Source organism: Diachasmimorpha longicaudata, chromosome 20 (genome assembly GCF_034640455.1).
Source record: "Diachasmimorpha longicaudata isolate KC_UGA_2023 chromosome 20, iyDiaLong2, whole genome shotgun sequence".
Lineage (NCBI taxonomy): Eukaryota > Metazoa > Arthropoda > Insecta > Hymenoptera > Braconidae > Diachasmimorpha > Diachasmimorpha longicaudata.
Genome location: NC_087244.1, coordinates 1,314,290 through 1,431,250, shown reverse-complemented (window position 1 = coordinate 1,431,250; position 116,961 = coordinate 1,314,290). Strand labels below are relative to the sequence as shown.

The following is a 116,961-nucleotide window of genomic DNA, read 5'->3' as shown; positions in this document are numbered from 1 at the left end:
ATGGCCTCCCTAACAGATCACTCGATAGTGACTCGATAGCAAGGGGATTAATTAAAGTGTTAATTCCGTCGATGTCTAGCCGAATGTGTCTAGATCCCTTTCGTTGATTCAAAGTTAATCATTGAGTTTGATTCTGTTGAGCGTTCACATTGTATATCGATGGTATTGTTATTGATGCCTATCGAGTTATATCTCACGACTAATTCTCTTGATACTCGGAGAAGTTGGTGGTTCTATTTTAATCCCACCTTCTCGATTATTTTTATTTTAACACTGTGAATGGCATGTCCAGGAAATTTGACAATTCACCATTGTATACCGATGGTAACCGGCCGACCGGATCAATCCACCATCGCCATCTACTGGTTTAATTTGACAAGTACTCTCCGATGAAACCCATGAAAACAAAGTAGTAAAAGGCTTATGGAAATAGGTCATCTAAGTCTAAGATCATCTAGGGCTAATGTCATCTAGGTAATCTAAGTCTAAGATCATCAAGGTCTGAGGTCATCTAGGGCTAAGATCATCTAGGTCTGAGATCATCTAGGTCATCTACGGCTAAGATAATCTAGATCTAAGGTGATCTAGGTCATCTCAGTCTAAGATCATCTAGAGCTGAGGTCATCTACGTCATCTAAGTCCAAGATCATCTAGGTCTGGGGTCATCTAGGTCTCAGATCATCTAGATCTAAGGCCCTTCTACGTCATCTAGGTCTAAGGTTTTTTTTCCTCTTTATAGAGGTTTTCGGGAAATCTTCAAAAGATTCTGGCCAAATTGTTCGACTCCACATCTGACATTTTTACTCAGTAAAAGGCTTATGGAAATAGCCACCAGGTAAAACCCTCTACACATGACACATATTTTTTTTCATCATTTACTGCACCCGTCTCCTTCGTCTCGTCTATAGAACACGTCAGGGGTGAGAATAATAACAAATATACGACGAATATTTTTTCAATTGTTTTTTTTTATGTAAATTTTTTCTTCAACACATTTTGACAATTTTTTTCATTCAACTAAAAAATACATAAATAGTCACTTAAATTTAAACATTCTGTTAATAAAATCTTAATTGTAAACATGTTCATGTTGTTTATCTTAAGTTTATTTTCAGTACATTATACAATAAATAAACATTGTGAACATGCAACAGAAATAGATATACATTTGGCACTATAATGAATAGATAAACATCTGTTTACCACCTCCATTATTCTTAAATTGTTTTTTTCCCCGAGAAATATTTCACAAACAATAGAATGTGGAGTTGATAAATAATCGAACTTATCGATAAACATTAAAAAAATACTAGACAATAATGTAACTTACACGTTAATGTTTCTTGTGGTATTTGTTGATTTTGTTTTGTACAAAAAAAAAAATAATAATTGTTATGTGCAATATTTATATTATTGTACAGTTTTAACGATTTTTTTGTCAGACAGACGCATATCAACTTTTCCATATTTTCGGTGATTTTTGAGTCTTTATACGTTTGACTAGACTTTCTAGGCACTTAAATTTATAATCTCTGAGCATTTGCTAGGTTCGTTGAAGGAGAATTGTACGGACTGATGGTGGCATTGGCCAGGCGTGCAATTGTCGATCCTTACTCCCAGCGATTATCTGTAATTTATGATATTGAATGTGATTATTGTCGTCGGTTAGAAAGTTATCGTCTTGTTTCGCTGTTGGTAAAACAGAATTTTTTTTTTTATCGACTGCCTGTTGGGTGCGGGGTAGGCTTGTCGAAAAAATATCGATATATTGATATAATTTCAACGTATCGATATTTTTGAGCGATATTTATTGTTTCGATATATCGAGGTATCGATATAATATTACAAGTATTGAAAAGGTATAAAAATCGATATTTTTATGATGAAAAAATTCTAAATCCTTTTTTATACTAACATTTTTAAACTTTTTTTTTTGTTAATGGTCGACTCGATTTCCTGCTTTTTAATTTAGTACTAAAGTTGGCTTTTAAGTTGGCAACTTTGTCTGTCAAGTGTAAATGTCAATTCAACTGTCGTCTGTCAATGTCAGTCTGTTATCCGTCCCGCGTATTATAACCTCAACGCGAGCGCGAGGGTATTTCTGGTTTTTCTGATTGTAGTTCTCAACCAATGTAACTAAGTAATTCAATCAATAATCAATTGACGTATGTAAACAAAATAATTCGAGCACTCCAGTCATGTCTAGTGTTGTATGGAAGTTTTTCAAAAAAATAGACAGACAAAACGTATCACGTAATGGGTGTGGAAAAACATATAAAACCAGTGGCAATACGACGAATTAATCTACACATCTAAAAAATAACCATCACCCTGCGTTTTTACAACTTAAAAATAAAAACCCCGATACATCGATACATCAATATCTCTAAATAAAAATATCAATATCGATATCGATATATTCAAAAACTACCTCTACAATATATATCTCTACTTTATTCCACTTCCAACATCACTAGTGCGGGCGAGGGGGGGGGGGGGTAGAAAAGAGGATTGACTGAAGTGGAGGGACTTTAGATACTCACAGTCTCATCGATGATTTCCATACTGAGCAGCATATTTCCAGGGCCTGGAATGCTGCAAATCAACTTTGGTTCCTGAAATAAAAAAGAAAGAGATATTAATTACTAATTATGTTGGGGCCTTGTACATGTTGGAGTTAACCTTTCAAATGTTCGACAAAAATTAATTTTCGAATGGAATGAATGGACCTTTGTATGACTCGTATTTCCTCTATTCTAGTGATTCCCCTCGAGAATGGAAAACATTTTTATGAGAAATAATTCTAGGAAGTTCAGGGGCGACGTGTGTGCTCCGTTTTTCTGAATGTCTACAGAGCTGCCTGAGTGGTCCCATTGTTGATGAGAGAGTCATCAGGTCCATGGTGTTGTATCCCTTTATTCTATTAGTTAATAAAAAACACACAATTTCCCAAATACGATTCATAAAATTTTTTAAACTGAGTTTTAAGAGAACATAAACAAATTACAGATTTTTGGAAATTAAAAATTTTTAGGTGTTATAAACAAAAAGGGACTGAATAGAACTCACTTTAAAAAAAGGGAATAAATGATTTTTGGAAAGTGGTGCGTTGTTGAGAATCTGAATGACAATCAGACCAGATTTTTAGGGATCTCCCCCCCCCCCCTCCTTATTTTAGAACAAATCACGATGAACATTGAAAAGATAGTGGGTCTGTTGGATTTTGGGGATTTCCCCATATACAAAATTCACTCTTCTCCAATTTGATTATTTTAAGTAATGATGGTTTATGGCCATACTATTTGGGATTTCCTTTGGTTGTAAAATCAAGGGAAATGCCCACAGTTTTCTTTATTAGTTTTTATTTTCCTCTGGATATTTCTAAGTGTATCTGTTGGGCAGAGGATATAGTAAATAGTAAGAGGAAATATTCCGAGGAGGGGGTGAAAATTATATTACCCTCTTTAGGGCAAGTGGGTCTACCTTGTCTTGCCTAAGTTAGTCTCTCGTAGATTTTTGTACAGTGAAGTACCTTCTGACTGTCTAGAATTCTTTCAATTAAAGTTTTTATAAATAAAAAGGTGTTATTTAATTTAGTTTTAAAACCCATAATCCAATAGGGTCGATTGTTAATTTATTTGTTGTAAACGATTTTATACAGTTTTTTGCTGTAGAAAAATAGCCAACTGACAGCTTTTTCCTGCAACAAAATCGTCAACTGACAGCTGTTTTCTGCAAAAAATTGCCAATTGACAGCTGTTTCCTACAGCAAAATTGCCAATTGACAGCTATTTCTGCAGAGAAATATCCAACTGACGTTTTCCTGCCGAAAAATTGTCAATTGACAGCTTTTTCCTGCAGAAAAATTGTCAATTGACAGCGGTTTTTGCAGCAAAATTGCCGACTGACCTTTTCCTGCAGAAAAATTGTCAATTGACAGCTTTTTCCTGCAGAAAAATTGTCAATTGACAGCGGTTTTTGCAGCAAAATTGCCGACTGACCTTTTCCTGCAGAAAAATTGTCAATTGACAGCTTTTTCCAGCAGCAAAATTGCCAATTGACAACTTTTTCCTGCAGAAAAATAGCCAATTGACAGCTTTTTTCTGCAGCAAAATTGCCAATTGACAGCTTTTTTCTGCAGCAAAATTGCCAATTGACAGCTATTTCTGCAGAGAAATATCCAACTGACGTTTTCCTGCCGAAAAATTGTTAATTGACAGCTTTTTCCTGCAGAAAAATTGTCAATTGACAGCTGTTTCTGCAGCAAAATAGCCAACTGACGTTTGCCTGCCGATAAACTGTCAATTGACAGCTTTTCCGTCCAGCAAAATTACCAGTTGACAACTTTTTCCTGCAGCAAAATAGTCAACTGACTTTTTCCTGCAGAAAAATTGTCAATTGACAACTTTTTCCTGCAGAAAAATTACCAATTGACGTTTTCCTGCCGAAAAATTGCCAATTGACAACTTTTCCCTGCAGCAAAATCGCCAACTGACAGGAAAAAAACTTTTTTCAATTACATATTTCACACAAAATTCCTTCTTATCGAACCTGCGATTAAAAAAATGTATATAATATAACATTATAAATTCATACCTTGGTATCAAAGACATAAATATTTCCGTCGTAGCATCCAGCAAACAGTAATTGTTGATGAAGCCTCATGCACACAATACCAACACCAGCTGTGTACTGCGTCACTTGCTCTCCACTCTGAAATAATAAAAATCATATGCTCACTGATTCTGTTCTAGAGTTCGTGAATTTCGAAAAAAATATCCCGAAGATAAATCTCAATTTTTAATTTCTTAATTAATGATTTGAAAAATTAAAATTTTCAATTTTTTAATCAAAATATGTGTGACATTTCAGACATATTTAATTTTAATTTTTTTAATTAAAAAATTTTTTTAAATTAAAAAAAATAAAATTAATTAATGAATTAATTAATTAATGATTTGAAAAAATACAATTTTTAATTTTTAAATCAAAATATGTCTGACATGTCAGACATTCTTAATTATTATTTTTTAAATTAACGAATTAAACAATTAAAATATAATTAATTAATTAATTAATTTAAAAAATCAAATTTTCTATTTTTAATTTTTTAATCAAAATATGTCTGACATTTCAGACATTTTGAATTTTCTAATTAACGAATTGAAACATTAAAAATTAATTAATTCATTCATTTAAAAATTAAAAATGTTTGAAATGTCAGACATATATTCATTTCAACTAAAAATTTCCAAAAAAACAAATTTACTTTCATCAAATTATTCACCATATTCACAATTTTCAAAACAATAAATTAATAATTTTTATTTTATATTGGGAAATATTTTTTTCGATAGTCAGATGTCTTAAGTGACAACAAATCGGTCCGAGAAATTATATCTTCACTTTCGTACTCACTATGAAATCGAATACCGGAATGGAAGTGCTGCTGGTGCCACAATAAACGAGATTTCTGTCCCTCATGAGGCTGTAGACAGTGTGGGTTCGCTGTCCAGCGATAGTCCTGAGGAAAAGGCCACTCTGGGCGTCTCGAATGGTGATTGGCTGGTTGCGAGACGCAACGATCAGAATTTTTCGTGGTCCCTCGGTGGACGCACGTAAAGCGAGCACAGGTTTGTCCGAAAAATCTAATTTATCTTCTCTCAAGCTGCCGGTCTACACATAAACACAGGCCTGTTATGCCCCAAAATTCCATAACATAACCCTTCGTCATCTCGAGACGAGGATACGAAAGTGGCACGTATTATTCGGAAATAAAAATATGTTGAAACAAAAGTTGAAACGCACGACGAATATATGAAATGATTTTCGTATTATATTCGTGCGACCAAAATGCCTCGATTTGCCAACATCGGACATCGGCCTCATCCACGGAAATCGACGATCAAAATCCGAATAATGTGTCGTCAACATCGTACCACCTGCACACGTTCATTGACCGCGATGGCACTTCCGACATTCGTCAACCAGACAAATCAGTCTTGTCCTAGCCTCGAAAACGATCACCCCAAGGGGGCCAACTCCTCGCGAACCTCAGATACCCGATTCCGTAATCAGTCAGTAGCTCTGCCCGGGGGTTTTATCTTTTGTTTCGAGTATCGGGAAACTCAATCGCAAAATACGCACACCTTCACAGTGACTATTCCCTCGGTTAATTTCTTCAAAAGAATAACCTCACACGGTACCCTCCGACGAGTTGCAAAATTACACGTTACGGTAACAGTGTAAGAACGATATTGAGGACTCAATTTAAACCAAATGAATTTAATAAGAAGGACACAGACCAGTGGAAGAATCGGTAACGAGTGGTCAGAACGGAGTGTGTCAACAACTACTAAAGTGACTAACCTAAATCACGATTATTGGTACCTTCGGGCTGTCACATTTTGTCTCACTCCTGTATCGCAAAGATTTTGGTTAAACGTCAAAGGTACCTTGATACGTTGTGCTTCGGAATTACATATACAATCAATATTGCAGAACTTGTAATTATATTGTCAAAAATACAATCAACATTACTCTGTTGTGTGAGAGTTTGTTTCAATATTAATCCTCAACCCCTTCAATGAAACGAATGTCCCTAGCACTTTAAAGGTTAGGATTCACGCTAAACAAAAATAATTATTTTATTCCGAGGCTTTGAAAATTGAAACAAATATTTAAAGAACGAAATACCATTTCATTTTTTTATATCCAACATATTTGTTATTAAAAATATCTATTTTCAATGAGTCACTGCCCTCAAGGTCTAGATCATAACTATTGTTGGTGACAAATTCACGTCAAAATTTTCATTAAAAATTTAATTGACTCATTAAATCATGCGATAATTACCTTGATATCATATCGTGAAATGTGTCCAGACTTCGTCCCAATGAAAATACTCCCCCAGGCCTCGTCCATACATTGAATGGGACTGCCAACAGTGACCTTCGGACGATTCAGCACTCCCCCCTGAAGAGGATGACCACACAAATTAATATTAAATATAATGACCTGAAGATACGAAAAAATTGACATTTACCATGACATCGTAACATCGTAAACTGGCATCGAGTGATCCAGAAAAAAGGAACCATTTTTTGCTCTCGGTAATTCCTGGAATTTCATGAACGTAGAGACATGTGACAGCAGCTTCGTGACCCTTGTAGATGTTCAATATTCCATTTGACTTCTGACTGTACCTGTAGATCGCACCGTCTTCACTAGCTGCAAGGAAAGAGTCACCAAAGACCTGAAAATATAAAATGAAAATAATTAATTAGAAAATTATGATGTTTAGGATTTGATGGATTGAAAAAATGTTTCGTTAGTTCGGGTGATTTTGATTATTTATTGAGATTATCAACAGTAGCTTATATTATTTTATTATTTATTTATTGTTTATATTAAATGTTCTGACGACTCGACTCGACTCGTGTTCCTAACCACAAAATTAATCATCGAAACTGTCAAGTAGTGATGTTGGAAGTGGAATAAAGTAGAGATATATATTGTAGAGGTGGTTTTTGAATATATCGATATCGATATTGATATTTTTATTTAGAGATATTGATGTATCGATGTATCGGGGTTTTTATTTTTAAGTTGTAAAAACGCAGGGTGATGGTTATTTTTTAGATGTGTAGATTAATTCGTCGTATTGCCACTGGTTTTATATGTTTTTCCACACCCATTACGTGATACCTTTTGTCTGTCTATTTTTTTGAAAAACTTCCATACAACACTAGACATGACTGGAGTGCTCGAATTATTTTGTTTACATACGTCAATTGATTATTGATTGAATTACTTAGTTACATTGGTTGAGAACTACAATCAGAAAAAACAGAAATACCCTCGCGCTCGCGTTGAGGTTATAATACGCGGGACGGATAACAGACTGACATTGACAGACGACAGTTGAATTGACATTTACACTTGACAGACAAAGTTGCCAACTTAAAAGCCAACTTTAGTACTAAATTAAAAAGCAGGAAATCGAGTCGACCATTAACAAAAAAAAAGTTTAAAAATGTTAGTATAAAAAAGGATTTAGAATTTTTTCATCATAAAAATATCGATTTTTATATCTTTTCAATACTTGTAATATTATATCGATACCTCGATATATCGAAACAATAAATATCGCTCAAAAATATCGATACGTTGAAATTATATCAATATATCGATATTTTTTCGACAAGCCTACTATCAAATGCCATTTCCCATCACATATTTAAGGTTCGTTCAATCCTCTACGTCTCCATAATCACAATAATTCCATCATTAACAAGTTAATAAACGCCCACTAGATGTTATTAAACAATCTTTAACCTCTTCCCAAGACTTTCATCCAAAAAAAGTGGAAAAAAACGATCGATTTCGTCAAATTGACGACGAAATCGATGAAATATCATGACATGTCCACCAGAAATCATCAAAACTCCAACGAAAATTCACTTTCACGTACCTTAATATCCAGGATCGGCCCTTTGTGTGCACTATATCGCATTCGATCCTTCTCATCATCACCACCACCACCACCATCACCTTCATCCAGCCCCTGGTCAGGCTCTTCATCATCTTGATGCAACCTAACCTCACTCTTAGCATTCAGCTCGTCTCCACGAGCTTCAGCATCAGTGACACTATCCACCATCAGGATGGGCTCCTCCTTGATGTCAATCCCCTCAACATCCCCCTCACTCCCCCCCTCCACTGTCCTGAACACTCTCTCTTTGTTTTCAGCCAAATCCACCTGATCCTCCATTTTACTGTCGACCAATTCATGTCTTGGAGACACTGGAAACCCCAGACAGACCGACTTCTCCGACATTTTATCCTCCTCAGGGTCACCTCCATCTTCGATCAGCTCTAGAGCTGGTGAACTGACGATGGTATCGTCAACCTCGACGACAATCATGGCCTGACAGTCCTCTTCACTCCTGTTGATCTCCTGATTAAAAATCGTGGGTTTTGATGGTGTCCTGAGGTTTATCCTGGAGATCCCCAGCTTCTTGAACACCTGGGGATGATCTTCAGGGTCCAAAGACAATAAATACTTGCAATCTACCACCTCAACTCGACAATTCATCACTTCATCTCGACTTCTTTCCACCATTTTCTTTTTAATCCTGTGATTAGGCAGGTGATGCTCTCTTTTGGACCCAGAAGACCTTTTGTGACTGTGTGTGGAGCTTGGAGAGCTCCCAGAGCGAGGTCTCTTCACCACTTTGTCATCTCCTGGTGATGATTCACGTGAACTTGATCGCAAAACTCTTTTTGATCTTGACCCACTTCGAGAGGAGGATTTGTTGGTCCTCTTGCTGCTGATTTTTTTACTTTTTCTTGATGTGCTCCTTCGTTTTATGGACATCTCCTCATCCTCGTCATCACCTTCAATGGGAGACTCATCTCCAACGTGAGGATCAACCTGAATTTTTTCTTTCTCATCTTTCTTTGGTTCTGTTGAGGTTATTCTGTCACGTTCTTTGGAACTCGCTTTGTCTGAATGTCGAGGATTTAATTTAGATTTTATTCCTTTGTCTGGATGTCTCGAGTGTTTTAAACGATTTTCCTTTGTCTTATCATTTTTCTCCGGGTCCAGAAGCCTTTTGTGTCTGTCTTCAGGTGCTTCGATGATGTGTTTGGGAGTTTGGGAATTTTTTGGAGCCTCCTGAAGACATTTTGATGATGAAGAACTGGAAGAATCAGATAATTCATCCAATATGGCGGCCTTCAAGACTGGCATCTTCAACTCTGATGGTATTTCAGATTTTTTAGACTCTCTAGTCTCTTTATCTCGTTCCACTTCATCGTTAACAACCCCCAGACGTTTGGGGAGTGTCCTCATGGTGGTGGTGACATCTGTGGAGGCAGTGGAGTCTGGATAAGTTGGAGATCTGCTCCCAGACGAGTCAGAATCAATGAGATTGAATTTCGTGTCAGTTTTTTTTGGAGGTTTCGTCTCAGTTTTGATATCCAGCGACTTCCTGACGTCATCCTTGACCTTTTTCTTGGATTCTTCAACCTTATCAAGGACTTTCTCCCCCTTCTCCAGCTTTTTGCTGCCTCCAGGCCTTTGAAAATTGACAATTCGACCTTTGGTGACACCATCAGGACCCTGTGAGGTATGTTTCTGACTTCTGGCATCTCCTGGAGGTCTTGAAGTCACCAATTTATCCCCTGAAATGCTCGAGGTCTTCTGAATGTGCCTCTTCTTGGAGACAATCGACTTGGAGATGTCGATGACGCCATTTTCGTGACTCATTTCTTTCCATTTTTTGGTGTCCTGTGTCTTCCTGACTCCACTCTCTCGCTTCATGCTCTCCTCCAGCAACACCAGACCCGTCGCCCTCTTCTGATCACTCGTACCTCGATCAGTAGAGTCCAACGTGCTGTCGTCAGAGTACAGAAGACTCTCTGGAGGTCTCTTCAACCTCCTGCTGTCCTTCTTCCTCTTGTCAACTCTTGAAACTTCTGAACTTTCCTGACTCTCCGGCGTCTCCAGGTGCCCTGAACCACTTTTATGTCGTGTCGAGGACTTGTCGAAGCCCTTCAACGAACCCTCGGTGAATTTTTCCTCGCAAATGGTGGACATCTTGGTCTTTTGATTCGATAATTTCAACCTAACCTCACTATCTGTCAATTGCGACACCTTCAGACCTCGTTTTCCTGCCTCTTCTGGACCTTTCGAGCTGGACTTCTTATCCCTCTTGTGCCCCTGATCCTCCAGGACCTTCAGAAGGGCAGAATCACCTGGTGACTCCCTCCTCAGCTCCTTTGTCTTGATGATAACATCATCATCTTTACCCCGCCCTCGTTTTTTGGATTTGTGAGAGACTTTGTCGTCGTTTCTGGAGTTTTTTGGCACTTTGACGATATTGGGGAGGGGTAAAGACCCTGAGGACTTGGATTTAGTCGATGGTGGATCAGACCCAGTGGACTGATGACCTTCTGACGTGTCCAGAAGGCAAAACCCAGGAGTTTTCGTCCCTTTTGGTGACTTTTCTCCTGGAATTTCCATCATTCCAATCGATTTTTCATCGATTCCTGGTCCTTCAGGGACGTCAACCTGGACCAAAGGCCACTCGTCGTTCTGCAACATCTGGTAGAGTGTCATCTTCTCGTTCATCAGGGTCTGAATGGCGATGTCAATCTCCCTCATCCTCTCCATGACTCCAATCTTCGTTGTCGGCTGGGAAATTACGACGACATTCGATTTTATGGCGTCCTCCAGCTGCCTCCTGGTGATCCTCGACCTCTTCCTGTCATCACTCTTGTGCTTCTTGTGGTGATGAACTGGTGATGACAATTTGTGGATCTTCTTCAGGGAATTCACATCCTTTTTCCTCTTTTCATGACGATCTCTCGATTTTTCGCTGATTCCACCTCTTGAATCGTCTTTTTTCTGATGTTTTGAAGCTTCTGGAGGTGGTGAGGGTGCGGGTGGACTTCTGGGGGGATCCAGGGGCTTCGGTGAAGGTCCTGGAGGACTCGGTGAAGGTCCTGAAGGACTCGGTGAAGGCCCTGAAGGACTCGACGAATTAATTTCCATCAGATTTTGATGATTTTTCGACGAATACGAGATCTCCACTTCGTCATTCGGTTTATCAAACGTCTTCTGGGGTTTTTCTGCTTCAGAAGGTACCTCCCCCAGGTCTTGAGGTCCTAGTGATGCCCCCGGTGGAGGTCCTGGTGGGGAAGGGCTGACAGTTGATGATTTAGACAACAGAACTTGACTGGATTCACCTGATGGAGATTCTCCTGTCATCAACGAGTTCAGCGGATGTTCCGGGGGTTCGGGGGGTGGAACCTCCACCTGGGGGTCAACATCTTCATCAGGAACACGAGGTAAGTCATCACTTGATGATATATTCTGCTGTTCGTTAATTATTTTCTGATTGTCATCAGATGTTTCAACGATTTTTCGTTCGATTTCGTCCAACGATTTGATGTCCTCCACTTCCTGGTGGGATAAATCGTTATCTTCTGCTGTTGGGGCTGTCTGTGGAGCCTCTTCAACACCCTGAACATTCCCCCCATCATCTAGACCCTTCTGAATCCTGGAAACTGGTGCTGGACCTCTTGGAGATGCGTCAGTCAATTTTCTGCTTAAATTCTCGTTTTCATCGGCTGTAGCTTCGGATCTGGAGATTTTCCCAACGTCTTCATCATCTTCTTCCCCCTCCGGATGATTGACAACCCCCTTGGGGTCGTTGGACACCCCCTGAAGGACCAGACAACCCAAAATCTGCGGGGATGTCGTCCCCTTCACGTCAATCAGCTCCTTCTTCACCTGATTCACGTCATTAAAATCGTTTCTCTCCCTCGATCCATCAACACCATCATCTTCTGGACTGAATGACGTCCCCAGACGTGGGGAGGAGCCGTTCATGATGGCCATGGGGGAGTTCTCCACCAGCTGATGATCGTAGATCGACTCCTGAATGTCATTTTCACAGAGAATTCCAAATTCATCAGAAGCATCTCCCTCAGGAACTGGAGAATTATTCCTCGTGGCAAATGGTACTGGATCATCCAGGAGAGTATTCCTCGGGATGTCCACCACCAGAGCACGATCATGAAGGACAACATTCCCTCTTTCTGGTGATGTCTCTGGATCCAACTGCCAATTTTCCTGTGATTCAGTGAAGATTTCCTTGGAATCAGGAATTTCCTGGAGGATTTCTGGGTCCAGATGATCTGGATCCAGTTGGTGGGGGTCCAGGGGGTCAGGGTCCAGGTGGTGGGGGTCCAGGGGGTCAGGATCACCCCTCCAGGTGCCGTCATTCACCTCCAAAGAACCAAAATCTGTTTTTTCGTTGACATCTGGAGCTTTTGAATTTTCATTTTTCAATGTCTCCATTTCCTCAGGTACAGAACCCTCTTCTTGATGATGAGGAAGAGGGGGAGGGGTATCTCCAGGAGATGTTGATGGTCCTGATGTGTCAGGTGGGGGAGGGGGAACGTCAGATGGGGAAGACATCAGGACGTGCGATGAATTTTCTGGATTTTTCTGATGCTGATGGGCCTTATCACCTGGAGAAAGGTCTTCCTCAGGGTCCAATCGACCTGGAGGTGGGTCCAATCGACCTGGAGGTGGGTCCAACAGCTCCAGAACCTTGAAATCATCATTTCCCCCAGCGGGAAGTGCCGTTTCCTGATGAGAAATCACGTCTGAATGAGATTTTCCTGACGATATTCGATGTTCTTCGGGATTTTGTGGCTTCTTCAGGGGTTCCAACGGCTTTGGTGGACCTGGTGAGGTTCTTCCAGATGTCGACGTCGTCTCCAGGACTCCCAAAAGTCCCTCATCACCACCTGGACGTCCCCCAGATGTTGAATCGACGATTTGAAACGTTTTTTCAATCTCAAGGTCATCAATATTTCCAGAATTTTTGGAGATAAGTTCCTGAGGAATTTTCTGGTGTTGACACTTAACTTCAGGTACATATTCCCCTGGAACAACGTCAGGTAATCCATCGCTGGTGATGTCCTCCCCTGATTTAAAATAAAACCCGAATTTAGTAAATTTTTCTTTCATTTTTTTATCTCTTTTCTTACGATTTTTCTCCTGTCCAGGACTTCCAGACGTCCTCCCAGCAGCATCTGATTGTCCTGAGGTACCTCCCCCCCTAGATGACGAAGACGATCTCCATTTTCCTCCTGAAATGTCTCCAGATTTGTTTTTTCGATCTGAAGAACCGAATAATTCACCTGCGATCGATCGAGCTCCAACACCTCCAGCTCCAGACGACGAGGTAATTTGTCCTTGAAACACGTCAGATGTCTGAATGATGATGTCCTTGGAGGTGGACATGTCCTCCAGGTCCATCCGTTGGTCTTCTAACCTCATCCCTTCAGAATTATTTCTCACAATTTCCCTCCCCAAACTCGACGAACCAGCAACAACTGGAGACATCGAGCTGTCAATCGATCTTGACACATTCAGGTGATCAACCCCACCCCCCAGGACCTCCCCAGGACCCCCCAGGACCTGCCCACCACCCCCCAGGACCTGCCCCAACATGATTTTCCCTTCAGCCCTCAACTTCTTCACCAACGCCCTCTCCTGATACGCCTTAAAATCCAATTTCTTTGTTTTAGAAATTCCTTTTGCACCATAACCTCCACCAGATGTTGATCCACATTCCTGATGACATCTGGAGGCATCTGGAGGTACCCTCGGGGTGACCCGGGTCCCCTCCCCCAGGACAAAAGGATCCAGATCGATTCCCCTGGCGTCCATCAACTTATTTTTAGACAGAAACGTGAATCTCGCACTTTCTGTAGTCTCCATCATCCCCAACGATGATTTACCCTCCAGACCCTTCTTCAACCCCTCCCCCCGTCCCTCATACACCCCCATGAAGACCGAAGAACCCCCTGAAAGCAGGGGATGATGTCCAGGAGGTCGTTGTCCTCGTGAAATGTCATCACTTTCAGTCTTCACAACAACCGAATCCTCCGGATCATCATTTACCCCACGTGATGGAGTCATCCCCTGGTGTGGGGGTGTCGATGGTCCCTTTCGTTCACCCCTCACCCCCACACCTGAACAACCTGATGATCCAGACGTCGTCATCCCTTCCGGCATCAGCTTCAGTTGTGCTTTAGTTTTAAGAAAAAAATTCGAATTTTGTCCATTAGAACACGAACTTTCTGGTGATGATGGAGCTGGTGGGTTTCCAGGGGGTGTCACACCCCTTGGGGATGGATCATGATCACCCTGGGGTGCACTAGTGCCCCCAGACCTGGATTGACATGTCGGTTTAACCTCAAAAACTTTCGATCCACCAATTCCCATCTTCTCCCCAGCTCCAGATGATGAAATCAGTCTGTCAGGTGCCTTTCCAGGTCCTCTGGTCTCCTCCCCAGGTTCTTTCTTGATCTCATCCTCTCTCAGAAGTCCCTGAGGGGGTTGCAACCCCCCCATAACGTTCCTCCCCCCCCTCAGGCCCTTCCCCACTCCATCGAGGACATTACTCACCTCATCAGCCTGACAATTACGTTTTTTCTTCTTCTTCCGGGTCTTGTGATGTCTCTCCCTTCGATGCTTCACCCTCTTCTCCCTCTTTCTCACCCTCCAGCCCTTCAGCGCCCTCTTTTCCTTTCTCTTTCGCTCGATCTCCGCCGTAACCTCATCCCTGATCTCCTCATTAATGCTCTTCTTCTTCGCCATTTTCTCCCTCTCCTTAATGAACCTCAACATCCTGGAGACGTCGATGCTGGGCTCGTTGGAGCTGTCAGACACATCTGAAGACGACACCCCATCATCACTGGTCCCATCATCATGAGAATTATCACCTGGAGAGTGATGATGACACTTCACGAACGTATCATCACCTGGACCAGGTGAATCCATCGATTTTCTCGTCATCTGGGGTGTCATTATCCTGTTGGAATTATCCTGAAGTGAATGGGAGGACTCACCATACCTCGCGTCATACTCCTCCCTCGTTAAGTTTCTGAAGAAGTCAAGATCACTCGAGTTTTTACGCGATCTCATTCGATCGTCAGTTTTTGGCGCAGCTTTAGCTGCTGCTATTCCACTGTTGAATATTCGATCGACTCTGTCGACGATTGGGGTGTCAACCCTCGGGGCTTTGGAGATCCTCGACCTGGTGATTCCCTCCTTGAAGATGTCATCCACCTCCTCCATTATCAGTGCACCAGCCTCTGGATGTCCTAATTCACTTGTACATAACCTCAAATCACGTAAGTTATTATTTTTATGATTTTGTTGTGAGTCAGTTGATGACGAGTGATTATCGTGGGGTAGTTTACCCCCCCGATAACTGACTGTAGACCTCCTACAAGATGTTGTAGCTTTAGTCACGAGTTTATCGATCCCCAGATGAGGTATGTCCCTAGACATTAGGGAAACATTGATCCCTGACGTTGGCTGGAGCTGCGGTAAATCATCGATTTGACGTTTGTTTGGTGTCTGGGGATTGGACATCATAATTTCAAGGTTAGGATCCTCACGAGGGACAACATCCAGCTGAAGAACTTCATTCAGCTGGTGGATGAAGTTCGTGGGAAGATCAGAAACATCGACAGTCGCTGCTGGATCCAGAATCTGTTTCAATTGATGAATGAAGTCCTCTTTATCGTACGCTAATTCCTTACTTTTTATCCTCTCGTCCTCGGTGTTCCTCATCTCCAGTGACAACGAGGACTTCTTCTCCTTCACCAGGTGCTTCATCGCAATATCGAACTTACGGAGGTTGGAGTTGTTGATCATGTTCTTGATGTCGTTCTTCGACATCTTGAGAAAACGACCGATAACTCGGTCCTTCCAGGTGGACTCGTGTCTCCTGGAGGTGGTGGAGGTGTCCTGGGGTGAATCAGAGGGTTGGGGGGGTTGGGGGGTGCTTGAGGGGGGGCTGGAGAGGAGGTTTTGGGGGGAGTTCTTGAGGAAATCCATCAGATCGAGCGTTGGAAGTTGTTTTTTCGAGTTTTGGAATCCAAAATTTTCAGGTTTTTCTGTCACGATTTCCTGGTTTTTTCGGATTTTCTCGGATTTCCTGGGGAAATCGGTGGGTTCAGGTGGGGGTGGGGGTCTTGGTGGGGGCTTTGGGGTTGTCCTGATGTCTCGAACTGGTGATATCGCCATTTTTCTCCAGTCGTTTGACTGAATTAATTTCTTTGATTGGAGGCTAAACGTCATTCGAGGTCGATCTTCTCGTGTTGGAGGTACAATTTCATCGTTTGTCGTAGCACCTGGAGATGCTGAGGACACAGTTTCAGGTACAGAAGTGGTACATACTGATGGTGTTGATGATTGTCCACCTCCAGAAGTCAAAATCCCGTTAATTTCGTTGAAATTTGATGCTCCTGAGGTGGATTTTGACGTCTCCAACTCCTGATTCTTCTTCTTCTTCTTCTTCTTCGTGGTCTTCGACTTCTTCAACGTGTCATCATCATCTGGAGGCACTGGTAGAGGTGGAAGTGGTGGTGGTAGGTCTGGAAGTGTCGGAAAATTATCAAAACCATTTTCACATTCCTTTTGGAAGGTTATGTCCTCGTCATTTCCCATTCCCATGATCTTCTGGGCAAATTCCATCGCTTTCTTCAACTCCCCGAGGGCCTCGTCCTCATGGGCACCTGACGATCCACTCGATGGCATTGGAATCTGATTCAAATCATCATTTAAGTCATTTGAATTCACCTGGGGTGGAGCTGGGGCCATTGGAGTGGGGTAATCCATCGAATGTACAGCTGGTGGATACGTCATCTCCACGTAGTTCGTCATGGTACCGTAACATCTGGACATTTCGTACTCCATCGATGTCCCCCTCATCATCGATGACGTTGAATACTCACCAGAGGTTATGACGTTGTAATCAGGAATTAAATTCCCCAGTTTAACGACATTTTCGTTCATCCTGGGGGTGAAAACTGTCGGCGGAGGTTGAAGAACTTCATATCCAGGCACCTGATGTGTCCTATTTGATCCTGATGGCGACGTAAATGGGGTGTAAATGGGACAGCTGATGTTGCTAGTGATTTTCTGGGGATAATTGATGTTGTGAGACGACCTGTGAAGGCTCAGAAAGTCCCTAGACTCGATTTCAGTCGACCTGTTGAAGGATTTCGTGAATTCTCCGCCATTAAACCGTAATTTATTGGTGTTGGGATCGTCGCTGGAGGTCCTGGAGGTCCTCCGGTCCTGAAAGTCCTCGGGTGACGTCCCCCCACGCTCGGTGGGGTCAAATTGGGCCTTACGGTGAGGGGGAAAGCCTGAGGGGGAATTAGAATTGACGAAATTATTATGTTTTGCTGGATCTGCTGGGATTTTATCACTCCTCGACGTCTGGCAGGTGATTATCCTTGGTGATGTCCTTGGAGATGTCCTCGAGGGCTTTGCATTCACCTCAGACACATTTCCAGTGACTCCAGGGACGTCATCCTCAAGAGAATTGACGTTCGTTGATTTTAAAAAGCCCTCGGGGTGCGGAAAAATCGTCGAAACATCCTGGAGATGATCCTGAGGTGTCCTCTGGGGATTAATTGATGTCATCCCGGGTGAGTCCATGAGATTATCCTCCAGATCGTGTATAACAATTTCCCTGAAGCTCCTGGTGCTCCTGTCCACGTCAATAATCTCGCAATCGAGGTCATTAGAACTGACATTCGAGTCCTTCTGAAGGTCCAGGTCGACCCTTCCGATGTCCTTGAGGTCATTTGTGGTTAGGGCTATCTCAGGGGGTCCATGAAGTAATCCAGGAACCCCCTGGATCCTTCCCTCACCCCCTGAATCCCTCCCAGGAACCATAACCTCCTGATCCCAGATGATGTCATCACTGGACATTCCATCATTCGACAGGAGCTTTCGCTTCAGCTCGTCCACAGCGTTTGTTATCTTCTGTTTACGTTCAGCTTCTGAACCTAGTGGTGGTGGTCCTGGATCCTGAACCTTGTCACTAGGAATTGGCACCTCACGAGATGAAAATCTCCACCTGAAATCCTGATTGTGATACTGATGATGTCCTCTGCCATTCGAAAATCTCACGTTTCCACCATTTCCTCGGGGAAATCCCCCCCTAATTACCTGAGGGGGGTAATTACCACCCCCCCTGAATGATTGTCTGATGTTTCCTTGGAGACGTGGACGATTCTGCCAGGATTGGGGTGAATTGTGGAGGTTATGTTGGTAAAATGAGTGAGGACCTGTCCAGATGTCCAGATGTTGTCGATTAATTCGACGTGGGGTGTTGAAGGCACCCTGGGGGTGTCCTCGGTGATGTTGACGTGGTCCATTTGTCTGATTGTTGACGTGGGGTTCGTCGAAACGTCCCTGTAGTCCAAAGCCTCGTTCCCGAAAGCCAGAACTACTCATCGCAGCTTCATCAGGGACGAGGACAGCTGATTGAATGGAATTGATGGGTTCATTACCTGTGGGGGAAGGAGTGGATGATCAGTGATGAGTTCGCAGCATTTTCGGGGTCGTTGAGGGGTGTCAGACGTCCAGGTTAGGGTTGAGAAGAGGAAAATGGCGGCTGGTGATGTTTGTCGGTGGGTCTGAAAGAGAAAACGTTGATTATTGGGTTCTGGGGGATTTTCAGGGTGAGATTTGGGGTTTTTGGGGTGCGAGGGATGGGGTGGGAGTGTGGATGGGGGTTGGAGAGGGTCCAGAAGGGGGTGGAGAGGGCTGATTGAGGTGATATCGTGGGAAACAAAGGGAATATGGGGTATTTTGAGGCGATTTTTGAGCTGTTCGTGGTGAAGTTGCTCGTGGATGTGATGAAAATCACTAGATTATGAAGGTCTAGGGATTTAGGGACATGTGCCCTTATTTATGTGATGATTTGATGTGGAATAATGAGGTCTAAGGGAGCCTGGGCTGCTTTAGAAGCTCCAAAAAATCGATTTTTTTTATTTGCGTAAATCACTTCCTAAAGTATCGAAGAATATGTCTCCAAAATTTCAGAACAAAATTAGAATTATTTCTGGAGATCCTTTTGTAAAAAGGACATACACCTCAAATCTCGAATCGAATCGAACATATCGAAATTCCGTAACACTTATTCGTGATTGGTAGATACATTCACAGCAGCAAAATATGAATTTCACAAGTACACAAGTATCAAGTAAATCAAGTCAATGGATGAGTTAATTAGTAGAAAATAAAAACTTGGTTAGAAAATGGAAATGAAACAAGTTACTCATCAAATGTAAATATCTATATCTTATCGAAACTCCTGTATTTTCCAAGTCGTCTTACAGCTTCAAGACATTTAAAATTTTGCATGTTGCCTACAAGTGGGAAATAGATCAGCTGTGAATATATCAGCAATTTTTAAAAATCCATGTTTACGAAATGATGACGTGTTCAACGTCATACGCGATTACTTCAGGATCATTTTGGTATAATTATTTTGAATTTAAATATTCCATTGACTTTTTATATCCATATAATTCAACTGCTCTACTCATACAGTAGTTAAAATAACGTGCACTCACCGCAAATGTGACTTAAATAAAAAATATCCCAACAATTAAGATTAACCAAATCGCGCGGTGGCGCGCGACTATGTCTCGTACAGACGAAATAGTGAGCAAGCGTCGAGCAGGTATGCGAGCATCACGAAAACATTGACACGCCATTTCTCGGATTTCCATTTTTATGATTTTTTCAAATTAAGGGGCAAGATGGGAAAAAAGTAAACGTCCTATCGAAACGAATCAAAATGCGTTGAATTTGGAATTAAATTCTCTTCAAGATGAACCTAACATATCTTAAGAAAGTTATCATTAATCCGTTTTTAAAACGATTTAAAGTAAATTTTTTTTTAAATGCATTTGTTTTCAATCTGCGAAAAATTGTTGAATTTTTCACTTTTTGTTGAATTTTCGTGGTTCACCTGGGAATTACACTATTGAAAATTAAAAATTGTTGGAAAATTAGAACACAGCTCTTCTGTTCTGCTTCAAAAATCACTCGACAAGGTTTATCATATGTTTAAAATAGTTTCCAGAAAAGGGACTGATTTATGATCTGCTGTGCTCTGGACTTGAGAGCATTGTGATCCTAACCACAAGTGGTATTCAATGGAGACTCTGTCCTCTGGAAACATAAAGGTTCTATTGTTTTTCTCCTAGTAAAGATTTTTCATATTATAAGAAGTAAGTTAGTCTCTGGACACCAGTCCTCTAGATAAGTCGTGCCTTCCTCGTGCAAGTTAAATAAAGAGTTCATGATTATAAAATTAATTAAATCACTACATTTATTTATACCCTTTTATCCATATCACAATAAAAATTGCTTTTGTTTTGTTGAAATTGCACACTAGAGGCGCCTCCGTAAATTTCTTCAAACATGAAGAATATCTAATGTATAATAATAAAAAAAATTTGAAAAGACTCTTCAAATATATAAGAATAAATCCTAAAAGTTTCATTTCAATCAGACATTTCTTTCCTTTTCAAATAAATTTTTGAAAATATAGTTTTTTTGAAGCCTCTAAAGCAGGATCCCCCCCTTAACGGACATGTGCCCTCATTTATATGATAATGTGATGTGGAATAATGAGTTTTAAGGGGTTAATTGAGGAATTAATGAGGTGATTTGATGGTTATGACACCAGTTTTACAGCTCAAGTCATTATTTTCAATGAAGACATCATGATGTCTTCATAGAAATTAATTTTTCAATTGTTTACGACACCAAAAAATCATTTCTTTGAGGTTAGGAACTACTGAAGGTGTTGGAACCACCTGCTGCACCGTTTTCAGGTTGAAGATGTCATGTGGAGACCTTCAGACATCTCATTCGTCCTGAATATCAGATGTCTGATGTCCACATGAACATCTTGATCTTTTAGGGTTCCTCAAGGGCTCTTGGGGATGGAGAATTCATGAGGGAACGTCAGGAGGTGATTTCAGCACCTCTTGGGGTTGTGGTACAGACATTTGGGGGAAAAACCCTGTGAAATGTCTGATTTTAAGACGCAATAGAATTTATTTGTGATTCACTTCACTTTTTTCTGATTCACGAAGTGAAGAGCTGGTGAACAATGAAATATTCAGTCTTATTACCTTTCAGGAGAAATGAAGAGCTCGAGTCAGGGTGTCCAGCAGGAATAAGGGCTGATCATCCCCCCTTTCATCACAGGATTCGATCATTCAATTCACTGGTTCAGTGATGAACGCAAATCACTTGTTCTTGTCGTTCCTGAGGTGATTCTCATCACCGAACACCAAAAGAATTTTTCAAAAACTTCATAAACACAACAACAAAACAATTGTTCGAGGAGATGATGTCTGGGAGACTCTTTACCGTATGCTAATAGTCGCAAATGAAATTGAAAACGTCACTCTAACCTACAAACTTCACCAAAATTTCATAATCCACTCGAGTTCTCGGTTTTCCAACCGATTAATTCACTGATCAACATTCACACGAATGTTTTACTGACCCTAAAGGTCTTCGTCGTGATGACTTGCTTAACATTCATTATGTTTATCCTCATTAATCAGCACAACCAAATGTCTATGAATTAATCCAAATGCTGATTACGATCGAGACTGGTCTGAGCTTTTGCGTCGATTGAATTATGTCGTTGAGGGCACTCTCTGGAGATTATTTATTATTATTATTTATTATTTCACCGACTTTTCTGGGTACAACAATTGTGAATACGAGGGATATGTTTATCACGATTCTGAAGCGAAAAGGTTGGGTTTATTTAATCCTATGATGGTGGACAAACGCCTGATCTGGGTATTTCACTTTCGGTTGTAACCAGAGAGGATGGGGTGTAAAGTAGAGGGTCAGATGTCGGGGGTCAGGTGACCTCAGGTTGAGGTTAGTAATGGCCCCAGTGGTGGGAGGCGCCACCGAGTGGGGTCCCTATGGCGGCCGTATTAATAGAGTAGAGTCCCTATGGCGGCCATATTAAGCGAGTGGGGTCCCTATGACGGCCATATTAACCGAGTGGGGTCCCTATGGCGGCCATTTTAACTGAGTAGAGTCCCTATGGCGGCCATATTTATCACTATCTAGATTAATTAGATATTAAATTAGATATTATTGACTATCTAGATTAATTAGATTAGACTAACTAGAGTCACTATGGCGGCCATAGTTATCACTATCTAGATTAATTAGACATTTAATTAGATATGATTGATTATCTAGATTAATTAGATATTAATTAATCTAGATCGTGATAAATATGGCCGCCATAGGGACTCTACTCGGTTAATGAGATATTAATTAATCTAGATAGATTATACAATCTAGATTAATTAATCTAGTTAGATTATATCATCTAGATTAATTACGTTATCTATAGTTCCTTTCAATATATTTATCACTAGAAAGACGGGTGCGATGTCCTGATGGTGACTAATACAGATGGCGCTATTAATCAGCCATTTTAATCCGCGAGTTTTTGAATTATTATTTCAAGATGAAATTTCAATGCCGTTGGAAAATTTTGGGAAAAATCCAAAAGAACAACCGTAATGACAAACAATGAACGAGGGATGAATAAATTGACTGTCGTGAGAAAAACCGTTGCACGAAAACATAAATGTCAAGTTGTTGAGGTCTAATCAAATTTATTACCCTCAAAAAGTCAGCGTAAAGGCTGTTCTTTGAAAAACCAAAGCTCGGAGACAAAAGTCAATTAAACGGTGACGGTACCAAGTCATGAAATTTGAGGACTGCTTATTTTAAAGGTTTTCTGGTTTACATCTTCAACACATGTGGGATCCATTGTTCACTGTCTTGTTGGACAGGGAGAAATCTAAAACTCTCCAAGAGGTTAATTTTCGTGCGCGACTTTTGGGGACTGGTGGGGGTTACTGGACCCAACCCTTAGGAGTTCAAGTTGAGATAAGTCAGTTCTAATACAAACTTTCAGCTGGCAGCTTCTCTCCGTCAGTCTCTTCCATTAGTTTTCAAGAGCTTGATAAGGATCAGTCATAAGAATAACTTTAATATAACGATCCAATTTACATTTAGTTTTTACCAAATAAAAGTGTTAGTGTGCTCTCCTAATCAGTTGTCTTATTAATTTATTATTGAATCACCCAATAATTCGATTGACCTCAACCTGGAGAAATCGACTTCGATGGAGTCCTCATTAGAGGTTAATAGGCTGACAGATCCACCTTCAACGTTTCGCGCTAAATACTTTCAATGGCGGCACTGTCCTACTGGTGATATTGATAGGACATAACATCCGTGTTTCTAGGGTCAAATACACTGAAAGGAACAAAAGATAACGTAATTTAATCTAGATAGTATAATCTAGTGACAAATATGGCCGTCATAGGGACCCCACGTAGTTACTAGCGATCGAGAACGACAACTACTACTTTACCGAATCAGCTAGTGAGAGAAAAGAGTCAATAGTGATGAATTGTTGGTTATGGCGACAAGTAGTTCGGACGGTTCTTGCACAGCACCAGCTGATTTTCAATTATCCGCAGATCTCGAAGACGTGTCCAATCGTTTAAGTATTAATTTCTTAAAGTGTCCTGTGTGCCATAATAACAGAAGAGTTTTCTACTGCAAACAGTGCGTTCAGAATGGAAATTTCGTGCATTCAACGTCTGTTTACTCTGAACGGTATGTTAAAATGTTGGCAGTAGGGGGTGTTCAGGGGTTTGTGATTGTTTAATGTTTATTTGTTTATTTGTTATTTTTGTTATTTCGAGATTAACTCCAGACAAGCATGAGGGTGACACGAGGGTGAGGGCGATATTGCTTTGGAGAAAAGAATTAAATATTTTTGTTGTGACATTTTATCCCGTATTTTTTTTTCATTTTGTGGTGGTCTGAAAATTAATAAAATTTTTGGTTTGCAATCGAGATCAAGTGGACGTCGCGACAAACATTTTCAATTAATAATAATAATTATTTAACAATTTTTAAAATTAATTCTTGACATTTTTATACGTTTTGTGTATTTTTTGTTTAATGAATCCAATATTTTTATGTCGTTTTTACTATTGTTATTAACAATACCACTGGTGCTGCTAAATTAAGGGACATTTTTTGATGGTTTCGTTTTTTAAAAATAATTGCGTCGAATTTCTAACCTGAAAATGAAAATTTTGTTATGAATAAAATATGAAGTGGAAACTGTCATGGTGGAGGGCATGTGAATTCATGAGTCTGATTGGCCGGTGAAAGGTGTCATGGCGTCATTTGGTGATATTGTTGTATGTCGTTTTCTCTAACTAGTGATTTAATGAAGAGGGCGGGTAAGTTGTCCGTGGAGTGTGAGGTATGATTTAGGGAGGTTATGTCAAGCTTTGATGTCGCCGACACGAAAACAGGGGACAAGTATCTCCGGAAGCCGCACGCGGCGCTGTACACCGTCTTCCCCTCATGCGCATTTCGTCCCCACCACTCGGTAATTTCTGCGGTGGGGGGTTCAAATCTCGGCGAAGGGGCTCAATTTTTTTTGCAATTTCTCCCAAAAAATGTTGACATGCAAATCGGAAAATTATAAAGAAAAACGTGGATGGAGACAGGATAAATGATGATTTTTTAAAGAATCTATTCGTCACTTCATACATTCTCGCTCACGATTTTCCATTTTCGCACGAATAAAGTATTTACAGGGAGACTCGTTCCACGTCCCCAAGAGGTAGAGTCATCGACGCGTTTTATTTAAAGTGGCCGATCGCGAATCGTAAACGAATCTCCCCTCACTCCAACGCCCCTTCGTGAAAAAACATTTTGATTTGGAGGTGAATCAATGAATTTACTTACATTATTTTGGATACTACTAGTATCCCGTTATTCGTAATCAATAGAAAAAAAGATTATTCTATATTTCATTATCAAATAGTTCACTAATTCGCGGGAATGAGTGGGAAAATCATGTGGAAAGGGATAGTAAATTAACCAAAAATTACCAATGATTCTAATTATTTTTGTGTTTTTCCTTAATTTCCTTCTTTGTAAAAAAATTTTTTACGACGGCCTGCCCAGCTGTTTAATGTCCTCTCTTTACTTGTATTCCCCCATCCCCGACTATCAGCGTTACCGACTTTTCCCTCTGCTACGATTCTTCAGCCGTAACGTTCGATACCTTACCAACAAATCCGGCTGCAAAATTAGTTCCGGCGCTACCGCTAGGACATTTCGTGGGGGGGGGGGGCACCGTTTGTACTTTCTCAACTGTACAGAGAATTTTGAAACGGTGAGAGCACCACTGTGCAGAGATTCAACTGTCGAGACAAAAAGTTAGGCTGTACATGTGGCGCTGGGTCGGTTAAACAGCGTGGACAAGGTAGAGATTGATTTCGTGTTGACTGCAATCGGTATCAGCTACAGTTTACGGTTGGAACTAAGAGATCGCAGTATGTATCCACAATGAGAGAATTGGCTATCGAACAAGCATCAGCGGTTCTACCGGGTGTCCACTTATGTTATTTTTCTCATTTTTATTTCATAAATATAAATTTTATTTCATGCACATAAATGGGATATAAATGACGGCAAATAAGAGAATTGGAATAAATAATCTTCATTTTATTATTCTTTGCAATGATTAAAAATTAAATAATTGTACAAACCCAATTGCGAGACTGTAAAATTTGGAACTGGAATTTCGCAGTTGGGTGAGTCCCAAAATCCAACTGGTCATGATAACCCCCTTAAGTAGTTGTTGGAATATGGGGAACAAATAATGGAAGAACGCACAGTTAAATTTAATAATGAACTTTAATATAAATTGTTTGGACTCCAGTTGTCAAGAGGAGACTGTACACTGTATGAACTCTTAGAAGAGACTGAAAACTAAACTAAGCATCAGGCCCCGATTCACCTCTACTTGTAGAAGGCAATAAACTTTGCACCCCCTGAATCTCCATTAAGGGATTCCACTTTTACCAGGTCTGCTCACCACATGGTTTTTGGGAACATCCCATTTTGCAAAGTGCAGCAATAAAAATTCCAAACTAAAAGGCTCTGACGATAATTAACTAATAAATATAAAAACTCTGGGACGAGTGAATTTTGTATCTGGGAAAACCCCAAAATTCAACAGTAGCCTATGGGGACGGGCCTCCTGAAACTAAACAAATAATAATTCTCTACATTTGAAAGTATTTGATAGTGGGGGGAGTTTTGCAGTTGGGTGAGGCCCAAAATCCAACAGTTCATGATAATGCCTTTAAGTAGCCTATGGGGGAGGGCCTAATGAAACTTAACCAATAAATATTCTCTACATTTGAAATTATTTGATAGTGGGGGGAATTTTGTAGTTCGGTGAGTCCCAAAATCCAACAGCTCATTATGAGGTCATTATGTCTTGGAGATGTCGCCTGTGTGGTCTTACGACGAAGACTCTAACGAATGTCTATTCAACAATATAAACAAATCTTTGTTCATGGAAAGAAAGAAATCATATGCCGATGCTTTGGTTTATGAGACTTCGAGATCGTTTCTTACTTCAGCGACTGCTCTCAAAATGTGAACACATCTTACTAAAATGTAATTCAATCCCTCTGACTTAAACGTCTATTCATTTATTAACCTGACTTCCAATTAAAATCTACTACTGGTAATATTTGATTGAAATATTGTCAAATTAATGTTGATAGATTTGCGGACAAACAATTACGGTTGTTACGGCTGAAGGCAGCAAGGACCCAACTGGAGGACAATTGGGCGAAGGTATTCGAGAAACACAGGCAGAAGGATAAATTGGTGAGTAATAAATATTTTCATTGTGTTGAACTAATTTAATATTTTGTTGAATGGGGAACTTATATATCGATGTATCGATATTTCGATATAATTTTTCCAACGTATCGATATTTTTGAGCGATGTTTATTGTTTGGATATATCGAGGTCTCGATATAATATTACAAGTATTGAAAAGGTATAAAAATCGATATTTTTATGATCAAAACATTCTAAATCCTTTTTTATACTAACATTTTTTAACTTTTTTTTGTTAATGGTCGACTCGATTTCCTGCTTTTTAATTTAGTACTAAAGTTGGCTTTTAAGTTGGCAACTTTGTCTGTCAAGTGTAAATGTCAATTCAACTGTCGTCTGTCAATGTCAGTCTGTTATCCGTCCCGCGTATTATAACCTCAACGCGAGCACGAGGGTATTTCTGTTTTTTCTGATTGTAGTTCTCAACCAATGTAACTAAGTAATTCAATCAATAATCAATTGACGTATGTAAACGAAATAATTCGAGCACTCCAGTCATGTCTAGTGTTGTATGGAAGTTTTTCAAAAAAATAGACAGACAAAACGTATCACGTAATGGGTGTGGAAAAACATATAAAACCAGTGGCAATACGACGAATTAATCTACACATCTAAAAAATAACCATCACCCTGCGTTTTTACAACTTAAAAATAAAAACCCCGATACATCGATACATCAATATCTCTAAATAAAAATATCAATATCGATATCGATATATTCAAAAACTACCTCTACAATATATATCTCTACTTTATTCCATTTCCGACATCACTACCAACAAGTGTATTGTTGTATTTTTACAGATATGTGATATTAATATGTGCAAGGAGAGAGTTAAACTGGTGCACACTTTAGTCAATGAAACGAAGCAAAGTTTATTTAGAGGTAATTGTCAAATTAAATGTAATATTTCTGAGTTTCTACGAGTGGAACTGGTTCATTCATGATTAATATTGTTGTAGGCCACCAACGACTGAATATTCTGAAGGACGCAAATTTGCAATTGGTCCTTCGTCTCCCCCGGCATGAAGAGAGGGTAGAAAAACTTCAGAAATACGTAAATGGCCTGAAGATGAAACAGGAGAAGCAGAAGGAGGCGGTTGACAGGAAGAGACAGCAGTTGAAGAAGGTCATAAGGACCGCAGCAAAGCAGCTGATTCAATACATATTCCCTTTGAGTAAAGTTGAAGTTAATCGAAGGTAACAATGACTTTTCAACAGATTAATTCTATAATAAACTAGCTGACCCGACAAACGTTGTTTTGCCATATAAATAATTTCCTAGTAATTTCTAGTGTAGACAAAAAATAGCTTACTTATTCGTGCAATATACACTCAAAATTGATAATTTAATTATTCTTGATAAAATAGGAATGATTAAAAGTTAATATGAGAGTTACACTGAGATAGCAAAATAATAATCGTCAACGTTACTACTACACTTGATGCATAAACAATAATGATGGCCGACAACTGTGTAGGGACAGTTGCTGGGGGACAGACCCAAAAGGGGAATTCCCAAAGGCTGTAAGATTGGCCTATTTGCACCTTGCACACATTCCGCGTTGGAACAATTGAAGTATTTTTATTCTTCTGCGAAGTGCTTCTTCTTTTTTCTTGTGAAATTTGATTATTCTATCAGTGTCCTAATAACAAGAAATGAAAATTAGTTAACGTCTGCACGTAACAAGGAATGGAAAGAAGTTGTAGAAATATATATTTGTAGGATCGGTAAGGTGGGCAAGAAATAAATGAGAAAAAGTCTATTACAAAAAAGAACTATAATTATGATAAAACATTAACTTGGTATAAAGATGTTGATTGAAAGTAAAAATATGCCGCGATTAAAATACGTGTTCTCTCCGAAAACCCAAAACGAACTGAGTGTCCACTCTTACAAATTTTCACTCATTCTCATCCATAGTTCCCCCTCTTCACTGCACTAAAACAAATCATCCATTGTTTAGCGGTCCGCACACTGTCTCCACTGGACCTCACACAAAAGTCCCAAAAAAGGCCTGCAAGCCATAAATCCATCACTCAGTAATACTAAACATTCCACGCTAAATTATCATCGCTAGAAAAACCATAAAAGACACAAAATAAACATATAGGCTAAATTCTACAGTTAACAACGAACTTATTCATGTAACAGAAAATCTTTGTCTTAATTTCTAAGAGTCTTTTGTAATATTGAAAGTTATTGTTCCGTTTGTCAAAAAGTCTTAAAACCCACATATTTTACCCATGGTTTGTTGGTCATATGAATATTGGGGGTCGATTCTGAACAAGATTTTTTGACAGATGAATTATTCGTCATACTGGATGAATTTGGTAGTTTTGTAATGGACCCGAGCGGTTGGGTTCGGGTTTCGGGGTTCACACTCGCGGATAGAGGATAGGAGCAGATATCTTCAATTGATTAACTATCTTTATTGGTTATTTCCCAAATTTATTAACAATTAAAGACTCGCTCTGAGACACAGAGTATCAGGCGAGTATAAGTACAAAAGAAGTAACTCCTTATGAATGGTATTCGGATAACTGGCCCAGAGAATACGAGTCCCCGAGTATTTATTGTCTCGTGGATTCGTATTACATCGCACGGTGACGCGCTAGAGGCCAGTTCGAGGCGTAAAGCGCTGACGCTGCGCCCCAGTTATCTACATAAGTTGAATATACGTGGATTGATCCACATAGATTCATTACCTTTTATTTTCCTTTCTTCATATGTTTTGCATTCCGAATAATACGTGCCACTTTCGTGTCCTCGTATTCTCCGGATTACGAAACTGAAATGTTATGGCATTTTGGGGCATAATAGTTTTTTATTCCAATGTTATTTCACTATTACGAAAATATTATCAGGTTAGCACGTTCGAAATTTCCTCAATTTTCTTTTTTTTTTAAACTCTTTGTGGGCTTAACAATGTTCATAAACATAAACTTCTCAACGTGCACATTGTTTTCACTACATTTTCTTTATAATCCTCGCCATTAGTTTTCTTCATATTATAAGCCCAATCTTTTGAAATATCACATAGTTTTTCACTCGTAGTTGTGGCTTCCAGCGTATGGTGTTTCTTCTTTAAATATTCGTGTCGATTTTCAAAGCCATGGAATTAAATAATTATTTTTGTTTAGCGTGAATCCTTACCTTTAAAGTGCTAGGGACATTCGTTTCATTGAAGGGGTTGAGGATTAATATTGAAACAAACTCTCACCCAACAGAGTAATGTTGATTGTATTTTTGACAATATAATTACAAGTTCTGCAATATTGATTGTATATGTAATTCCGAAGCACAACGTATCAAGGTACCTTTGACGTTTAACCAAAATCTTTGCGATACAGGAGTGAGACAAAATGTGACAGCCCGAAGGTACCAATAATCGTGATTTAGGTTAGTCACTTTAGTAGTTGTTGATACACTCCGTTCTGACCACTCGTTACCGATTCTTCCACTGGTCTGTGTCCTTCTTATTAAATTCATTTGGTTTAAATTGAGTCCTCAATCTCGTTCTTACACTGTTACCGTAACGTGTAATTTTGCAACTCGTTGGAGGGTACCGTGTGAGGTTATTCTTTTGAAGAAATTAACCGAGGGAACAGTCACTGTGAAGGTGTGCGTATTTTGCGATTGAGTTTCCCGATACTCGAAACAAAAGATAAAACCCCCGGGCAGAGCTACTGACTGATTACGGAATCGGGTATCTGAGGTTCGCGAGGAGTTGGCCCCCTTGGGGTGATCGTTTTTGAGGCTAGGACAAGACTGATTTGTCTGGTTGACGAATGTCGGAAGTGCCATCGCGGTCAATGAACGTGTGCAGGTGGTACGATGTTGACGACGCATTATTCGGATTTTGATCGTCGATTTCCGTGGATGAGGCCGATGTACGATGTTGGTAAATCGAGGCATTTTGGTCGCGCTATTTCGGTGGACATTATTCAAACATTCAATTTAAGAAAATTAAATATTATCAAACATGACACGTGTTAGATGTGTTAAATATTAATAAATTAATTTTATTTCAGAGATATGTTAAATATCAATAAATTAATTTATTTCTATTGAATTTATTAGTTTATGTAGCAGTGAAGAAGAAGGCCGAAACACCGATGTTGTCACATGTGCATTGGCAGACGCCTCAGGAACTTCATACGTGCGAGGGCGATGGATCAATGATTCTGAAAATAGTTTAGAAGCTCAGCATCGAATTGTAGCTCCAACTTTACCAGGATCTGGTGATTACAGTGCATATTCAATTTGGGGTAATGTATCGAAAATCAACACATCCTCATCACAATCCAAATGACAAAAGAGTCAATGACGTGTCCTCAACTTTTTTGGAAATTGTTCCGTATTGGAATATGGCATTAAAATAAGTAACACTTTTAGTTTGCACACTTTATATTTTATTTCTATGTTTGGCTCAACTTATGCCAGGAGGTATCTTCCTCTAAAGATCCTAACGATAGACTGAACTCCGAAATAATATTTTGGGCCTCATGGACCGAAACATTTTCACCCCCGAAAAGGTTTTTAATTTTCGGCCCCATGGCCACTTCTGGTCGCCAAATGTTACTAAGTAAGGCGGGTAATAAAAACTTTTCCCTCTTTTTCTACATTTGAGGCCCACCATAAAGTTCTAGACAATATTTAGCAGAGGAGAAAGAGTGAATTTTGTATTTGGAGAAATCCCCAAAAATTCAACATTCCGAGTCACTTCTACAATGGGGAACTTGCATGATTTTTTTTTCACATTCAGGAGACAATGAGATTGATTTTTGCTTTCTATTTATTTATTTCATGAATAATCCAACAAACCTAAAAACAGCGAAAAGTAAAAAACTGTCTAAATGAGTTGTTGATACCGTTTTAGGAGATTGACATTGTTATACCCCAAAATTCCATAACATTTCTCTTTCGTGATCCGGAGACTGCGAGGATACGAAGGTGGCACGTATTATTCGGAATTGAAAATATGGTGAAACAAAAATTAAAACACACGACGAATATATGTGATTTTTTTTTCATCCCAATTTCAACCAATCAAATGGCGGCATTTCCCGTCACGTGGTACAAGTGAACGGTTTGACTTCGGATATTGTTCGGATATTTCCCTGTTTGTCGCTGACAATGAAAATATCCGATAAACAATTTCTACGCGTTTTAAACCCCAAAACTGTCATTAGAAAAAATCAAGTTCAAAGACTTTACCTCGACATGAGCAGATTTGGAGGAGAATCCTTTGATATTATTGATCAAAAAATTAAAAAACATGTTCTTAATATCATGGTGAAGACAAAAGCCACAATTTGGAAACAATGGGGCACTTGCATGCGGCCCAGATTTGAGAAATAAATGTATTAATAAATAGTTTAACGCCTATGGAATACTCCCCAATGAAAAATGCATTCTAACTCATTGAAGTTTTTTTTTAACAATCAATCGAAAATTGCATAATTGTGAACCATGTTTTAACGCTCGTGACGTCATCAGGCGGTGACTCCGGGTTCTTATTGCAGCCGCTAGATGACAGCACTGATATTTTTCTAAACGTCAGCCGGTGTCAACAAACGGTAGAGGTTATATTGTTAAATGTCACTTCTGCCCAGTAATGGGCGAGAATAACCTGCGGCTTCACACCACAATTTTCGAATATTTTTGCACGCAGGAACTGTTATAAACACTTTATTCGGTGTTGACACAGTTGAGTTCGCACACGATGGTACAAAACAATATTTGTATGGTTGTTTTTTAACTTTTTCCCTATCATTTGACATTTTGGAGTATTTGTGAGTGTTTTAATCAGTTAAGGTTAAATCAGTTTAAATAGGTTTAATCAGTTAAGGTGAGGTAAATTTGATATACCGACGGTAGGAATCTATGATCCGGTAGATGGCGCCACATGCGGAAGTATAGAACCCGCCTGATGACGTCATGACAACTTTTGGAGCATTTGAGAATTTCACTTTTTGAACAATCGATAATTAATTGTTAAACGATTTTTTAAATGTTTTTTCATGAAAAATCTATTATTAGGACCATTAACTATGTAAAAAAAAAATAAAAAAAAATCATGCAAGTTCCCCATTAATATCCGAATAAGGTTTACCACGGCGTTCGGAAGTATCTCTCAAACGATACAATTTGTTTCTACCCTTCGTCCGCGTGTGATAATCCCGAAACTCGAACCCAACCGCTCGGGTCCATTACAACATTTTATTTTAATTTACCTCACAGTCGTGTCGTTACCAAAATCGAGATCAATTTCGAAAAGGGTCGGGATGATCGTCTGCCTCATAAACATAATTAATAATAATTAAAGTGATTTACTTGTTTACAGTTACTGCCAATAAAGACGGAGTTCCAGGGTCTAATAAGGAAAATTTTATGCACAATCCAGCATATAATATGAGCGCTGCATTAACATACGCCGCACAACTTGTTAATGTCTTGGCGTATTACGTTAATGTCAGATTGCCCTACAAATTATCTTATGGGTAACTATTATTGTTTAAATACTGATGTTCCGTTTGATGGTTGGGCCGGATGGAATGGTGAGTGGGGAAGTTCGGGAGGGTAGATAATTTTCCACACGTGGTTTCGTTGAGATTCCTGTTTTATTTATAAATATATACACTGATGTGCACTCCGATGGTAAAACTCTTCGATATTTAATTGTTTAGTGGACTGTAGGTTGAATTGCCGGTTGATATTCCCGATTAAATTAGTGTTGAGTTCCGGATGGATTTCCAGTTGAGTTTCCCTTAGATTTGGATGACGCGTTCGAACCGGTTGATTTACGATGATTTACTGATCACCGTAGTGATACCGAAACCGATCGTGACCTCTCGTTACGGTGGTCAGGGGTGATTGGTTGTGGTCATTTACATTTTGACCGCGGGATTTTGAACAATTATTTTACATAAAAAATGAGGAAATTAATTCATCGTATGCTCGATGTTCTTTAAGTGATTCGATAAGGAAATTATTTTCGAAATGCGATATGGGCCGCATTTCATGTTAAATCAGTTTTGTTAGACGAGTTAAAGGTGCTGGGGTCACTCAAACGTCTGGAACTGAGCGTCTACTTCAGTAAATTCTCTTTGGAGAATAGTGTGGACGTCTGCCCGTGTTGACTCCTTTGGTAGGGAATCCTAAGGTATGATTTAGGGAGGTATTCTCAAGCTTTGATGTCGCCGACAAGACAACAGGGGACAAGTACCTCCGGAAGCCGTGCGCGGCGCTGTACACCGTCTTCCCCTCATGCGCGTTTCGTCCCCACCACTCGGCAATTTCTGCGGTGGAGCGTTCGAATCTTGGCGAAGGCACTCAATTTTTTTTTTTTACAATTTCTCCCAACAAAAGGTTGGCATGGAAATCAGAAAATGAGGATGAAAAACGGGGATAAAGAAAGGATAAATGGTGATTTTTTAAAGAATCTATTCATTCATTGGTACATTCTCGCTCACGATTTTCCGTTTTCGCACAAATAAAATATTTACAGGGAAACTCTTTCCACGTCGTTTTATTTAAAGTGGGCGATCGCGAATCGTAAAGAAATCTCCTCTCACTCCAACGCCCCTTCGCGAAAAACCATTTTTGTTTATAGGTGAATCAATGAATTTACGTACATTATTTTGAATATTACTAGTATCCCATTATTCGTAATCAATCAAAAAAATACCTTATTCTATATTTCGTTATGAAATAGTTCACTAATTCGCGGGAATGAGTGGGAAAATCATGGGGAAAGAGATAGTCAATTAAACAAAAAATAACAATGATTCTTATTATTTTTGTGTTTTCCCTTAATTTTCTTCTTTGTAAAAAATTTTTTTACATTTTTCCGTACTTTCTAAAATCATTTTGGATTTTAAGAAATAATCTCTGCGCCGAACAGCTTCGAAGAGTGGGGATGACCAGGGGCTGAGGGGAAGGTAAAAGTGACCGCCGCGCGCCCTCATAGCGCTTGCGGGACTTTGTCCCCTGTTTTTCACTTTAGAATACCTCCCTAAATCATACCTTAGGGAATCCCGTTTTCGGGAAAAATATTTGTGAGATCGGTTTTCTGTAATTTGCTGATTAATTAAATAATTGCAAGATGATGAGTATGTCTGGGGTTAGATTCACTGCAAATTACATTTTTTTCATTATTTAATTATGATTTTAATAAGTCGTCTCACGTGATAATATAGAAGAAACTGTTTATTGACGAACGTGGATTCCGGTGGGTGGGCGTCGGAAAATTGGGTGGGGGAGGGGTGATTAAATGATTGAGAAAAGTGAGATTGCAAACGGATCGGGTTTAATTATCACTTGTCAAATAAAAAATATATAAAATCCATAAAGTTGGTTGAGTGATCGTTGAATAAAGGTAAATGACGTTGTTGCGTTGCTAATTAATGCGATTGTTGTTTAATATCGAATCAATTCGATGTTAAACAACAATCGCATTAATTAACAACGCAGCGCAACATCGCCATTTACCGCATCGGATTAATCGCATTAATTAACCCGAAAAATGGTTAACTGTCGGTTGGACAACTTAGGGGTCTACGCGACACTTCAGGTTGACTCCGCTTCCTCGCCACTTTAGTAACTAGAATCCCTCTATATAATCCATACCTAGGGTTTTCTAGGGTGAAATGAAATGTCCCTAGGGTGAAGTTATGTCGACCATCTGGTAACACTGGATTAACGTTTTAAAAAAAACCGACTTTTGCATTCAGTATTATAAGAAGATATTTGTTAATACACATTTACCATGCGAATTTTTCAATATTTCCAGAGAATTCTGTGGCAATGAAATGTCAAGCCAGAAATTCGCGCGGAAGGTCGCCCGTCTCAACAGCAATGTTCTTCACCTGTGTTTCACCCAGAATACAGACATCAATGTCATACACCCAATGCACACACTCCAAAATCTAATGCACCTACTCAACACAGAGATAAGTGATCTCGGTCGAGTGGGTCCTATGGAGGCAGATTCGACGATTGCTGACCAGCTCCACAATCAATTAACGTCTGACCTTGAGAAGAGTGACGACTCGGCGTCGGATGAAGAGGAGGACGCATTCAATTGGGAGTGGGAAGCTGTAAGTATCACTTCATGTCACCCAGTTGGAGATCGAGACGAGGATGCGCTGGCGATTTGGAATCGGTGGGGAAAATAAAGTACACGAGACACGAGAAACTTACGGAGGATGCACTTCGTTTCTTATAAATAATGGGGAACTTGCATGATTTTAAAAAATTTTTTTTTACATAGTTGATGGTCCTAATAATATATTTTTCATGAAAAAACATTTAAAAAATCGTTTAACAATTAATTATCGATTGTTCAAAAAGTGAAATTTTCAAATGCTCCAAAAGTTGTCATGACGTCATCAGGCGGGTCCTATACTTCCGCATGTGGCACCATCTACCGGATCATAGATTCCTACCGTCGGTATATCAAATTTACCTCACCTTAACTGATTAAACCTATTTAAACTGATTTAACCTTAACTGATTAAAACACTCACAAATACTCCAAAATGTCAAATGATAGGGAAAAAGTTAAAAAACAACCATACAAATATTGTTTTGTACCATCGTGTGCGAACTCAACCGTGTCAACACCGAATAAAGTGTTTATAACAGTTCCTGCGTGCAAAAATATTCGAAAATTGTGGTGTGAAGCCGCAGGTTATTCTCACCCATTACTGGGCAGAAGTGACATTTAACAATATAACCTCTACTGTTTGTTGACACCGGCTGACGTTTAGAAAAATATCAGTGCTGTCATCTAGCGGCTGCAATAAAAACCCGGAGTCACCGCCTGATGACGTCACGAGCGTTAAAACATGGTTCACAATTATGCAATTTTCGATTGATTGTTAAAAAAAAACTGCAATGAGTTAGAATGCATTTTTCATTGGGGAGTATTCCATAGGCGTTAAACTATTTATTAATACATTTATTTCTCAAATCTGGGCCGCATGCAAGTTCCCCATTGCGTCTCGAAAAATATTACTGTTAAAAGGGGAATAGCCCAGATTAACATTCAACGCGCGAGGTACTCAACAGCATTCAACATTTTTATAATATTTTTATAATATTATCTCCTCCTGTCTCCCCCATCCCCAGACTTCCACTCCGTACAATGCCGCCACCTTCACTGTCGCTCCCATAAAATAGACCCTTCTCCTTAGGCTCTTCAGCCTGCTTCTTCTCATCTCGCCCCACATCTACAAAAGTAATTTTTTGGATGTCCCATTTTTCAGTTTTAAACTCGAGATTTCGTTTTTATGATCAATTTCAGGTTCCAAATGTGGCCTGTCCCGAGATGACAGTGCCAATACCTGGCGCAACACTCACTCAGCAGTCCTCGAGTATCCAGGTAAACCAGAGCGTCGCCGGAGGTCTCGTTACAAGTGCTGCTGCCAGCATTGCCTCCATTTGGCGCGGTTGGACGACTAATAAATAATTAATTAATTAATATTTTAATGGACATCATACGTAGAAGTTCATTCAAGTGACTGAAAGAATGAGAATAAGAGTGATGAATTAAATTGAATTATTTTTTTTTTCTCAACGACGAAATAAACGAGTTTACTTTAAATTGGCACATGGGGGTGTAGTTATTTGGTAGTTATGGTACTCATCCGATGAATAAAAATTCGACTGTGTGGAGGGTGGAGACCGAGTCTTTGTCGATTTTGGAGCAGCTAAAAATCTTTGATATAAAATGGTACGGCGTTAGGATCAGTGACGGATATAAATATCACTTACGCAGGGTTTTGAAAAAAATATAGAAAAAAAAAACTCGTTGCACTCCGGGAGTGCAGGCAGAAGTGAAAACTTGAACTTATGGCGCGTTGGGCACTTTTTTTGGGTGAGCATTTTTAGGTGCGCTCGCGACATGAGAAATTGTACATAAAAAATCAAGTTTATCAAAGCAATGTGGGCACTTTTTGAATGGACATGAAGTATAATAATATAGAATCTATATTCGAAGGAAGTGGTTTTATTTAAATGAGTAAATATTAGTAAATAGTAAATGCAAAATTTATCAATTCTCATCCATAATTTCAACAACTCTTACGTCATCATTATCAGCATTTTCATCAAATTCTAAAACTGAAACAATAGGTCTATGGCAACTAAAGTGTGAAATGAACAATTTTGATTTAAATCTATTTATATTTCTTGTGAATACTGCATCACTTGTAGTTTTGTATTTTTTTGTGCTAAGATTGCGATCATTGACATCGTTGAATCAAATTCTTCATATAAAACCGCATCCATTTTCAAGACAACTCTATAATCAAAATAAAAATGTAGATTTTTTTAAAGCTATAATCGTAGCATATATATTTTTTCCGACCATCCGAATTTCCGATCGTCGATTCACGTCCCTAGTGAAATTCTCTACTAAATTGAATATATTTTCGATTTTTCGGGTTTTCCTACTTTTCCGGCTTTTCCATAATTTTTAGCGATTTTCCGACCATCGAATCACGTCCCTAGTAAAATTCTCTAATAAAACGAGTATATTTTCGATTTTTCAGGTTTTCCTACTTTTCCGGTTTCAGTTAGAATTTTGGTTCGTTGTCGTGAGTTATCCGCTTCGATTACCTTTTTCGGTTTATTATTTCCGTCGAGATAAAGAACAACGGGCGCCCTTCAGAGCATTTGTTCCGTTTTCTGACTGTCAAGGGAAAAGGGCGGGTTAACTGGTCCATTTTTATGAGAGTAAAAATCTACCACGTTACAAAATATTCTCTACATTTGAAATTATTTGATAGTGGGGAGAATGTTGTAGTTGGGTGAGTCCCAAAATTCAACAGGTCATTGTAATCCCCTTGACTAGCCTATGGAGGAGCCTATGGATTGCATTTCCTCAATTGCCCGAAGATTTCGTCTAGAAATTCCCCAGAAAAATTGAAATTTTTATCGTGATCGATTCGATATTCGAGGGGAATCGAATATACGGCAAATCGAATAAGAATCGATTATTTAACGTCGAAGGTTCGGGGATTTAACGACAGATGGGGACACTCATGGTCGTTAATTGGAAATTTCGATTGTTCACTGATCGATTATCGATTGACGAATGATCGATTGTCGAATGATCGATTATCGATTGACAAATGATCGAGTATCGATTGTCAAATGATCGATTGTCGAATGATCGATTGTCGAATGATCGAGTATCGATTGTCAAATGATCGATTGTCGAATGATCGATTGACAAATGATCGATTATCGATTGTCAAATGATCGATAGTCGAATGATCGATTATCGATTGTCAAATGATCGATTATCGATTGTCAAATGATCGAGTATCGATTGTCAAATGATCGATTGTCGAATGATCGATTATCGATTGTCAAATGATCGATTATCGATTGTCAAATGATCGATAGTCGAATGATCGATTATCGATTGTCAAATGATCGATTATGTTACATAATGGTCGACAAGCGACTCCATCATGCGATCGATAGCATCAGCCATTCGGCGTCCATCTTATCGTCGATCGTGAGACGGCATTTTCACGCGGTCGATACAGAAATTTTGTTGGGGTATCGAACTGATATCGAATCGAATCACTTCGATATTTATCATAATTGATAATTTACCGACTGGTACAACAAAATCCAGAAGATTTCCGATCGGCGGCAGTCCCTCGGGCCCCGGTATTTTATCGACCCAGCGACCGATTCGACTCAAGTGCCGACATACATTCATCACCAGTAGAAGTCCCACTGGGGTAAGGCCCAATATCACAATACAAGAGAGTAAATCCATGTCCTGTTCGGTTAAACTATTGAACACTTGTGATTAACTTGAAAAAATATTACGGAAGGAAAGTAATAGCTCATTTGTAATTATCTTTATTCAAATGGACATCCCCTCCCCCGCCCCGCCCGATTTCACTGGTGAACGTCGATATCGTATGACATATGATAATGATAATTATTGCATGAGATTGGAATTGCATCAAGAAATTTAGCGAATTCACTAGAAATTTATTCCGAATTTTTTGCAAAATTTCAAGTCAACAATTTCGACTTTTGAAATTTTTTTTTTACATAAACAATCGAAAGTAGGGTTCCCCCCACATGAGGGGGTCGTCGACCAATCGTGGCCTTGAACTTGGTGATGGGGTGGGTTTACATCCCTGTGATAGCTCAAACTGACCCACCCCACCCCTCCATGCGACCTGACCCCAGCAAAGGGGCCTCACATGTGCTTTTTAGAAGGTGATAGGAAATACTTTAGCTTCTCTTGGAGAAAAGTCCCTCTGCAACACGTTCATGACATACCAACACCACCAGATCAACGCAGACCCTCGAGGTGACATCCACTTAATCGTAAAATTACTTTAAACACCAAATTATTTTCGTAAAAAATCATGAAATCAAACACAAAAAGACGTCAATTATTTTCAATAACTCCACGACACTCGATTGCAAATCGATCCACAACAATCATCGCACGTGACATTTTAAATAATTAACAAAACCGACTATCGTAAATGTAAAAAAAATTATTAAAACAATAAATTGTTGAAAGGTGACTTCATCTCGTGTTATTTGCGTCAATTCATTAGCGATAAAAATTCCCCCATCTTCACCAACATTTCACGCCAACATTTTAATGACCACTAATTTGTTCTTAATTGTTTTCCATTTGATAATATTTATTCCATCAGAAAATTCAGAGTTTCACTGATAACCTTCAATCGAACGAACATTTCATGTGCCAGATATGGTCATTATCGCTATGTTTGGACAATTAATGACATATTCGTTCGTTCGGTGATTAAAAAATAATTTAATGACACACACATCAACCCGCGGGGAGGGGAAGGGGGGGGGTGTTTCAGTCATATAAATATAGCTAAATTTCTTTGTTATAGTTATAACAGTGAAAGTCATTGCGAAGTAATAACGATAGTTCAAGATGAAGTCGTTGGAGTTGATCGTCACCTGTGTCGTGATACTTCACATCCTGAAGCCTTCTGATGGCATATTTCACCCTGGCAAACAGCGTAAGAATGACCTAATGTAGAAATTGTTAATGGCGTTGATGCCCTAATTTGTGTGGGGTGACTTTAAAAAAATGAGCCGTCATGGGACGCCTGGCAGATGTGAAACATCGTGTGTGTACAAGTAATATGCATAATAGATAATATTATTACAGGAATTAAAAGATACATATTTAATAAACATTTTGTGAAATTTTCAAAAAAAAATATCAAAATGGCGGCCATTACGACGCCATTTCCGGCAGTCCCTCGGAAAAAAGGTGCCTCCGCGTTGCCGGCAGAACTTCTTTCAGGATTATCTGAAATGAAAGGAAAAAATTCGTGTTTTAGTAAAGACAACAAACTAGGTATTGGACGAAGGAAAAAAAAAAATGAAAATTCGATTTTTGGCAGACATTTTTATAAAAAAATGCAAATTTTGATGAAAATTTCTCGAAATTTTTTTATTTTTAAATAGTTGTAATTAAAAAAAAAAAAAATCCTCCGTTCAAGACCTTGTAAATAATATCTCGAAGACTTGTGTAAAATTTCATTAAGATCGGTTCAGTAGTTCGCGAGAAATCTTGACAACCGACTTTGAAAATATAGTTTTGAGAAAAACGCGTTTAAAGTTTTGGAGACAATAAAAGTGGGAAAAAAAAATCTTTTTTTCAACTTACATTGAATCGTCGATTCCTGGGCCATAAAGTAGAGAACCTGCTGCAGCTGCAATGTCCAGGGCATCCTTCTGCTTCTGTCGATGACGAACCCTGGCTTATCTGGGCTCTAGACACTTTAAACGGCTCTAGACACTTTGAATTACCTGACCTCGAGCGTCCGTCTTTTCAGGGCTGTATCTCCGAAACTATTACTCGGATCAACTTGAAAATTTAGGACAATATTCTAGAGATGTTATAGAATTTAATAAGACTAAAAAAAAATCGATTTTTCGAAACCTTGAAACCCATGTAACCCCTTAATAAAATACGAAGAACATCTGCCTATAATATTTGACAGATTATCATTCTTAAACTGGGAATTTCCCCATAATTATTTCCGATACTACATTTGTCGCTTCCAAAATGATCGTCAATTATCTTTCAGTTTTGAACGTAATATCGAACCTTAAGTATCTCCAACGGAACGATCATCCTTGCGGCTCTCCGGAAGTCCTAATCCCCATGTTGAAAGGCAAAGACCCGGTGAAACCTTCTCAACTCGGAATGATGATGGTCTACATGAACAGGCTAAATATAACCGATCCCCCAGGCCTGGATTCGATCTTCGATTCCCTAAAAAATCTGATGGATCAGGGAATGACACCCTCCGACGTAGCTGCTTACAACGCGTGGAAGTCCCGACTAGAAGTCTACGTGTCAACCATCAACGCCCTCTACGACCGCTTCACGACCCTCCGGAAGGACGAGGCGCCCATTAATGTTGACGACTGGATGGCCCTGGCTACCGACATCGAGGAGACCATGCCCTCCAACCTGACCGCCTTCCGCGCAGAACTTCTGAACCGCCGAAATCAACCAGGGGACCCTCCCCTTCTGACGGACCTCGTCCACTCGAGCGCCGTAAGTACAAATACCCTGTCACCAATCGATGATCTCATGCGAGATATCGATACTATTCCTTTCTGTTGCTGTTTGCAGCGCGTGATGACCAGTCGCTGCACAGATGCCTTCGCCATGAATGGGTTTTTCAATCTGCTTTCGAACCTGGTGTTTATGACACAGTTGAAGGCTACGGTTCCCCAAATTTTTTCATCATTACTGCGAAATTGTAATGGCACTGGTGAGTAACTAATAAATCAGCGTATGGCGAGTTGAAGCGATGAATTATCAGGCCGAGATGAGATTGGCTGATGAGAAAAATCAGGTCATGGTCCGGTTAGTCAGGACGCTAAATGTCAGGTGCTTGTCTGGTGTATGACGTCACTGTTAAAATTGGGCCTTGGTAGGCCCCTTTGGGCCCCCGGCCCTGATGATGTTCATTTGGGCCCTCGGATCTGATCAGGTTCATTTGGTCGGGGGACTGATCAGGTTCATTGGGCCCAGACTTGAGCAGGTTAATTGGGTCGGGGACTTATCAGGTTCATAGGGCCTGGACCTGAGCAGGTCCATTTGGGCCCACCGGACCTGATCAGGTTCATTTGGGCCAGCTCCTGCCCAGGGTCATTGGGCATGGACCTGCTCAGGTGCATTTGAGCCCGGACCTGATCAGGTTCGTTACAAACGTATTTCGAAGGGAATGACTCTCATTTTTAGCTGATAATTCTTCTCCTCAATTTTGAAACACATTTTTTTTGGGCCCGTAGTCAGGAAAGATAACCTGAATAGGCTGGCCACCCAGCACAGAGACGGATACCTAGAAATTGTGAGAGGTCTGAAAGACGCCCTAATATTTCTCCCCGACAGTTTGGTCCCATGTTATTCATCCAATGAGGGCCCTATTCGAGGTAATATAGCTGTTTACAATTAATCAGATTAACGTCTGGTGATGAATTCCTCGACATTTTCATGATCAACGGGTTCACAGGTCAGGATTACTATGAGCTAGAGATCTCAGAGCAACTCACAGTTCAACAATTTCCGGATCCTGAGGGCCACAAGAGCTGTTCAGCAGCTCAGCAGGCCCAATCGCTGACGATTCAGTCCCCGCGTGACGTTTGTAACGGCACTTTATATGATTGCGAATATTCTGAGTGGCTAGAGGCGTGTCGACTGGTGAGTTAATTATGGAAAATTAATTAATTAATTGATGGGAGCAACAATTGGAAATGTCAATATGTCGGATTGCGATGGGGGTGATTAATTTGATGGGATTGACTGATCATTAGGAGAATAGTACGAAGCGGTATGAGTGGATTAAATCAGCACATGGAAATTATGGTGAAATTTTGGAGGAATGTCCTGGTGGGAGTATTTTTTACTATAGAAGGGAGAGGAATCCTCTCATTGGTCATTGTGTTTGCAAGTGTCAGGAAACTGTTAATCACATAAGTGTTACACCAGCTATGACGGATCAATCAGCTCATATGTAAGTGTATAATATAATAATTGTTGTAAAAATACGAAAATTATTTCTATTAAAAATAACCTCATCATCACTAATACATTCGTATAATGTTTTTCTTCTTTCCTAGGGTTTTAACTGGTTTTCGATTTGTTCTTGAAAACGGAGTTCTTTACCTACAAGTGAAACAAGGAAAGATGCTTCCGGGTGAGAAAATTGATGCTGCATCGGAAGAGTGGGTTCCCCTACCAAAGGATCCAAAGTTGGTACCATTAAATTCCCAAAACAGCAATTTCCATATCGGTGACGTAATGACCGACATGAGTGACGCGCCAGTTGGTGAGTATTTTGTATATTCGAGCCCATACGATCCCCCAAGTTCCTTGAATCACAAAACTTTGTCCAACACTTTCGCCGGTGATTATTGGGTACAGTAAATGATGAAAAAAAAAGTGTCATGAGTAGAGGGTTTTACCTGGTGGTTATTTCCATGAGCCTGTTACTGAGTAGAAATCTCACATCTGGCGTCGAACAACTTGACCAGAATCTTTTGAAGATTTCCCGAAAACGTCTATAAAGAGGAAAAAACCTTAGACCTAGATGACCTAGAAGGGCCTTAGACCTAGATGATCTGAGACCTAGATGAGCTCAGACCTAGATGATCTTGGACTTAGATGACGTAGATGACCTCAGCTCTAGATGATCTTAGACTTAGATGACCTAGATCACCTTAGATCTAGATGATCTTAGCCGTAGATGACCTAGATGATCTCAGACCTAGATGATCTTAGCCCTAGATGACCTCAGACCTAGATGATCTTAGACTTAGATGACCTAGATGACATTAGCCCTAGATGATCTTAGACTTAGATGACCTATTTCCATAAGCCTTTTACTACTTTGTTTTCATGGGTTTCATCGGAGAGTACTTGTCAAATTAAACCAGTAGATGGCGATGGTGGATTGATCCGGTCGGCCGGTTACCATCGGTATACAATGGTGAATTGTCAAATTTCCTGGACATGCCATTCACAGTGTTAAAATAAAAATAATCGAGAAGGTGGGATTAAAATAGAACCGCCAACTTCTCCGAGTATCAAGAGAATTGGTCGTGAGATATAACTCGATAGGCATCAATAACAATACCATCGATATACAATGTGAACGCTCAACAGAATCAAACTCAATGATTAACTTTGAATCAACGAAAGGGATCTAGACACATTCGGCTAGACATCGACGGAATTAACACTTTAATTAATCCCCTTGCTATTGAGTCACTATCGAGTGATCTGTTAGGGAGGCCATTGCCATCTACTGCTCTACCTCACCACCACCAAAACTCACCTCAGTGTCATCTATTATAAATTCCGAGGAACGAGCTCTACCGGCTGCCACAGCCCCTCCATTCAGCATTCAAATAGCTAATCACTGAACCCCCATAAACTTCCGTCCCATAAAAGTAATCCTATTACCACTGTCGGCGTACTGTCGGCCGTACCTACCATTACCGTCGGCAGTGACACGGCCGAGGGTCAGTCATCGCTATCGACATCCCTCTCAAACTGATTCTCTTCATTTTACGATTTTAGGAATTTCCTTCGTCAAAAACAACAATGGCTTCTACCTTCAGATGCATGCGGTTTCGTATGAGTACTATCACGGCGTCTTTCCGGCGTACCCTCGCGACGTTCGTCCTGCCCAGCGAAAGTAAGTTTATACGACACATTTAATGTCTTTTCATTTCTCTCTATTTGTCCTCTTTAACCATTTCATTCTCCGAATTTTAGTCAGCCCGAGACATATGTCAAATTTCAATTGTCTAATCGAGGGGATAAGACAGTAGGACAAGTGTTACCATTGCTGAATGCTAAAGCTGCTGAGGCTGACCCACCAGTGCTATTGGGAGGCCTTGGAATTGCATACGACAGCACATTAGGAGGGATGATTTCGCCGCGAATTAAGGGCTTTGATTTCAGTGATATATTTAAAAGAATTGAGGATGACAGATTATACAGATAAGATGTACCCAAATATTCTACAATTGCGATAGTGATTGATTAAATAAATAAATATTTTCTTCAAGCAAATGAATCGTCTTAAATTATTATTCGATGACTTTTCCTTGCCGGTGATACGAGGGGCTTACCATAGGCCTTATAGGCTACAATGGGCCTTATAAGCTGCAATGGGCCTTATATGTTGCAATGGGCCTTACAAGCTGGAATGGGCCTTATAGGATGCAATGGACATTATGGGCTGCAGTGGGCCTTATAAACTGATTTAATAACAAAAATCCTCATCTTTCGAATTTATAAATTACTTTATAATTCTGTTCTCCCCCATCTGTATCTTCACTTCCATTACAACCCCTCACTCCACAATTTTATTATTCCCACCCCTCCATCATCCCCCAAACCCGGAATCGCCCACCCCCGTCTTGACAACGATATTTCCCCTCGAAAAGACTTCAAATCCTCCCACGACAGCGAGAATAAAAAATAAAATGAAGAAAAATGGATAAATAATTATCTCGTTATCGATTTCGATTATTATCGGCCATAAAATCATCAGTCATTGGGCTACGTGAGAATCACCACACGAGTCGGCACATTCTCGGCAGGCCAACGGTTGAAATACAGACGTATCGTACATATCGAACCTCAAATCCGGAATTCTATTTGCGATTGACGATTCACGGAGAGTATTGGGTATTCCAATATCGTTCGATAGATACGTCACATTCCATTTTACGTAATGACGAAGGGACAAATGGCGGCCGAGAGATGATTTGGGTAACACTGGAGGGCGGGTCCTATTGATAAAGCGAATAACTGTTGACATGTCATAAGCGAAACATTAACAAATTATCATTAGCCTCTTCAAGGTCAGTGATAATCATCAAATCACAGGAGAAGATGAAGATTAATTAGTTCTCCATGCGACCTGATCCCACCAAAGGGGCCTCACATGTGCCTTTTAGAAGGTGATGGAAAATACTTGAGCTTCTCTTGGAGAAAAGTCCCTCTGCAACACGTTCATGACATACCAACACCACCAGATCAACGCAGACCCTCAAGGTGACATCCACTTAATCGTAAAATTACTTTAAACACCAAATTATTTTCGTAAAAAATCATGAAATCAAACACAAAAAGACGTCAATTATTTTCAATAACTCCACGACACTCGATTGCAAATCGATCCACAACAATCATCGCACGTGACATTTTAAATAATTAACAAAACCGACTATCGTAAATGTAAAAAAAATTATTAAAACAATAAATTGATGAAAGGTGACTTCATCTCGTGTTATTTCGGTCGATTCAATAGCGATAAAAAATCCCCCAACTTCACCGACACTCCACGCCAACATTTTAATGACCACTAATTTGTTCTTAATTGTTTTCCATTTGATAATATTTATTCCATCAGAAAATTCAGAGTTTCACTGATAACCTTCAATCGAACGAACATTTCATGTGCCAGATATGGTCATTATCGCTATGTTTGGACAATTAATGACATATTCGTTCGTTCGGTGATTAAAAAATAATTTAATGACACACACATCAACCCGCGGGGAGGGGAAGGGGGGGGGGTGTTTCAGTCATATAAATATAGCTAAATTTCTTTGTTATAGTTATAACAGTGAAAGTCATTGCGAAGTAATAACGATAGTTCAAGATGAAGTCGTTGGAGCTGGTGATCGTCACCTGCGTCCTGATACTCCACATCCTGAAGCCTTCTGATGGCCTGTACGAAACTGGAAAACAGCGTAAGAATGACCTAATGTACCAATTGTTAATGACGTTGATGCCCTAATTTGTGTAGGGTTACCTTAAAAAGATAAAAACAGTTCATTTCGATGAAAAATATAGCCTAATGAAAAAATGAAGTATTACGAGATTCTTACAGTAAATGGTAACTTTATTTAATAAACATTTATTTACATGATATAAAAATTCGATATTAGTATCAAGTTGCCACAATTTAAATATTTTCATCTGTGGCTTCAATAATAGTTATATTCGATTTTTCCTCTGCCGGTATTACTGTGACGATTGGTCGATGATAACTAAAGTACGTTACAAAAGTATTGGATGAAACACCATCAAGATATCTCACAAATACAGCATCTATTGTTGTTCCATATTTGGTAGTAGATTCTTTTGGATCGTTATTGATTTGCCATTGAAATTCTTTTTGAAGAAATGTCATTAATGGCATTGGTTCAGCTCTTGCAAAATTTACACTGAAATATGCAGCTAAAAATAATGGTAGTTTATGTTTATTCGTTTTAAGAATTATTGAACCTGTTTGACTATAAGGAAATAACCTTTCATGTAAAAATGAAATGATATGATCCATTTTGTTATTAGGTGAAATGTATATTACAATCATAATTAATTCACTTCCGTCTTGTAGTTTAACATGTGAAGAACACATATCTCCAATAGATGCAATAGTTTAAAATAGTCTGGTACTATTCGATTAATAAAGTCTTACACAACATTGATAGTATGCCTTGTGTTTAACTGATCAGGGTGGCGTCCAGTTTCAATAATAATATTTTCTGATCCCTGTGATGATTGTTGGGAACTGAAATATTTAAAACAATATGATATTAAAATACACAAAAAAAAAAATTTTAAGTGTGGCTTCAATATACTCATGAACTCAAATCTTAGTTAATTATTGCAATATATGACTAAAGATTTGCAAATATAAATTTTATTAATAAATTTTTCTATATTAATTCCTTCATGAATAATAAAAGAATAATTAATTGAAAATAATATTAATATAATTTATATGAATTATTAATATGATTAAGATGAATATAATTAATTAAATATAAAAATATAATAATTACATTTATGGAGACTTGAAAAATACGATCTACTTACTGATGACTTGGTAGTATACCATAGTGTAGTTTCACTTTCTTTGCACAAGGTTGATCACTTTGATCTTCTGAGTTATCACTGTCACACATATTTTATTGTCAAAAATTAAAATGAAAAATTAAATAAATCGCAGGTTATGTGTACCGTAGTAAACAATAACGTCGAACTGAATGAGAAGCCACACCGTACACTCTACTACACATAATATATATAGGCATACCTTAGTATAGCGTGGCGATTCATCGCCACGGCAAGTATCGCCACGCCAACGATTCGGTTTAGAAGTGAGCCTATAGATGTTTCACGTCAAAAAGATACAAATGACTTTAACACTAAATTCACTACTTAAGACACTCCATACAATTGACAATCTTCAAGCACTTAATCACACTCTTAAATGCACAACACACAAACGTCTGAGTATACGTCTATCGTCTAAAAGACGTCTAACGTCTAACGCTGCTCACTAACGACTCTGACCCTGTCCCTCTTCTCGAACCGGGACTGGGCCCTAATCACGTCACGTGGTCCTAGCATCCCTGGATCACGCTGGCTGTAGCGATCTCCGCATCCCACATCTGTGGGTCTCATAAACCAACAAAATATGACCCTCTAAGTGCTTCTCTAGTAGAGGCTTGCATTCATGTACCAATCCATGTCTATTTGCGGGGTTTCTTCACGCATAACACCTGCGCTAAAACTACTATATAAACTTGTAGTCCTAGACTCTCTTAATAAAATACGAACGACATCTGTCCATAATATTTTCCAGATTATCTCCCTTAAACTGGAAATTTCCCCATAATTATTTCCAATACAACATTTGTCGCTCTCAAAACGTTCGTCAATTATTTTTCAGTTTTGAACGTAGCATCGCACCTTGAGTCGCTCCAAAAGAGCGATCTCCCTTGCGGCCATCCGGAAGTCCTAATTCCCATATTGAAAGGCAATGATCCGGTAAAAGCTTCTCCACTCGAAATGATGATGGCCTCCATGGACAAGATAACCGACATTACCGATCTCCCAGATCTGAATTCGATCTTCATTCAACTAAAATATCTGAGGAATGAACTATTACCAAGCGACAAATCAGACGTTTACTATGGGTGGGAGGACAGACTCAAATTCTACCTGTCAAGCATCGACGCCCAGTACGAGCGCTTCAAGACCCTCCGGGAGGCCAAGGGGCCTATTAATGTTTCCGATTGGATGGCCCTGGCTACCGACATCGAGAATACCAAGCGCTTCAACCTGAGTACGGTCCGCAGGGAACTTCTGGACCGCCGATATCACTCTGGGTGCGGTTCCCTGCTGATGGACTTCATCGAATCGTCCACCGTAAGTACAAATACCCTGTGTAACAACACACGTTTGTTACACTCGAGCTAACAATTTAATATCACTCGAGATGTGTAAGGGCTTCTATTTTTATTTTGTCTTTGGAGGAATCACTTATGAGTAACACAGACACCTTTTTTAAATTGGTATTTATTTTTATAAATGATAAGGATACACGAGCAAGCGAGACGGACAGTGTAATTTTACTTTTGTAATTTAGGTTGCACTTTAGGTTGCTTTTTCTTTGAGATCACGCGGTTACAAAATTGAGGGTTTTAGGCTACCCTTTCGCACGATGTCCCTGATAGAACTAACGTTTTGTCTAAGAGGTTCGAGGGCTGGAGGAGGGAATTCTCTCTTCGTCACAACTCCCAAGGATTCTGATTGGTCAAAAGAAACATCAAACCCCACCCTTCGAGCTGGATATTGGAATTTGGAATGTAAGGGAAAATTCTTTTGCATGTGTTAGGAATTAGCCGTTGGGACAGAATGAACCCTTGGAAAGGAAGTAAGTACACGGCTGGCAAAGGATTATGTCATAAACTGGACTCTACGTATGGAAAGATTGACAAGCCTGTCTTCTAACATTTGAAGAAAAAATGAGAGAAAAGAAGAAGAAAAAGGAGGGGAACCAGAAACGCGTATAATTTATGGCGGACCCTTGAAAAGTGGAAAGTGAATGGGAAAGTTTGAGCCTCCAGCCCTCGACCTTTCGTTATCATATATTCCTAAATTATTATTACTGCTACTTAATCTTATTAAATTCCGACAAGAAATCATTTCGTTGTTGGTGACGAAACACCCTGACACCAATCGATGATCAAATGCGATATATCGATATCATCCCTTACCGTTTCTGTTTGCAGCGCAGGACCCTTGAACCCTGCATGGATGTCTTCGGCGTGAATGGGGTTGTCAATCAGTTGTTGAACCTGTTGTTTACGGCACACTTGAAGGCTACGGTTCCCCAGATTTTTGTGTCAATACTGCGAAACTGTAGTGGCACTGGTAGGTTCATTTCAAACGTATTTCGAAGGAAATGAGTCTCATTTTTAGTCGATAACTCTTCTCCTCAATTTTGAAATTTTTTTTTTTTCGGCCCGTAGTCAGGAGAGATAACCTGAATAGGCTGGCCATCCAGCACAAAGACGGATACCTAGAAATGGTGAGAGGTTTGAAAAACGCCATAGAATTTGTCGACGACGATATGGTCCCATGTCGGTCATACCGTGACCTCTTTCTTCGAGGTAACATATCTGTTTACAATTAATCAGATTAATGTCGGGTGATGAATTCTAGATATTTTCATGATCAACGGTTTCACAGGTAAGACTTACCATGACCTAGAGAACCCAGAGCACTCCTCACTTCTACAATTTCCGGATCCTCAAAGTCACGAGAGCTGTTTAGCCGCTCCGAAGGAGCAAACTTGGAGGTTTATGTCCGAGAGGGACGTTTGCAACGGAAGGTTATATGATTGCGATAATGCTACAGTGGAAGAGGGGTTACGACTGGTGAGTTAATTATGGAAAATTAAGTAATTAATTGATGGGAGCAACAATTGAAAGGGTCAATATTTCGGATTGCGATGGGGGTGATTGATTCGATGGGATTGACTGTTCATTAGGTGAATAATAGTCGGTGGGAGAACTGCATTCTAGCATCAAGTGAAAATTATGGAGAAACTTTTGACGACTGTCGTGATGGGAGACTTCGTGACTATGTGAGGGAGAAGAATTCTTCCGTAGGTTATTGTCTTTGCAAGTGTGAGGAGACGACTAATCACATAAGTGTTACACCAGTTATGACGAATCGATCAGCTGATATGTAAGTTTAAAATATTATAATTGGTATAAAAAATATAATAATTATTGTTAAAATATACAATAATGGGGAACTTGCATGATTTTTAAAAATTTTTTTTTACATAGTTGATGGTCCTAATAATAGATTTTTCATGGAAAAACATTTAAAAAATCGTTTAACAATTAATTATCGATTGTTCAAAAAGTGAAATTTTCAAATGCTCCAAAAGTTGTCATGACGTCATCAGGCGGGTCCTATACTTCCGCATGTGGCGCCATCTACCGGATCATAGATTCCTACCGTCGGTATATCAAATTTACCTCACCTTAACTGATTAAACCTATTTAAACTGATTTAACCTTAACTGATTAAAACACTCGCAAATACTCCAAAATGTCAAATGATAGGGAAAAAGTTAAAAAACAACCATACAAATATTGTTTTGTACCATCGTGTGCGAACTCAACTGTGTCAACACCGAATAAAGTGTTTATAGCAGTTCCTGCGTGCAAAAATATTCGAAAATTGTGGTGTGAAGCCGCAGGTTATTCTCGCCCATTACTGGGCAGAAGTGACATTTAACAATATAACCTCTACTCTTTGTTGACACCGGCTGACGTTTAGAAAAATATCAGTGCTGTCATCCAGCGGCTGCAATAAGAACCCGGAGTGACCGCCTGATGACGTTACGAGCGTTAAAACATGGTTCAAAATTATGCAATTTTCGATTGATTGTTAAAAAAAAACTGCAATGAGTTACAATGCATTTTTCATTGGAGAGTTTTCCATAGGCGTTAAACTATTTATTAATACATTTATTTCTCAAATCTGGGCCGCATGCAAGTTCCCCATTGTTATAAAAAAACAGATGATAATATGCTTGACTTTGGCTTTTGACTTTAATTGCCGCTAGACGGTCCTCATTAGTCCAGAAGTGTAATCAGCCTTTCGGTCATTTTACAGATGATGATATGATAATTATTGTTAAAATGCAATAATTATTATTATTAAAAATAACCCCATCATCATTAATACATTCGTATAATTTTGTTTTTCTTTCCAAGGGTTGTAACTGGTTTTCGATTTGTTCGTGAAAACGGAGTTCTTTATCTACAAGCGAAACAAGGAAAGTTGCTTCCTGGTGAGAGGATTGATCGTGCATCGGAAGAGTGGATTCCCTTACCAGAGAATCCAGAGTTGGTACCGTTAACTTCCCAAAACGGCAAGTTTCATATCGGTAAAGTAATGGCCGACATGAACGAGGTGCCAGTTGGTGAGTACTTTGTATATTCGGGCCCATCCAATCCCCCAATTTCCTTGAATCACAAAACTTTGTCCAACATTGTCGACGATGATTATTGGGTAAAAGATGAAAAACTGTATCATGTGGTGAGGGTTGCACTCGGGGCCTGTTCGGGGTCTGCCATTCTCGGTCAGTATACAGTTGTCTCACTCGCCGACGTATCGTCGGAGGTGAGGGATATATAATGTGAAAGCATAATAGAATAAAAGTCAATGATTTTATTTGAATCAACGAAAGGGATCTAGACACATTTGGCTAGACATCGACGTAATTAACACTTTAATTAATCCACTTGGTATCGAGTCACTATCGAGTGATCTGTTAGGGAGGCCATTGCCATCTACTGGCCTGCCTGAGTACCACCAACACTCACCTTAGTGTCATCTATTATAAATTTCGATAAACGACCTTCACTGGCTGCCAGAAACCCTCCATTTTGGATTCCAATAAGTAATCACTGAGCCCCCATAAACATCCGCCCCATAAAAGTTATCCCATTATCACTGTCGGCGTACTGTCGGCCGTACCTACCGTTACCGTCGGCAGTGACACGGCCGAGGGTCGGTCATCCCTACCAACACCCCTCTCAAACTGATTCACTTCACTTTACGATTTTAGGAATTTCATTCGTCCAAGGCAACAATAGCTTCTACCTTCAGATGTATGCGGTTTCGTATGACTACTATCACGGCCTTTTGCCGGCGCAACCTCACGTGGTTTGTCCTGCCGATCTAAAGTAAGTTTATATGACACATTTAATCTCCTTTCATTTCCATTCATTTGTCCTCATTAACCACGTCATTCTCCGGATTCTAGGTACCCCCACACATATGTCAAATTTCACCTGTCTAATCGAGGGAATGACAGAAGAGGAAAAGTGTTACCATTGATAACTGCAAAAGCTGCTGAGTCTGACCCACCAACACTATTACGGGGCCTTGGAATTGAATACGACAGATGGGGGATGTTTTCCCCGACTATTGAGGGCTTTAATTTAAAAGCTATACTTCAAAAAATTGTGAATGAAACATTATAAATATAAGATGTACCCAAATATTCTACAATTGCGATAGTGATTGATTAAATAAATAAATATTTTCTGCAAGCAAATGAATCGTCTTAAACTATTATTCCATGATATTTCCTTGCCGGTGATACGAGGGGCCTGAAGGAGCCTGCCATGGGCCTTATAGGCTGCAATGGGGCTTATATGATGAGATGGGCCTCATATGCTGCGATGGGCCTTATGGACTGATTTAATAAGATAAATCCTCATCTTCCGAATTTATAAATTATTTTATAATTCTGCTCTCCCCCATCTGTATCTTCACTTCCATTACAACCCCTCACTCCACAATTTTATTATTCCCACCCCTTCATCATCCCCCAAATCCGGAATCGCCCACCCCCGTCTTGACAACGATATTTCCCCTCGAAAAGACTTGAAATCCTCCCACGACTGCGAGAATAAAAAACAAAATGAATAAAAATCGATAAATAATTATGTTCGGGGTACTTGCCGCGATGGTCTGAATGATTCTAGTCACACGATTGGATAATCATTGGACCCTTCTCTGAGATTGTACGTCTCAGGTATATCAATGATACGGCAAGGTGTCTCCCAAACTGCTGCAAACGTATAGTGAGCCGAAAGCAGGAAGTGTTTTTTTTTATTAAAATTTTGACAATTTGAAATAACCGAAACGCGATTTTATTTTTCTGATTTTAATTTATTCATACAATGGTGATGAGTTTACAATTTAAAGGAAACTGCATATATCACAAAAAAAAAAACGGATATTAGTATATAAAACAAAAAAGAGAGAACAAGTCTAAAGGTCTTGTCTCGACGGAGTCTTAACGAGTAACTAACTCTCAATTTATCTTAAAAACTATCACCCTAGAGTATAAGAGAGTAAGGGGAGAGAATGGTCTTTTCGAACAGAGAGGGGAGAGAAAATTTTATTGATTTGTTGACGGAACTAAAAGCATTTTGAGTCTTTTATTGAGGGAATAATAAAGGTAAAAATTCAGAAAGGGAAGAGTTTTGGCATAAGGTAATTTCTACCTGAAACCCAAAAAATAAAACAAATTATGACCGTTAGTAACTGCTAAGTGCAAAATGGAATTTAAGGGATTTTAGTAATCCCCAACACATTAAGGAAAATCTGAGAACTATAAAAGGTCGTCTTAATTTTATATATATATAATGTTCACGACCGAACAAATTATCTCGTTATCGATTTCGATTGTTATCGACCATAAGGTTAAAATCATCAGTGATTGGGCTATCCGGAATTCTATTTGCGATTGACAATTCGCGGAGATCATTCGGTATTCGAATATCGTTCGATAGATACGTCACATTCCATTTTACGTAATGGCGAAGGGAGAAATGAAGGCGGAGAGATGGTTTGGGTAACACTGGACGGCGGGGGCAAATTATCATTAGCCTCTTCAAGGTCAGTGATAATCCTAAAATCACAGGAGAAGATGAAGATTAATTAGTTCTCCATGCGACCTGACCCCACCACAGGGGCCTCACATGTACCTTTTAGAAGGTGATAGAAAATACTTTAGCTTCTCTTGGAGAAAAGTCCCTCTGCAACACGTTCATGACATACCATCAGCACCAGATCAACGCAGACCCTCGGGGTGACATCCACTTAATCGTAAAAACTTACCCCTCAACTTAATCGTAAAATTACATTAAACATCAAATTATTTTCGTAAAAAATCCTAAAATTAAACGCAAATAGACGTCAATTATTTTCACTAACTCCACGACACTCGATTGCAAATCGATACACAACAATCATCGCACGTGACATTATAAATAATTAACACAACCGACTATCGTAAATATAAAAAAAATTATTAAAACAATAAATTGATGAAAGGTGACTTCATCTCGTGTTATTTGCGTCAATTCATCAGTGTTCCGTGGTGGAATCTTTTTTCGTCGATTGTTAGAGTATTCCAGAATATTATTTTTTGTTTTTGTACTTTCCGGATTTTCCTTAAATTCAGAATAACCAGAACCGTCTTATTTTGACCCTTGAATTATTGAGACAGTCCAGTCAAATAGACGTTTTATTACGGTTCGCGTAATTCCCCAAGTCTAGACATTTTGTTTTGAATAGAACTATTTTCTTTAATGATCGCGGGGTTCCCCAAAGTCTCGACATTCCACTCAATTCAGTCATAAAGTCTGTCTACGGTGAAAGGTCCGAGAAATGTCTTTTATTACGGTACGGAATATTGACCTAGGCAGAACCGTTCTCCCCCGTCGTTTTTCCCGTCCCCAAATTTCCCCAAAAGGGTCTAACCTCTCAGGTTTGTCGATTCTCGTCATGGTCCGTGCAAGTCCATAAGACCCCCGATTTTCTACAATAGTTTAGATTACTATTTTTCACGCATTGGCATCTATCCGTGTAACGTTGCTCACATATATACTGTTCGGTTCCAATTCTCCAAATATTAAACTACGCGGAAATTGCAACCAGTGTCACAATAAAATTGATTCATCTTTCACGATTCAAACGATCCAATAATTTAATTACAAGTGTATTTCATCCTTTGTTTTTCAAAATATATGATAGTATTTTTTATCAAAGTGTGTCGTGTCTTTTTTTAATATTATCATCCAACCGTTTGGTTCTTCCGTTAAAGAACAAACAATTAGCGATAAAAATTCCCCCATCTTCACCGACATTCCACGCTAACATTTTAATGACCACTAATTTGTTCTTAATTGTTTTCCATTTGATAATATTTATTCCATCAGAAAATTCAGAGTTTCACTGATAACATTCAATCGAACGAACATTTCATGTACCAGATATGGTCAATATCGCTATGTTTCGACAATTAATGACATATTCGTTCGTTCGGTGATTAAAAAATAATTTAATGACGCACACATCAACCCGCGGGGAGGGGAAGGGGGGGTGTTTCAGTCATATAAATATAGCTAAAGTTCTTTGTTATAGTTATAATAGTGAAAGCCATTGCGAAGTAATAACGATAGTTCAAGATGAAGTCGTTGGAGCTGGTGATCGTCACCTGCGTCCTGATACTCCACATCCTGAAGCCTTCTGATGGCATGTACGAACCTGGCAAACAGCGTAAGAATGACCTAATGTACCAATTGTTAATGACGTTGATGCCCTAATTTCTGTAGGGTTACTTTAGAAACATAAAAACAGTTAATTTTTATGAAAAAGTTACAAATGATTTTAACACGAAATTCACTAATTAAGACACTCACTACAATTAACAATCTTCGAGCACACTTCATCACACTCTTAAATGCACAACACAAAACCGTCTGAGTATACGTCTATCGTCTAAAAGACGTCTAACGTCTAACGCTGCTCACTAACGACTCTGACCCTGTCCCTCTTCTCGACCCGGGACTGGGCCCTAATCACGTCACGTGGTCCTAGCATCCCTGGATCACGCTGGCTGTAGCGATCTCCGCATCCCACATCTGTGGGTCTCATAAACCAACAAAATATGACCCTCTAAGTGCTTTTCTAGTAGAGGCTTGCATTCATGTACCAATCCATGTCTATTTGCGGAGCTTCTCCACGCATAACACCTACGCTAAAACTACTATACAGGGTGTCCCGGAATTGCACGTTCAGCCTTTAAACTTAAGTTGGGGGTGAAATTCTGGATCGAAAAGTCCTGAGCGACTTTTTGATCAGACGCACCCTCTTCAACTTATTCAGGGTTGAAGTTGGACGAATCAGGGGCGTGGAATATCCGGTCGCACGACGGTGAGGAAAACATACGAGTGTGGTGGTGTCCCCACCACACCGTACTACTCCCCTGCGGTGGCAGAAAGAGATGACTGGCGGCGGCGGGTAAGAGGAAGGGGAGGGAAATGAAAAAAATGAACACCCAAAAAAAAAAAGTCATCAGCGATTGATCATTTTTTTTTCCTTCGCTGAAAGAAAAAATGAATATCTCATACAGGGCCAATGGGGCTTTAGAAAATTAAATCGCCGGGTTTTTTTTTCCAGCGCTGTAATTTTCAACGCTGTTTTTTTCTCCTTTTCGATTAGATTAAGAGATTTAATGAGCCTCAATCGATGGGGAATTTATTTCTCCATCGAATGCCCTTGGTTTCATCCCTTGGCATTAATTAGGGGAGGAGTAAATAATTTTTATGTAGCGGGCGGGTGTTCATTTTTTTCATTTCCCTCCCCTTCCTCTTACCCCTCGCCGACGGTCATCTCTTTCTGCCACCGCAGGGGAGTAGTACGGTATGGTGGGGACACCACCACACTCGTATGTTTTCCTCACCGTCGTGCGACCGGATATTCCACGTCCCTGATTCGTCCAACTTCAACCCTGAATAAGTTGAAGAGGGTGCGTCTGATCAAAAAGTCACTCAGGACTTTTCGATCCAGAATTTCACCCCCAACTTAAGTTTAAAGTCTGGACGTGCAATTCTGGGACATCCTGTATAAACTTATAGTCCTAGACTCTCTTAATAAAATACGAAGGACATCTGTCCATAATATTTGACAGGTTATCATTCTGAAACTGAGGATTTCCCCATAATTATTTCCGATACTACATTTGTCGCTCCCAAAATGTTCAATTGTCAAGTATCTTTCAGTTTGGAACGTAATATCGAATGTTCAGTGGCTCCAAAGGAGCGATCATCCTTGCGGCCCTCCGGAAGTCCTAATCCCCTTGTTGAAAGGCAAAGACCCGTTGAAACCTGCTTATCTCGGAAAGATGATGATCCAGATGAGGGGGGTAGACATAACCGATGCCCCAGATCTGAATTCGATCTTCGATTCCCTGAAAAATCTGAAGGGTGAGGCAATCGCATCCTCCGACCTAGCTGCTTACAGCGAGTGGATGTCCCGACTACAAGGCTTCGTGTCAACCATCAACGCCCAGTATGACCGCTTCAAGACCCTCCGGGCGGACGAGGAGCCCATTAATGTTGACGACTGGATGGCCCTGGCTACCGACATCGAGGAGACCATGCCCTCCAACCTGACCGCCTTCCGCGCGGAACTTCTGAACCATAAAAAGCTGCCGGAGAACGTTCCTCTGCTGACGCACCTCGTCCACTCGAGCGCCGTAAGTACAAATATCCTGACCCCAATCGATGATCCAATGCGATATATCGATACTATCGCTTTCCGTTGCTGTTTGTAGCGCGTGATGACCACTCGCTGCACGGATGCCTTCGCCATGAATGGGTTTTTCAATCAGTTGGCGAGCCTGGCGTTTACGACACAGTTGAAGGCTACGGTTCCCCAGATTTTTGCATCATTACTGCGAAACTGTCGTGGCACTGGTGAGTTATTAACAAATCCGCGTATGCTGAGTTGAGGCGATGAATAATCAGGCCCAAATGAGATTGGCTGATGAAAAAAATCAGGTCATGGTCCGGTTGTTCAGGTCGCGAAATGTCAGGAGCGTGTCTGGTGTGTAACGTCAGGGGTCCATTTGGGCCCACTGGACCTGATCAGATTCACTGGGACCGAGGACTGATCGGATTCATCCCGGGCCCGGACTTGAGCAGGATAATCGAGCCGGGGGAACTGATCAGGTTAATTTTGGGCCCAATACCTGATCAGGTTCATCGGGCCCAATACCTGATCAGGTTCATTGGACCCTGGACCTGATCAGGTTCATTTTGGGCCCAATACCTGATCAGGTTCATCGGGCCCAATACCTGATCAGGTTCATTGGTCCGTGGACTGATCAGGTTCATTGGACCCTGGACCTGATCAGGTTCATTTTGGGCCCAATACCTGATCAGGTTCATCGGGCCCAATACCTGATCAGGTTCATTGGACCCTGGACCTGATCAGGTTCATTTTGGGCCCAATACCTGATCAGGTTCATCGGGCCCAATACCTGATCAGGTTCATTGGTCCGTGGACTGATCAGGTTCATTTCAAACGTATTTCGAAGGGAATGAGTCCCATTTTTAGTCGATAACTCTTCATTCTCAATTTTGAAACTTTTTTTTTGGGCCCGTAGTCAGGAAAGATAACCTGAATAGGCTGGCCACCCAGCACAGAGACGGATACCTAGAAATTGTGAGAGGTCTGAAAGACGCCCTAACATTTCTCCCCGACAGTTTGGTCCCATGTTATTCATCCAATGAGGGCCTTATTCGAGGTAATATAGCTGTTTACAATTAATCAGATTAATGTCTGGTGATGAATTGCTCGACATTTTCATGATCAACGGGTTCACAGGTCAGAATTACTATGAGCTAGAGAGCTCAGAGCAACTCACAGTTCAACAATTTCCGGATCCTCAGGGCCACAAGAGCTGTTCAGCAGCTCAGCAGGCCCAATCGCTGACGATTCAGTCCCCGCGTGACGTTTGTAACGGCACTTTATATGGTTGCGAATATTCCGAGTGGCTAGAGGTCTGTCGACTGGTGAGTTAACTATGGAAAATTGGATAATTAATTAATGGGAGCAACAATTGGAAATGTCAATATGTCGGATTGCGATGGGGGTGATTAATTTGATGGGATTGACTGATCATTAGGAGAATAGTACGAAGCGGTATGAGTGGATTAAATCAGCACATGGAAATTATGGTGAGATTTTGGAGGAATGCCCTGGTGGGAGTATTTTTTACTATAGAAGGGAGAGGAATCCTCTCATAGGTCATTGTGTTTGCAAGTGTCAGGAGAATGGTAATCACATAAGTGTTACACCAGTTTTGACAGATCAATCAGCTAATATGTGAGTTTATAATCTAATAAGTGTTATAAAAAATATAATTATTGGTAAAATACAATAATTATTATAAAAACTCAGATGACAATATTCTTGACTTTTATTGCCGCTAGACGGTCCTCATTAGCTTAGAAGTTTAATCAGCCGTTCGATCATTTTACAGATGATGATATAATAATTATTGTAAAAATGCACTAATTATTATTATTAAAAATAACCCGATCATCATGAAGACATTCGTATAACTTTTCTTTTTTTCTTTCCAAGGGTTGTAACTGGTTTTCGATTTGTTCTTGAAAACCGAGTTCTTTACCTACAAGCGAAACAAGGAAAGTTACTTCCTGGTGAGAGAATTGATCCTACAACGGTAGAGTGGATTCCCATACCAAAGAATCCAGAGTTGGTACCGTTGAATTCCCAAAACAGCAATTTTCATATCGGTGACGTAATGGCAGACCCGGGTGATGCGCCAGTTGGTGAGTATTTTGTATATTTTGGCCATTCGTTGGGCCCATCCAATCTCCCAAGTTTCTTGAATCACAAAACTTTGTTCAACACTGTCGACGTTGATTATTGGGTACAGCACAAGATGAAAAACTGTATCATGTGGTGAGGGTTGCACTCGGGGCCTATTCTCATAAGACCTTAACTACTTTATTTTTATGGGTTTCGTCTCAGCATACGTGTCAAATTTAACCAGCAGATGGTAATGGTGGAGTGATCCGGTCTGCCACTCTCGATCGGTATACAGGTGCCTCAGTCGCCGACGTACCGCCGGAGTTGAAGGATATACAATGTGAACGCTTAATAGAATAAAAGTCAATGATTTTATTTGAATCAACGAAAGGGATCTAGACACATTTGGCTAGACATCGACGTAATTAATACTTTAATTAATCAACTTGCTATCGAGTCACTATCGAGTGATATGTTAGGGAGGCCATTGCCATCTACTGGCCTGCCTGAGTACCACCAACACTCACCTTAGGGTCATCTATTATAAATTTCGATAAACGACGTCCACTGGCTGCCATAAACCCTCCATTTTGGATTCTAATAGGTAATCACTGAGCCCCCATAAACACCCGCTCCATGAAAGTTAACCTATTACCTCTGTCGGCATACCGTCGGCCGTTCCCACCAGTACCGTCGGCAGTGACACGGCCGAGGGTCGGTCATCCCTATCGACAGCGGCAAAGCAGTTGTCCGCAAATATTGATTCACTTCAATAATTCACTTCACTTTATGATTTCAGGAATTTCCTTCGTCCGCGACAACAATGGCTTCTACCTTCAGTTGTACACGATCACGTATGAGTCCAATAGTATCTTCCCGAGGTGGTCTCCTCGCGAGATGCGTCCCGCCAATCGAAAGTAAGTTTATACGACACATTTAATGTCTTTTCATTTCTCTCTATTTGTCCTCTTTAATCATTTCATTCTCCGAATTCTAGGCGGCCGGAGACATATGTCAAATTTCAATTGTCGAATCGAGGGGATAAGACAGGAGGATCAGTGTTACCATTGCTGAATGCTAAAGCTGCTGAGACTGACCCACCAGCTCTATTGGGGGGCCTTGGAATTGCATACGATAACAAATTTGGGGGGATGATTTCGCCGAAAATTAGGGGCTTAGATTTCGTTTCTATATTTGAAAAACTCGAGAAGGAAACATGATAAATATAAGATGTACCCAAATATTCTACAATTGCGATAGTGATTGATTAAATAAATAAATATTTTCTTCAAGCAAATGAATCGTCTTAAACTATTATTCTATGATTTTTCCTTACCGGCGATACGAGGGGCCTTATAAGCATTATAGACTGCCATGACTTTATATCCTGCCATGGGCCTTATATGCTGCAATGGGCCTTATAGGCTGCAATGGGCCTTATTGCCTCCAATGGGCCGTACTGGTTGCAATGGGTCTTATTGGTTGCATTGGGCCTTATATAGGCTGCGATGGGCCTTATATAGGCTGCAATGGGCCTGATAGACTGCAGTGGGCCTTACAGGCTGCCATTCCATGGTATAAATTCCTGAGGCATATCTCTTACTGGATCGAACGCAGGGATGTCTAGAAGAGGGGAAGTGAGTGATTCTTTAGTTTTTTTGTCTTTCAAGTGTTGCTGTTGTTGTTTCTGTTCGAAGAAGGATTCTCTTGTTCTTCTTGGGCAATTCACGTCTGGATAGACTCTACGCTTACTTAAAGTCATACCTTTGATAGTTCATCTTTCACATCCGTCAAAACCTGTTGGTCCTTTACAACACTTGCAAAATGCCCTAGTAGGGCCATCAGTAATTATGGTGAGGAGTTCGCAATTTTTTCGCTCCTTCCACAAAGTCATGTAAATAATCTGTAACTCGTAGTGGCTGTCCTTTTCCATAGTATAGGCCAACGACGAATGGAGTACAATCATAATCTTTGTGGTACAATTTGGCTGAAATCGGCCACAGTTGCTCAGTGGATGAATGGTACATTGCAGCTCCAGCAATATGGACGAGAATTTTTATGATGTCTTCAGAATGGACCTACGAATTTATCCGTTTAGCCAAGCCAGTCTCAATTCCCAAGTAAACGTAAACGTAATAGATTCTTACAACTGATAATTGATTTTGAGTCGACTCGATGATTAAATCCTAGTAACTGACTCGCTGTCTTGGGTAAATTTTTATACCCTTCTGAAGTGAAAATTGTGAGGATATCAATGATCACTTGTAGATAAATATGACCAATGTGATCGGTTGCCAGTTTCCGAATTTTTACGGCCATATTCCGTGATGATTTTTCTTCAAAGAGGTTAGTCTCATTCCCAGTAGAACTGTTTCCATGACAAGCAACTTCATGTTCTAAGGGATCAGTAATCTCGATTACGTCATTCGAAGGCTTATCTTGAGTACTGGAATTGGAAATCTGAAGAGCATTATTCAAATGAACGAGTTGTTCATCATTTTTTGGAGCTTCAAGGGCCTTTCCAGCTCTTGGCTCTCCTTCATTACCACCCACTGACGAAGTTGCACTCTCACTTCCAACATATTCTCTAAATTGTACTTTATCGACACTTAATTTACGGTCCCATAGTGCCGGCGAATCTTCAATGTCACTGTCAACTTCACTATTTACTCCATCACATTTAGTAGAGTTTCTTTTATCCGCAAAGTTTACATTTTCACCTTCGTTATCAATAATGTCATCCTGTTTCTCCATTTTTTTAGGAATCTGTGTTTTCCTACTTTTTATAAGCATCCGAGTATTTGAATTTGTTTGGCTTTATGATCAAACTCTATCAGCAAGACTAGAAACAAGGTTAGAATTGACATTTCTGCTTGGAGATGTTGAAGATGTACCTTAAAGCGCAAGCAGAGATATCTTAAATGAATATGCAGAAGTATGTGAGAAACAAAAAAATCGAAAACTCGTTGCACTCGGGAGTGCAGGCAGAAGTGAAAACTTGAACTTTTGGCGCGTGGGGCACTTTTTTGGGTGAGCATTTTTAAGTGCGCTCGCGACATGAGAAATTGTACATATAAAATCAAGTTTATCAAACCAATGTGGGCACTTTTTCAATGGACATGAAGTATAATAATATAGAAACTATATTCGAAGGAAGTGGTTTTATTTAAATAAGTACGTATTAGTAAATAGTAAATACAAAATTTATTAATTCTCATCAATAATTTCAACAACTCTTACATCATCATTATCAGCATTTTCATCAAATTCTAAAACTGAAACAATAGGTCTATGGCAACTAAAGTGTGAAATGAACAATTTTGATTTAAATCTATTTATATTTCTTTTGAATACTGCATCACTAGTACTTTTGTATTTTTTTGTGCTAAGATTGCGATCATTGACATCGTTAAATCAAATTCTTCATATAAAACCGCATCCATTTTCAAGACAAATCTATAATCAAAAATAAAAATGTAGATTTTTTTAAAGCTATTATCGTAGCATATATATTTTTTCCGACCATCCGAATTTCCGATCGTCGATTCACGTCCCTAGTAAAATTCTCTAATAAAACGAGTATATTTTCGTTTTTTCAGGTTTTCCTACTTTTCCGGCTTTCCGATAATTTTTAATTCTTAGCTGAGATGAGCATACTGATAATTTTCCTAATTCCCCAAAATTTTGAGGTTTTCTGTAATTTTGTAGAAATTTATCAACTTCAAACTTTAAATGCAGCGCCTTTTTAAACGCTAGCGACAAACTTGTATTCTTTTAATGTAACTGTTGCTAAAACAGGAAGTTGTTTCCCTAGCGGAAGAAAGAAACAGCTCATATATACCTATGCGTATACTAATAGCAGTGATGCCAGACGGGGGCAAAAATCCCACGCGTGGGGGTGTTATGTCCTATCAAGTCACTAGTAGGACGGTGGCGCCATTCACGAATATTTGCACCAAGGTTTAAATTCGTGGAATCCGTTAGCCGCTAAACCTCTAATGAGGACTCCATCGATGTCAACTCGTTGAAAGGAAATAATTGGATTCAGGTTTTTCCAAATAAAATCAATGCAAACACCAGTGCTTAGGAGAGCACGTAACACACACTTTATTTAATAAGTTTTAAATCTTAAATTGAGTCTCGAATTATTAATAAAGTTTCAGAGAAACTAACAATTCAAACCAGACTGAAATTTGGCGATTAATGATTTGAAGAGAGAAGCGGCAATGAAACAAGTTAGAATCGAACTAAACTAAACTTAACTAATTTTCCAAGGGTTGGGTCCTACAACCCCCACTAGTCTATATGTTGCGCACGCAACTTGGTCGAGAAAAAGGGAAGAGGGGTAGAATAAGGAAAGCGGGGAAAAGGAAAACGCGTGAGATCGCGTTTTCTCTGTCAAGGGACTCAGGCCCTCAGCTTTCGATACAATGGACAAAGACCTCACACGTGGTGGATCAAAACATGAGCAAAAACAGAACTGGTACTTTACGACCTAGACTGTATGGACTCGAAGATTTATGATTTCCTTCTCAAGTTTCAGGTTTGGAGAAAATGTTTATCCAACGAATTTTACGGGTAAATAAATGGAAAGCTAAACTCAAGATGTTTAAGAATTATGTGTAACGGTTTTTCCCACACTGGTGGTGTTGTTTTCATTGTTCATTGTCCATTGTCCATTGTATCTACTTATTTTGTGCGTATTTTCGACACTGATCAAAAATATAAAAATTAAGATTAATTTAAATTTCGCGGACTAAGATTAATGATGTTTAGTGACATCTACTGGCTATCAAGCTCAGGACATCACAGGGGTTTCATGCGCAACTCCCTCGCGCAACTACTGCTGCGGAGTGGGGCAGTGGGAGACGTGTGGGTCCCGCATCTGGCATCACTGTAAAATCTCATCTGTCGCGAGTTCACGAGAAAATGCTCACCCACAAAAGAGCCCAACGCGCCATAAGAAGTTTTCACTTCAAAAACTAGTGACAAAAGACAAGGAGAGAAAACAGTGCATTTTCGGGTCGACCAGTGGTATGAGTTTAATTGTTAGTTGTGACTTGACCCGTTACGCGTGAAGATACTCTTCTCTTACTCCTAATAATTTTGACTGTATGTTATTATACTGTTACCTTCCTAAAATAAACTAATCATATTCCTTTTATTTGACTTGATCCTGCATGGACTACTGTTTTTTTTACTGATAGTCAAAAAAATGCTCTAGAGTTGCTCATTACAAAAAGTCAGTTGTTTTCAACATGATTCTTGTTTACTCATGTTGACAATAACCCATATTCTGCAATAATGAACTCTAGGGGCGTTCCTCTTGAAATATTAAATTGACATTGGTTTGTTTCTATAAAAGTTGCCAGAAAAAAATGCATTGGAATAACCCCTCTACAGTGTAGAGGATTTACTATTTAAAACATTCATATCTGGCAACTTCTATAGGAGAAACCCCTGTCATTTTTATATTTCAAGAGTAAAATTCTTCACAGAAAAAAAAGAAAGGCAATGGAATTAAATACAGTTATTTTCAAAATAGATTATTATAAGTTCACTTACCTTTTGGGCCCCCGTTTTCGTTTCGTCGCCGATAATCGCAATTGTCCTTTTTCATTAGGATTATTATTCCGTTTTCGTTTCATTTTGATTTCTGTTTACGGGCACAAGCACCTTCACTCGCGATAACAATAAACCTAGAATGCAGCCGCCATTGTTAAAACTTTGGACAAGCGGATTCGAGATTTACCGGCGCTCGTTATCAATAATCGATGATAATAATCTACACGATGGCGTGTCGGGTCCCATGTAATTATTATGAGGACTGCCCATCGTTCATTCAAAATAAGTTGGATAACGCCCACAAGCTTATCGAGAAAAAAAAATGGCGGATAAGTCATTTTTGTTCTATTAAATATAATACCTGTGCTGGTCAAATATTCGTCAATTACTGAACGTCAATTTGTTACTTTCAGTGTTGATATATCCAAGATGTACTCTTCAAGTTGCACATTGACCTTCATTTATGCATAACTATCTCCAATCAAGAAGACAGTAGATAACCTGAAACAGTGTATTGTTCTCAACATAATTCAACATAAATAAACATGAATCACGTTCAGAATAATCCACTTTTCGCAATAAGATGCTGCAAAGGATTTTTTTGGAAAATATTCCAGGAAAAACGAATTTCAATGTGCTATTTCACTAGTAAATCATCTCAAGTAATTTATTCCAAAGAGTGGATAATTCTCAATAGGAGAAAACACGAATCATGTTCAGAATAAGTCATTTTTTGTGATGCGTTACTGTACAGGATTTATTCATGATGTAGCACCTAGGCATTTATCGTTTCTGGAATATTTGGCAATCACATTTCTCCGCAGTGCCTGATTGCAATTAAGGGATTGATCTCAACAAGATTCAGCATGAATAAACTACAATCATGATGCGAATAACCATTTTTTTCAATAAGGTGCCGCAAACGAATATTGTCAACCCTTCAAGACAGAACGAATGCCAATGTGCTGCATCAAGAGTAAATTCTCTAGAGTAAATCATTGCAAAGAAATGAGTTATTCTCAACATGATTCACGCTTATTGGTATTGAATAATGTTAGGCGTGACCCACTTTTTGCAATGAGCTAATTACGAGCCTTTTTATTGCAGAAAAAAACGAAGGAACCCGAGAAATTGAGCCGCAAAGCATTTGCGACACTCAGCACTCTACTGCAGCGACGCAGAATCTCGTAAGTATTCATTATTAATCAACTTTCGACAAAATGGAAGGGCTTTATGAGATTGGAAATGAATTTCAAGATTTTAAATTTAAGTATATTCATTAACTATTTTTTTCTTTGGAATTTTACAATCAGTACAGAAAGGGACCAGCTCTTCATCTATTCCTTGTTTATCATCTCTTTTTACTTTTCCTCCTTTACCCGCTCATTCGTCTCTTGCTCCTCTTGACTTTCTTCCTTCGCGTCCCATTTTTCCTCCTCTTCCTCGTGGTCCACCACCACCGCTATCACCACCACCACCGCCACCTCCACCACCACCACCAGGCCCAACCCCGACCACACCACCACCCCCACCCCCACCACCACGCAGGGAGAGAGAGAATGAGAAGGAACACCTCCGCAATGGCGAGCATGGCCCAGCTGCCGCCCCAGCGATTAATCTGGGCGGAGCCGGAAAGAACCCAGGTGTCCCCAACGAAGCAGGCCCCATGGGAATAGGGCCCTACCTGTCTGGCCACGACAGACCAGCTCCTGTCATGACTGGCCCATACGGGCCAGCTCCTCTGATGACCCATATTGGTTTGGACATATGGTGCCGGGCCCTATTCCGAGCAGGATGCCACACCCAGCCATGGAACCTCCAAGGGTAAAAAAAAATTTTGCCTTCGAATTATCTACTTTACAGCACTTTTGATTTATTTTTTCTTTAGCAGAGAGCTAACAGAGGCGGGTCCAGAAGCCCTAACAGAAGCCGATCCGGAGTCCACAACAGTGGCCAGACAAGAGGTGGATCCACGAGAGGAGGCAGAAGAGGGGGGAAGAAGAGGAGACTTGTAACAATTTATAACATATATATATATATAGGGAAATAAATAAATAAATAAAAAATTATTTGTCGGTTAGAAAAACTATTTTTTCCACACGAGCAGTAAAAGGGCGAAACGTCAATGTGAATAATTAATTAACACAACACTGATATTTAAAGTAAGCTATATTCCTTTTAATACAGAGATGTACAAATTAATAGAAAATAGAATAGGAACGCGCAAGTAGAAAAAATGGATGAGTCCACGGTGAACTCGTATTCCGAACGGAACTGAGTGGAAGGAAAGGAGATTTGAAAAGGGAAATTCTGCAAGAGGTGGGAATGAATAAAAGAGGACGTGATTGGTCACTTGCAGATTGGAAAGGTCATTTTATTGGAGGAATTTTCTCGGAGGAAAATGAAGATAGGAAGTACTTAGAGGATGGGGGGAATGGGGCCCAAAGGGTCCGAGGGTCAGGAGAGGTGTCATAAATGGCAGACCGAGGAAAGTTGATATGAGGATTGACCCAGCCATAAAGGCATCCAGGCATAAGTACATGAAAGTGGAAAAATGGTAAAATGTATATATTTGGTCACCAAATGTGAACCATAAAAGCAAACCTTAATTTAGCCTGTCTTCACCTTTATGGCTGGACTGATGACGGTGTTGGGGGCAAATGTGGGAATTTTGGAAAAAGGAGAGGACAGAGAATTTTTAATGGGGGACAGACCCAAAAGGGAAATTCCCAAAGGCTGTAACATTGGCCTATTTGCACCTTGCACACATTCCGCGTCGGATCATTATTCTTCTGTTGGTGTCCCGTCATGTAACCTCATCTCCCTCATCCCACCCTCCAATCGTCAATTTATCCCAATGCATTGATCCCACCATGAACCCCTCATTTCACCCTGAAACACTCATCGAACCCTCAAACCCCCATTTTTTTCCCGTGCACTCATTCCACCGCCAATCCCCATTTGACCCTGACCTACTCAACACACCCTCATCCCTCCATTTCTTCCAACGCACGCAGTTTACGCAGCTATATTCATTTTTTCCTCATGCACTCATTTGACTTCTCGAATCCATCAAATAATCCCTTGAATCGATCTACATACACCTGTAGAAATCTTTTTTAATCACCCCGTCGGCCACCTTGGCAATGGGTAGTGAGGGTGAAAAAATGGGGTCAAAATTTATAGGTACAGATCGACTCAGAATCACCCCCTGAGTCGATTGACCCACCCCTGTCGAGACATTTTTCCAGGACCCCCTCTCATTAAAATAATAGCATAATTATTTCACTATTATTATTATTACTATTATTTAATATTATTATTATGATTGTTATTACTATATTGTGGAGGTGACCAGGTGAAGTGTAACACCAGGTCGGTAATATGAACGTGAATTTATTTTTTACACTACTTTACAAGTGTGAGGGTTGGCCTTAAGTGTGGCTTGTCCTCTCGATGGTCTTCGTGATGCGTAGTTGTATATTGTGCCCAAGTGCTGGCTGGTGTGTAACTGAGGAGTTTGGAAAAATACGGAAAAGTGTAGGCGTGTGTATTTTTGGGAAACAGGAGAAGGGATGCTAGGAATCTCGTCTGGGATTGGCTTGGCATCGTATTCGCGACACGTGACGTCGTGGTGCCGGCTAAGTGCACAGGAAGGCTGGGTTCTTCGCTGGGACAGTTCTGGGTCATTCCCCAGATTTTTATGGTAGGGATGGCGTCGGTCGGGTAAGTGATTAGTCTAATGGTTTTTGGATTTTTGTCTAGGAGGTCTAGACAGGATTGGGGAATTTCCACTGGAATACTAGGGTGTAGTGGTGACGTAGTCACCACAATATTATTAAATTTATGGGGCCCGGGAGTGAGACAGACTAACGGCCGGTACCCGTGGGGCCCCATCGCAATACGTCCTTGATCCGCCTGAATAAAATTGCGACGATTATGTGTTTTATTTTAAACTCTCTGGAGTCGTAAATTCCAGAAATCCGACTTATTCAGAACAGTATTTGCAATTTTTATTAGACGCCGAAATTATCTTTGTGTAGTTGTTTGTTAACGAAAAAAAAGGGGGAAATTCGATGAGGAGACTTGAGGAGGAGGTGACCTTGATTGATGAACACTTGGAATTATTACTCACGTTTATGGAATTTATTTATTTTTATTAATATTTGTTATAGAGAGACAATACACAAGGGTACCTCCGATGAGGTGTTTCTTCTAGGAGATGAGGTTTGGAACTGAACTAAATTGTCAAAATGATTTAGTCAAAAAATGATCTGTGATGGGAGGGATAATATTTTAATTGGAGAATTCGGAAATGCAGGAACTAGGGAGAGAGATAAATTGGCGCCATGGGCCTATTCCCCAATAAAAGGTGTCTGGGTCAAAATGTTGTGGGACTATTGAGGGTCGAGTGCTATAAATGGACAGACCATAAAACAATTCTGAAGGGTCTAATGGAGGTATTAGAGAAATGATTTAACTGAATTTATGGATTTACAATTTTTCTAAAGCATAAGGCTGAGTGGGATAAAAATTCTAAAAGGTATTAAACAAGAAAATGAAAAAATAAGAAATTGAATTGACTGCACATTGAAGCTTGTTAATTTCGCGTACTTGAGACGCAACACCGCCGCACTCAATAATCCTCAAAACTCGTGAATGCTCCGTCATGAATTTTTGTAAGGTATGATTTAGGGAGGTATTCTAAAGTGAAAAACAGGGGACCAGGTCCCGCAAGCACCACGAGGGCGCGCGGCGGTCACTTTTAACTTCCCCTCAACTCCTGGTCAACCCCACTCTTCTAAGCTGTTCGGCGCTGCTGCGATTATTTTTTAAATTGCAAAATAATTTTAAAAAATGAATGTAAAAAAATTTTTTAAAAAGAAGAAAATAAAGGAAAAACACAAATAATAAGAATCATGTTAGTTTTTGTTTAATTTAGTATCTCTTTCCCCATGATTTTCCCACTCATTCCCGTGAATTACTGAACCATTTGATAATGAATTATAGAATAATCTATTTTCTATTGATTAGGAATAATGGGATGCTAGTAATGTTCAAAATAATGGAAGTAAATTCATTGATTCACCTACAAATCAAACTTTTTTCACGACGGCGCGTTGGAGGGGGGGGGGGAAGATTTGTTTATGATTCGCGATCGCCCATTGTTTTACTCTATCGAGACCTGTAGGAATCAATTTACACATCCTGTGCGAATTAAATTTTGTGAAAATGGTGAAATCTTGTGCAATAGTGAATTGTAAAAATTCATCGAGGGACAGTTATCGGTTTTTCGCTCTTCCATCTGAGAAAAAAACCGATAGACGAAGGAAATGGCTGGAAAATTGTGGTGATTTGTTGCCAAGTGATAAAGCATCCACAGTGGAATGTCAGTTGTGCGAGGTGCAAAAGCAACAATTTGTTTTTTCTATCTCGTTCGCCAATAAATATATTTTGTTTAACAATCGATTGATCATAGGGACACTTTGGCAACGATCAATGGGAAAGGAAGGGCGATAAGGAGATGCTGAAGAAGGATGTTGTGCTAGATATATTCATAAGACGTCCACCAAAAAGGCAACGTAAGTAATTTAAAATTAATCAGAACAATGATCAAGGAATTCTGAGGTAATGTGGACATCTGGACTAAAATGGACCACCATTACGAAAGTTCTATTATTAATTTTTTCCATTTTTTGACTAAGGAAGAGATAAGTGGGATACTTGACAATTTGTGGATTGATGGATTGGGAAGTGAGGTTCATTAAAAAATTAAATAACGAAAAAAAATCCCCAATGATCATGTCTATCAGCCAATGGGTTTTCAATATTCTAATGGACTCTGTTTCACCAGGGATTTTTATGGAAGATTCATTAAGTTGGTCAACAATTTTGAAATATTTTTTTCAAAGCTATTTTGCATTTACAGATAATAATTTAATGTTTTTGAACAATGCTTTTATCGCTTTTGATAATCATCGTATTGTCTTCAGGACTCACAACTCTAGCAAGCAGCCCTGCGGAGACTTCGATGGAAGCTTGTCACTCAGCCTTCTCTGGCACAGTTGATCGGGGTGAGGGGATGATCGACGATCATCGTGATCTTGAACGCCTTCAATGTATGACTTCACCAGAGAATTGCGATATAATTACTGCTTTAAGAGCCAATATTGAAGAATTGAGTAGAGACAATGTGGCAACAAAGAGAAAGCTCGCAGCAGAAAAAAAGGTAATTTCACTTGATATTATTTTTATTCAGGAATTGAAAGAAAAAAGGGGGTTTCCAGGGTGGACTGATGGAGTCGTGAGGCGAGAGGCTGAAGTCATCCGGGCTAAAGGGGAGTTGTGATAATTTTAATGTCAATTCCATAAGGTGTTGGTCATTTTATGATCGAAAATATTCCCCTATTGTTTGTTCTTTAACGGAAGAACCAAACGGTTGGATGTTAATATTAAAAAAAAGACACAACACACTTTGATAAAAAATACTATCATATATTTTGAAAAACAAAGGATAAAATACACTTGTAATTAAATTATTGGATCGTTTGAATCGTGAAAGATGAATCAATTTTATTTTGACACTGGTTGCAATTTCCGCGTAGTTTAATATTTGGAGAATTGGAACCGAACAGTATATATGTGAGCAACGTTACACGGATAGATGCCAATGCATGAAAAATAGTAATCTAATCTATTGTAGAAAATCGGGGGTCTTATGGACTTGCACGGACCATGACGAGAATCGACAAACCTGAGAGGTTAGACCCTTTTGGGGAAATTTGGGGACTGGAAAAACGACGGGGGAGAACGGTTTTGCCTAGGTCAATATTCCGTACCGTAATAAAAGACATTTCTCGGACCTTTCACCGTAGACAGACTTTATGACTGAATTGAGTGGAATGTCGAGACTTTGGGGAACTACGCGATCATCAAAGAAAATAGTTCTATTCAAAACAAAATGTCTAGACTTGGGGAATTACGCGAATCGTAATAAAACGTCTATTTGACTGGACTGTCTCAATAATTCAAGGGTCAAAATAAGACGGTTCTGGTTATTCTGAATTTAAGGAAAATCCGGAAAGTACAAAAACAAAAAATAATATTCTGGAATACTCTAACAATCGACGAAAAAAGATTCCACGACGGAACACCTATGCTATTCATATTCTAAGCGACCCTTTTTGTGCGCAGGCCCGGGATGCTGAACAGAAAGTGGAGACTTTGAGGACTATTCTGAAGAAGTTTCTCAATGATGACCAAATTCTTTTCATGTAATTTGACGGTCCGACCTCGAACACCCGACGTTGGTCTGAAGAAACCATCCGGAAAGCAGTTCGAATATTGTGTAAAGTTCGTGTTGCTGGATATAAATATTTGCGGGAGAACATTTCCCATTACCCGCATATACGACGATCTTCCGGAGGATTTCTCACATTACTTTTGGGCCAGGCGTGACACCTGACATTATCGAATGGCTTGGAGGGAAAGTGGCTCAGGATGAAACTCTCAATGCTCGTCTGTGTGTTTTGAGCTTCGACGAAATGGCGATCCATCCGGCAGTGGAACCCGACCGTGGATTGAAAAAATTCATCGGTTTAGTGACTCCAGAACTTGCTCGAGATTAAACGGAAGCGGCTACACAAGCTTCCCATGCTCTGGCAGTCGTGGCTCGTGGAGTTTCTTCACACTGGAAGCAGCCAGGTTCCTATGCACTGACAGGTGCATCTATTGATGCTAAGAAACTGTAGATTTATCTGATACAGATCATTCAACTGCTTGCTGATGCCGGACTCCATGTTGTACGCTTGTCATCAGATTCAGGACCTGGCAATCAAGAATTGTGGAATTCTCAAGGTGTTCATTGCATTCAAAACCAAGGCATCCCGTCTTGCCCTCATCCTCTCCAGGAAGGAGAACGACTATGGATGGCTCGAGATCGTGAGCATCTCCTAAAAAATATGTGGTGTCAACTGGAGAGGACGGATTTTTACATCCCCGCTGAGATAAAGCTCGCCAACAATCTCCCTGGGATGATCATTTCCATGCAGCATGTTGCGTGGTCGGTCGAGGCTAACAATTATGGACGTGGGGGAATTACAGTCGCCTACAAATTGAAGGTGGAACATTTGCAGCCTGGAAAATTCAACAAAATGAATGTCAGGCTTGCCCGTGAGGTTTTCTCTACACAGGTTGGGAAAGCCTTAACTCTCTTGGCAAAGAACGAAGAATCAGCGGTTCCTCCAGCAGCGCAAACCACAGGGTGGTTCATTCTTCAAGTCCATGAATGGTACTCAATTATGTCTGGGAGACATAAGAGTGAAGCCCTCGGGAACGACACCAGGAGTAGTGTTGGATTTTGGGGATTTCCCCATATACAAAATTCACTCTTCTCAAGGTTTATTATTTTAAGTGATGATGGTTTATGGCCATATTATTTGGGATTTCCCTTGGTTGTAAAATCAAGGGAAATGTCCGCAGTTTTCTTTATTAGTTTTTAATCACCTCTGCATATTTCTAAGTGTATCTGTTGAGGAGAAGGAATAGTAAATAGTAAGAGGAAATATTCCGGGGAGGGGGTGAAAACTATATTACCCTCCTTAGGGCAAGGGAGTCTACCTTGTCTTGTCCAGTTAGTCTCTTGTAGATATTTGTCGTATCAAGTGCCTTCTGTCTGAGCAGTCTTAGAGTCTTTTAATTATTAAAATCGTCTCTAAAATTAATCAAAGTGTTCGTTTATTTAATACCATATCCCAACAAGTAGCGATAGGAGAAAGAAGCTGACGGAGCTTGTGGAGCTAGTGAAGGCTTTGACATTCAGCATGCCTCCTCAACGGAAACCAATTCAACGTGGCATAGAGATGTCGACTCTAGGTACGTTGCAGTTCCACGAACAATACGTGCTCACCGGGAAAATGGAATACTTCCTCCCGAGTCGGTTCGGTTCGAGTCCCTGCGAGAATCTGTTTTCTCAAGCCAGAGCTGGTGACATGCACCCTCGTCCAGTTCGTTTGCGTCACAAATTCCGACTTCTAGCAGTGACTATGTTTTTGAAGGTCAGCAAGAACTCTTCGTACGCAGATGACGATGAAGCTTATTACGTCGACTGTCTCAGGGGACGTAATAGAGAGAGCAAGCTGGTAGAAGAGGAAAATGGCGCAATGACAAATCTCGCATTAGAAGCGTGTCAGTTGTCAATAACCCAACAGTATGGTGTCCACTTCCTGGCGGGTCGGATTGCGCGCAAGCTCCACCGATCCTGTGAAGAGTGTAATACCGCACTCGCTGCTCCTGGTATCGACACTTCTCTCCCGTATCAGTGGACAGAAGAGATCAGCAGAGGGGGCTTAATTCACCCAACGGCCGGCCCAACTCCATGAAATCACGTTGATTTCAGAGAGTTTAATGCAAGGTCCCTATGGAACACGTTCAGGACACACCATCAGCACCAGCTCAACGCAGACCCTGGGGGTGACATCGACGTCATCGTAAAAAATTAAAAAAATAAACACCAAATTATTTTCGTAAAAAATCATAAAATTGAACTCAAAAAGACGTCAATTATTTTCAATCACTCCACGACACTCAATTGCAAATCCATCGACAACAATCATCGTACGTGACATTATAAATAATTAACAAAACCGACTATCGTAAATGTACAAAAAATTATTAAAACAACAACTAATTGAAGAGTGACTTCATCTCGTGTTATTTCCGTCAATTTATTAGCGATGAAAATTCCCCCGTCTTTACCAAGAATCTTCGTCAACATTTTAATGACTACTAATTATTTCATTATTCTTTTCCATTTGAAAATATTTATTCCACCAGAAAATTCTGAGTTTCACTGATGACATTCAATCAAACGAACATTTCATGTGCCAGATATTGTCATTATCGTTATGTTTAGACAATTAATGGCATATTCGTTCGTTCATAGATAAAAATAAAAATCAATTACACACACATCATCGCTCGGGGCCGGGGAGGGGGAGGCGTGTTTCAGTCATATAAGTGTAGCTGAAGTACTTTGTTCTAGTTATAATAGTGAAAGCCATTGTGACGTAATTACGCTAGGTCAAGATGAAGTCGTTGGAGTTGATCATCACCGGTGTCCTGATACTGCACATCGTGAACCCTTCTGATGGCATAGTCTTAACTAGCAGACAGCGTAAGAATGATCTAATGTACAAATTGTTAATGACGTTGATGCCCTAATTTCCGTAGGGTTACTTTAGAAACATAAAAACAGTTAATTTTTATGAAAAAGTTACAAATGATTTTAACACGAAATTCACTAATTAAGACACTCGCTACAATTAACAATCTTCGAGCACACTTCATCACACTCTTAAATGCACAACACACAAACGTCTGAGTATACGTCTATCGTCTAAAAGACGTCTAACGTCTAACGCTGCTCACTAACGTCTCTGACCCTGTCCCTCTTCTCGACCCGGGACTGGGCCCTAATCACGTCACGTGGTCCTAGCATCCCTGGATCACGCTGGCTGTAGCGATCTCCGCATCCCACATCTGTGGGTCTCATAAACCAACAAAATATGACCCTCTAAGTGCTTCTCTAGTAGAGGCTTGCATTCATGTACCAATCCATGTCTATTTGCGGGGTTTCTCCACGCATAACACCTGCGTTAAATCTACTATATAAACTTATAGTCCTAGACTCTTTTAATAAAATACGAAGAACATCTGTCTATAATATTTGCCAGATTATCATGCTTAAACTGGAAATTTCCCCATAATTATTTCCGAGACAACATTTGTCGCTCTCAAAATGTTCGTCAATTATCTTTCAGTTTTGTTAGTAACATCGAACCTTGAGTTGCTCCAAAAGAGCGATCATCCCTGCGGTCCTCCGGAAGTCCTAATCCCCATGATGAGAGGCGAAGACCCCGTGAGACCTTCTCAACTCTCACTGATGATGATCGCCATGAAGTCGATAGACACAACCAATTCAACAGATCTTACTCCGATGTTCAATTCGATAAACAATCTGATGGAACAGGTAGTGACATCCTCCGAGAGAGCTGCTTACACCGCGTGGAAGACCCGACTAGAAGGCTACGTGTCAACCATCAACGCCCACTACGACCGCTTCACGACCCTCCGGAACGACCAGGGGCCCGTTAATGTTGACGACTGGATGGCCCTGGCTACCGACATCGAGGTTACCATGCGCTCCAACCTGACCGCCTTCCGCGCGGAACTTCTGAACCGCCCAAATCATTGGGGGAACTCTACCCTGCTGAATGAATTCATCCGCTCATGCCCCGTAAGTACAAATACCCTGATACCAATCGATGATCCAATGAGAGATATGGATATCATCCCTTACCGTTTCTGTTTGTAGCGCGTGGAGTACAGTCGCTGGCCGGATGCCTTCGCCATGAATGGATTTTTCAATCTGTTTTCGAATATGGTGTTCACTACACAGCTGAAGGCTACGGTTCCCCAGGTTTTTGCATCATTACTGCGAAACTGTAGAGGCACTGGTGAGTTACTAACAAATCAGCATATGCTGAGCTGAGGCGATGAATAATCAGATCCAGATGAGATTGGCTGATGTAAAACATCAGGTCATGGTCTGGTTATTCACGTCACCAAATCTCAGGTGCTTGTCTCGTGAGTTTATCATCAAGACGGGAAGTTTATATAGCGTTCCACATTTCTTGTGACGTCAAAGGAAATCGTTGGATAGGATTTTGGATGAGGTAGGAAGGGGAACAGGATAATTCTCCATATGATTTTTGCAAGAAAAATTACTGAAAAAATGGATAGTCCAGACCGGGCACTGTCAAAATTGGGCCTTATCAGGACCATTTGCCCCCCCCCTCCCCACTGTAGCGCCAGCTACATCACAATACTGTCAGAGTGAGACGATACTTCTATCTCACTCCCGGTGTTATTGTCTTCCGATGGTGCGATGAAATTCCTCACCGGATTATCCCCGCCCCCGGCAAAATCACCCGCCGAAATCCGGTAAATCGAACGTTCCAGGGACAGTAATATTTCGCCTCTGACACGCGACACTTCATATGTTTAATATTATACTTAATTATCAAATTAATAAACAACGAGTTATATTTTTATAATCGAATGTTTACATTTAATGTAGTGCAGAACTCCAGTTCCGCTACACCCCCGGACCTGAAGAGGTTCATTCCGCTGGGAACTGATCAGGTTCGCTGGGCCAGGAACTGATCAGGTCCAATTTGGGTCCACCGAACCTGAGCAGGTTCATTGGGCCCACTGGACCTGATCAGACCAATTCGGGCCCCCCGCACCTGATCAGGCCTATTTGGGCCCACCGGACCTGATCGGATTCATTTAGGGCCTCGGACCTGAACAGGCTCATTGGGCCCACTGGACCTGATCAGGCCTATTTGGGCCCACCGGACCTGATCGGATTCATTTCGGGCCTCGGACCTGAACAGGCTCATTGGGCCCACTGGACCTGATCAGGCCTATTTGGGCCCACCGGACCTGATCGGATTCATTTCGGGCCTCGGACCTGAACAGGCTCATTGGGCCAGGCCAATTCGGGCCCCTGCACCTGATCAGGCCTATTTGGGCCTCGGACCTGAACAGGTTCATTTCGGGCCTCGGACCTGAACAGGTTCATTTCGGGCCTCGGACCTGAACAGGTTCATTGGGCCCACTGGACCTGATCAGGCCAATTCCGGCCCCCCTGTACCTGATCAGGCCTATTTGGGCCCACCTGACCTGATCGGATTCATTTCGGGCCTCGGACCTGAGCAGGTTCATCGAGACCAGACCTGAGTGGGTTCATTGGGCCTGGATTCGATCAGGTTCATTTCAAACGTATTACGAAGGAAATGAGTCCCATTTTTAGTCGATAACTCTTCTTCTCAATTTTGAAACATTTTTTTTTTTGGGCCCGCAGTCAGGAGAGATAACCTGGCTAGGCTAGTCATCGAACAAAAAGAGGGATACCTAGAAATTGTGCGTGGTCTGAGAATCGCCCTAACGTTTCTCCCCGAGATTTTGATCCCATGGCGTTTTCCCTATGAGAGCCTTATTCGAGGTAATGTAGCTGTTTACAATTAATCAGGTTAATGTCGGGTGATTAATTCTAGACATTTTCATGATGAACGGTTTCACAGGTCAGGATTACTATGAGCTAGCGAATTCAGAGCAACTCACAGTTCAACAATTTCTGGATCCTGAAGGCCACAGGAGCTGTTCAGCAGCTCAGCAGGCCCAATCGCTGACGATCCAGTCCCAGAGTGACGTTTGTAACGGCACTTTATATGATTGCAAATATTCCGAGTGGCTAGAGGTCTGTCGACTGGTGAGTTAATTATGGAAAATTAATGAATTAATCAATTAGTGGGAGCAACAATTGGAAATGTCAATATGTCGGATTGCGATGGTAGTGATTAATATGATGGGATTGTCTGATCATTAGGAGAATAACAACAAGCGGTATGTGTGGTTTAAATCAGCACATGGAAATTATGGTGAGATTTTGGAGGACTGTCGTGGTGGGAGAATTTTTACCTATAGTAGGGAGAGGAATCCTCTCATAGGTCGTTGTGTTTGCAAATGTAAGGAGGATGTTAATTACATAAGTGTTACACCAGCTATGACCAATCGACAAGCTGATATGTGAGTTTGTAATATAATAATTCTCATAAAACATATACCAATTATTGTTAAAATATACAATAATTATTATAACAAAACAGATGATAATATACGTGATTTTTATTGCCGCTAGACGGTTCTCATTAGTCCAGAAGATCATACAAATGATCATATAATAATTATTGTCAAAATACACTAATTATGATTATTAATAATTACCCCATCATCATTGATACATTCGTATAATTTTTTTTTCTTTTCAAGGGTTCTAACTGGTTTTCGATTTGTTTTTGAAAACCGGACTCTTTATCTACAAGCGAAACAAGGAAAGTTGCTTTCTCGTGAGAGGATTGATCCTGCATCGGAAGAGTGGGTTCCCCTACCAAAGAATCCACAGTTGGTACCGTTAAATTCCCAAAACAGCAATTTTCATCTCGGTGACGCAATGGTCACCTTGAGGTTCATCGCGGTTGGTGAGTATCACTACATAGTATAAAGCAAAGTCGCTTTTTCTGTCCCTTTGTCCCTTTGTACGCTTTAATCTTTGAAACTACGCAACGGATTTTGATGCGGTTTTTTTTAATAGATAGAGTGATTCAAGAGGAAGGTTTATATGTATAATAACATCCACTAAATAGTGGAGAAGTACTGTTATTTTTGAGGTTTCTAATGTGATGTCGTAAATAATTACATTTTTTCCGCTTACATTGCAAACGCCGGCTGAACCCAACGAGTTTTATCAAAATAATGTACTAAGTATTGTACACATTGAAAAGGTCTACAGAAAAGTTCGTGATGGTATATGTCTATCTCTTATGGATAACCCACAATAACTTTTTTTTGTCATTCAACGTTCACAGTTTTTCTATCAGGATTGCAGCCGTGCGAAGCCAGGGCGGGTCGCTAGTTTTGTATATTTGGGCCTGCTCGTTGGGCCCATGCAATTCCCCAAGTTTCTTGAATCACAAAACTTTGTGCAACACTGTCGACGGTCCTTATTGGGTACAGAAAAAGATGAAAAAATGTATCATGTGGTGAGGGTTGCACGCGGCGGCTATTCTCATAAGCCTTTTGCTACTTTGTTTTCATGGGTTTCGTCTCCGAATACTTGTCAAATTTTACCAGCAGATGCTAATGGTGGAGTGATCCGGTCTGCCACTCTCGATCGGTATACAGGTGCCTTAGTCGCCGGAGTTGAGGGATATACAATGTAAACGCTTAACAGAATAAAAGTCAATGATTTCATTTGAATCAACGAAAGGAATCTAGACACATTTGGCTAGACATCGACGGAATTAACACTTTAATTAATTCGCTTGATATCGAGTCACTATCGAGTGATCTGTTAGGGAGGCCATTGCCATCTACTGGCCTGCCTGAGTACCACCAACACTCACCTCAGTGTCATCTACTGCCATAAACCTTCCATTTTGGATTCGAATCGGTAATCACTGAGCCCCCATAAACACCCGCCCCATAAAAGTTATCCTATTACCACTGTCGGCCGTACCTACCATTACCGTCGGCGGTGACCCGGCCGAGGGTCGGTCATCCCTGTCGACACCCCTCTCAAACTGATTCACTTTACGATTTTAGGAATGTCATTAGTCCATTACAACAATGGCTTCTACCCTCAGATTTTTGAGGTTGCGTATTGGTACACTGGAGGCGTCTTTGGGTACCCCCGCGAGATTGCTCCACCCCATCGAGAGTAAGTTTATATGACACATTTAATGTCCATTCATTTCCGTTGATTTGTCTTCTTTAACCACTTTATTCTCCGAATTTTAGTGACCCTAGAACATATGTCAAATTTCAATTGTCTAAACCAGTGATAAATGCAAAAGCTGCTGAGGCTGTCCCACCAGTACTATTGGGGGGCTTTGGAATTGCATACGATAGAACAATAGGGGGGATTTCGCCGCGAATTAACGGCTTTGAATTCCGTAATATATTTACGCAAATTGAAAATGCAAAATTCTAAATATAAGATGTATCCAAATATTCTACAATTGCGATAGTGATTGATTAAATAAATAAATATTTTATTCAAGCAAATGAATCGTCTTAAACTATTATTCTATCATTTTTTTTCGCCGGCGATACGAGGGGCCTGAAGGGGCCTGCCATGGGCCTTATAGGCTACGATGGGCCTTATAAGCTGCATTGGGCCTTATATCCTGCAATGGGCCTCATAGGCTGCCATTCCATTCCATGGTATAAATTCCTGAGGTATATCTCTTGCTGGATCGAAAGCAGGGATGTCTAGAAGAGGAGAAATGAGTGATTCTTTAGTTTTTTTGTCTTTCAAGTGATGCAGTGGTTGTTTCTGTTCGATGAAGGATTCTCCTGTTCTCCTTGGACAATTCACGTCTGGATAGACTCTACGGTTACTTAAAGTCATACCTTTGATAGTTCATCTTTCACATTCGTCAAAACCTGTTGGACCTTTACAACACTTGCAAAATGCCCTAGTAGGGCCATCAGTAATAATGGTGAGGAGTTCGCAATTTTTTCGCTTCTTCCACAAAGTCATGTAAATAATCTGTAACTCGTAGTGGCTTTCCTTTTCCATAGTATAGGGCAACGACGAATGGAGTACAATCATAATCTTTGTGGTACAATTTGGCTGAAATCGGCCATAGTTGCTCAGTGGATGAATGGTACATTGCAGCTCCAGCAATATGGACGAGAATTTTTATGATGTCTTCAGAATGGACCTACGAATTTATCCGTTTAGCCAAGCCAGTCTCAATTCCCAAGTAAACGTAAACGTAATAGATTCTTACAACTGATAATTGATTTTGAGTCGACTCGATGATTAAATCCTAGTAATTGACTTGCTGTCTTGGGTAAATTTTTATACCCTTCTGAAGTGAAAATGGTGAGGATATCAGTGATCACTTGTAAATAAATATGACCAATGTGATCGGTTGCCAGTTTCCGAATTTTTACGGCAATATTCCGTGATGATTTTTCTTCAAAGAGGTTAGTCTCATTCCCAGTAGAACTGTTTCCATGATAGAAAACTTCAAGTTCTAAGGGATCAGTAATATCGATCACGCCATTCGAAGGCTCATCTTGAGTACTGGAATTGGAAATCTGAAGAGCATTATTCAAATGAACGAATTGTTGGTCATTTTTTGGAGCTTCAAAGGACCATCCAGCTCTTGGCTCTCCTTCATTACAATCAACTAACGAAGTTGCACTCTCACTCCCGACATATTCTCTAAATTGCACTTTATCGACACTTAATTCACTGTCACTTGGTGCCGGTGAATCTTCAATGTCACTGTCAACTTCACTATTTACCCGATCACATTTATTAGTTAATTTATCCGCAAAGTCTACATTTCCACATTCGTTATCAATACTGTCATCCTGTTTCTCCATTTTCCTCAGAAATCTGTGTTTTCTTACTCTTTTATAAGCATCCGAGTATCCCCCCCCCCAAAGGATTGTCTTGAAATTGGCAATGAGTGAGAGAGAAATATCTTTCCCCCTCTCTCTTCCTCTCACTAGCGGAATGGAACGTCCGTCCGTGGAGAAGGGGAAGCACGAACACCGCTTACCCGCGGCACACGGACGTAGAGCCACGCAATGCTCGCGCCCCATTGGCCGTTTTTTTCACCCCCATATCTCGATAGGGGTGCGTCCGGGTGAAAAGTGGAAAGGGACTTTTCGGTTCCAAATCACCCCCCAAACATGCCGGTGCACCCCCAACAAAGTCTTATGAATGACGCTGTATGTTTTCGCATTTTTTATAAGAGAGTGTTTGTTCCCATTGTGTTTTAGTTGTAGGTAAAATAGCGATAAGTTTTGAAAGAGTCTGGTTTGGTTTTTGAAGTGAAACTTCTTATGGGAGGGTTTTGAAATCTCGATCGGCAACCTTTTTGGTGACGCTCGATCTAACGTAGTAAGTAAGAGTGAGAGGCCTCCGGGAATCGAGCGAGAGTGAGACGGACTACCATACGTCTCGTCTATCGGGCGAGAGTGAGAGGCCTTCGTGTATCGTGCGAGAATGAGACGGAAGACTTTCTGTCTTTCATGTCATTCTCTGCGTTCAGGCGGCGTCGCGATCGCGGAAAACAGCTGTTGGTTTCTAACACAGTGATCATAAGCAACGTATTTTGTTTTTGTGCGTGTCTTCATTACTTAAATCGAGAGTTTTGTGCAAATATGCCGAAGTCGGGTGCAGAAAGGACAAAAACGTGGCGGAAGAAAAAACGGGCGAGTGAAGGAATTGATCAGAATAGAAAACGGAAAAAAAGTAGAACTGAAATTGAACGAGATAGCAGGGAACGGAGGCAAACACGTGCTAACCTCTTACGTGACAGTGTGGACGATAGTGTAAATAATCCAGAGAATGAACTATTAGCAACGACTTCGACTCATCCTCCTCCTGATTGTGATGTATATAGTGGTGATCGATTACAATATTCAGACTTTAATAAGTTTAAAACGGCATATAAGAACTTTCACCTTGATTTTATAAATAATCCATTCGGTTTTACGTGTTGTGTATGTGATAGATTATGGTTTAAAAATGACTTGAAGACTCTCTCCGTTGAAAATGAAATTCGTATTCAACAAAAATTTCCAGAATTCAGAAGTAATAATGAGCTTCCTCTCCCTCTAAACATAGAAAATTAAATAATCCTAGCCGATCCAATCATTCAGTTTCACTTCTATCGCGTGTCTTCATGACACACCATTTTTTTTTTTGTAAGAATGTCTATTTAGAAATTTTAAATGTCGGATATCGACGAATGTTCGGGTCACCCAATGTGGAACGCATTAAACCGTGAACAGGGTCAGGAGTGCAGGAGTGTGATCCTGAGTGTGAATGCACTCATTGTTTAGGACAAAGATTGCCTTAGTTTTATAAGTGCGACCTTTGGGCAATTAGTTTTGCGAGAGGGACATAAAGGACAGAAACAACTGGATTTTTGGAAGAGAGATCGATGGAGAGTCAGTTTGTCGCGAGATTTCGAAGGAGTGACACCGAGCACATCACAAACTCATTTTTACGTTTCTTTTACATTCTTCTGTATAAGTTTTTTTTAATAAAGATAATTGTTATTTATAATTCGTAAAATACTCTAACCTTTGATCCTACAGTTGAAAATACAATCAAACAAAAAATACCGCGCCGAGTGCTTTGGTCCGATTCGATGATTGCCCTGCATTGGATAAATACTCCTCCGTACAAACTCACTGTCTTCGTGGCAAACAGAATGTCGGGAATCTTGAAGAAATGCTCCACTGCCGAATGGAGACACGTGAGGACCAATGACAATCCAGCCGACCATATTTCCAGAGGATGTCTGCCAGAAGATTTCACCAAAGACATCAACTGAAAGACAGGACCTAAGTGGCTCTGTTCCGTCGTGGAATTTTTTTTTCGTCGATTGTTAGAATATTCCAGTCAAATAGATGTTTTATTACGGTTAGTGTAATTCCCCAAGTCTAGACATTTCACTAAAATTTTAGTCATAAAGTCTGTCTACGGTGAAAGGTCCGAGAAATGTATTTTATTACGGTACAGAATATTTACCTAGGCAGAACCGTTCTCCCCAAATCTCTCCAAATTTCCCCAAAAGGGTCTAACCTCTCAGGTCTCGTCATGGTCCGTGCAAGTCCATAAGACCCCCGATTTTTTACAATAGACTACCATTACTTCTTTTTCATACATTGGCATCTATCCGTATAACGTTGCTGTTCGGTTTCCAATTCTCCAAATGTAAAACTACGCGGAAATTGCAACCGGTATCAAAATAGAATTAATTCATCTTTCGCGATTCAATCGATCCAAATAGTTGGATTATAAGTGTATTTTATCCCTTGTTTTCTTCTTTTCAAAATATATGATAGTATTTTTTATCAAAGTGTGTTGTGTCCTTTTTTTTAAATATTATCATCCAACCGTTTGGTTCTTCCGTTAAAGAACAAACAGACTCAATTCAACAGAAGATAAATGGTCGGAATCAAAACTCACTATCCCTCCAGAAGTACCCGAGATGCGGAAGGTTTATTGCCTCTTGAGTACAACCCACAATAGGCTCCTGAGTAAATTTTCATGTATCGGAAAACTGAGGAGAGTTATGGCTCTCTTCCTACGCTTAGCAACCAAGAAGAAAGGTCCAATAACCGTAGATGAAATTGAAGACGCAAATGATCACATCATCAGATTGGTACAAGCGGAATGTTTCAACGACGAATTGAGAATATTGAAGCAAGGAAATGAACTCCCACCCAAGCATAGATGGCTAGCAATGAGTCCATACCTAGATGCGAAAAGTTTGATAAGAGTAGGAGGCAGACTGAGAAACGCCAATATCAAATACTCGGAGAAACATCCTTTGATTTTGCCCAAAAACCATCATGTCGTAGATTTATTGATACGTCGCGAACACCTAAGGACATATCATGCTGGTGCTCAAACCACTTCATATTCATTATGGAGAAACTATTGGATTCTTGATGCTCGTCAACGTGTTAGATACCTCATTCGTAATTGCAGGCAATGCATCAGAGCTAAACCACCCCCTACTGACTACGTTATGGGTAATCTACCTGCAGCCCGAGTAACAGAGACTCGACCATTTTTGAATGTTGGTGTGGATTATTGTGGACCCTTCTACTTAAAGGAGAAAAAACACCGCAACCGTAATAAAATAAAGGTCTGGATCTCTGTCTTTGTATGTTTCGTGGTCAAAGCAGTACATCTGGAGGTAGTAAGCGATTTGACAAAGGAAGGATTTATCGCAGCATTTAAACGTTTCACATCAAGGCGAGGAAAACCAATGAATGTGTACTCCGATAATGGAAAAAACTTCGTGGGTGCGGCAAATGAAATTGTTTCGTCTCCATCAATTGCTCATCGTTTTTGTCTCAGAACTATAAAATCGCGCGAAGACCCAGAAACTCCGAACTCTGTGTTATGGTGGGGAACTCCCCAATTTTAATAGCATCCAGATGCTGGACACCCTTCAAGAAGAGTTTGGCCAGAGATTCATAAAATGGCATATTTCTGCCGTTCTTTACCTGACACCCTCTCCACTCCCACCATCAATGGATTCCACCAATTAGAGCCAACCAAAAGTAATAGTGGTAGGCCTTTTGCCCTACGCTGGCAAAATCTCATGCACGAGGAAAAACGGAGGAGCTCAGTTCGTTTTTAAGACTTAAAGCGGTATGAAATGATAACTCTCGTTATTAACATTGTACACAAAATTAAATATATAAAAAACAGCAAATAGTGTTTCATACACCTAGTGTCCGCGTGTAATAATTATTAATCTCCTTTAACAATTAAATTTCGTCTTCCCAATTCTAATACCTGGAGAGATTTAAAATAAACTTAATATCTCGAGTGATATTAATTTGGTAGCTCGAGTGTATCAACCCTGGATTGATACAGAAATCAAGGAGCTATATTCATTCCTGCAATCGGAAACCCACAATGAAATCATGCACAGACGTTTAGCAAATGACGGCATTGAGTGGCATTTTATCCCACCCAGAGCGCCACACGTGGGTGGTCTATGGGAAGCCTGTGTCAAATCGTTCAAGCATCATCTATATCGGATCACAGATTGTCTTGTAACATTTGAAGAATTCAACACCTTAGTAATCGAAATAGAATCAATCCTGAACTCTCGTCCACTAACCCCCATGTCCTCTGATGCTCATGATCCAACTGCATTATCCCCTGCTCATTTCTCGATAGGCGATTCATTGACTAGCATACCCGAAACCGATTTCACTGAAATTTCAAGCAACCGTTTGTCCTCATGGGAGGTCATCCAAAGGAAGAAACAGGAGTTTTGGAAACGTTGGTATAAGGAATACCTTAATGAGCAGAACCGTAAGAACAAGTGGACCCACGGGCATCACAACATTCGAGAGGGAACATTGGTGATCCTAGGAGAGGACAATGTACCCCCTAAGCAATGGATCTTAGGGCGAGTCATCAAGGTTTTTCCAGGAAGTGATGGTGTAACACGAACTGTGAGAGTAAAAACCACCACAGGTGAATTCGATCGTAACGTACGTAAACTTACTGCGCTCCTCACCGAAGATGAAAACTCAAATTAAGTGAATTCAAGTGAAAAAGAAACAGACAATTTAAAAGAACTCTAGAGAGTAATTACTATAAAATTAAATTGTGAACATTCATAGTCCTGTTAAGTCCATTGCGTAGAGTAGACTGAACAATCATCTTTGTTGTGAAATTTGTTGAAAGTTATCAACTCTCAACGGGGGCAGGATGTTCGGGCCTCAATTTAGAAATAAGGAAAAGAGATTTTGTCAGTAAAACTTTACAAGTTTAATTCTTAGGGTTCACGGCCACTTTTATTATTTTAATCCTCAAGGGACTCTAGGAAACACGTTTTCTAGTTTTTGCTATTTATAGCACTTTTCCGGATCCCGACTATAAACTGTCGACCGTCCGTGTCATTAAGTAATTGAGGAATTTTTCCACAATTAGGCTCAACGGTTTGCGCGGATGACCCAGGAAATTGGAACCTTATAGAAGAGGTGGCAAATGGGCTAACTCCCCCGGACAATCTTTTGACTAATGACAAGAGAGGTGTCGACCTTTTAGACCAATAGTTGTGGAATTGCCCTTCCTTCCTTGAGCTAAATTTTGATGCAAATCTTAGATACGAAAAAAGGACTAGGACAGTAGATGTCTCGCCTTAGCTGTAATTTTTATTAAAATTGATAAAGACTGAGACAACCAAGCTACGATATTTTCACTTGGTGCTTTACGTTTGGTTTTAAACGGGTTTAGGTAGTTTAATGGTTAGTAATTAATAAAATGTTCTGAGTCACTCGAAGGATCACTATTTAATGTCACTAAATTCCTTTATACATTTTAAATTACACCAGTCTTATAAGTATTATATTCTCTTAATTTTCGAATTCTAAGACTAACATGAGTTGAATTCAATAGAGTTAAAGACTTGGCTAGGTCGATTTAAGGGTGATATTTAAGGCGCGAAGTGATTGTATGAAAGTTTCGATGTAGACTGGTTTGAAAGGGTTTCACACGGAAGTTCGTGGCCCTGACCACGAAGAGTGGGAAGGGATTTTCCTAAAATTGGTTGGTCGAAAGAGTATTTCCTGAGCTGGAATTGGTCAACCAGAGGGATAGGGAAGACATATATAAAAAAAAGGAGAAAATGCGCTTATGCCCGATGCGGTTTCGCAACGCAACGAGTGTCACCCATGGGCTGACCACCCGGACGAATTTGAGTTGACCAAAAAAAAACTATTGTAGAGAATTTCTCCGTACGTGCCTTTCGGAGATTTCGAGTAGTTTCCCAGAGCGATTAAAATAATTTATGGGGGGTTTTACGCCTAGCCAGTCTTTTTTTTCTTAAAAATGATAAATGTTTAAATTCTAAATTTTTCTGTACTATTGGTACATATGTTGGTACGCATCAGTAGAAACCCAACATTCAAAAGGATAAGACCTAGCTCTGTCGTCAATTTTTCTGCGACTAACAAGACCAGTCGCTCTGCTAGTGTGTACGATCTCTTTCATCGCCATTTTAATATTAATACTGAAATGTTTAATAAGTTAATTGGTCCGTGACAAGTGTATATTATTGATTATTTTTTTCATCCCCATTTCAACCAATCAAATGGTGGCATTTCCCGTCACGTGGTACAAGTAAGAGAGTTTTACTTCGGATATTTTTCGGATATTTCCCTGTTTGTTGCTAAGCAATGAAAATATCCGATAAACAATTTGTACGCGTTTCAAACCCCAAAACTGTCATTACAAAAAATCAAGTTCAAAGACTTTACCTCGACATGAGCAGATTTGGAGGAGAATCCTTGGGGATTATTGATCGAAAAATTGAAAATAATGTTCCTAATTATACAGTGAAGACAAAAGCCACAATTTGGAAACAATTCTCTGCATTTTGTGCACACAGAAAAAATACGCTGGAGAAGCCACAACTACGAATGAAAAACCATACTATATGACGTGAAATGCCACACATTTAATTGTTTGCAATTGGAATGAAAAAAATAATCCAGCCAAATACCCCTCGACCTTCAAAATTAATCGGATATCTTGAAGGTCTTGGGGTATTACTACTGAATATCCTACCGAATTAAATAAATATAGTGAAAAAGTGCGAACAACTCCAGTTAATTTATCCCGCTCAAAACTGTGATGGTTCACGTCTCATCACAGTCATCCGATTAGCCGCCGTTCCAACAAGGAGGAATAATTCGGGACTTACCACCCCGAAAAAAATCGAGTCGTCGAACCGATCGCGGAGGAAACTTGTACGAACACTGCTAATTGAGCTGAAAATTATTACAAAAATCATTACAATATCATTCATTAAAAAAATATTACATTATCATTACAACAAAGTACCTTTTATACACTCCCACAATTGTAAATCAGTTATCAGTCTTTTCCGTTCCGTTTTTTTCTGGGCAGTGTAATGTTCGAGAATATTTTTATGCATCAGTATCTTTCCAATGCTGTATTGCAGATTATCATTGAGGTTGATTTGGGCTTTTAAGCCATAGGACTGCAGCAGCAATGAACAATAATGTACGTAATATGGGAATATATTTAAATTATCAATAATTTGGGCATAGCGAATATTATATTCACGCGAATACTTACCACCAAATTGCGATATTCTGGATCAGGTCGAAGCATATGTGTTTCGTACCGAAAATATTACAAAATGTTTTGAATGCTGTTGAATGTCTCGCGTGTTAAATATTAATCTGAGTTATTCCCCGTTAAACAATAATATTCTTTAAACTACATTTTGGTTGTAACCCATGGGACAATCCCCAATTTTCAAGACTCCTAAACCTCGGTTTTTTCATCCTTGCCACATTCTTCCTTAAATAAACTTTCAAAGACTTTCCTCTAACCTCAATAAACTTCATTGTGAAACGGAAAAACGTGCCACTCCTTAAAACTTTTCGACCATCACGCAAATAATCCGGATAAGGGCTCCTCATAAATTAAATCTCTTCTTGTCGAACCCCGGTTTATGATTTTTGCAACGTCCACGCGTATCCACTCCATCTGAGGTTTGTTACCTGAGCGCGACGTCACCTAAAGTTTTTCCAATATACCTATAATACCTCCCACTCTTGGGGGCAATGAGAAGTTCAAAATCAACCAATGAGAATATTACTCTTCGGTTGTTTTGAACCCAACAAATTGTATCCCCACTGCAAAAATACAAATCCATCAGCCTTTTCCAAAGAAAGAGAACTGGCGAGGTTCAGTTCTCGTTCAATCCTTGAACAAGTCATAACCTCCCTTACTCTTCACATAGAAAGAGGCATTCAACCGTGATTTTAATAATCTCATAGTGAAACTCCAATATTATGTTTTTAGTGAGAAATCAATAAAATACAAAAGAAACGCTGTATCAAACTAAATATTCGTTTAAAATAAATATATCAAAATTAACAATCAAAGCAATGTCGTTAAATATCTCGAGTGAATTTAAATACTAGCTCGAGAAGTCTCAACCATTGAAGAATAGACGAGACAATATGATTGAAGGTAGCCAATTCTTCTAGAGTCTCACAGAAGTAATAATGAAGATCTACGACTGGACCTCGATTCGCAGGCATAGAAACGGCCTCAGCATTCTGTTGTTTTATTTCATGAATTCCTGCAAGAACTCGGACTAGCTGTGATTGAATCTGACCAACCGCTGCTGTCAAAGATAGCACATGTTTGTCGATACATTGTAGACGAATATCCCCCATCTTCTTGACGTCCTGATTGTACACTCGTTCACTGGACTAATAATGAAGCGGTGTTTGTGATGGTGTTCATTTATTTATAATCATTTCAATTCTTTATTTATTAATCATGTTTAATATACAGTAGTTTAAAAATGGATATCAAATGAAGTTTACGTAAAATACCGAGAGAGTCTGTCTGATATTTTGACTATTGAACGTAACCGATACGGTGTAGTTAATAACTTCAAAAAAGTACTAACGTTTGTAACAAAATGTTGGGATGTTGTCTAAAAGCACGGACCTAGAGGAGAGGCGCGTGGGGGTATATTGACTGTAACAAAATGCCTTTAAGGGGTTATTCTCATGTGAGCACTTCAAAAAATCGATTTTTTTTTTATATATTTTGACAGTAAAACCTGTTGAAAACATGTTGTGAAAAATTCAGGCCGAAATTCATAGTATTTGATAAGTTACAGCTCATAGTCGCCGACGTGTCGTAAGCGATTGTCTGCCAGGGTTTCAACTTTAAACACGTTTTTCTCGAATCATCATTTTCTGAAACGGTCAAGGTCCTACAAGAAAAAGTATTCAACCGATTGCTTTAAAATTTACATATGTTCTTCTACTCATTTATAGTTATCGTCCCTACCACAATTGTTTATTTTCGACAATATCTTCATATTTTTTTTAAACGATATGTAACGAAAAAGAACGAAATTTTCAAGATTTTTTTTTTGAAGTTCGATATTTTTTTTTGTTTTTAATGAAATTGATTATATTTGGTAGGGACGATAGCCACAGATCTACTGAATAATAATCCATTCGATTTTTTTATGTCAGACAACATGAACAGCCGCTATCACCTTGACCAGTGAACTACCTTTTTTTGTTGGGGGCTACTTTGACTTAAAAAAAATATATGTTAAAAATGTAAAAAACGAAAAAAAAAATTTTTTTCGTATATTTCAAAATACAAATAAAAATATATTGAAAAATCAACATGATTGAAGTTTGTTGTCGCATAAAAAAAAAATTCCGAAAAAGTGGTAAAATATAGGCGTTCACATGAGAATAACCCCTTAAGACGATGAGAAATGTCCGGGAAAGTTTCGGTCGTCGTTGAGGAGGGACGAGGGATTCTCGTCATATTCCCGAAACCCCCACATAAAACTAAATGTCGGAAATTTCGAAATCGTTGGGACAAAAGTCAGTAACGAAACTAAGTGTTTTACTCAGTTGGCGTAATAAATTATTTACTCGATGGATTTAGCATTTTAAAATTATTAAGCCGGGGCTTTTATGATTTATAATCTCTAGTTTCCGGGGAATGAAAATGTACAATGAAGAAATTTTTTCTCCGACAGAACACCGATCGCGAACCAGCGTGATTTCACTACTCATGAAATGAGATGCATGTGAGAAATCACGAATGCTTTGCCTCCATGATCGTCATCGAACAGCTGGAATTGTTCTTAGGAGTTTGGAATGTAGTCTTTAGACACTTCAAGTTTCGTTTTGGAAAATGGGACATAGAAAACGAGCTTCTTGGACAAGTCTCAGAAGTGGAAGACTCTTTCAATTTGTTTGTGCCCGAACAGGACCTAGAAATTTAAAAAATGCTAAATTTGTCGGGACGAGGGTAATGATTCTATCGTTTTAATATTAGTGTAATTTTTGCCATACTGAAGAAGTCCAGTGATTTGAAATTACTGATAGTGACCATCGAATTGAAAAAAAAATCGATCGAAAAATACGTCAATCGTCGGTCGTTCTAGTGTTAGAGTTGAAATTGCGGAGAGGAGAAGCAGATCTAGATCGTCGCTGTTCTGTTATTTAACCGTGAGCGGGACTCAAGCTTTCGCCTCGAACGAGAGCCAAGGGAAACTGGGAGGTGAAACAACAGAGGACTTATGAAGTAATAATCCTAACTTTTCCATAAATGACATAATTATTATTCTCACCATAACTATCAGAATGAACCCCTGACGATAAGTCAGTAAAAGATTCGTCAGCGTCTCTAACGGCAAAAAAAAGTTCTTCAATTTCGTCATCGTTCGAGATTACTCTTCTTCTCTGGAGTCTTTTTCGCAGATCATCAGTCTGTGTTTGTCCATATGATTCGTTTGACGTACTGAAACCGTAAGGAACATCCTTCTAATGAATCAATCGTTCTAGTGCTGCTTCATATGTGGCTGTTCCCGAATGGTCAATGTTCGGTCGCATATATAGTCATAAATAGTTATTTTTTCGACAGCTGGGGAAAACTTCTTTTCCCCATTTTTTCTCTTATGTTATCAAATAATTAACTAATTTTAATCCCTTGCCAGTCGACTCAAAGCACGTACAAGTCGTCAAACCATAAAATTCTGCTTCTAAAGAAAACCGTGACTACACTTTCCCACGAGTTTTGTCTATTGTCCTTAATATTTTCCCAAATTCCTAAGAGCTATAAAATTTTCACGAATGTCCTCTTCCCGAGAGTTTATGAGGACCCCGTTTTTTTTTGCTCTCCGCGTCACAGCGATGGACCCAACCGAGCCATCTGCAACGCGGCAGATTTACTCCCTGCAATAGTTTTTTCCCTTCAACCAAGAAATTTTTCCTTTCCCCCTCTCTTCCTACCAAGGAACAATTACTCACACCCACTTTTCCAGTTTTGTAATTGAAGAATTTGTAGCCGTCAGTACACCAAAGGATTTCGAAGAGACAACCTCGTGATACAACCCTCTGTTGTAATCCGAAAATCGGGAAAAACATCTATCGTGTGAGAGTTATCGAAATAAGTTTTGAATATTGTGTGTTGCGTGAAAACTAATTCATTAATTTTGTAATTGACTATTCTAATAAGTTTTTAAATAACCATTTCTAAAAATACAACCTAAGCTTTTAATAAATCGTGGCTAATTATTAAAATCCCGTTTATTAAAACCCACCTATCCTTCGGCTTTCGGGTCACTCGTCGTTGGCAGCAGTACGGAGACAAACCTGACGTGCAGAAACTGCATACTTGGACCTTACAACCCAAGGAAGGGTCGACATTAAAAAAACCAAATCGACTATCGCGTCAGTTACCCCGTACAGTCAATAAAATAGCAATATAAATATTTTGATGACTTGTTGAAAAGAAATAGCGACCTAAATATTTTTCTCACTTACTCCTCTGATTTTGACTGGATATTTTTTCTAATGTTTGGGAGGTAAGTGAGCGTTTTTCCATAAGGAAGTGGTCAGTTGTTTTTCATTCTCACTGTTTCCTGCGTGAAATTTACAGTAGAATATGTTGCCTTCATCATTCCAGGTAATCCATTTCTGAAGCGCTACGTCAAAAATTCCCTCAATTCCATCTTCATAAAAACGGACTAAATAATACTCGTAATCCTGTCTTTGAAACCCCTACTACGACATAATGTTTTGTAAATTATTACAAAAATCGAATTTATTATATTATGGCATAATAGAACATATTCCGCAGTCTACACTCATCACAAATATGAAAAGAATTGATTTATCGATTTGAAAATGCTAGAATTCATCACGAATATAATTGAGACAAAGGCTTTTTTTTATTTGTGTGGGGGTGAGCAGGTGAAGGATAACGCCAGGTCGGTATGTGAACTAACGTTTATTTTTTAAAAAACACTATTGTACAAGGGTGAGAGTTGGCCTTAAGCGTGGCTTGTCCTCTCGATGGTCTCCGTATGATGCGATGTATGATGTGTCCAAGTGCTAGCTGGTGAGTGAATGGTCCTTTCTTGTGCGGTGTGCGTCTCAGGTAGATCGGAGAGCAAGTGTGTCCGAGGTAGGTAGAGGAACGACTGTTGAGTGTGGAAAAGTGTGCGGAAAGTGTGGGCGTGCGAATGTTTGGGAAACAGGAGAGGGAATGCTAGGGATCTCGACTGTGATTGGCTCGGCATCGTATTCTCGACACGTGACGTCGTGATGCCGGCTAAGTGCACAGGAAGGTTGGGTTTTTTCTGGGACAGTTCTGGGGTGTTCCCCGGATTTATATGGTAAGGATGGCGTCGGTCGGGTAGGCAATTAGGATAAGTGTTTTTTTTTGGAATTTTGTCTAGGAAGTCTAGACAGGATTGGGGAATGCCAGGGTGTAGTGGCGACATAGTCACCACATTTGTAATAATTTCTAGTTTGTCTGTAAGTTTGAATAAACTTTCCAAGGCCCTCACCTGACGCGGCCTGGGTCAAGGGCTGTCAGAGCTCCAGATATTTCCTTTAAGGCATATTAAATAATTTACTCAACAATAATAAATTGGGCGTCAGTTGATTTCACCCGAATCAACAACGGTTCCCGGCAATCTCGGGGTGTGGAAGTTGTAAGACCCAGTAAGAAATTAGAGAGACTGAGAGAGAAAGGAGAAATCAGGCAGACATATTATAATAATCAGAGACTTACTTTATTGTCGGCAGTTATATTTATATTTATCACTTTCAATTTATATTTATCACTTGTTACACCTCGGAAATCGACTTTTTTAATACGGTATTATAACTAGTTTTACAATGTATCAGAATTAACAATTACAAAATCACAAATAAATTATAGCGATGCACGTGTACACTACCGGGTCGAGTATGCACATGCGTACCACCGGGGCAAGATTGATCGTTTTTCCGATCGAACGACCTGTTGCGAAGCAATTCGGTCGATAGTCTAACGCATGCGCCCTTCGGGAATGGCTAGGGTCCCTAGTGGTCGTCGTAAAGACGGATAATATATACATGTTCCCGGGACTGAACTAACGGCGGTCTGGTAAGCTTTCCGAGGGTAGGGAAATCGTTCCGACACGAAGGGAAAATAATACCTCCTGTTACATCATTGACACCTTGAAAATATTAGAAATTGTTCATTTTCTCGCACCTGTCCAAGCGGTTATAGAGTCAACCGATATTATAACGACTCAACCATCATTCATGTCATAATCTACAAGTGTTGTGAGAAAGTTCTGGATCGGAGGAGATCGGTGTGAGTGGATTTGAGCGGTCCAAAAAAAAAATATTAGATAAAGTTACACGGCACGTCACTTATTTATTCACGATTACAATTTACCAGTATTGATAAAGTCAGCAATTAATAAATTAAATAATGAGCGGGATTCGACGTCGAACTCTTGACGGAGACGGACGTGTTTATTATTGTGCTCCGTGTTTAGTGAGACCGAATTTAACAGTATGCCTGGTTTACGTGTAGTGAAACAGTTTCGCTGTGTACACCACACACTTGCTTTTTACAAAGCAGGCGTAATTGTGGGCATCTCCTTTTGCAAAAAGAGGAGAACCCGGAATTTCTTCTGCCCAAAGGAGAAACTCCACAACAAACGAACATCATGTCTACTCAACCACACGCTACACCCCCCACTGTATCATACTCTCAGGCTATTCAACAAGCTAGCTTACCGAAAAACGACCAAGCCATAGTCTTAGAAGCCATCGATGGTGTTACTGCCAAGGAATACGTATATGCCTTGGCCAAAATTGTTCAACCTCCTGACATGTTATCAGTTGCCAAGATCTCTAGTAAAAGGATGCTTTTTGTTCTCAACTCCACAAACTTAGTCGACAAATTGATTGAAGAAGAGATCAAAGTTCAAATAAACGAAACGCATATCCCAATCCGATCATATATTCCCAAATCTAAAAGAGTGGTCATTTCCAACGTATTCCCTTGGGTCCCTAACTCAGTCATTGAACAAAGGCTCACAGAACTTGGTATCACCCTCGCCTCACCAATCACTCCGCTCAGAGCTGGTCTCAACGAGGCAGGATTCACGCATCTACTATGCACCCGACGTCAAGTTGAGATTCCATCGTCTGACTTATCTCGCATCCCAGATAAAATACAAATTCATCACGATTCTGTTGACTATTGGATGTGGTTGTCAACTGATTCCATGTCCTGTTTCGTTTGTAAAAACACGGGCCACATTGCCAGGGATTGCCCAAATAATGCTGAACACACCGAATAACATGGAGATGAGAACCCCGAGTTGATAAACAGTATAACATCACAACATCCCATTGACTTCTCAAAAGACCCCCCGTGGGGGGAAAACGTAATCGTTCTGTCACCAGTCTCTCAACCAACTCTTCTTCCCCCTCCCCGAGCAAGAAGAGGAACAGAGATAGTAATTTCGTCAACAACAGCAAATCAATAGCTATGTCCTCAGACACTAATCCTCACAACAACTCATTACAACCAGTAGCCCACGAAACGAATAAGTCAGGTAATGACATGGAATCCTCGCTGCCTCACAATGAAATATTAACGAATATTGATCAACAAGTTGCATTAGTTGAGACACAAGCTCAAGTATCCTTGGATACCTACCCAATTTCAATGGAACAATTGAAAATATTTCTATTCCGTGCGCACTGAACACCTAACCCAAGGTCGGTTGCCCTCAGCTTCACGCAGGATATGCCGGCTCTTGCTACCATGTTATCGAGCATCTGTAAACACTTTGACGACCGGTGTCTGAAAAGAAGAGTCAGGAAGATAATCAAAAAACTACAGAGTGACACACCTATCGATGTTTCCTCCGATGACGAGATGACTATTGAAAATGTAATTGTATCTCCAGATGGCACTCTCAGCTCGTAATCCACCTAAAAAATCATCATTCATGGACAACCATCAATCACATACAATTAAGGGGTTACATGGGTTTCCTCGTGCAAAAAACGGCCTTTTTTCAATAATTTTTTTTGCATATAAAAAATGAAATATTTAGATGAAACTTTTTATTGTTTAAAAGATACATATTTAATAAACATTTTGTGAAATTTTCAAAAAAAAATATCAAGATGGCGGCCATTACGACGCCATTTCCGGCAGTCCCTCGGAAAAAAGGTGCCTCCGCGTTGTCAGCAGAACTTCTTTCAGGTTTATCTGAAATGAAAGGAAAAAATTCGTGTTTTAGTAAAGACAACAAACTAGGTATTGGACGAAGGAAAAAAAAATGAAAATTCGATTTTTGGCAGACATTTTCATAAAAAAATGCAAATTTTGATGAAAATTTCTCGAAATTTTTTTATTTTTAAATAGTTGTAATTAAAAAAAAAAATCCTTCGTTCAAGATCTTGTAAATGATATCTCGAAGACTTGTGTAAAATTTCATTGAGATCGGACGAGTAGTTCGCGAGAAATCTTGACAACCGACTTTGAAAATATAGTTTTGAGAAAAACGCGTTTAAAGTTTTGGAGATAATAAAAGTGGGAAAAAAAATCTTTTTTTCAACTTACATTGAATCGTCGATTCCTGGGCCATAAAGTAGAGAACCTGCTGCAGCTGCAATGTCCAGGGCATCCTTTTGCTCCTGTCGATGACGAACCCTGGCTTATCTGGGCTCTAGACACTTTAAACGGCTCTAGACACTTTGAATTACCTGACCTCGAGCGTCCGTCTTTTCAGGGCTGTATCTCCGAAACTATTACTCGGATCAACTTGAAAATTTAGGACAATATTCTAGAGATGTTATAGAATTTAATAAGACAAAAAAAAATCGAATTTTTGAAACCTTGAAACCCATGTAACCCCTTAAGCGATTGAGTATACTCTATTGGAACTGCCGCAGTCTTCGTCAATGATTCTTGGATCTACAAATACTGCCAAAGGAAGTGGACATCATCATTTGTGTAGAGACTCAACTAAGTGCTATAGATACTAGAGATTATAGATTATCAGGATTCAACGGTATTAGACAGGACCGATCCTATGCCGGTGGGGGCGGTATTTATTTTGCCTTTAGGAAAAATATTGCCTATAACCGCATTGATACCTCTCATTTTCCAGAAGAAATGGCTGAGGTGATGGGCTTTTCTGTTACCAATACTACTCCTAAGTTCAACCTTTTTGGTATTTACAAACCTCCCAGGTCAAACCTCTCGAACGATATGTGGGATAAACTGATTTCCTATTCAAATGAAGCTCAATACTCATTGCTGGTTGGTGACATGAACGCCCATCACACAGTCTGGAATTGTCAAGTCAGCCACACACAAGGTGAGCGCTTACTGAACTCAATTATTAATAACAACTCCATGATCCACAATACGGACACCATCACTCATTTTGGCACAAGTAGTGTATCAAACATTGATCTTATCATCTCAAGCCCACTGCTTGCGGACAGGGTTACATATCGAGTACACGACCAGCCATACGGCTCTGATCACTATCCTATGCATATTTAAAAGGCTCTAGAAAGACATATTTATATAAAACAGTCATTTAAACTTACATCGGTAAAAACAGATTGGGACAAACTGTACGAATCACTTAATGACTCCTACTCCCAATTTTTAGAACCTTCCTACGAAACCTTGAATACTGTTGATAAATACAATTTCTTTAAACACAACCTACAAAACAAAATATCTCAATTCACGCCGCAAAGAAAAACTGTCCCCTCGAGCATTCATCGCAACCCAGTCTACTGGTGGGACTCTGAATGTGACAAAGCGAAACGTCTCCGTAGCGCAGCATTTAAGAAATGGATTTATACTGAGGAGCCTAATGACTTTATTGAATATAAAAACGCGAAAAACTGAATAAGCCGTCATGGGACGCCTGGCAGATGTGAAACATCATGTGTATACAAGTAATATGCATATAAGATGATATTATTACAGGAATTAAATATAGCCTAATGGAAAAATGAAGTATTACGAATTTCTTACAGAAAATGGTAACTTTATTTAATAAACATTTATTTACATGTGATATAAAAGTTCGATATTAATATCAAGTAGCCACAATTTAAATATTTTCATTCGTGATTTCAGTCATAGTTATATTTGATGTTTCCTCTGCCGGTATTACTGTGACGATTGGTCGATGATAACTAAAGTACGTTACAAAAATATTGGACGGAACATCATCAAGATATCTCACAAATACAGCATCTATTGTTATTCCATATTAAAAAATATAAACACACATTTATATTAAAAAATATATAAATATTTTCTCAGCCCCGGACCTCTCTATAAACGAGACGAAGGGGAGGGTTTGAGTCACCTACTGAGCGCGTCTCCAGGTGGCGGATAGGAGGGGACCGGAGTATGAGTGGCACCTTGGGACCGGAGACAGGAGGCTGGAAAGAGCACCTGAATCTGGATTTCCGGGGTACACTTCGGATATCGGTCTGCGATGACTATAACGTCGACCTACGGAAGTAAAAACCCGTCAAGAAGACCCAAAGCATCGCCGCGGACCAGACTCCCCAAGCTAAAGTGGAAGTTATCGTGCCGAGGGCTGAATGACACTGGGGAACAGTGTCGCAAACGATACCCTTGGGGAAGCAGGCAGCACCCCATTGTATGCATGCCTTACCTCCGCATCCAGGCTCTGCGGGGGTGGACCTTCTTTCCTGGTTACTCGTGGGAATAACATGAACCCAATAAATAATAATAAAAATTTTAACGCCGATGACGGTGCCCTCTCTGAGGGAACGGCAGAGGCTTGCAGGTCGGAGGAGAGCACGATCTGCGCTAGGGCTCCGGAAGGGAAACAAGCGCAGATATAAATGGAAGTGGAGGGGGAGCCAGCCTCAGAGGGGTTTACCAGTGGTGGGCCCGCTGTCGCTGACCCTACCCAGGGGAAGAGGAGAAAGGGTAGGACGGGTGCGGAGAAGCGCCGGGCCCGCCAGGCTAGGCTGAAAGCCGAGGCCTCGCGGGATCAGCAATCTCCGCAGAAAGTGACCGCGACGGAGGAAAAGGAGGAACAGGGGACAGGGCCCAAGAGGCCCAGGTCCTCAGGATCCACTCCCCCCGAAGTGGCCATGCCCAAGAAGAAGGCACGGGCGATGGAAGGACTGGGGGCAACCTCTTTCAGAGAGGCGGCGAAGGGTGGAGGCAGGGTGGCCGTAGTGCCAACTGGCCATCCGGAGTTGTCCCTGACAAGGGAACAGGCCGACCTAATCCAGGAGGCGCTAGTGGCGGCGCTGTTCGGGACTGACCAAGATGGTCAGCTCCCGAGCTTCGACGGCCACTGGTATGACGATGGCGTGCTGTGGGTGGCATGCGCGGACAGTCGATCGAGAGAGTGGTTAACTACCGTGGTGCCCACCCTGGCACCTTGGGAAGGGGCCTCCCTTATCCTGGTGGATAAGGAAGCGCTCCAGAAGCTGATCAGGGTTACGGCCTTTCTCCCGGGAAAACCCGTGGGAGCGGCTATGGCTCTTGAGAGGCTGAGGATGCAGAACCGGGCCCTCACCACAGGCAAGTGGAGGGTGTGGGACTGCCGGAGCGGGGAGGAGGGGCTCAACATGGTGTTGGGAGTAGATCCCAAGTCCCTAGAGGCCCTGAAGGGTTTGGGGATGGCCCCATTCTACTGCCTCGGCCGGGCTCGTTTCTACGAGACCCAGCGGAGAGCGGCGGGGGGAAAGGCGCCCCAGACGCAGCCAGGCCCAGGGAAAGTGATCGCCGACCAAGGGGGGTCAGTGACCGCAGGGGAGGGGAGAGGGCAGGAGGGAGCGCCAAAGGGTGCGGGTGGACAGGAGAGTGCCCCAGTAACTGCCAGGGAAGGCGCCCGCGAGGGAGGAGGAAAGGAGTGCGAGGAAGGCTCTCTCTTACAGAGGGACCCCCTTGCCCCTGCAAGGCCTCCGCTGAGCGGACGCACCAAGGGCCGAAAAGGAAGGCCGCCTCTGGTGAGAGGGGGCGCGGCGGGAACTGGGAGAGGGTCTCAAGGGACCCTCAACTGGGCCCTGCCGGGCTCATCCCACTCAGGGCAGGTTAGGGCGCCACCAGGCGACCCTGCCTAACGGCCCACCAATGGCCAGGGGGACAAGGGGGGAAGGAGCAGAGGGCAATATGCAGGGAGACGGCTTAGGCTCTCTGCTAGTCCACTGCTCCCAGATTAACTTGCAGCACTGCAAGGCTGCGACTGCCCTGCTGAGTCGCAGCCTAGCAGTAGAGCATACAGACATATGCCTTATGCAAGAGCCCTGGCAACACGGTGGCTCGGTAAAAGGCCTATCTGGAGGCGAGGTGGAGCTATTCTATGCTCGGGGCGACCTGGGCCCCAGGGCCTGCATTGCTGTCAAAAGAGCGTGCGGAGCCAGGGGAATGGCCAACTTCTGCCACAGAGACTTGGTGGCGGTTGTCGTGAGACTTCGGGGGGAGGCCGGTGCGGAGGATATAGTTTTCTGCTCGGCTTACTTCCCACATGACTCGCCGACACCACCACCTACCAAAGAGCTGCGTGATCTGGTGAATCACTGCAGAGCTAGAAAGCTGCCACTCATCATAGGTTGTGACGCAAACGCGCAGAACGTGGTGTGGGGCAGCGAAAGATGTAATGACAGGGGCACTGCTCTCCTGGAATTTATGGCAGACGTGGACCTAGAGATCCTAAACAGGGGCTCGAGGCCCACGTTTGTCACTTCTCGATGTCAATGTATCATTGACGTAACCATGTGCACCCGCCGGCTGGCGAGGCGTTGCAGGGACTGGAGGGTGGACCGGGAGGACACACTCTCTGACCATCGACGCATCAGATTTAGCATAGAGGGCTGTGCCCAACCGCAGCAGGACCGCCTGCGCAGAAACCCAGGGGCCACCGACTGGGACTCCTTCGAGAGGAACCTGGAGGAAAGGCTCGGGGTTGGACGCGTTAGGCCCTGCAGGGAGGACCGGTTAGAGGACGAGGTGGAGAGTATCCACATTGCCCTAACTGAGTCCTTCGAGACGGCATGCCCGGCTAGACGATGCAGGAAGGGAAATAAAGTGCCTTGGTGGAGCCGTGAGTTGGACAGGCTGAGAAGCCAGTCCAGGAGGCTCGGAAACCGAGCGCACAAATCGAAGAGGGCCGAAGACTGGACTCTGTACAGAAATGTGCAGAGAGAGTACAAGAGGCTCATAAAACGATCAAAGGAGCTCACCTGGAGGACATACTGTGAGGAACTGGAGGCGCTTTCAGGCATCTCCAGGCTTCGCAGGGTCTTCTCGGGGGGCCCTTCACAACGGCTGGGTGGAATCACGCTGGCAAGCGGAGAGACCATCACAGAACCGCGAGAGGTCCTTGAGCATCTGGTTCGCGCGCATTTCCCGGACTCTATTATAGAGCTTCCAGGAGAGTGCCCGGAAGTGGACTGGAAGCGAACAGGAAGCGGCGATCCCGACTGGGAGCTAGCCGCACGGATAGTAACGCTGGACAGGCTGCAATGGGCGGTGGACTCCTTCGAAATGTACAAGAGTCCAGGTCCGGATGGGATACATCCGGCCCTCTTGCGAAGAGGGGGGCCATTGCTCCTGCGCAGACTGATACCGGCATTCAGGGCCTGCCTAGCATTGGGCTATGTGCCAGGCAGGTGGCGGGAAGTCAGGGTTGTCTTTATCCCCAAACCGGGTAAATGCAGCTACGACAACGCGAAAGCCTACAGACCGATCAGCCTGAGCTCCTTCTTATTGAAGACGCTGGAAAGGCTGGTCGATAGGCACATTAAGGAGGGGGCACTGAGGATTAATCAGATATGCCCCTCACAACATGCTTACCAAGCTGGCAGATCGACTGAGACTGCGCTGCACCACTTGGTAGGCACAATAGAAAATGCGAAGGAAAGGGGGGAGGACACCCTTGGCGTCTTTATAGACATCGAAGGGGCCTTCGACAATACCGCCTTTGATACGATGGAGAATGCTGCGGCAGCGTTTGGGATCGAGAATTCGGTCATCAAATGCATAGCCGCCATGCTCCGAACAAGAGTTGTCCACTCCACCCTTGGGGACAGTGAGGTAAGGGCTGCGGCAGGGAGGGGCTGCCCGCAGGGGGGGGTTATCTCTCCTCTGCTATGGCTCCTCGTTGTTCACGGCCTCCTCACGGGACTCGAGGAACTGGGGGTAAGGACAGTCGCATACGCAGATGATGTGGCACTGCTGGTAACTAGCAGGAACACGAGCACGCTACACAGCAAAATGCAAAAGGCGCTGGACTATGTTCAGCAGTGGTGCACATCGAAGGGCCTAAGGGTAAACCCAGGCAAAACGGAGATGGTGCACTTCACATGTAGAAGGAGGGGTGCTGTTAAAGCTCCCTCCATTTATAACACAATGCTGGAATTCTCGAGTGAGGTCAAATACCTAGGTATTTGGCTCGACAAGAAGCTCAGCTGGAAAAAGCATATCGCCATGCAGACTAGCAAGGTCACTACGACGTACTGGGCATGCAGGCGAATGTTTGGAAGCACATGGGGTCTGAGGCCGAGGATGGTCAAATGGATCTACTCGGCCAATATGACCCCACAGCTAACATACGCAGCCGCAGTGTGGTGGACAGCCTTGAACAAGGCCTGCCACAGGAAAGCGGTGGACAAAATAGGCAGGCTTGCGATGCTGGGCATAACAGGGGCCCTCAGAACGACCCCTAGCTCAGCGTTGGAGGCCCTGCTCTTTATGCAACCTCCACACCTAATTATAAGGGAAGAGGCGACAAGAGCGGCCGTAAGATTGCGGCTACAGGGAACATGGAAAGGAGCTAGGAATGGGCATGCTAGTGTCCTCCGCGCGGACGGAGAGCTGGAAGGGCTACTGTCGCGCGGTGCTGACGCCTGCAGACCCCGATGGCACTTTCGCAGAAAGTTCTCGGTCAATCTTGGATGGGGGGAAACCCCGTCAGTAAAGGATGCGGACTGGGTGCCGCCCCGTGGACTAGTCTGGTATACGGACGGATCACGGGTGAGCGGACGGGCAGGTGCGGGGGTCTGGTCAGAGGGGCCCGCAATAGGGAGGACCATTGGGCTGGACTCACACGCGACCGTGCTCCAGACTGAGTTAGCTGCCCTAAGAGCCTGCGCCAGGATGATCCTGGAGAGAGGGGACAAGGGCAAAAAGATCTTCATCTACTCAGATAGCAAGCGCGCGCTGAGGGCAATACTCAGGTATGAGTGTTGTTCTAAGCTGGTGAGTGAATGCGTCGAGCTGATGGAGGAAATTGCCGTAAATAATCGGCTCGAGGTGGCCTGGATTCCGGGCCACGCTGGCATCAAAGGCAACGAAAAAGCCGATGAGCTAGCAAAGAACGGTAGTTGCAGGGGCTTTCAGGGGGAGGTGGAGCACGTAGGCGTGCACACCGATTTTGTGAAGGACCTGGTCAAGGAACGTGCGGATAGGAGGATCGTGGAGAGATGGGACTCGGAGACGGGTGCCAAGCACACGAAATCCCTCCTAGGAGAACCCACAAGGAAGTTGGCAGAGACCCTGCTGGGCCTAAACAGGGTTAAGCTCCGTACTATAGTGGGGCTTATCACTGGACACTGGCCCCTGGCTCTGTACTTATCAAGGATAGGCAAGGGGACTGACCCCCTATGCAAAAGATGCGGGCTGACAGAGGAGGATCCTCTTCACCTATGCACAAGATGCAGCGGACTCGATGAAGCCAGATGGAATGTCTTCGGGTCTACTTGCATAGATATACGTGTCGACAGGGACGGGATCAAGGGGCTCTATGAGTTAGCTCGTAGGGCACAAATACTCGATACCAGCGACTAGACGGCTGCCTGAGGGCAGGGTGTAAAATGGCCGAGAGGCTGATTGCACCTCCGGACAGGACCGTCTAAATTTGATAAGTGATAAGTGATAATCACTCCTAGTTCCAAACGCGATTGTAAAAGTAAATGACTACAATAAAACCCTGATCACAATAGCAAACGTGTCCATAGAGAAGAAAATCTTTCCAACACCAAAATTAAATCTTGAGGCAATGCCAACTCATGCAACTGTCTTCCACATGAGCGAAGTTAACGATAATAGCTTTCAAAATCGAATTGCTCTCCTAAATCAAAATCTTCGACTCTCCCACACCAATAATGAACAGAGGGAATCAATCATAAAAATCTGCCATGACTTCCAAGATATTTTCCATCTTCCCGGTGACCAATTAACTAAAACTACTGCAGCTACTTGCGAAATTAAAACTATTGATAACACCCCAATTCACACGAAAGCCTATCGGTACCCAGAAATACATAGAGAAGAAGTAAAAAAACAAACCACAAAATTACACACTCAAGAAAGTATCAGACCATCTACTAGCCCCTGGTCTAGTCCCTTAATAATTGTCCCTAAAAAATCAGATGCTTCCGGCGAAAAAAAGTGGCGAATGGTCATAGACTACCGTCCCTTAAACGAAAAGACTATTGGTGATGCATATCCGCTCCCCAACATTGAGGACATCCTTGATCAGCTAGGTCATTCCCAATTTTTTACAACCTTAGACTTACCAAGCGGATTCCACCAAATCCCTATTCGAAGTGAAGATCGCGAGAAAACAGCCTTCTCCACCCCTGAAGGACATTGGGAATGGGATTGCATGCCCTTTGGGTTAAAAAACGCTCCCGCTACTTTCCAGAGAATGATGAATAACGTTTTATCCGGCTTAAATAACAAACAATGCTTAGTCTACCTCGACGACATTGTCATTTACGGTTCCACTTTAGAAGACCATAATGAAAAATTGATTAACGTGTTCCTTAGACTTAGAGAAAACACCCTCAAGCTCCAGCCTGACAAATGCGAGTTTTTAAAAGATTCCTGCCAATATCTTGGGCACATAATTACTCGGGAAGGCGTCAGACCAAATCCTGATAAAGTTTCCGCAATTAAACAAATTCCTATCCCTAAAAATCAAAAGCACATTAAAATGTTCCTAGGTATGACTGGCTACTACCGTAAGTTCATAAAAAATTTTGCTAGCATTGCTAAGCCCCTCACGACCCTGTTAAAAAAGGATACAGAATTTAGATGGACAGAAAAACAAGATACTGCTTTCCAAACCCTCAAAGAAGCCCTAATAAACACTAACCTGCGACGCATCGAACGTAGGCATCGGTGGTGTCTTATCCCAAATAGTAGACGGCAAGGACCTACCTGTCGCCTATTATTCCAGAACCCTTAATAAAGCCGAACAAAACTATACGACCACTGAGAAAGAACTATTAGCAATTATAAACTCTATTGAGAAATTCAGACCGTACCTTTATGGTAGAACCTTTACAATCTTTACCGATCACTAGGCTCTAACATGGCTATTCAACTGCAAAAACCCCTCATCCTAATTAGTACGTTGGAGATTACGACTTAATGAATATCAATATACTATTAAATACAAGCCTGGCAGAATTAATTCGAATGCAGATGGTTTGTCAAGACTTTTCTCTGATAGCGAAGACACTGAGATTGTCGCGAGCACCCCCCTCAATATCCTAGTAACTCACAAATCTAATAAAACTTATCATGATTACATTAAATTCCATTACATGAACGAAGACATAATCGAATATGAACAGGAAAACCGTCCCTTAACGAAAATTCAAGATCGCATTGTAATGTTCTGGTCAGAAGACCTCGACGAGAACAATCAGTATTCCGACTACATAAAATCTAATTTTGATACCACACTCCTGAAATCGTCCTTAAATGGAACTTTCAAATTAAAAAATGACAAGCAAACACTTTTCTTGCTATTTCCCTTCCATCTACATTTTGACAAAATTGAGTACAATAATATTTTTGAATGTTTAATGACTCTAAAAGACTCAATTGGCACTAAAAGTTTCACATTTGTCCCTCCTGATAAAGCAAAAAACATCAAGTCTAATCAATTAAACGAAATGTTCAAATTCATATTCCCCAGAAACGAAATTAAATCCTTTAACACAGTTAAAATAATTCCTAAAAATCAAACAGAAATTAAAATTATCTTAGAAGAATGTCATAATAGTAAATTATCTGGTCACTTTGGATTCAATAAAACATATGCAAAGATCAAAGAAAGGTATCATTGGTCAAATATGAAGAGTGATATTAGACATTATATAAAAACCTGCTATTCCTGTCAAATAAATAAAACCAATTTTGAACCAACTAAGCAGCCGATGGAAATCACAACCACCGCTGACACACCTTTTGAAAGGATAGCGATTGACGTAGTAGGCACTTTACCCCTCACTGAGTCAGGCAACCGATTTGTTATAACAGCTCAAGACGACCTCAGTAAATATTCCTTTGCCTTCGCTACCCCAAATCACGAAGCACAAACAATCGCCAACCGTTTAATTACAATATTTACCTCTTTTGGCATACCTAAAAGCTATCTCACTGATCAAGGCCCCGATTTCATGTCTGCTCTTATGAAAGAATTGAGCAGTCTCTTTAAAACCAAACATCTCGCCACGTCTCCCTATCATCCTCAAACTAATGGCGCACTCGAAAGATCACATCTGACATTAAAAGACTATTTAAAACATTATATAAAAAACAATCAAACAGATTGGGATGAATACCTTCCCTTCGCGACATTTAGTTACAACACATCCATACACAAATCTACAAATTATACACCTTATGAATTAATTTTTGGTAAAAAAGCGTATCTCCCATCTTCCATTGTTCAGGAACCAAAATTTAATTATACTTATGATGACTATATCAAATCACTTCAATCTAAATTGAATACATCTTTTAAAATTGCCAGAGAAAATATCGCAAATTCGAAAATTAAAAGTAAAGAACATTATGACAAAAGCATTAATCCCGCAGAATTTAAAGTCAGCGATCTTGTTTGTTTGCGTAACAATCAAGGCAAAATCGGCTTATCAAAGAAGTTACTGCCCAACGCAAAAGGTCCCTTTAAAATCATCCAAGTATTCCCGAATCAGACCGTACAACTACAAATCAAGAATAAAAAAGTCACCTACCACACTAACAACTTGAAACTATATTTTACAGATGAGTCTGACAATTCAGATCCTTCTCCTGCTCCCTTTTCTCACCCATAGTCAATTTTATGAGTATAAACCCTTGCCAAACTCAACTGGTATATTCTATCTCTATAAAGGGAACGCAAAAATTTACAATAACGAATTGACCCTCTTGACTTATTTTAACATAACACAGCTATCCCTCGCAAAACACATCTTAAACAAACATCTTCGCGAAATAAAGAACGTTTGCATTTCCCTAACTAAAAATGCATCTCCTATGAGTCACGACAGTGTTCAATATGAACGAATTCTTAATTCCATTACAATCGATATTGCAGAAATTGAAAAGAAAAGTGAAATCCTCGACCAATTGACTGACAGAACAACTAAACGAAAAAAGCGTGGTTTGATAAACGCGGCTTCATATCCCCTGAAATGGCTAATAGGAACTCCAGATGCCAGCGATGCACAATACTATACGAACAATATAAATTCATTGTCAAAAGATAGCGAACAAACAAATTCAATCCTAAAATCACATGTGCAAGTAATTAGCCAAACAATTAAAAATCTCAGAAATTCCTTCTCATCACTCGAAAAATATGAAGAGTCAATGAACGATAATATCAATCGGATTAACTTATTTATAAATCAGACAAACGCACACCTACATCATCTAACATTAAATAATATTATTCTAGAACAAGCATTAATATTACTAGCTCTCGCAAGACATGTGAATAATCAATATTCCAGATACATAGACTCATTAAATTTAGCCACAAATAAAATCATTTCTCCATTTCTTGCGACTCCCGAAATAATCCAAGAAGAATTAGAAAAATATATGAATAAACATGAATTAAATACTCAACTAACATTAGCTAATATTCGCGACGTATATAAGTTGATAAAAGTTACACCTATAATTAGAAATAAAATGATAATATTCGAATTAAAACTTCCGTTAGTTAAGGAAACAACTTATAAAATCTACAAATTGATCCCTCTCCCAATTCCACAAAAGAACTCTTCCATCTACTCTTATATAATTCCTAAAACTAAATACCTCTTATACTCCGAAACCCAATTCTCCTATCTACCTGAATTGTCTGATTGTAAGGAGTATACCGATTCTCAGTACTTATGTCAGAGTATCAACACCCTTCAATCAACGGATCAGCCACCCTGCGAAATCGCACTACTAAACTCTCATATAAAAGTGTGTTGAGTTGTAAACAGAATTCTGTCCATTCTGTCTGAATGTGCTCCGGAACAGATTCATCCCAGCTGCTTTTGACTTGCCATAATTTTTGAATTATGGTTTTTGCTGAGAGGATGACTGGTCCCAGCAAACCAAGTGGATCGTAGATTTTGGCTATTTCTGACATGATGAATCTCTTTGTGATTGTCTTCTTCTGGACAACTGGTTTGACTGTGTAGACGATGGAATCTGATTGAGCATCCCAGAATACTCCCAAAGTCTTGAGAGTAGATCCCTCATCTAGCTGGAGTGTCTGGTGAATGGCTTCTGGAGGTAGTCCCTGAAGAAGTTGAGGATTGTTGGAGGCCCAATGACGAATAGTTAGGCCTCCTGCCTCCAGGAGACTGGTGATTGCTTCACGAGTCTGAATACCTCCTTGAATGGTTTCAAACCCTGTGAGTAAGTCGTCCATGTATACGTTTGTTTTTAAAATTTCTGCTGCTTCTGGATATCGGTGGGCTTCATCGTCTGCTAATTGATGCAAGCATTGTACTGCTTGGAATGGAGATGAAGCCAGGCCGAAGGTGACGTTGTTGAGTTGGAACGTCGCGAGCTCTCCATTTGCTTTTCTCCAGAGTATCCTTTGGTATTTGCGATCCTCTGGTCTAATTGAAAATTGTAAATACATTTTTTCAATGTCACCAGTTAATACGTATGGCTGGCAACGGAATTGGAGTATTAACCAGAAGATGTCTGCTTGTAATGTTGGTCCCACCATGAGACAATCATTGAGGGAAATGTTGGTAGTTGATTTAGCTGATGCATCGTAAACTACGCGTACTTTTGTTTTCAGACTGTCTTTTTTTACTACTGCGTGATGAGGTAAATAAAAACCTGGTTCTGATGCATCCTTGACCTCGGTCAAGTAATTAAGTTGGAGATATTCTTGAATATTGGAAGAATATTGCTGTTGAAGCTCTGGATCGCGATTGAATTTACGTTCAAGTCCATGGTATCTTTTTAATGCCATTGAATAGGACTCACCCAACAGTTTTTCTTTTCCGTTGAATGGGAGCGCGACTGTGTAACGCCCTGAACTATCTCTGCTGAATGACTGCTTGAAGTGCTCCACGGTTTGAAGTTCTTCCTTGGATAAATGTTTTTCTTGGGGACCTTCCTCAATCTCCCAAAATCGTTGGAGATCGAAGGTGATGTCTTCTTTCTTCTGGCTGACATTTGTAAAGTGGCATCTTGCTGGTGCAGAGGTGCTCGACTCTGTGGGCATTGTCCCACCAATAATCCATCCCAACTGTGTCTTTTGCAGCGATAGTGGTGGACTGTTTGGTGAGGACAATTTGATTTGCCCAATGCTTAGAAGGTCCAGTGTCGGCCCTGTGCCGATGAGTAAATCCACTGGTGCTGGTACATGAAATTCTGGATCTGCCAGACGAATGTTCTTTGGAATGTTGAGTGACTCACGTGATACTGTTTCCATGGGAATGTTACTTGCAATTCGTGGCACCGTGAGGAAACTCAACTCCATTGAATATTGAGATTGTGTTGATTTGATGGTGGCTGTCACCACGTCTTTCGTGAATGTATTGAGCTCGTGTAGTGTCTCAATTGGAATTTTGTATGGTTTGCGGTGTAGATTGAGAATGTTTGTCAATCTTTCCGTCATGAAATTTGATGATGCTCCCGTGTCCAACAAGACACGGCATTTCACGGCTCGCTGTGATTTATCGAGCACGTGAATGATAGCAGTAGTCATGAGCTGGTTTGATAGAGTTCTTGCTGTCATGACTGTTGTCTTTTGTGAATTGCTTTGATCTCGATGTAATAATGTATTATGATATTCGGGGCAATGCTTGCAGGGCCCGTAGCGACAGGGAATTTTCCCATGATGATTTAAGCAGTTTAGACATACCTTTGCCTCAGTAGCAATTTTTACTCGTTCGGTGACTGGCAATGTCTTGAATTTTTCGCATCGATAGATGGAAAAATGTTGTGTTTCCTGACACGCTGGACAGGCTTTGCTTGGGGCTGCCGTAAATGCATGCGTTGATTGTGGCAGCCTTTTCTGCGTATTTGATTTTTGAGCGTTTTGTTTGGCACTCGTGTTTGTTTGCATCTGTACTGGCTTGTCTTTGGCACGAGTCAGTAGTCTGGAAGCTCTCCTGGATATGAACTCCAACATGTCATCAAGCTTTGGGAACTTGTCTCGTTCCTGCTTTTCATCCCACGCGTCCAACGTGGTTTTATGGATTCTCCGCTCAAGTAAGGCTACTATGATGGGTTCTCCAATGTCTACGTCCATTGACTTCAGAGATTCCAGATGCTGCCGTGTTATATCGACGAGATTGGAAAGTCCGCTGGCTTCCTCCTTGTCCTGGCGTGGCAGGCTTAAGAGTGCATGAAGATGACGAGAGATGATAACTCGTTCATCATAATATACCTTGTCGAGTACTTGCCATGCTCGCTCATAATTAGCATCATTTAAGTCTAGCATTTGAATTTTGTTGTATGCCTCGCCTTCCAATGCTGATTTGAGGAACCTGAGTTTGTCGGCAGGATCGATGTCGTCTCGATTGCCAATCACGGAATTAAATTCTGTTTTCCATGAAATGTATTTGCCTACATCACCTTTGAATATAGGAAGCTTTGATTCAGGTAATTTCACTTTGTATCTTGATACAGATAGACTGGAAACGGTTCGTGCATTCGTTTCTTGGTCTTCAATAGTTGATGCTGATGCTGATGGGCGAGGGTTTTTTGCCCTCTCCGCTTCTGTTAACACTTCAAAATGTGTTGCTTCAATTTCAAATCTTTCTGCTAGTTTGTGATATTTTCCCGCTTGGTCCAGCTCATCCAATTCATCCATCAGGGTCTCAAAATGCTCGTATAATTGGAGGTATTTTGCCACCCTCGCTTCTAGAACAGGCAATTCCGGAGGTTTAGTTTGATATAGCTGTAAGAAACCTCTCATGACTGTGTTCTGGCCTTTCCACGAAATCATTTTCCTGGTGAGTTCCGTGACTCGGTCCATTTCTTCTTGAGTTAATTGACCCGTCATTTTGGATTCTGCTGATTAGACACTGGGGTTGTGAAGTTGAAGAATAGCGCACTTGTCACTGATTTCTCTTACTCACTTGTGTTCTTTGTATTTAATGTATTTGCACTTGTCACTGATGTATTCAGTCACTCGTACTTATGTTTATTGTATTCACGCACTTGCCTGGAATCCGGCTCGAAGGACCATAATTTATGTACGTTCTCGTAATGTGGGTGAAGCCCAAGAATTTATTTTCTGTTGTCACTACGAGAGGTGGTACATTATCAAGCTACCGTATTTTCACTTGATTGGTTTTGTATGAATTGTATTGTTTTTTAATGAGTTAATGAATGACTTCGTTGAAACGCAAAGTTGAATGTTTTTTATTTTTTGTTTTGATTTTAATGAATTATTTGAAGACTTGATAAACGTTTAAAGACTGTTAATGACGTGATGGATGTTTAAAAGACTTCTTAAATGCTTGGATTCCAGGTTAACACTTATATGTTTTTAATTTATTCAACACTGTACATAGTCTTGGTGATAAATTAAGTTAGTTACTTGCTCGAGAGCTAAGTTGGGACAGTTTGGATCATTTGTGATTGGATGAATTTTTCGTTTTTGTGACAATTAATAGGATTGGTCAAATTAGGAAATGGTAGGAGAAGAGGGTGGTACCGCGTGGGTCCGAAGTGTCCTCGTAGACTGGAGGGGTGGTTCAGGCAAAAGGGATGCGTGTGCCTCGAGTTTCCAGCTTCGAGGTTTCAATAGCCTTTGTTTTGGGCCTTTTACGTGTCATAAACGACCGTAATAAAAATTGTCCAGACATTTCGGATTTTGGATTTGTTGAATGAAGCTGTAAAAACGATTGGAAAGTTTGAGGATTAAATACATGAATAAAGGTGTCTGGGTCGTTGCCTCTCTTGGGGATTTAAAATTGAAAAGAAATATAAAACTATACAATTTTTGACAATCGAGTATTGACTGAGCAGATGTTCAAACTTCTGAGAAGTTTAATCAAGAACGTTTTTCGGTTTATGACTGTTTGCTTCGAAACTAATAAAATGGATTCTTCAAATGAATTTTCCCAAACGTTTGAATTTCAAATATTGGAATATTGAATGAATTGAACTCGACTTTTTTCTTTTCTCTTTCTAAATTTTAAGAATTGTTGCAGCTGCAACACAAATTGTCCTAGCTATGATATTTCCAAAGATATGGGCGAAAAACGGTGTGATCCCAAATCCGGGCCCGTTTTGCTCTAGGAGGCCCAGGAGCCGAGAAAAACGCGAAAAACGAAAAAATCGACATTAGAAAATTCCCGGACCCCTAGAAAAATCGCAAATCGTCTCACGAATCCAATAGCGCTAGCCAAATTGTCCTAGCAATGATATTTGCACAGATATGGGCGAAAAACGGTGTGATCCCAAATCCGGGCCCGTTTTGCCCTAGGAGGCCCAGGAGCCGAGAAAAACGCGAAAAAAGAAAAAATCGACATTAGAAAATTCCCGGACCCCTAGAAAAATCGGAAATCGTCTCACGCATCCAATAGCGCCAGCCAAATTGTCCTAGCTGTGCTACATCCAAAGATATGGGGAAAAAAAGGGTTGATACCAAATCCGGGCTGGTTTTGCTCTAGGAAACCCAGGAGCGGAAAACAACGCGAAAAACGAAAAAATCGACATTAGAAAATTCCCGGACCCCTAGAAAAATCGGAAATCGTCTCACAAATCCAATAGCGCTAGCCAAATTGTCCTAACAATGATATTTGCACAGATATGGGCGAAAAACGGTGTGATCCCAAATCCGGGCCCGTTTTGCCCTAGGAGGCCCAGGAGCGGAAAACAACGCGGAAAACTAAACAAATCGACTTTAGAAAATTCCCGGACCCCTAGAAAACTCGGAAAAGGTCTCACGAATCCAATAGCGCTAGCCAAATTGTCCTAGCAATGATATTTGCACAGATATGGGCGAAAAAAGGTGTGATCCCAAATCCGGGCCCGTTTTGCTCTAGGAGGCCCAGGAGCGGAAAACAACGCGGAAAACTAAACAAATCGACATTAGAAAATTCCCGGACCCCTAGAAAACTCGGAAGTCGTCTCACGAATCCGTTGGTGCCAGCCAAATTGTCGTAGCGATGATAGTAGTAAGTGGGCACGATTGGCGAATTTTCTTCCAGGAATCGCCCCCCTTCCCCCTTTTTCCAGACGTGTCCGAACACGTTTTCC

At 40.7% G+C, this 116,961-nt stretch overlaps 11 protein-coding genes across 18 annotated transcripts; 7 read left to right on the top strand and 4 right to left on the bottom strand.

Moving 5' to 3' along the window:
• Nucleotides 1–948: 948 nt before the first annotated feature.
• LOC135171449 (uncharacterized) lies at nt 949–22,313 on the bottom strand. Of its 3 annotated transcripts, XM_064137987.1 has the most exons (9): nt 21,550–22,309; nt 13,570–19,032; nt 8,474–13,506; nt 7,046–7,255; nt 6,856–6,975; nt 5,419–5,676; nt 4,597–4,713; nt 2,544–2,615; nt 949–1,627 (listed from the first exon to the last, which is right to left on the bottom strand). In XM_064137987.1, exons 2-9 carry the CDS (start codon nt 18,848–18,850, stop codon nt 1,544–1,546), a joined length of 11,175 nt encoding a protein of 3,724 aa, XP_063994057.1. In that variant the 5' UTR covers nt 18,851–19,032; nt 21,550–22,309; the 3' UTR covers nt 949–1,543. The 3 variants fall into 3 exon arrangements, with proteins under 3 accessions (XP_063994057.1, XP_063994056.1, XP_063994058.1); XM_064137986.1 differs by having other exon boundaries at nt 8,474–19,032; XM_064137988.1 differs by lacking the exon at nt 5,419–5,676 and having other exon boundaries at nt 8,474–19,032; nt 21,550–22,313.
• Nucleotides 22,314–23,856: 1,543 nt separating this feature from the next.
• On the top strand, nt 23,857–37,823 carry LOC135171448 (beclin 1-associated autophagy-related key regulator). 3 transcript variants are annotated; one of them, XM_064137982.1, is made up of 8 exons: nt 23,857–24,091; nt 27,082–27,187; nt 28,008–28,089; nt 28,167–28,404; nt 31,289–31,476; nt 33,537–33,711; nt 36,003–36,309; nt 37,518–37,823. In XM_064137982.1, exons 1-8 carry the CDS (start codon nt 23,892–23,894, stop codon nt 37,680–37,682), a joined length of 1,461 nt encoding a protein of 486 aa, XP_063994052.1. In that variant the 5' UTR covers nt 23,857–23,891; the 3' UTR covers nt 37,683–37,823. The 3 variants fall into 3 exon arrangements, with proteins under 3 accessions (XP_063994052.1, XP_063994053.1, XP_063994055.1); XM_064137983.1 differs by having other exon boundaries at nt 23,859–24,091; nt 33,555–33,711; XM_064137985.1 differs by lacking the exons at nt 23,857–24,091; nt 27,082–27,187 and adding an exon at nt 27,686–27,748.
• Nucleotides 37,824–41,104: 3,281 nt separating this feature from the next.
• Nucleotides 41,105–46,343, top strand: LOC135171446 (uncharacterized). The gene is made up of 9 exons (XM_064137980.1): nt 41,105–41,256; nt 42,337–42,812; nt 42,891–43,032; nt 43,556–43,696; nt 43,777–43,964; nt 44,078–44,277; nt 44,384–44,592; nt 45,846–45,963; nt 46,044–46,343. The coding sequence occupies exons 1-9, from the start codon at nt 41,169–41,171 to the stop codon at nt 46,273–46,275; spliced, it is 1,794 nt and encodes a 597-aa protein (XP_063994050.1). The 5' UTR covers nt 41,105–41,168; the 3' UTR covers nt 46,276–46,343.
• A 1,556-nt stretch (nt 46,344–47,899) lies between these two features.
• On the top strand, nt 47,900–54,723 carry LOC135171447 (uncharacterized). The gene is made up of 9 exons (XM_064137981.1): nt 47,900–48,034; nt 50,026–50,504; nt 51,371–51,512; nt 51,611–51,751; nt 51,831–52,018; nt 52,132–52,331; nt 53,375–53,583; nt 54,232–54,349; nt 54,430–54,723. The coding sequence occupies exons 1-9, from the start codon at nt 47,944–47,946 to the stop codon at nt 54,647–54,649; spliced, it is 1,788 nt and encodes a 595-aa protein (XP_063994051.1). The 5' UTR covers nt 47,900–47,943; the 3' UTR covers nt 54,650–54,723.
• Nucleotides 54,724–57,592: 2,869 nt separating this feature from the next.
• On the top strand, nt 57,593–63,102 carry LOC135171444 (uncharacterized). The gene is made up of 9 exons (XM_064137977.1): nt 57,593–57,740; nt 59,246–59,721; nt 59,800–59,941; nt 60,634–60,774; nt 60,855–61,042; nt 61,156–61,355; nt 61,617–61,825; nt 62,605–62,722; nt 62,803–63,102. The coding sequence occupies exons 1-9, from the start codon at nt 57,650–57,652 to the stop codon at nt 63,023–63,025; spliced, it is 1,788 nt and encodes a 595-aa protein (XP_063994047.1). The 5' UTR covers nt 57,593–57,649; the 3' UTR covers nt 63,026–63,102.
• Nucleotides 61,756–64,681, bottom strand: LOC135171445 (uncharacterized). Of its 2 annotated transcripts, XM_064137979.1 has the most exons (4): nt 63,953–64,681; nt 63,570–63,883; nt 63,142–63,428; nt 61,756–62,152 (listed from the first exon to the last, which is right to left on the bottom strand). In XM_064137979.1, the coding sequence occupies exons 1-2, from the start codon at nt 64,596–64,598 to the stop codon at nt 63,873–63,875; spliced, it is 657 nt and encodes a 218-aa protein (XP_063994049.1). In that variant the 5' UTR covers nt 64,599–64,681; the 3' UTR covers nt 61,756–62,152; nt 63,142–63,428; nt 63,570–63,872. The 2 variants fall into 2 exon arrangements, with proteins under 2 accessions (XP_063994049.1, XP_063994048.1); XM_064137978.1 differs by having other exon boundaries at nt 63,570–64,681.
• An 8,302-nt stretch (nt 64,682–72,983) lies between these two features.
• Nucleotides 72,984–74,875, top strand: LOC135171425 (uncharacterized). The gene is made up of 2 exons (XM_064137952.1): nt 72,984–73,599; nt 74,565–74,875. Exons 1-2 carry the CDS (start codon nt 73,324–73,326, stop codon nt 74,646–74,648), a joined length of 360 nt encoding a protein of 119 aa, XP_063994022.1. The 5' UTR covers nt 72,984–73,323; the 3' UTR covers nt 74,649–74,875.
• A 2,180-nt stretch (nt 74,876–77,055) lies between these two features.
• LOC135171427 (uncharacterized) lies at nt 77,056–83,060 on the top strand. 2 transcript variants are annotated; one of them, XR_010300557.1, is made up of 9 exons: nt 77,056–77,544; nt 78,191–78,666; nt 78,745–78,886; nt 80,299–80,439; nt 80,519–80,706; nt 80,824–81,023; nt 81,267–81,475; nt 82,640–82,713; nt 82,794–82,822. XR_010300557.1 is itself a non-coding variant. In XM_064137955.1 (9 exons), the coding sequence occupies exons 1-9, from the start codon at nt 77,457–77,459 to the stop codon at nt 82,984–82,986; spliced, it is 1,752 nt and encodes a 583-aa protein (XP_063994025.1). In that variant the 5' UTR covers nt 77,056–77,456; the 3' UTR covers nt 82,987–83,060. The 2 variants fall into 2 exon arrangements, 1 of the variants encoding a protein (XP_063994025.1); XM_064137955.1 differs by having other exon boundaries at nt 82,599–82,713; nt 82,794–83,060.
• On the bottom strand, nt 82,953–84,414 carry LOC135171428 (uncharacterized). Of its 2 annotated transcripts, none has more exons than XR_010300558.1 (2): nt 83,409–84,414; nt 82,953–83,267 (listed from the first exon to the last, which is right to left on the bottom strand). XR_010300558.1 is itself a non-coding variant. In XM_064137956.1 (2 exons), exons 1-2 carry the CDS (start codon nt 84,393–84,395, stop codon nt 83,712–83,714), a joined length of 615 nt encoding a protein of 204 aa, XP_063994026.1. In that variant the 5' UTR covers nt 84,396–84,414; the 3' UTR covers nt 82,953–83,711. The 2 variants fall into 2 exon arrangements, 1 of the variants encoding a protein (XP_063994026.1); XM_064137956.1 differs by having other exon boundaries at nt 82,953–83,722; nt 83,792–84,414.
• A 2,024-nt stretch (nt 84,415–86,438) lies between these two features.
• On the top strand, nt 86,439–89,992 carry LOC135171437 (uncharacterized). Its single transcript, XM_064137968.1, has 10 exons — nt 86,439–86,451; nt 86,496–86,544; nt 86,950–87,850; nt 87,974–88,106; nt 88,396–89,054; nt 89,251–89,314; nt 89,497–89,598; nt 89,803–89,813; nt 89,901–89,908; nt 89,965–89,992. The coding sequence occupies exons 1-10, from the start codon at nt 86,439–86,441 to the stop codon at nt 89,990–89,992; spliced, it is 1,968 nt and encodes a 655-aa protein (XP_063994038.1).
• Nucleotides 89,993–111,634: 21,642 nt separating this feature from the next.
• LOC135171591 (uncharacterized) lies at nt 111,635–114,754 on the bottom strand. Its single transcript, XM_064138222.1, has one exon. The coding sequence runs from the start codon at nt 114,752–114,754 to the stop codon at nt 111,635–111,637; it is 3,120 nt and encodes a 1,039-aa protein (XP_063994292.1).
• Nucleotides 114,755–116,961: the final 2,207 nt, after the last annotated feature.

Coding starts and splice junctions, on each gene's coding strand:
- LOC135171427 (XM_064137955.1), top strand. CDS start 77,457: ATGAAGTCGTTGGAGTTGATCATCACCGGTGTCCTGATACTGCACATC. Junction 77,545..78,190: donor AGTCTTAACTAGCAGACAGC/GTAAGAATGATC, acceptor ATTATCTTTCAG/TTTTGTTAGTAACATCGAAC. Junction 80,707..80,823: donor GGCTAGAGGTCTGTCGACTG/GTGAGTTAATTA, acceptor TCTGATCATTAG/GAGAATAACAACAAGCGGTA.
- LOC135171445 (XM_064137978.1), bottom strand. CDS start 64,598: ATGCTTATAAAAAGTAGGAAAACACAGATTCCTAAAAAAATGGAGAAA.
- LOC135171591 (XM_064138222.1), bottom strand. CDS start 114,754: ATGACGGGTCAATTAACTCAAGAAGAAATGGACCGAGTCACGGAACTC.
- LOC135171437 (XM_064137968.1), top strand. Junction 86,545..86,949: donor GAGAAATGTATTTTATTACG/GTACAGAATATT, acceptor CTTCCGTTAAAG/AACAAACAGACTCAATTCAA. Junction 89,315..89,496: donor AAATAAGGAAAAGAGATTTT/GTCAGTAAAACT, acceptor TTCCACAATTAG/GCTCAACGGTTTGCGCGGAT.
- LOC135171448 (XM_064137982.1), top strand. CDS start 23,892: ATGGCGACAAGTAGTTCGGACGGTTCTTGCACAGCACCAGCTGATTTT. Junction 24,092..27,081: donor ACGTCTGTTTACTCTGAACG/GTATGTTAAAAT, acceptor TAATGTTGATAG/ATTTGCGGACAAACAATTAC. Junction 28,090..28,166: donor GAAGCAAAGTTTATTTAGAG/GTAATTGTCAAA, acceptor ATATTGTTGTAG/GCCACCAACGACTGAATATT.
- LOC135171449 (XM_064137986.1), bottom strand. CDS start 18,850: ATGAGTAGTTCTGGCTTTCGGGAACGAGGCTTTGGACTACAGGGACGT. Junction 6,976..7,045: donor TACGATGTTACGATGTCATG/GTAAATGTCAAT, acceptor CATCCTCTTCAG/GGGGGAGTGCTGAATCGTCC. Junction 1,628..2,543: donor TGGAAATCATCGATGAGACT/GTGAGTATCTAA, acceptor CATAAATTACAG/ATAATCGCTGGGAGTAAGGA.
- LOC135171447 (XM_064137981.1), top strand. CDS start 47,944: ATGAAGTCGTTGGAGCTGGTGATCGTCACCTGCGTCCTGATACTCCAC. Junction 48,035..50,025: donor GTACGAAACTGGAAAACAGC/GTAAGAATGACC, acceptor ATTATTTTTCAG/TTTTGAACGTAGCATCGCAC. Junction 50,505..51,370: donor ACTTCATCGAATCGTCCACC/GTAAGTACAAAT, acceptor TTCTGTTTGCAG/CGCAGGACCCTTGAACCCTG.
- LOC135171446 (XM_064137980.1), top strand. CDS start 41,169: ATGAAGTCGTTGGAGTTGATCGTCACCTGTGTCGTGATACTTCACATC. Junction 43,965..44,077: donor GGCTAGAGGCGTGTCGACTG/GTGAGTTAATTA, acceptor ACTGATCATTAG/GAGAATAGTACGAAGCGGTA. Junction 44,278..44,383: donor ACGGATCAATCAGCTCATAT/GTAAGTGTATAA, acceptor CTTCTTTCCTAG/GGTTTTAACTGGTTTTCGAT.
- LOC135171444 (XM_064137977.1), top strand. CDS start 57,650: ATGAAGTCGTTGGAGCTGGTGATCGTCACCTGCGTCCTGATACTCCAC. Junction 57,741..59,245: donor GTACGAACCTGGCAAACAGC/GTAAGAATGACC, acceptor AGTATCTTTCAG/TTTGGAACGTAATATCGAAT. Junction 60,775..60,854: donor CAATGAGGGCCTTATTCGAG/GTAATATAGCTG, acceptor ACGGGTTCACAG/GTCAGAATTACTATGAGCTA.
- LOC135171425 (XM_064137952.1), top strand. CDS start 73,324: ATGCTTTTATCGCTTTTGATAATCATCGTATTGTCTTCAGGACTCACA. Junction 73,600..74,564: donor AGCTCGCAGCAGAAAAAAAG/GTAATTTCACTT, acceptor TTTTGTGCGCAG/GCCCGGGATGCTGAACAGAA.
- LOC135171428 (XM_064137956.1), bottom strand. CDS start 84,395: ATGGAGAAACAGGATGACAGTATTGATAACGAATGTGGAAATGTAGAC.